The sequence below is a fragment of the Squalius cephalus genome (genome assembly GCF_949319135.1).
Source record: "Squalius cephalus genome assembly, chromosome: 22".
In the NCBI taxonomy this organism is placed as follows: Eukaryota; Metazoa; Chordata; class Actinopteri; order Cypriniformes; family Leuciscidae; genus Squalius; species Squalius cephalus.
This window is the reverse complement of record NC_137143.1, coordinates 29,244,205-29,388,383: the sequence shown is the minus strand read 5'-3', so window position 1 is coordinate 29,388,383 and position 144,179 is coordinate 29,244,205. Positions and strand designations below refer to the sequence as shown.

The 144,179-nt window shown below is 37.0% G+C and overlaps 6 protein-coding genes and 1 long non-coding RNA gene across 13 annotated transcripts; 4 read left to right on the top strand and 3 right to left on the bottom strand.

The window, feature by feature from the left end:
• The first annotated feature begins 23,456 nt into the window (after positions 1-23,456).
• On the top strand, positions 23,457-37,259 carry wnt4 (wingless-type MMTV integration site family, member 4). The gene is made up of 5 exons (XM_079858184.1): positions 23,457-23,944; positions 34,637-34,872; positions 34,959-35,090; positions 36,422-36,564; positions 36,648-37,259. The coding sequence occupies exons 1-5, from the start codon at positions 23,868-23,870 to the stop codon at positions 37,116-37,118; spliced, it is 1,059 nt and encodes a 352-aa protein (XP_079714310.1). The 5' UTR covers positions 23,457-23,867; the 3' UTR covers positions 37,119-37,259.
• A 13,098-nt stretch (positions 37,260-50,357) lies between these two features.
• On the bottom strand, positions 50,358-62,967 carry cdc42 (cell division cycle 42). 2 transcript variants are annotated; one of them, XM_079858098.1, is made up of 6 exons: positions 62,893-62,967; positions 56,065-56,207; positions 55,841-55,913; positions 55,330-55,439; positions 54,864-55,061; positions 50,358-53,765 (listed from the first exon to the last, which is right to left on the bottom strand). In XM_079858098.1, exons 2-6 carry the CDS (start codon positions 56,167-56,169, stop codon positions 53,676-53,678), a joined length of 576 nt encoding a protein of 191 aa, XP_079714224.1. In that variant the 5' UTR covers positions 56,170-56,207; positions 62,893-62,967; the 3' UTR covers positions 50,358-53,675. The 2 variants fall into 2 exon arrangements, with proteins under 2 accessions (XP_079714224.1, XP_079714223.1); XM_079858097.1 differs by having other exon boundaries at positions 50,358-51,725.
• Positions 62,968-63,962: 995 nt separating this feature from the next.
• ap5b1 (adaptor related protein complex 5 subunit beta 1) lies at positions 63,963-67,359 on the top strand (the record flags this gene model as incomplete). 2 transcript variants are annotated; one of them, XM_079857714.1, is made up of 3 exons in its annotated part: positions 63,963-64,063; positions 64,174-64,335; positions 64,699-67,359. In XM_079857714.1, exons 2-3 carry the CDS (start codon positions 64,192-64,194, stop codon positions 67,357-67,359), a joined length of 2,805 nt encoding a protein of 934 aa, XP_079713840.1. In that variant the 5' UTR covers positions 63,963-64,063; positions 64,174-64,191. The 2 variants fall into 2 exon arrangements, with proteins under 2 accessions (XP_079713840.1, XP_079713841.1); XM_079857715.1 differs by having other exon boundaries at positions 63,968-64,022.
• Positions 67,360-67,391: 32 nt separating this feature from the next.
• On the bottom strand, positions 67,392-71,899 carry cUnh1orf50 (chromosome Un C1orf50 homolog). 2 transcript variants are annotated; one of them, XR_013819722.1, is made up of 6 exons: positions 71,763-71,899; positions 70,793-70,908; positions 70,615-70,701; positions 68,498-68,629; positions 67,942-68,217; positions 67,392-67,759 (listed from the first exon to the last, which is right to left on the bottom strand). XR_013819722.1 is itself a non-coding variant. In XM_079857716.1 (5 exons), exons 1-5 carry the CDS (start codon positions 71,809-71,811, stop codon positions 68,032-68,034), a joined length of 570 nt encoding a protein of 189 aa, XP_079713842.1. In that variant the 5' UTR covers positions 71,812-71,899; the 3' UTR covers positions 67,933-68,031. The 2 variants fall into 2 exon arrangements, 1 of the variants encoding a protein (XP_079713842.1); XM_079857716.1 differs by lacking the exon at positions 67,392-67,759 and having other exon boundaries at positions 67,933-68,217.
• Positions 71,900-73,832: 1,933 nt separating this feature from the next.
• p3h1 (prolyl 3-hydroxylase 1) lies at positions 73,833-84,332 on the top strand. The gene is made up of 15 exons (XM_079858278.1): positions 73,833-74,340; positions 75,240-75,392; positions 76,178-76,367; positions 76,585-76,716; positions 77,879-78,018; positions 78,158-78,247; positions 78,341-78,393; positions 78,703-78,824; positions 78,906-79,063; positions 79,161-79,253; positions 80,012-80,150; positions 80,253-80,343; positions 80,427-80,502; positions 81,417-81,557; positions 83,333-84,332. Exons 1-15 carry the CDS (start codon positions 73,885-73,887, stop codon positions 83,837-83,839), a joined length of 2,541 nt encoding a protein of 846 aa, XP_079714404.1. The 5' UTR covers positions 73,833-73,884; the 3' UTR covers positions 83,840-84,332.
• Positions 84,333-90,497: 6,165 nt separating this feature from the next.
• Positions 90,498-130,055, bottom strand: LOC307150124. 3 transcript variants are annotated; one of them, XR_013819656.1, is made up of 5 exons: positions 129,705-130,055; positions 125,342-125,456; positions 97,881-97,965; positions 91,335-91,457; positions 90,498-90,827 (listed from the first exon to the last, which is right to left on the bottom strand). It is a non-coding gene; the product is annotated as an uncharacterized lncRNA (long non-coding RNA). The 3 variants fall into 3 exon arrangements; XR_013819657.1 differs by having other exon boundaries at positions 91,335-91,398; XR_013819658.1 differs by lacking the exons at positions 90,498-90,827; positions 91,335-91,457 and adding an exon at positions 95,046-95,869.
• cldn19 (claudin 19) lies at positions 99,301-111,751 on the top strand. Of its 2 annotated transcripts, none has more exons than XM_079856968.1 (5): positions 99,301-100,530; positions 104,831-104,995; positions 105,458-105,542; positions 106,359-106,502; positions 111,077-111,751. In XM_079856968.1, exons 1-5 carry the CDS (start codon positions 100,308-100,310, stop codon positions 111,123-111,125), a joined length of 666 nt encoding a protein of 221 aa, XP_079713094.1. In that variant the 5' UTR covers positions 99,301-100,307; the 3' UTR covers positions 111,126-111,751. The 2 variants fall into 2 exon arrangements, with proteins under 2 accessions (XP_079713094.1, XP_079713095.1); XM_079856969.1 differs by having other exon boundaries at positions 99,304-100,530; positions 110,644-111,751.
• Positions 130,056-144,179: the final 14,124 nt, after the last annotated feature.

The window sequence follows — 144,179 nt, the reverse complement described above, 5'->3', positions numbered from 1 at the left end:
CTATTGGTCGATCTCATGTGAGTGACAGGTTGCCCCGCCCTCAAGTCAGTAAACATGTCAGAGAAGAGATGCTGCATGTTCTTTTGATTAAAGATTACGAGGGCACATGAATTAAAAAAAAAAAAAACATGGTCCAATTCTCACTATTAACCAACTATTAACTACGACTTTTGCCTCAAAATGCAAATTGCTGCTTTTTAGAATATGCCATTAATATGTGCTTTATAAGTACAAATAAACAGCCAATATCCTAGTAATATGCATGCTATTAAGCAACTAGTTAATAGTGAGAATTGGACCCTAAACTAAAGTGTTACCAAAGATATGTATGGATAAATCATTTCTAGTAAATACTGCAATATTCCATAACAAAAAAGATTTGTCCATTTTGATTTCATGATGACTAATGTGAAACTGCTCTGAAACAATCTGTATTGAATATCATATATTATATAGAATATAATATAGAATATTATATAATTATAAATTATATAGAATATTATATAATCACTATATAAATAAATTTGACCTGACTAAACCAGCAACAAACTTAACATCACATCTCACAGGAATCTCTTTTTATCAGGAAACAAATTTAAGTTTTTAAAACACATTAAAGGTACAGTTTACCCAAATACTAAAATCATTTACTCACCTTCATGTCAGTCCAAAGCCCTTGACTTTCTGTTCGCAATCGAATACATCGGGAGACGCTCTTTTCCATGCAATAAAAATGAATGGTGACCACTTGCTGTCAAGCACTAAAAATTACAAAAAACATGCTTTATTAGTATCATACAAGCAGTCCATTCAGGTCTACTGAAGTCATACGATAGCTTTATGTATGAATCAGACTGATATTTAATTCGATATTCACTGAAATGATTGACGTGGTAAATTTTACTGTACAATAGTATACTGAATATAAACTGAAAATATAAATCAAATGAAATTTGAGAGTGTAGCGGCAGAGAAGATTATCAGTATAACGAGCTATTCATTTTATAATAATGGCTATGAATAACAATACACATCCATACTTTCCCAGCAGATGCCACTCTAGGCAAACAGTCCCAACTCATATTAAAAAAGGAAAGTCTCATCTGGGAGAGAGCAAATAATCATTACCCCAATAATCAAACAAATGAACCAGACTTTTACGTCCTGAATCAATGACACTCATGCCTTTAATGGACTTACAAACTTTCATCATAGACTTTTCCCAAGTCTAAAGACCAATTTCTATGATATTTTGGTCTTTAGGTATGACTCAGATGCCTCCTTCAAAAGACTGGTGTCAGATTACATTTATTTTGTACACAAATCAATACTTCTATTTAGCAAGGATGCATTACATTGATCAAAACTGACAGTAAAGAAATTTATAATGTCACAAACAGTTCGATTTTAAATTGAACTTTCTATTCTATTCATCAAAAAAAAAAAAAAAAAAAAAAAACAATGCATCACGATTTCCACCAACTGTTTCAACACTGATAAGCAGCAAATCATCATATTAGAATGATTTCTGAAGGATCATGTGACACTGAAGACTGGAGTAATGATGCTGAAAATTCAGCTTTGATCACAGGAATAAATTACTTATTATTATTATTTTTTTTTTAATATATTAAAATAGAAATTATTTATGTGTAGTCATTTTTCACAATTGTTTACTGTATTTTTTTTTTTATCAAATAAATGCAGTGGTGAGCATAAGAGATTCTGTTCAAAAACTGACACCAAACTTCTGAATGAGAGTAAACTGTAATATTTTTAGCCTGCTTTATCGGTGAAATCAAAGTCAAAGTACGATCGCTTTGTAAGTCACCGGTCATTCATTCTGAGTGACGCTTTCCTTAGAAACACTGAAATGTAATGTTTACCCATTCACCTAATTTTGGAAATTTCCTGGCAATCAATACTGATATTAACAGAACAAAGTGTCTAATGTTAATAGTGATGTTCCATCATCTCTGTAAAGCAGTCGCTCGTTGCCAGGAATATGAAACATGGCAGTATCATTTACACCTTTAATCTGCTTCCTGTGGAATACAGTCGATCTGAACTTCTGCCACTTCTTTGAGTCACCGGTTACTCACTCTCACTGCAGTTGCTCAACTCAGCAGGGCCTTCAAACGCCCACAATATTGGGTGTTTAAGAGCTTTGCTAGTGAAATTCATTGCCATTGTAATTTATATAGTCTTGTTATCTTAAGTGATTGTTGATTTAAGCCTCTCACTTGAGCAGATGTGAAAATTAGACTTCCCGCTCGTGCTGAGAGGCATGTTGTTGGACCTGCTTCGTGTTGGCTGCTCCTCCGCTCGGCGCTGAAAGGAAAATGGGAAGACAGATAAAAATAAGCAAAACAATTAGCACAGCCAAAAGCTCCTGTGTGAACATCGGGATGGATTTGAGATTAGCAGTCAAAGTGCAAGAGTTCATGGAGGGCGTGCAGCTGAAACCATGGTTCACCAGATCCCGAAATAAACATCTTGGATAACCGAAATTATTTTTTGAAATATAATACATGTTAGCTGGAAAGATTATGACGAATGTTTATAATGAAATAAACAGAGAAAATCAGCCATGTGTTTTGTGTTTGTGATTCATCGGATTAGTGTAACTGTTCCGTGCAATCACGTTCAACAAACCCTCTTGTTCTTCTCGGACGGTAACGCTGCATTTCGTCTTCCTGACATCTATCTCAACTCTGATGTGTTTCCGAGATGGGAAGGCACATTGTGAAAGCCTTCTGGGTCGAACTTCAGCCAAATATCTCTTCCAGATGCACACAGCGCTCGGACCCCCAGGAGAGACACGGGACGCTCGCTGTATCGAAGGCCCTGGAGACTGACTTTTTCTCAGTACTTGTCATTTTGCCTCGGTCACACACAAACATGTTTTCTGGAGGCGGATTGCTGGGTGGTATAGATCGGAAAAGAAATAATTAGATTTCCAGTATTGTACGATTCATCATGTGCTTTAAAACTATAAAGAACTGTTGGTTCTAAGTAATAGTTTACATCATGTGGTATACATTACCTTTACTGTTAGAGAGCTGGTCATTGTTGTCACACAATCCCCACGTGTGTGATCTGGTATCAGTTTTTTTTTCCGTTTCTTCGAAAACTCATGTCAGAGGTAATTAAGTTCCACTTGACTTGTACCACCCCCTCTTACTTATTTTATCATTTACTGGTACATTAGTCAGCAGACATCCAACAGGGCAATGATAGATCAAGGCCTTTGGATTATCCAGCCCCAACAGTCCAGACGAAGATGAGAAAATACCCCAGATCAGGTTACATCCCCCGTGATTTATTGAGAGCATATTTCATGTCTGATGAGGAGGACCATTGTTCGCCTGAGCGTGGACCCTGCTAATTGGGACTAATGATGATATATGCTACTGTTAATTCGATTCAGAATAATAATAATAATAATAATAATAATAATATATTATATATATATATATATATATATATATATATATATATATATATATATATATATATATATATATATATATATATATATATATATATATATATATATATAATTATTTTATTAAGTGATATTTAATAATTTGTAAATCATTTAAGTATTATTATAATTAATTTATTTATAAATATTATAAAAATATATACAGTGGTGGTCAAAATTGATGGCACCCCTGATAAATATGATAAAAAATGGCTGTAAAAAATAAATCTGCATTGTTTATCCTTTTGATCTTTCCTTCAAAGAATTCGCAAAAATCCAACCTTTCATTGAAGTAAAAGAATTGAAATTGGGGGGTAAATCACATTATGAAATAAATGTTTTTCTCCAAAATTAATAATTGCCATAATTGTTGGCACCCCTAGAATTTTATATGAGAAAAATATCTCTGAAGTATATTCCCATTAATATTTACATTTTTAAGCACACCAGGGTGACTAGGAACATGAAATTGTCCAGCTATGACTTCTTGTTTCACAGGAGTTTACATATGAGGAAACACAAAGGCCAAATCCCCTGAATCATCAATCACAATGAGTAAAACCACAGAATATAGTTCTGATGTGCAGCAAAAGATTGTTGAGCATCATAAAATAGAAAGTGGCTGTAAGAAAATATCTAAAGAATTGAAAATCCCCATTTTGACCATCAGGGCAATAATTAAGAAGTTCCAATCAACTAAAGATGTTACGAATCTGCCAGGAAGAGGACGTGTGTCTATATTGTATTAATGGATGGTGAGGAGGAAAGTTTGAGTGGCCAAAGACTCTTCAAGGATCACAGATGGAGAATTGCAGAGATTAGTTGAGTCTTGGGGGTCAGAAAGCCTAAAAAAAAATTATCAAACAACCCTACATCACCACATGTTGTTTGGGAGGGTTTCAAGAAAAATCATCCTCACTCCTCCAAAAGTAAACTCCAGCATATTCAGTGGTCAGACACGACTGGAACTTTAAAAGGGACCAGATTCTATGGTCAGATGAAATAAAAAAAAGGGCTTTTTGGCAGCAAACACACCAGATGTGTTTGGTGCAAACAGGGATGAAGAGTCCCCCATGCCTACGGTTAAATATACTGCTGGATCTTATATGTTGTGGGCCTATTTATTTGCTGGAGGTCCTGGACATCTTGTTCAGATACATGGTATTATGGATTCTAGCAAATACAAACAGATAAAAAATCAAAACCTGACGCCTTCTGCTAGAAATCTTATAACGGGCCGTGGTTGGATCTTCCATCAGGACAACGGTCCAAAACAAACATCAAAATCAACACAAAAATGGGTAACTGAGCACAAGAAGCTTCTGCCATGACCGTCCCAGTCCCCTAAACTGAACCATATAGAAAATGAGTGGGCTGAACTGAAGAGAAGCACCAACATGAACTTGTGAATCTGAAGGATCTGGAGAGATTCTGTATGGAGGAATGGTCTCTGATCTCTTGTCAGGTGTTCTCCAAACTCATCAGGCATTATAGGAGACAACTCAGAGCAGTTATCTTGGCAAAAGGATGTTGCAGAAAGTATTTAATAACAGGGTGCCAACAATTATGGCCAGCGTGTTTTGGAGAAAAACATTTATTTTATAATGTGATTTACCCCCCACTTTCAGTTCTTTTACTTCAATGAAAGGTTAGATTTTTGTGAATTTTTTGAATGAAAGATCAAAAGGATAAACAATGCATATTTATTTTTTACAGCCATTTTTTATCATATTTATCAGGGGTGCCATCAATTTTGACCACCACTGTATATATATATATATATATATATATATATATATATATATATATATATATATATTTAAATATCAGTTATAAATGTATAAATGTATAAATGTATAAATGTATTAATTTAATTTAATTTAATTTAATTTAATTTAATTTAATTTAATTTAATTTAATTTAATTTAATTTAATTTAATTTAATTTAATTTAATTTAATTTAATTTAATTTAATTCATTTAAATACATTTACATCTGTTCCAGGAATATTTTAACCAAAAATGTCTTGTGACTGTATATTAAAACTCCTTTTAAAGCATGCTGTTAAATCGTTCTCAAAATTGGGAACTGGTGAAATATAATTTATAATTAGTACTGTCAGTTTATTAAAATATAAACAATTTATTGCAAAGGTTGAAGCTGAATTAATGTCAGAATTTCATTTCAGAATTAGTATTAATCTTGTTTTTAACAAATGAATGTGTAAAACATTTTAAATGAATCACAGTCAGATGAACATTGCATGTTGGATCTACCAACAAACCATGTGATTTGAGCTATCATTCTTGTCCGAAGCACAAACAAGTTATACTGAAGTTTAATACTTAGGGTTAAATTTGTTTAAATCCCTAAACCCAAGAATGAGCAACAGAACTACACAATGACTCCAAACGGCACGAATAAAAACATTTCTAAACCTCTAGCTTGTAAAATAGTAATTTTGGAAGCACGATAATTCGTTTGAATCTCTGTTGGTACAGCAAAGTCACGGAGCGACATATTCTCCTGCCAGACCCTCTTAAGCTGGCCTATCACTTGCCTGAGCAGAACAGTGAAAAGAGAGAATTTGATATTGATCCAACTTCCCAGACACCCACAGTCAGGGATCTTGTTAACAGGATTAGGACACCCTGAATAGACTTACACCAGACACAGAAAAGGCCTTCTTGTTGAAGAGGACCCTCCAGCAAATCTCAAACAACAATCTGTACTTCTGCCTACACTTAAGGAGAGTCCTCGTGTTAACCAAGAAAAGTAGAAACGGGATTTGGGGGGCAAAATCTGCACTCATGTTTCCACTAAAGTTTGTACGTGTTGATGTCACAACACAATGCACGTCTCAAACACAACACCGCACAGAAGGAAAGACCTAGATCTTACGTTCCCACAAGACAACATAAAACAACTGCACAGCAAGTTGGACTACAAGTAGGAACAGGAAGTATTTAGCAAATTTCCCTTGTGTGGTATCACTACTTTGCAAAAAATAAAAAATGTTGCACCCTGGTTCGAATCCCACTCATGCACATCATTGTTGTTTTAAAATTCATGAACCCTCTTAATTTTTAATCAAAATAACTTCTCCCCCTTGCAGCGATATCTCTTTTCTTCTCTGATGACGTTTACGGGACAACTTGTCACATAAGATCGACCAATAGCAAACAACAACCATTCAAATAAATCCCCCATAGACAAAACCAAGTCCCATCCTACATTTGTTCTTGTTTGAAAAGCCGTTTCACTCGGATATACATCATATATGGCGACTTTCATTTCATGCCAACTTTTTAGGTATTTCAGCTTTCTGAAAAATAATTTGAGTAAGTCCTTAAAACAAGAAAAAATATCTGTCAGTAGGGGTAAGAAGAATAAACTTTAATCAAAGGGGAAACAAGGTTATTTTTCTTACCCCTTTGACAGAAATTTGCTATTTTTTTAAGCATAAACTCACTTAATTTAAGTCATTTTGCTTCTCAAGTAAATGTTTCTTGATTTAAGAATGTTTGGATATCTGGAGTGGAAAAAAGACAAATACTGAAAATCATTTCTTTGCAGTGTACTTACATATGTAAATGTAAACACTATACTAAAAGCAGATAAGGTTACACTTTATTTTTGATATTCCACTTTATACATTCTACAAACTACGTGTCAACTAACTTTCATTAGAGTATTAGTAGACTGTTAGGGTTAGTAGAATAAGTTGACATGTACTTGCAAAGTTACTTCTAGTCAGTAGAATGTCTGTTGGGCAGCATCAAAATAAAGTGTTAGCAGATATTAAGCAGAAAGTCTACTAATACCCTAAGGACTGCTAGTTGACATATAGTTGCAGAATTACTCAGTAGAATGTCTGAAGTGGACTATTGAAATAAAGTGTTGCCGCAGCCCACATTCATTCAAACACTTATTTGAAAGGTACATTTGAATGAGTGTCTGATGTTTCTTCGTGCTCAGTGTGGCCTTAATGTGTCTATAAGCGTTCAGATGACTCATTCTTCTCCGCTATACCCGTCAGACATCCCGGACCCAGAACCCTTTGACTGGCACCTCTCCTGCGGGCTGCCTCTGCGGTGATAAATCCCAATTATGACCCCTTCCATTAAAGCTAGTGAAAGGTCATGTGACCCAGACGGCATTCTCAGGCGTGATTAGGATTAGCAGGCCATCTTTCCTGGACGGAACTGTCGCCAGTAGCTCTGCTAGTTACTTAGCGCCTAGCCATCCCCGCCAGAGAACAACAAGCCAGTGTCTGCTGCCTCTAAAACCCTCTGGATTAGAGGCAAGACCCCACCAGAGCATGACAAGGCTTTTGTCACTGGACTCCATTGGCTTTAAGACAGCTTGTTGTCTTCATTTTGCTCCCGCTGTATTTTTAATTCAATCACTGGAGAGCTTGGAGAACTGGATTAAGTACTATCGCCGAAAATAGATTTTATGCTGTGGCCAAAGGAAGTGGAGATCGAGAAAAAAAATCTATTTAGGGCACAAGGAAGTTCTTTAAGGTGCGGTCTGTAAAAACCCTGGTTGTTGATTGCAAAGGATATTTGTGATGCTACTTCATCTATTCATCTAAAGGTAATTGATTATTATAAAAAAAATTTTTGGTCTTATTGCGGCTACGTCTACATATGTAATCTTTTTCTCTACATTTTGGCCTAATGTGGATAAATTTCAACACATATTTTAGTTTGGACTGTGGAAACGGAGGTATACGAAACGATGACGCATGTATAGTCATGTGATGCATATTGTACATAGAGATATCAGTGGTTGTTCTGGCATTGCTGTGCTATTCAATTTCAGTGTATCTTGTTATATTCCTGCAAAGAGGACAGAACATAGACTTGCAATTGCTGTCCTGCATCAAAACATGAGGGCAATTGACCAGACATGAAATCGCGTGGTGGGATATTTTGCTAATAAAATGATTGTGCCAGATAAATAGCTTGACACCTTTATTATTGTCTCTCGGTATCATCTCAGGGAGCTTTTAATATGTTTTGCAAATATTTAAACATTTTGGAAAACACTGCAGATGCGTTTTGAAACAAAAATGTAATTTTCAAATGAATCTGGATTAATGTAGATGTAGCCTGTGACTTTTATTGATAGAGAATACACAGGGCATAATTGAATCAGGAAGTGTCTCATATCATATTTAAACATATGTTACCTGCAACAGCACAAATTGTCAAATGAACAAACAGGAAAACATGATGATGATGTGCAAAAAATGATGCAGGCGCAGCTCATTGCTCATTTAGTAAATGCACAACTTCTAGTTCAACCTTTGTCATTTGGGGTTGGGACTATACCTACAGTATCTGTGCAAACCAAAGAGTTTTAATGAACATGGAGAGAGTTATCAGTAAGCATTCCCATTCATCTTGATTGGCTGATGCATGCAGTCCTGGAAGTATGAATCCTTGGTTTCTTCCATCTATTGGCACTCAGTTCCGGGAATGTTTTTTTTAGCCGAAAATGTCTTATGACTATCAGTCTATATTAAAACAGAAGACAGGGAAAACATGCTGTTAAAAGCCTTCTCAAAATCAGGCACTGGTGAAATATAATTTATTTTTAGCGCTGTCAGTTAATTAAAATATCTAACAACAACTAATTGAAAAAGGTTCAAAATTCATTAATCATATTTTTTAAAAATTGTGTTGAAATTAATCACATGCATTCCTGAGTCAATTTCTATTGCTCTAATATTAATTTAAAAATAATAGTGATTTATATGTTGCTTGCAAAAATTATGGGGTTTTTTTTTTTCAGAATACTGTACATGGATACTTTTAAATGGCTGTCAAATGAGAAGAACATGTTTTTTTACTTCTTAATGTAGTAGTCAAGTAAGGGTTAACTTGTCCTCAACAAAGGCTCGAAACTGTCATTATTTGGCGTTTGTTGTAACAAGTGATGCAAAAATTACAAATTAAATATACTAATATTAACTGTATCGTTCTGTCAACTATTCAAGAAAATGTAGATACAGTCTGAATCAGTCAGTCAAAGAGAACAGTATCAGCAGATTTCTTATAAGCGGGCAATAGGAGCTCACAGAGAGGCAATAATAACTAGTTCTGTTATAACCATTCATGACTTGCATCCATGTCAATCAAGTCTCTCCGTGGCACTTCAGAGGGTCCGATCCGGCCGGGAACAGAGACACACAGCCTCACCGTCGGTGAGCTCATCCCTAGGCCCATTCCACTCTGATCCCTCTTGGCACCTCTTTCTGATGGTATCTTAATCTTTCCTGTGAACGAAGGTCTCCCACCTCCCCTGATGGGGTCTGTTAAAAGGCCTCTGCTAACCTATTTTGGGGACATATGGTTTCAGAAGCCTGATGGTATTTCCAACCTCATTGTTGACTCGCAAGAATTGCATTGAACCCGCATCCCATTGCCGCATTTTAATAGGGAATGGAAGTGCTGGGTTGTGTCACATTTCCACAGGACTCCGATTCCACTGGGAATTCCAGAGGCATGAACTAATGTATCAGAGACTGTGATCAAGCTATTGTGGGCTGCTGGAAACTAGCGTGGTCTGGTGTAGTGGTTCTAGTTTAAGGCTGGCAGCCAGAAGGTTGTCGATTTGAGCCCCAGAATGGGCCACAGTTGTGCGCCTTGAGGAGTCAAAACGTTCAAAAAATATGTTTCTTCTGAACTTTATACTGAAATGTAATATCTTACCATCAGGATGCGTCAAAATGCTCTTGAGGGTGAATATGACCTTCAGCCTCCACGTCTTGGTCAAAGGCTTCCTCAAAAGTGAGTGCAGGTGGCGTCATCCAATCATTTCGTGATGGGTTAAATCAAGTCAACCCTGCACTTTCTATCATTGAATATCCGGTTTCATTTGGAAATGTTACATTATGGAACTATAAGCCCTAGATTTTAAGCCCTGGGTTGCTACTGTAAGGTGCTGTAGATAAAAGCACCTGTTAAATAATTATATACTGCATCAACAAATGGGATGGACATTAAATATTCCTGATATAACTAGCAAATAAGATGCAAGATTGTGTTTGTGTGTCCTGGGCAGTTAACACCAAACCAAAACTGTACTTAAAAAATAAAATCTTCATAAAAAGTGATCAGCTAAATGATTTATTTATAAAAACAGATACTCAGAAAATGTTTGACTTCCAGCATAAACTCTGGTTCATACTGCAGGTGCAAAAAATGAGCTTTTTTACCACAGCCATATCTGTGCTGAAGAAATTAGTGAATGTGTGCAGGCTTTCAAAAAAAAGTATGTTCAACTGTAACAGGTGCTGATTATTTCACTGTGCTCATAAATATCTTCACATGCTATTTGGTGCCCAAATATGTGCTGATGTCTATAACAGGCTTCTTAGCTTAATGGGATAGTTCACCCAAAAATGAAAATTCTGTCATTTACTCACCCTCAAGCTGTTCCAAACCTGTATGGATTTCTTTCTTCTGTTGAAAACAAAATAATATATTTTAAGTCACTAACCAAACATACTACCATCTTCAAAATATCTTCTTTTGTGTTTAGCAGAAGAAAGAGATTCCTACAGGTCAGGAACAATATGAGGCTGAGTAAATGACAGAATTTTTAGGTGAATTAATTATTTAGCCATAAGAGTTCCTCAAGCTTTTTGATCACGTTCCCCAGCTAGCTATTTTTTGGCTAATCTGATCCACCAATAACCAAACTAGATCCAAGATTCATGGATTCAAGAATTCATATTCTTTTTTTTTAAAGCAGGATTTAAGAAAACTAATCCCAGTTTTTGCATTCTCATACCAGCAGCATCTCTTCTTCCAGAGACATTCACATTCTTGCTACAGACGGGGCATGTTTCAACTAAAACTCTTATTTCATAAATTCTCTAATTTTATGAGCCTAAATTATGGTTCTTTTCATGTGAGGACCAGAGATAATTCCAATAGATTGATTGATCTCGTTAACTTGGATTCTTGTCACATTACTCATGAGCTAACACTGAATCATGCACTTCAAATAGTCCGTTAAGGCAACCGTGATAAAACATGACTCCTTGCATTCCTAGAAACGCTCTCCGCTGATGCCGACCCACCTAAAACTTCCTAACACTGCAGCGTCGAGGCGTTATGAGGTGTGACGCGCAGCTGGGGCCTATTCTCTCAGAAATACGGTGGTGTGTTCCTCGGATCATTGGGTAAGGGGATATAAGAGGTGGTGTTGCAGGCACAGAGCACTCGCTCAGAGACAATCAGCACCTGTTCCCTCCCTGATCGCTCTAAGCTCGGTGTGTAATTAATGGATGTTCTTGCTTTTCAAAGGGCTTATATTATGTTTACAGAAATAACAATAACTCTCTTTATCATGTCATAATTCAAAAAGGACTTGCATACACATGGCGACCAAAGCTACATCTGAATTACTGTACAAGCTGTGCATCTGAAACCTGTACAGTTTTAATCTACAGGAAAAACTGCCAGCTGAGCCAGACATTCACTGCGAACAATAAAGGGATAAAGTGTAATATTGCAACTTGGTGCCTGCGTATTTTATAGTTAATGTATAATAACCTGATTTAATGTTCTTACTATTGCAAATGGTAAATTGCATGACTTGCACGACTACTAAAATGCAATGAAAATGCACTAAACTACATAAAATCCACACCACATATCTGATAAATGTAGGTTGTTTTGGAAGTAACATGCATGGTATTAATACTGTGAAATTACAGGCATTTACTGTAAAAATAATAATAATAATACATGCAGTACATTTCTGTGATTTTCAATTTACCATATATATATTGTAAATTGAAAATCTCAGAAATGTACTGCATGTATTGTTTTACAGTACATGGCTGTAATTTCACAGTATTAATACAGTAGAATTTCAGTATATTGCTGGCGTTTCTGCTACCAGTATTTTACTGTAAAATAAAATTAAAATACTAGAAAATACTTTATTTTGTTTTCACAGTAATATGCTGTAAAGCAATTTCACAGTATTCATACCGCAGAATGACAGTAGATTGCAGTGTCTCTGCTGCCAGTATTTTACCGTTATTTTACAGAGAATTATTTAAGACTCCCAAAAAGAGATCTTCATACTGAGACATAAAAACTCGCTTTGGGAACCTTCAGTAACTGAAATACTGCAATAAAATGTATTAAAACGATGCATCAGCTAGGGACTTATTAGGAACTTCTATCTGTATTTATCACCATAAATTATAAAGTTACTCATTTTACTTCCAAAAACAACTTAAAATTACACTAATATACAGTAAAATTACACGTATTATATTGTTAAATCTTATACAGTTTTTCACCATATTCGTCCTTTAAATCAAGCAATCTTTAATGATAATTGTCAATTACAACATTTTTACACTAGGTTAAAGGTGAAGCAAGTGTGTACAGGAGAGCCAGGAACCGGGAAATGTAGGTCACAAATGTGTTAATTAGTGAACTCGAAGTGAATCATACACCATGAGGCCGACAGCATTGAATACGAGGGGAACAGAGACCTGGGGGAGGGCCGAGAGCAAAGGGAGTCTACCGCTGGCCACCTCTGGCCCTCACTATATCACAAACACTGAATAAAACACAGTCTCAGCGCAAAGCTTGTCTTAATCATTAATTTGACAATGTGTGTGAACATCTGCTTGACAGCACTTTGCCGACATCCAGTCTGAAAAGTGTCATTGTTCTCTGTTACACATTTCTCTAATGCTCCCGCCCAGAACCTCTCGTCAATCGACGGCAACACAGGAAAGAGTTTAGATGTGTTTTGCTTCTCTTTTTCATCGCAAAAGTTATTCAGGTAAGATTACTGCACTAATGATTTAAATAGTTCAATTATTACTAGCTGTTGCTAAGGCTAATTATTAAACTTCCCCCACACTGTTTGTGCGACATAGCCTACATTCACATCAAAGTCTTGCTGAAAAGAGGTGTTATATTCATTTTCATAGATCAGACTGACAAACGATAAAACGCACCAAAAAAATCCCACAGACTTAGTTGACAGGACACAGTTTTCAACCAAAAAAAAACGGAAAGCTTTTTATGAGTTTTGGTCATTACACGACAGCAGTGTTTGGGGACCTGAAAATGCAAACTTCTGAAAACGGGTTTCAAAGTGCAAGTTTTGAAAACGATACCGTTATCGTCTTAGTGTAAACCACAAAAAAAAAAAAAAAAAAACACAGATTTGTGAAAACGGTGATATCATGTGCATGCGTATTACATCTTCAGTCTGTAGGTGTGTAGTGTTTCTTTACAAAGTGGCATCGCCATCTACTGGCCTGGCAGCCGAATACAGCGTTTTTACAGCGGTTCGTTGACAAAATGTTTTGTCATTATTCTTTGTGTCATAAAAAACACTTCTGTTTGTGTCACATTTTAAAGGCATAGTTCACCCAAAATTTAACATTTTGTCATCATTTGCCCATCCTCATGTCGGGGAAATATATTTCAGTGCTTTTGCGTTCTCAAAAGTTTTGCGTTCCCCTGAGAAGCTTTGCGTTCGCTCGCAAAGAACTCAAAAGTTTCTTGGGGGAATGCAAACATTTTGCGAGAGAACGCAAACGCATTGACATAATGTTTCCTCCCATCTGTAAGTCCATCACCATGTCCCTTTACGAGCTCCATACATTTCTGACCCTTAACATGAGTAGAAAAGGTCCATTAATTGAAACAAATGTAAAATAGTGAGATTTAAGCTATTGGATTGGTTGTCTGTGTTTTTACCTAATTGCAGTGAGCAAGTAGTTTGTAATGAGACATTTTTACAGGTTTATTTAATTCAAATTTGAAAATGTCACATACAGCAATAAGGCAATAACGAGCTGCAAAGGTAATGTCCAAAAAAACGTTTTTTTATTTTTTATTTTATGTTCACAATATTGTCTATTGCATTTCTACATCAATTTTACTAGACGTGTACATTTAATTTCTACAAAGCGGCCGGCATGCAGAAGGCCATGAGAGCTCTGATTGATACCCCCAATTGAGTCGGGATCCAGCTTTGTTTTGAGCTTCCCTCAATCCCATTCAAACGGCCTCTCTTTTCAGGAGAGCTGTGTATTAGGGATGCTCTTTGGAGCCATTGACTCCCCATTGTCTGTCGAGGGGCCCTGCTGTCCTGTTCCTTTGTTATGACAGTTGGGCGGCCTTTATACAGACTAAATAAGATAACTCAGCTGTTCATTTGAGGGCCTAACCCTTCAACCTTGCAACACCCCCCATCAACCACCCAAACCAGCATCTAGAGAAGCCCTTAAAACCCCCCAAAAGTGCAGGTCACAGTCTGAGTCTGAACACATCGCACCAGCTCAAGAAACAAGACCAGTAGGTTATCAAACTGGTTTTGCTTGAGGAACAAGATTTCACATCACGTACTGACTGGGTACTAAATATAACCCATATAGTCTGGGTCAAATATTATTTTACCTCAAGTAGGATCTACCTGTCTATGCTGGAAAAGTCATTTAAAAGCTTTTACTTGGTGTGAATTTGTCCACCATTTAATGTCAGCAACAAAGTTGACCAGTTTATCCTAATGCAATATACTGTATGATTTGTTGCATTTCATTATTTTTACATTATTTGGTTGTCTGGAAACTCAATAACCCCAAATGGCTATAATATGTTTATAATATGCATTGTTTTTTTTTTATTTTGTTTGCTGCCTATTGCAATAATGATCATAATATATATATATATTCTCCTGATGAAAGAATAACCTCTGAGAAATATAGGTAAAATGCATCTGTTCAAGCAATACACACAATCCCGAATGTCTCCATATGCTCTGGGCTCATTGTTGTGGCTGTCATGATGCTCATACACAACTGTCAGATTATAGTTATCATTTTACGCCATTAGCATTCCAGCGTTTGAGAGTCTGGTCTCTGGTAACAACAGGCCCACCGAGGCTGTGAATGTGTGAGGACGGCTCTGCTCAAACACTGCTATCCCTGACCCTGACACTGAGGCTGACTGTGGACTAACATTTACTCAACATCATCCGTCCTGCTGGTTTCCGCCTTAACCAGAGAGTCAATACAGAAAACATCCTGACGGGAGAGAGAGTGCACATAAACAGATAACGGGAAAACATGACACGATACACATTTAAGTGAAATGCGTGTGTGCCAATCTGCATGTGAAAGAGAGGATGAGATGAAGTTAGATAAAAAGAACAAAACCGAATTATATGAATAGACTGGTGAGAGAGGCTTTACGAAATAAGATCTTCTTAGAAACAGGAGTGACTTTTTATGTGTCGATCTAATCCTGCGCTGGTCCAAAACCCCGCTGTGTGAGAGAATGAGTTACTGAGTAACTCAGCTCACTGCTCATCTCCTACAATCTCTACCACTGACCCCTGCGTGCCCTAACCCGAGTTTACAGGTCACATCCCCCTCTTTCACTCTCACCAGCAGTGTTGGGCGTAACCAATCACAAGTAACATCCATTACATGATCAGATTACTTTTTTGATGTAACGAGTAAAGAGATTTGGGTTACTTTTCAAAATAATGATACATGTTACTTTTTTAAACTACTGAATTAAAGGGTTAATTCATTAATCCCTCACCCTCATGTCGTTCCAAACCCGTAAGACTTTCGTTCATCTTCAGAACACAAATGAAGATCTTTTTGATGAACTTTTTGTACTCTCCATTGACAGCCTACGCAACTACCACTTTCTTACCACTTTTTCACTTTGCTCTCGCGTCAACAACACGCATGCGTCGTGGTGCTCTCGTGAACGCGCGGGAACAGACAAAAAGTACAAAAGTTACAAAACACCCATAACATTAAGAGATCTTTTGCATGGCAAACATAGCTCTAGAGGTCAGGAAAAATTTGGAGTGCTCAGAATATAATAATATTTGAAAAGATGTAGATGTATGCTATTATAGGTGTATGTTCTTTAAAGCATTACCGCATTCAAAAAGCACTTTAAAAACACACATGCAAGGCCTGGAAGAGAGTGAGAGCCATGGTGATAAAAATAAAGCAACACATTACTTACGTAACGCAATTAGTTATATTGCAATATTGTAACGCATTACTTTTAGAAGTAACTTTCCACAACACTGCTCACGAGCATTCGCACGTACTGCTATAGCTCATGTGCAACAGAAAGTCATTGTATATGTTATGAAATGCACATTTAGTAATTGTGCCAAAAGACTCAAAATTTGACCAACGCTAAAGAAAATAAAACCCTATTGATCCACCACTAATCTATCAAGGAGAACGTGTCCATATCAGTGTCTATGGTGAAAAGAATAGATCAATAAAAGAAACCAAAGAGAGTTTTACAGCCCGATGTCACTGGAAAACCACAAAGAATTACTTATTCTCAATTTCTGGTGCATTGATGAACCTAGAAAGTAAATCATTGATCTGAAGAACCAATAATGAAACATCAAAATATTATTCTCCAAAGAACCATTTAAGTATTACAGTAGTTTTAAGTATTATTGTTCATTCTTTCATTCTTCAGCACACATTAGTTATATCAGTAATGTTTGGATGAAGTATCTTAAGAGAAAAATTGTATACACACAATAAGCATTATGATACCTTTCAAAAATCTGTGTTCAGTTTTTAAAGAAATTAATATTTGTATTCAGCAAGGATGCATTAATTAATTAATCAAAAATGTATATATAAAAGACATTTATAATGTTACAAAGGATTTCTACTTACAAAAAATGCTGTTCCTTTGAACTTTATATTCATCAAAGAATCCTGAAAAAAAGCAGCAACTGTTTTCAACATTGATAAATAATAATAAATGTTTCTTAAGCAGAAAATCATCATATTAGAATGATTTCTGAAGGATCATGTGACACTGAAGACTGGAGTAATGATGAATAATATTCACAATATTACTATTTTCACTGTATTTTTGTCAAATACCTGCAGCCCTGGTGTGGATAAGAAACTACTTTCAAAAACTTTAATGAGAAATGTTCAGATTACTGACTTTTGATTACATACTTATCACTATCTATGAGAAATAATATTGATTTTTAAGTTATCTTATTTGAGTTTATTTATTGTTGTATTATTATTACATTGTATTTTCCATATTCTTCTAGTTAGCTTGTTGTGATCATTTGTAGCACGTGAATTGTGTAGACCGGTTTTCCAGTATTAAAAACAGTCTGGTCAATATTTGTGCAGTATTGACTGAAGATCTGCTTTATGTTTGAAGGCAGATGTGAAAGGAGAACAAACTTAACCTGTTGTGATCTGAGATAGAGGAACCCGTAAACACTTTCACTCAGATGACACCCGTGTTGTGTTCATCAGGATTTCCAGAGGGAAGGGTTGCCATGATCGATGCTAGGAGCAAACACACACACACACACACACACACCAATAAAACAAATTAAAACGTCACTAAAGTAAAAAATAACGTACATTGAACTGGGTCTTTACTGCAAAATAAACCCAAACAGGGTTAACAAGTTCAGTTATTAACCAGCCATTAGATAAATAAACGGTCGGGCATAGTATATTAATTGGAGTTTAATTACCGTAATTACAAGTTTCTGATTTGTAAAAAGCATTCACGTCCTCGTATAGACCTTATGAAGCCTTATTACAACGCTCATGATAACTTTTGTCAACGCTACAAACAGTAAATCCACTTCACCAGCTTATTATTCTAACAGCGATGTCATAGAAATATACAGAGCTACCGCAAAACAGAAATTCAAACACAAAATTTTAAAGATGGCTGTGCTTGTTTCTCTGGCGCATAAGGTCTAAAACTTGCAAATTCGGGATTTTTCTCCGAATTCCGACTTCCACCTGAACGCTGTACCATTATTTTGACATTGATAATGTTCGAATTCCGAGTCAGCTCAGAGTAGAACGTCACGAATTGTCATCTCGTAATTATGGCATGGTGTGAATGCAGCATAAAATGCCAGGATGAACCAATCAAAATCAAGTATTCCAGAGAGCTGCATAATAGGGTGAAATTGATTTTCTTGCAACTTTGAAAGTATCTTGCATCACTTCTAATGTTAATCGTTTGTGCCCTACTGAGTCCCTCTGGAAAAGCATCCACCAAATGAATAAATCTTATCTAAAAAAATTCTGAGTGTCATTTTTATTGGCTAAATCTTTGCGATAGCAGGCGTTATTGTAAGAGGCCGGAAAAGACCCTTGACCGTAATACGCCATAACTCACAGTCAACCGAACGCAAAGGGGAAATGTTTATGGTACCCAACGCTCAGTGTAAATGTTAAAGGGGTCCGGTGCACCACCATTAACATGCCATTGGGAAGCCGTTTCCTTGGCGACGGCTCTGCAAGCACAAGCTGTATAAAATCTGTTTGGGTTCGGAATGCCATTGTGATCAGATATATGTGCCAATCCATGTTGCCATGGAGGGCGGGACGGCTCAGGAACGCCTTTTCATGACTAAGCCCTTTTCTTCCCTTTTCCCAGGAGTCATTCATTCTGGATTTAATTTATCACAGACAGGGATGATCAGATCAACCTTCTGTTGCCTAACCTCTGCACCTCTCCGCTCACTTCTGACTGACTTCAACACTGATGGCCTAATTCTAGACAGCTTGCTTTGGTCTGAAAAGACAACAATATATGTATTCATGACAAAGAATGCAGATCTGATCAGCAACCTTAGATCTGATTTTAATTTGGGCTCGACGTCCTCTCTTGAACTCAATCGCAGCAGATGGGCCACAGATACTGATGTCATTTCCTGGATCTTTCCAAAGTATGCGCACAGTAAAACGCAAATGCCCGCATAACTCTTTCCATGTTCGTTTCATTTTGAAACTTCATCAGTCAGCAGAAGCTTCTATTTTAAAATAAATGACAACAACTGGATAAAAGTTGTATTAATTTAGCGACATGGTTCCTTAAGTAGGCTACATTGGTTCACTGATGGCATCAGGTTGTAATAAAATAGGAGTAGTCAAAATAAATATATAATAAATATATTTATTATTTATATTATAAATATTTATATGAATAAATATTTGATGTAAAATAAATAACTAAATAAATACAATGCAAAACTCTATTATGAATATATAAATACATTGCAAATTATTAATATTATATAATAATATTGTTAATATAATAAATAATATTTATAATGTAATTAAATAAGTAAAGGATAATTGACAATGGCTGTTGAATGATTAGAAAATAATGCACATCTGAGGTGGTAATGCCATGACGCTATATTCATAATAACTGTGTTCAAGAAATTGTTCAGATGTTCTTCAAGGTATATTTGCAGTTTTTGTACTTAATAAGCTCTTGTGTGTAGGACTAATTTCTTATGTATCTCATCCCAAGCCTCCATTGCTATTTCCAGCACATAATTTTAGAGCTAGTCACTGAGGCTTGAGCCATTGATGGCAAACTAATACAGTTATTAATGCAAATATGAGAGAGAGAGAGAGAGAGCGAAAGAGAGAGAGAGATCAGCAGCGTCTCTACTAATAACGATACTGTTAGTTTATTTGCTTCAAGAACAGCGACGTTATAACCTCTCGTGACAAATGTTGTGTAGCTTTTAAGTTGCTAAACTATTTTACTGATAAAATCAGAGAAGCGCTGACGACTCATTTCTGTGCGAGTGTGTGTCCTTACTGTATGTGTGTGTGTGTGTGTGTGTGTGTGTGTGTGTGTGTGTTTAAGTGGGAGAGCAGGAGAAGGAGAGTAAACCTATGTGCTGTCCGTACATAATAAAACGTAATTTTGTGGCAAAAACATCTAAAGAATTTGTCGTTTTCATCCTATTGTTTACTATACTTATTTGCTTGGTCAGTGTCAATGTGGGTTTGGTTCTTTTGTTGTTGTAAGCTATAAGGACCTTTGAAATAACTGAAATTATTTGGTGAAGTGATACGGACCTGTAATGCGGTCAAGGCCTGCCAGGAACTACTTTAGCCGTGCGTTTCCCTGAAAATAATTGCACACCTTAGAACGTTCATCAACCAATCAGATTCAAGCATTCAGTAGTGCTGTAAAGTACTTCAGTAAAGTACTGTTTATCACAGGCTGAAATGTGAAAACACAGGCTGACGTATAAAGGACAATATTATTTCACAGTGTCTTATGAACTGAAAACTAAGTATGATAAGGGCAGACAGACTAATTAGAAGGATTCCAGACGGAGGAAGAGCTTTAAGCAGGAGTCATGTGAAGGCACTGCAGTCTGCTGTACAATGACTGTATGCACTCGCATGTTCAGCGCATGCTGTGAAGAGCCTGTCCAGACGTCTGCAGCGCTCGCACCGCAAGAATGGATTCATTCACTGCTGGCACATGTCTATAATTTCTCAGTTGTAAATCAGCATCTTTGAGTGCATGTTTATCCACACACACACACAAGTCTAGTACGGTCTTGTTGCTGAACTGGTCTGGAAAAAATACACAAAATCAGCAGGGTAAAATAATTTTTTTATAAGAAACTGTGGAAAAATGACATCTTTTAACTAAGTTTCTAAATCTGTAAAACACTGGTTATAGGATAATCAAACATGTCATAACCTGGAGTAGTGGCTTGTTTTTTCTATCAGCTTATATTTTAAGTCATTTTGTAAGTGTTTTTGTGCCAAAATGTTTCTGTTTACTTGCATGTGCTTTTGCATGATTCTTTAATGTACTATAAAGTCATTGTTTTATTAATTATAGGCATGTGTAATTTATGTTTTCTTCTTGCCATCAATAGACCGCAGATGAAAATGTGCCTGTATGGCTAAATCTGGCACATTTATATGATGGACATAAGTGCCCATGTCAATTAATCTGCATTTAAATAAAATAAACATAAATTAAATCATACTTAAGTGGCTGGAGAAAAAAAATGCATTGTATAACTTTGACACTGCAGATATCAACAAACCTGTTTAGCAGTTACAGATGAACAGATTGGAAATCTGTGGAAGATATGATTGACAAACACATATAAGTCTCTTCAGATCAATGCAAGACAGAAAAAGAGGGTGGCAGCGTTCCCAAATCAACACCAACACAGAATTCAGCACTTACTCCGAGCAATCTGCCTCCACTGATTGTGGTTTTACGGCTGCTGATTTGCTCAATGTGAAAGAAAGAGTTCAAGCACAACAACTGTGAAAAACTAGTGTCATGTAGGTTGTCCACTGTCCAAACCTCGTCTCCTTGGCTCCATCCAGTCTTGCTCTCATCGGTGGCGTCGGTCTGTGAGGATAACAGATCACACCTCTTTTGTGAGTGTGGGATTGCACACGGGCCAAGGCTCAGTAAATCAGCACCAGTGAGGCGCAGAACTGAACAGAACCGGCAACAAGTGTGTTCTGGTCCCTCATGAGTCCAGACACTGAGTCTGAGCCATCAACAGCACTGAAAAGGCCTGATGGGAGGGAAATTATACAATTAGAATGTATTTAGTCTAAACACTAATACAACTTTTTGGCAAGTATTTTTCTAATGTCATTAATTGACACTATGGCATTATTTACAGTATACACATTTAAATCCATGTACATACATACATACATACATACACACACATATACACACACACACACACACACACACACACACACACACACACACACACACACACACATATACATATATATATATATATACATATACACACACACACACATATATACACACACACATATATATATATATTTCCACAAAAATATTAAGCAGCACAACTGTTTTCAACACTTACATATAATAATCATAAATGTTTCTTGAGCAGTAAATCAGCATATTAGAAGGATCATGTGACACTAAAGACTGGAGTAATGATGCTGAAAATTCAGCTTTGATCACAGGAATAATTTACACTTACATATCAGTATTTTGACAAATTACATGTCTCCATTCATTTTAATAAGTGATATAGTGATATAGAATACAAAATAATAATAATAATAATACTTCTACCTAAATTTAGCTTTTAATGAAAATAAAATAGTTTCAATCCAAAAATAAAGCATAAAAAATGCATATGGCATCAAGTCTGAAACATTTTGAATAGTCCTTCACAAAAGCATGTTTTAAAAGAGAAATGATCTGATTCTTTAAGCTGTGACGCTCACCTGGGCTCAGAAAGTTTGCAACATTAAGTTACAAAAAAAGGGTAAAAAACTGACAGCATTTGGTAGCATCATTTAAAAATTGAAAGATTAATCAGAACAATCTCCCAGATTGAAACCTAGAAGTCCTTCAATTAAAAAAAACCCAACTTGACAAGCATCAGTCATTGTTACTCACTTTCTCCCTCTGTTGGTCAACAGGGATTCTGAGTGAGCCAGTCAAACACTTGTCTGTCAGTCCTGTACTAGGCAGATAAAAACAATTACACGTAAGATTTCCCAGCATAGAAAGATGTTTGTGATGTGAATCACACAAGCACACATATATGATGAACTGTTGCTGTTACTGCACTGAAAGGAAACAACCCGAAGTGACTGATTTCAGCCCTATGTTCACTACAAAACCTGGCTTCATTTGTTTGTATGTAAACCAAATAAATGGGATATTTGGGGATGATGTGTCTCGAAGCGACAACTATAGGTTATATAACAGCATTAATGATATGTCATAATGTCTATTTTTATACAAAGCTGTCAAAATACAAGGCAGTCTATAAACAGCATCTTAACCACAAAGTACTTGCGTTTGGGGGCACCGGGGCCAGGGAAAATGCACCTTGCCAAAAGTATAAGAGGTTATACCTCGAGAACGGCGAATAGCTGCCGCATTGAGTCCCTCTGGAGAACTCTAAAAATACTTGGCAGCCAAGCGCGAGAGAAAACATATATGCATGCACTAAACCCGCCTTTATCTGCTTTCTCACACATCAAAACCTCCCCCAAATGACGCGCCGCCCCTACCAAACCCTTCAGGAGTCAGTAAATTCAGCATTCACTCTCAGACTGAATTCAGAGTGGCATCTACAGGGGTCACCAAACCGAGCTGAACTTCACGTTTACATGAGTCAACTGCATGCGCAGGTCCAGGACTGTCATTTAGACTCACTTTACTGGCGGGACCGCGCGTGGTTCATCTTTACCTGATGCTGCGTAAAAGTGGACCGTGGAAACCGCTGCACGCGCTCTGAAGAAATCGCATCAGAGGATACCGCTCAAGTGTGATTTTACTGCCACTATACAAACTATTTGAGCACTTTTACGCGGAGGCAAGAACTGTTGATCCGGACAGACCCGCTTCTCATCCAAATGGATGCGCAATGATGGATTAATCGCTTTTCGATGCAACTTTTCAGCGCAAACTCCTCCTGAGGATTTTATCCCGGCAACCTTTACCTGATTGTATCCTCTCTTCCTCTCAAGATGTCATCGGAGTATTTGATAAGGTCACTGCTTATGCTCTTTCTAGCACTCTTCTCCGCCAATGCGAGCAACTGGCTGTAAGTGAATATCACTTTCTTCATTCATGTGATGTTTTGACGTCTATGTTGTCTGTTATGACTAAAGTCAGTCAGATTCCCAAAAGCAAATGTGCAGCGTGTCAGTGCACCACAATTTATGAGCCATGGCAATCACAAATCTGACGGATGATGATATGATCACATAAATCAGAATATTCAGCACCTACCTTTGTAGATTGCATACCTTAATGCCTTTGCTGCACATTTTTGAACGCGCAGAAGACATGAAGCATAGTCACAAACACTAAGTGTAATGTGGCCTAGAATAGAAAATAAAGTCAGTTTAAACAAAAGCATGCATTGAAGGGAGAGCACCAAATATAAGGAAATGAAACTGGTTATTTGGAGACTGACATCACAAACTTTCAGTTCATGTGCATTTGGCACAGCTGCGCTTGGCGCTGGTTGCGCGCAGCCTGGAGAGCAACGCATGAATATGACAGCAGTAACAGCACTCTTCATCATACTTACAGTGCTGAACAGAGCTGCAGAAATCAATAATTTCATAGTAGTTTACGATTATACCAAGGAAGCAATGGCCGGATTTAGACATTCATATTGGTTAAGTAGCAGAACAGCAGGCTTGGTTTAGGTCATATCAAGATTTCTGTTCTGCGCTTGCATTTCTGTTTAAGATTATTTATCTGTATCCTCAGGGCAGAATAGCACATCATTTAATCTATCCAGATGCAGCTGAGTTTTCGACGGAAGAGTGTTTTTAACTAAAGGCGAGGTGACAGGTTTGGGGCATGTACAGACACGCTTCACACTAAAGGAAAACCTCCTACCTGTCTACAAAATATGATCATTCTGACAGGAGCCTGTTCACTATTCCAACCCCATCCCAGGACAGGTATTAGCAAGTAGCCAAATAGACATTAGACAAGTTATATGAGCAACACGTGGGCATGAAACTGTAGTGTTGTCTGTACTATTAAGAAACACTTGATAGGAAAACTAGTAACTAATGTCATAAATATCTGACTTGTCCTGAAGTAAAACGTTTGATAAGAACTGAAAGGTTTAGTTCATGTGTATTTGATCAACAAGGAAAAAATGCAAAACCTGCAATATCCACATGCACAAAAAAACAAAACAAAGTATTTTAATGTTTATTAATTGTAGAAAAAATATATTAGTAGAAAACCAGCATGACAACTGACAATAAATAGGGTGGATTGAAAACATTTCAGTAAATCCGTTGCATGATTTTTGACCTTCTTCAGACGTATAAATCTTCTAAGCAACACTGTAATTCTAGTTTAAATGAAATCAATAGTGACCTCTTCTTATAAAAACATGCTGCACTTTATGTCTGATCTCAAAATGAGATGTAGATGTAAGGTACGATTAAGAAAACACACTGTTTGTTTTGTCTCACTCATTTAAAATAAAATCAGATAAGATTGAGTAACCAAACTCACTCTGTTTAGTTTCGTATTTGTTGCATGTAAGAAGCCTGTGAACTACTATGCGTTCAGTTCAATAGCACCCGCACAACTCTTAAAAATAAAGGATCTGCAATGGTTTTTCTGTTCAAGTTCAGCACAAACCTCTTCAGAGATCAAAAAAGATTGTGATGTTTCATCGGTTCTTCAGATCAGTGGTGCTTAAAAAGTATCAAGCTGCAATAAAAGTCCACTTTTACTCAACAGTCACAATTAAATGTTTTGAAATACAGCTGAAAGCTTTTGATTTGTGGGATGTGTGAATGTATTATTGCTGAGCACCTGTGTGGAGGTGCAGGTGCGGGTCACGAGAGCAGTTATACTGCACCTGCACATCTTCAGTCCTTCAAATCTACATTCATGCACATATAAGCTTACATTGCTGGATCAATTTTTATCAATGACTATTTGCGGTTGTTTTGTGTTAGAAAGCCAGGAATGAATCACTAATTAGAGAGCATAAATAACAGATGGTAGATGTTATCAAACAAACTCTTTTCTAAATAAATACTGCAAATGATCACTCAATACTTATTCTAATGCATTTTGACAAGCAGCGACTCTTGCTTTCATCTCGGCTTGGCAAAGAGAGTATACTGTTATTGATCAAACTTCAAAATCCTTAAAGGGATAGTTCACCCAAAAAGAATTTACTCACCCTCAGATAAACACAAAGAAAGATTTTTTGGAAAATAATCCATCTCCGTTAGTCCATATAATGCCATTGAACGGAATCTGCAATGCGATCATAATAATCAATACGACCCCAGTGGGCGAATCAATGTCTATGAGAGTAGTAAATGAGAGAATTTTCATTTTTAGGTGAACTGTCCCTTTAAGTGGAGACCAACATTTCTGACTGAAACTCCTAGAGCTTTCAAATTAAATCCACCAAACTTTGCACAGTCTGTTCCAACTTATGCAGGGTTCAGACAATATTTGTGTCTGTTACGATAGTCACTATTTTCAGCTATTTTGGCTCCTAAATTCATCGTGTCGTGACTACACGTTGCTTCTTGACCAATCATCGCTTGTCGTCTTTAATGGCATGCATGATGTCATCGAGAAGGCGGAACCAGCGACTGATTTCCGTGAACAAGAGCGTAAACAAACAATGGCTACCGAAGCGGCATGTTTGCTCCTATTGGTCAACGTCACAGATGTGACGGAACCTGTCGTGGAGGACCGGAAACAAATTAAACGTGCTAGGACGTCGTGAAGCGTCTCAGGCACGGTGTTGGTTGTCATCTATGACACTATACAAGATAAAACGATCAATGCCCGTTGTCATTTACGTCAAACTGATCATGCCAAAATCAGTCTGATATAGTGTAGTCCGAACCCGGCGTTAGTGCGCTGTCTTTTTAACCGATTGAACAATTTCGCATTTCCAAATATCCTCCAAAATATCCATAGACTATAAAAATCCTGATTCTCAATTCATCCTATCTTTAAGTATAAGGCCTAGGCAACCTTCACAATTCAATGGTTTTTAAAGTTTAAAGTTTGTCTTGATGAACTTTCCTATTCCAGTTCCATTATGCAATCATTTCAGAACTAAAGAAAGAGTTGCACTCTGTCAAATACAGAAGCTGAGATGGGTTTTATGATGCTGAGGTCACAGAAGGTTCACTAATGCAACTACTCGATTGCAGTTTTTATTATAAAACAATAAAAACCATGCAGACGTATTTGTTTAGGATGTGATGCAGCGTGACTCTCCGCATGGGATGGAAAGAACGGTGGTGGAGACGTTTGCACATGGATGGTCAATAAATAGTTCACAGCTGATGAGCAACATGAGAAGAGAGAAACCTCTAATGTGAAAAACATTCTGGCGCCGAGGGCTGATAACACAAATAACACCAGTGACAACAGGGTAATGAAGCTGTAAAACCTGTTATCACATACCTCCACTCATACAACAGCCTATTAAAAGGTTAACTTAATAAAACAGGTCGGCTTTTATCTTTTTCCTCTTGAATATCCTCATTAAAGTGCCCCTGTTATGCTATTTTAAAGGTTCCTCATTGTGTTTTGGAGTCTCCTACATAAGCTTTACATGCATCCGAAGTAAAATATAAAATAAAAACTTGTAATACACAATTTTTATACAAATATATCTTGTAATATACATTGTAGCATCAGCTCTTTTCTCACAGTGTCTGAAATGGCTTGATAATTGGTCCGGTCTCTCTAAACCCCTCCTTTCTGAGAGCCAGCTCTGCTCTGATTGGTCAGATGGCCCAGTCTGTTGTGATTGGTCTACCACTTACATCACATCGCCCGGATCTTTCTCAGCATTAAAACAGTAACGATAACTTCGGTTTTAGCGTAGTAATTTGAGTCCCTATCCATTGGAAGTGCATGCAAAGTGGATTTGCTTTTGCAGAGCAGATATCGGCAACAAATACTGTGTTTGAGGGTCACAAGACGTTCATGAAGGAAGAGACTGAAAGTACTGACGACTCGTTTCATGCACTTCAGAATCTCTTCTTTCTTTTGGGAAACAATAACTATTTCTCTGCACTTCGATCTCTGAAACTTTGCAGACCTTTTATGTTTTCAAACAGCAATATTACACACTACATGTAGAAAAATAGGTGATAAACATACACAGTAAAAGAGAGATTGAAAAGCTGAATTTGAGCAATCTCTTATTGACTGCCTATTAATCAGGATTAACTTTCTTGCAAATGCTAATTGAGATTGAGAGCCACATAAACCCTTCTGAGAGGCCATAAGCTCAATTTAACACTTTTTTTTTTTTTTGCCTTTGCTTTTGTATTTTTATGAAAAAATAAAACAGAAAAACAGAAAAAAGTAATTTATCTTAATTTTTCCCTACTGTACCTGAATGCATTTCCTCCAGCCTCCTGTCTATCCATCTTCACTTTTACAGATCTGCATTCCGGTCAGATGTTTAGGATGTTCATTAGAGATCAGAAGCTGGGATGTCTTTGAAACATATCTATAAATACACCCATTTACTTCTTGAATTGATGCAAATTATATTTTTACATATGTATGTGTGCTAATGTTTTTCATTTGGTTTTAAGGCTTATACCCAGCTAACAGGGAACGTTCTCAGAACTTTGGCTGAAGTTCTGACAAGGTTCTCTCAAAGTTATGAGCAAAAACATTAACAGAATGCTTATTCGGAGTTATCTGGTCTCTAAAAATGTAGCACAAAAATGGTATTTATACATTGGTCATGGAACATCTTTTTTAAATCTAAAATACATTAATCTAACATTTTTTAAATATTACTACATGATTTAGAACGTTCAGCAGACATTCAAAAGTAACATTCACATTATGTTTGCAAAATGATGTTAACATTACAAAAAAAGTTTTTTAAACGTTTGAAAAAATATATAATCTGTATAAGCAGATTCATATACAACAATTAGCTGAATTAATGCGTTTAAATGTACGTTTTCTTACCGCTCTGAAAGACTTTTGGTGCCCTGAAGTATCTTCATGATGTACATCTGGTACATATTTAATCTGTTAGAAGAGATAGAAACAAGCTTAAATAAATATTAACAATTGGAATTGACGTGATATTTTCTTGGACGCCAAATGAGATCCATATGATTGATTGAAATGACCATGTTCAGTTCTAATCTTTTAGGATACCCTCAATAAATGAGATAACACTGCCCTCTAGAGTTAAAGACAGATCCACTAGACCTGCAGATACGCAGAAATGCAACTCTAAAGACTTGTCTCGTAGCTCCATTTGCCTGGCAAATGTTCATAACTAAAAGCAAATGACTTTTTGGTACATGTGCTTTTAAGAGTCTGCAAGAGTTAGAAATACCAATGAGTCACTGAGGTATTGAGGAAACTAGAGCTGTTTATCAGAGAAACGCAGTTGTGCAAGAATGACACATCTGTTTCTGAAAACATGTCGCATCCCGTGATAGATGTTTGATTCACATTTTGGGTCCTTTCTATTGGACGTCTTCTTGACTGCATTTTCAATGTTGTGAGGAGAAATGAAGTGTGACTATCGTCATCTTTACACTACGGTTCATAAGTTTCAAAATTAATACTCATATTCAGCACCATTAAGTTGATCGAAAGTGACAGTAAAGACATTTATAATGCTAAAAAATATTTTTATTTCAAATAAATGCTGTTGGAAACTTAAATTTGAAAAGTAAGACCAACTGTTAGATAGTCAGACTAGTTATTAAGACTCAAAACTAAGTCTTAGTGGCCAGGGTGGTTGCATATGTAATGCAATTCATCATCTTCCAGCTAAAATCAAATCTGATTGCTCTTGTAAAAGGAAATTTATGAACAAGTCACAGTACTTAATATATCATTCCTGTCTGTGCCACAAACGGTGCAGGATGAGTTACCCACAAAGTTCTTTGGAAAAGTATGAGCAATGCCAACAGCCATGCATTATAGTGACAGCAATAGTGTTTCAGTTCAAAACAAACTCCTTGGTATTGCTGAGGGACATGAAATGTTGCTAAGTGTAGGTGGTTTCATAATAAAAATAATAAAATGGAAATACGTGGGTGATGTATCAGTTTCGTTAAACGCCCCTAACGCTGCATTTATGTCAGACAAACAGCTTTTAATACACAGACGTGTCGCCCTGTGACGCACAGCTGACAAATGTAAATATCAAATATTTTTATAAGCATCATGAAATTGTGGCCCTTGGACGCCGCAGCATGCATGTTTACTCACTGTCGTAGCTTGAACAGGTCTGATATTTACCTTCACCGATTTACCACACAGAGACAGGAAATGTCAACAGCCATCGTTTGATTATTCAATAAACTCACACACACACACAAAAGATGCTGAGAGGAAGTGAGGCGTATATGTGACCCTGGACCACAAAACCAGTCACATGGGTATTTTTTTTTAAATTGAGATTTATACATCACCGGAAAGCTGAATAAATAAGCTTTCCATTGATGTATGGTTTGTTAGTATAGAACAATATTTGGTCGAGAATCTGGAATCTGAGGGTGCAAAAAAAACTAAACATTGAGAAAATCTCCTTTAAAGTCGTCCAGTTATGTTGGCGATTGTGCTGCATTCACTCACAAAAAGAAATGTTTTATACATTTAGGAGGAGATATCTTCATGGAACATGATATTTACTTAATATCCTAATGATTTTTGGCATAAAAGAAAAATGGATAATTTTGACCCATACAATGTATTGTTGGCTATTGCCACAAATACACCTGTGCGACCAGGGTCACATATGGTAAGGATTTTACAGTATTTTTTATGTAAAAATTATAAACACTTTCCACTAGAGTGTCTACAGTGATTTATATATACACACACCTTTCAAAAGTTTGGGGTCAGTAAGTTTTCTTCTTTTTTTTAAAGACATTATAATTTTACTAAAAACTTCTGTTTTAAAATTCTTTCTATTCATCAAAAGAATCTTGAAATCTCGGTTTCCACAAAAACATTACGCAGCACAACCGTTTTCAACATTGATAATAATCAGAGATGTTTCTTGAGTATCGAATCAGCATATCAGAAGGATTTCTGAAGGATCATGTGACACTGAAGACTGGAGTAATGATGCTAAAAATGCAGCTTTGATCACAGGAATAAACTCAATATTACCGATTTTACTGTATTTTTGATCAAATAAATGCAGGCTTGTTGAGCATAAGAACCTTACTGACCCCAAACTCTTGAATGGTAGTGTATATTATATAACTTTAAGTTGTGGTAGGAGGCGAGCGGATATATACAGCCTGGTGTGTGTATGAGTTGGCGATTTCTCTTTCTCTCTCATTCTCTTCCAAACTCTCTCGAACAGCCTGGTTGCGTGCTAAGTCGCGCTTGGCTAAGCCATCTGGAGCCAACAGCGCTCGGAGGCCGGGGTTGTGTAATTCAACACAAACATGACACAAAAGGAAGAAGGCACCGTGCTCCAGGTGGAATGCTCCGCAAAAACCTCCCAGAAACACACAGGAAGGCATCTCCCATTCTTTTACAAAATCCCACAGTCGCGTCGGCTCCCCCTTGTTTTCCCAAACTTAGCGTTGCGATTAGCGAGTGCATTTTTCTTTTTTTGGGAAAATAAAGTAGAAGAGAACGCTAGAAATGGGGAGCAATGAAAACAAGATTCTCTCAAGGTCTCAGACAATCTTTTTCCCAGACAAATATGCAGCGGGCCGTTCTTCAGGTGCTTGTTTGTCAAAATCCCGAGCTCGATACGAGCGCGAGTCTTATGAGAGCATCTGGCACTGATATATTATATTCCAGCGCTTATCCCGGCAGAACGGACGGGCCTCCGCTGCCATTTGGCTGCCAGATTCATTATCAGGTCACGATCACAGAGCTAATTTACTGGTGTAACAAACAAAAGCTGTAAACACGCATGCAAGAACATGCAATCGTCAACAGATGCCACACATGATAAAAAAAGAAACTCGATCACCCGCCACGCAGAATGCGTCTGCATCTGCATCTGGCCGGTGATGTCATGCTTCATCTTCTGTCCGGACAGAAGTGTGTTATCAAAGCTTGTGAGAGCAGAGATGGTCTCGTGAACAAGGAGGTGTTTGTTTCTTATCTGCCCCAGCCTTGGCCTTCAAAACCAGCTCTTGTCAACAACAGAGAGGCTGAGATGCAGCGCTGCCAGTCGCCCTTTTTAACTCTCTGAAACGAAGCAGACCGAAAGACTACTATTGGGAACGTTCACAAAGAACATGTTTATGGTGTTAAAAGTTGGAGATGCAGGTCAATAATATAAGCAATGTCTAGAGAGATGAGTTTTTAATTTGAGCTCCACGTTTTTAGAACATTCCCTGCGTCTGAATATGCTTACTTCCACGTGATAGGCCAAAACACAGTATGTGAGCCGAGTGGTTTGCCCAAATACAGAACATTGATAAAACGACCGTTGAGATTCTGTAGTGTGCATATGATGAACACTTTCCTATCCCATGAGGCACGGGAGTGGATTTTTTTGAATGGCAGTGAACTGATACTGGTTGGTCACGTGACAGTGACAACATTGTGGATGTAGGCCTAGTACAGTACGAATGTCATTCACACACACATTTGTACTGTACTGAATGTGCTTTTTTGACAGTCTTGAAGGACGTTTCAAACCAAATGTAGCACCTACTATACAGTATGTGACTTTGGATGCAGTGGCCGTGTCATGAAAAAAAAAATGCAAGAGGCAAGTGCAACGGTATGACATAAAATAACAATAGAAAACAGTACACTGGAATGTAAAAACTCATTCTCTGTGAACCGCCCCTTAAAAATAAAGGTTCTTTATTGGCATCTATGGTTCCACATTCATAGAAACTTTCCATTCCATAAATGGGGAAACGATTTACTATAAGATCCCATTAGTTGTCATTAGCTAATAAAAATACAACTGTTCACTGTTAGTTCATGTTAGCTGAGGTCCATGAAATAATGTTAACAGATACAACTAGATTTTAATAATGTGTTTGTAAATCTTGAAATTAACATGAACTAAGATTAATAAACACTTTAGAAGTATTTTTAAGTATTTTAAGTATGTTAACTAGTTAACAAATGAATCCTTATTGTAAACCGTCACCACAAAAGGTTCTTTATAGTGGAAAATAGATTGTTTTATTTAATGCCATGTCAGCATCTAAGGCTATTTTTATAGTGGTTGTATAGAGAATTTTAAGATGTTCTTTATAGAAAGAAAATGGTTCTTTTAAGAACTGATCATTGAAAGGTTCTTTGGGGAACCAAAAATGGCTCCTCAATGGCATCGCTGTGATCTTGTAACTTAAATGAGTATTTACAGCACAGCACCTTCAAAGCCAATCTGAGACTTTCATCCGCGATTCATTTGGACGTACTTTCGAATTACTCTCTACCACACCAAAAGACCTTTAGACACAAATAACAAAACAAAGGCGTCCGTGACCACTCTTGCAAACATCACCTGCACGCAACCCACTAAATGCATCTGTGCAGAACTTAAACAAGTCAAGACTTTGATCTCCACCCGTTCTTGATGATAATGAGACCAAGCTTGGTGTGTACGGAGGAAATCTGTGCGCTGCGTTGTAGTATAGGACTATTTTTATAAGGTGCCTTAAAGAGATGGAGCTCAGCAGACCCATTAAAGCGATGGTGTTGCCCCGACCCCCTGGCCCTGGAGGTGATGGGTGAAGATAGTCTCTATCCGCCTCTCTCAACATCACCCTTACCTCTTCTGTCGAGCACAGCCTTCCAAGAACGTCACAGGAGAGCCACAGCGTTTAGATCTGCGCTGTTTGTGCTATAGAGAGTCAATGGAAAAAGCTGTTAGTGCCACAATGCACTGTTATTGTTAACGGAAACTAGAACAACTACTAAATTAAAGCATTTAACTTAAAAATAAATATATAAAGCATCATTTGGTGGGAAAATGACTCTAAAATAAAACCTGAAGCTAGCTAAAACGTAAATTCAAAAAAATGACCGTAAATTAAATTTAGTTTTATATACTCAGTATATTAAAAAAAAGATACCTTTATAACCTGTCTTCGTTAAATATGAAAATGTCACTAAACTGAAAAGTTTAACACCATTGAACTTATTTCAATAATATCAGTTAAACTTCGGAAGCCTTTTGGAAACAACCATTTCCAATAAGTTGAAAATTGTTAACATTTATTAATGCAATAGTTATCATAAACTAATAATGAACAACATTTTTTTTTTACTCAATAAATATAACAACAAATATACAATATTTAATAATAACACACCAATATACTAAATATACTAATATAAATATACTATTGTTCATTTTTAACTTGTTTGTTTAGAATAGATTAGCTAATTTAACTGGAAATATTACATATGTATTTGCATATGTGGAAAATGAAATTAAAATTTATCAATGCAATAAAATGATTGTTTATTTTTAGTTCATGATAGCCAGTGATATAACTAATGTTAAAAGTATTATGACCTAAACATACTGAAAACTCTGGAAAAACAACTAAACCGAATGTCATAGGACGAAAATGCAAAATGTAGTATTTTTTATTCTACAACATTCCTTGCATGGATCACTTTATTCACCCTGCAGAGTCCATGTGATATTTACGCTTTTTCTTCCAGCTCCAAAAGCATCCAGCTTCTAGATACAATGTCAAAAAAATGTTCAGTACAAATGTCTGTTAATGAGAGTCAATGAACACGTATTGATAACCTCTTGGTTGGTCCTCAGATACCTGGCAAAGCTGTCCTCAGTGGGGAGCATCTCTGATGAAGAAACCTGCGAGAAGCTCCGAGGACTCATCCAGAGGCAGGTTCAGATCTGCAAGCGTAACGTGGAGGTGATGGACGCGGTCCGCAGGGGAGCCCAGCTCGCCATCGACGAGTGCCAGTTTCAGTTCCGCAACCGACGCTGGAACTGCTCGACGCTAGAGAGTGTTCCTGTGTTCGGGAAAGTGGTCACACAAGGTAAGCAGAGTCCAATTTAAAGGAACATGAAGCCAGCTCTGCTTAAAAGCATGGGGATGCTTAATGCTTGCTTATTTCTGCCACAGGTACCAGAGAAGCTGCGTTTGTGTACGCTCTATCCGCTGCTAGCGTAGCCTTTGCAGTGACCAGAGCCTGCAGCAGTGGAGAGCTGGACAAGTGTGGCTGTGACCGCAATGTGCACGGTGTCAGTCCAGAAGGTATGTGTGATTTATCTGAGTAATAATTATGATGATTGATCAGTAGCATTGCTATGAACCCACAAAAATGATTCTTGCATACCCAGACTGAACGGTGAAAGTTCTGGTTATTAAAGCAACTTATCCTGATCAAGAAATGCCCACTTTGATAGGAAGAGTTGACATGTGAAGCGATCAGTCGCGATTCACAGGTGCCGTTTATGAGCAGGATCTGAAACATATTGTAATACAATAATATAATACATATACATATACAGGTGCTGGTCATATAATTAGAATATCATCAAAAAGTTGATTTATTTCAGTAATTCCGTTAAAAAAGTGAAACTTGTATATTATATAGACTCATTACATGCAAAGTGAGATATCTCAAGCCTTTATTTGTTATATTTTCTTACAGCTTGTGAAAACCACAAAATCAAAATCTCAGAAAATTAGAATATTACATGAAATCACACAGTAATTACAACAGTAATCCCATGGTCATTGAACCAGGTTTTGGTTATTTTGGCAGTGTGGGCAGTTGCAAAAGCTGTAAACCATAATCATCAAAATTATAACAAATAAAGGCTTGAAATATCTCACCTTGCATGTAATGAGTCTATATATTAGTTTCACCTGTTAAGTTGAATTCTTGAAATAAATCAACTTTTTGATGATATTCTAATTTTATGACCAGCACCTGTATAAATACATATATATTCCGCAATCTTAAAATGTTTATTAAATGTAAAATGCAACTTGAGAATCATTTTAAAACACTTATTGAATATTTCTATGATATTATTGTTTCATTCTGCTTTCTAAGAAGTGGGCAGAAATAATTAGATAGTGATTTATTATATTGTCAGCTATAATTACTTATAATTAATTTAAATTAAGCTATAATTTACTAAAAGTTTAACTTGTATAAAAAAAAATAAAAAAATAAAATTATTTATACACCTATCATTACACTTTCAATGGATAGAAAATAAATATGCTATCAACATAATACAAATTAAATAGTTTCCATATAATATTTGAATGATTTGCTTTAGTGTCGTCAAAAGTCATAAGGTTTGAAACCCTCAGCAGTAAAATACAGTAAAAATGGCAGACATTTTCATATTCATTACTAAAATTAAAAAATAGCTAAATATACAGTTCTTCTTATGGATATCTAGTTAACTAATCTATAAATGACATTCAAATATTACTAACCTGGAAAACCGTTAGAATGATGATTTACCAATCCAGTACCTTGTAAACAACTTTGTTTCCAGACGGACTGATAAAACTCCAGATTTCTCATTACACTTCTCCACTCTTGACCGTCTTTATCTCAACAGGTTTCCAGTGGTCAGGATGTTCAGATAATATTGCATACGGGGTTGCTTTTTCCACGTCCTTTGTGGACATCAGAGAACGAAGTAAAGGCCAGTCCTCCAACAGAGCCCTAATGAACCTTCACAATAATGAGGCAGGGAGGAAGGTAAGAGGCTTTACAAACATCACCACTGAAAGTTTTCACACTCATGATTTGTTAATAAATGACATTTCTTTTACCATTCCAAGGCGATTCTGAACCACATGCGAGTGGAATGCAAGTGCCACGGTGTTTCAGGCTCCTGCGAGGTGAAGACCTGCTGGAAAGCAATGCCACCGTTCCGCAAAGTGGGCAACGTCATCAAGGAGAAATTCGACGGCGCTACAGAAGTGGAGCTGCGTAAAGTGGGCACCACCAAGGTCCTGGTTCCACGAAACTCGCAGTTCAAGCCGCACACGGATGAAGATCTGGTGTACCTGGACCCGAGCCCAGACTTCTGCGAGCACGACCCCAGAACGCCGGGCATAATGGGAACCGCGGGGCGCTTTTGCAACAAGACCTCGAAGGCCATCGACGGCTGCGAGCTCATGTGCTGCGGTCGCGGGTTCCACACCGAGGAGGTGGAGGTGGTCGACCGCTGCAGCTGCAAGTTCCACTGGTGCTGCTACGTCAAGTGCAAACAGTGTCGCAAGATGGTAGAGATGCACACGTGCCGGTGATCCGGGCGGCACAGCTTCCCCTCAACACTTCCCTACACGCACAGGGAAACTAGGCAAATACACACAAGGGAAGACAAGAGACATTCCCAAGCATTTCATGCAACGAAAGAGGAACATGTCATACATGAGAGTATATATCTGACGTCCCAGTTGAGAGTATTTTTCTCTCTCCTCGTTCTGTTTTTAATTGCAGTTGCTCTCTTATTTTTAAATATATATATATATATGTATATGTATATGTATATTTTTTAACTTATTGCAATTGAATAGAGAGTGAATTTTTAATGTGACGCGCACCAGAGGAGTGCCATTGGGAACGGGGTTACTGACAGACGTTGACCCGGCGGGATCAGGGGCACATGAATATGGAGAAAGGTCAAATGTTTAAAAGCTGCTGCTTTCGGGCTTCATCTTGAAAGATGGACGTGGGACTAACCGAACTCTCGAGATGCAGTCCAGGCGTACATGTACTTTCCATACTCGTTGCCATTCGTTCCTGTGATGCTGCTTGAATTCAAGAATCACTCACCGATAGTGCATACAGCTGAGTGTTAAAGTGAGCCCTGCTTTAGAAGAGATGCAAACCAACTCCAAACAAGACGGAGTGGAAATATTACAAGTGTTAACAAGCCGTTCAAAAGGAGAGCTTTGAAAATAAAGTCGTAGCTAGTGACGCAGACAGATCATTGGTGCTGAGCTGTAACCATGCATCTGGCACAAAACTGACAAACATAAATTGTTTACCCGCTTGGGATGCTTGGACCGACCATGGATTCTGTGCACGATGACTCTAGCACTTTTCCTCTCCAGACGCACATACCACAAATAAACAAATCCCCCAGCATTCCCTGCTCCATTAGTCAGACAGAGTGACTGAATTATTTATGGCGACTATGTACGACACCATAACTCCAAGCTTCTCTATAGTACAACTTGCTATCCAGTATGCTTTTAAAAGAAACATAGGTTTGTAAAGACTTATACACTGAAGAGGACTATATTTCATATGAATGTATGTTAAATTGAAATATATGCTGTGTCAAAGACTGACATCCTTGTGCTTGTGCTTATTGCTCTTTGCAAATGACGGTACGTGGAAGTAGGCATCCTTAGTGAACTAGCTTCACCAAAGAGACCACGCTGACCAATCTGGTCATTTTTTTTTAGCAGGGTACAATAGTTTGGTCTTGTTTGATGGGGTTCACACTAGGAGAAGAGTCTACATTTTGTAAAGTTTGGTTTTGCAATCTTGCTGCAGTCGATGTTAAAGTAATATCCCGGGTTCAATACAAAGTTAAGCTCAGCTGACAGCATTTGTGGAGTAATGCTGATTACCACAAACATTAAGTTGGACTCGTCACTCCTTTTCATTAAATAAAAATTCTAGGATACTTACAATCACTGTTAATCTGAATTATCTAGGTCAATACAGGGTGTTAAAATATAAATGCATTAAGTCTAGTCCCAGACTAAAATGCAGTATTGAGCTGTTTTAACTGAATGCAACTTGCACTGACGTATCTTAAAATATATATTTGTCTCAAGATGCACTAGTAATGTTTTTTTTTTTTTTAAGGCACGTTTTATAACTTAAATACTTTACATAACTTTATAACTTTAAGGACTACTTAAATGTCCTAATTGCACTAAGGCCTAATCCTGGATTAATCTACGCCCTGCATGTCTCTGAAACCAGGCCAAAGTGTGAAAAAACTGTGGTCATTAACAATATGTTATGCCTTGTACTAAACCTCAAATATTGAATGAAGTTACAGTACCATTCAAAAGTCTGGAGAAAGTAAGATTTTTATTATTTATTACAGTACTTACTTCTGAACAGTAATGTACAAGGTTAAAGGGATATTTCACCGCTGGAAGGATGAATGTGTATTTAAATATGGTCATTTATGTAGCAGAAATGTGAAATTATTTTAGACGTTGGTGCCTTCTAGACTGAGAAAAGACTGTAAATGTATTTTTGGCTCATGTGGATGAAAGACAACAACTCCCAGAATGCACTTGCTTTGCTGCCCTACGAGGACACTCCCAAGCCACGCCTATCGGTTACAGAGGGCAGTGTCGGGAGAAATGATACAGCTAGGCTACTAGTGACTCGAAACTGAAAAGATGGCGTTTTATCGTGAGATCCCCCTATGGGCGGGTTGAACACATGCGGGACGAGCTCCTCCTACTGGCTGGAGTCTCTCGCCTCTGGACAAAAAAGCCTCTGATGACACTAAATGACGATTTTTGCGTCATCTGAGTTTTTTTTCCAGACACACAATCCAGAAATCTCTCGTCTCAGGGGGACATGAGGGAGGGAAGCACGGTCATTCGAAAATACTACCGGGTTTCTACTGATAAAAAAGCTTAATGCTAATCAGTGAAGTATCCCTTTAATATGAGATCACCAGGTTAACCACACCTACTACAACAGAGATTCTCTGAATAATTTCAGTAACATTCTGAATGACATCTTCCTTCTGTATTCTGCTTTAGAGACTCATGTAATGGTTTAGGGATCAGGGCAGTGCCAGTCAGGCAGCTGCTAGTGACCCGATCTAGCTGAACTCAGAGTCATGCCATCACGCCAAGAACAATAAATATTTATAGAAACTATTCATGGATTAATGACAGGAATGAAGGTTATCGGACATGCATAACAACAATGCGGCCCTAGAGATGACTTTCGTAAGCACCGCTTTGCTGAGCTGTTGCCCAACAGCTTGAATTAAATGCCACTTTTCACAAATAATAATAATAAAAAAAAAAATGAATATTCCTTTATCATGGAACACACTACCACTCAAAATGTAGGGGTCTGTAAGATTTAAGTTTTTGAAACAAAGCTGCATTAATTTAATCAAAAAATACAGTAATGTGAAATATTTGAAATAAATTAACATTCTATTTATAAATATATTTTAAAAATGTAATTTATTCCTGTGATGGCAAAGCGGAATTTTCAGCATTATTAATTCAGTGTCACATGATCCTTCAGAATCATTCTGATTTGCTGCTCAAGAAACATTTCCTATTATTATCAATGTTTATAATATAAGGTTATAATTCTTTTCAGGATTCTTTGATGAATAGTTCAAAAGAAAAGCATTTGTTTGAAATAGAAATCTTCTGTCACATTATAAATGTTTTTACTGGCACTTTTTTGATCAATTTAGTGCATCCTTGCTGAATAAAATTATTAATTTCTTAAAAAAAAAAAAAAAACACACACACACCTGACTGACCAAACTTTTGAACAGTATAAATACACAGTAATTTGAGAAACTGTAAAATTATACATTTAAATAAATTCTTGGATATAATGAACATTAAACCATCAAATGATACAGAATACTGACTTTTTGAGCTGCATAAATATGAATAAAAATTACATGATTAAGACAAACACTTACTCTATTGGCTGAGCAAATATTGTGTCCATCCCAGTCGGGCTGCTCAAACAAACAGATTGGTGCAGAAATAATAGACTTCACCTTTAAATACATGGGTCATTGATGAATAAGGTTTTTAAAAGTGTAAAAAAATAGAATGGAGATATAACTATATTTGAAACCATTTTTTTTGTTTACCTAGGTGTTAACAATAAGATTTTGTGGTTTGTACAATCAGTTAACACTGTTTTTTGTCATTTTTTACAAGATGGAAAAAATGTCACCAAAAAAGTCATTCGGTTTAACCACTGATTTGAAAGTTAAAAACTGATTTGACATTGATGTTGAGATAGTATATAGTGTGTACCACAGAAGAAATATTTTAAAAAATTATCACTGATCTCATAAATGTAATCATTTATTGGACTACTCTAAACACTCCAACATATTCAAGTAAAACATTGCACAGGGAAAATGTAAAAAAAAGAGCCTTATCTGCTTTATATTTGTATTATTGTAGTTCCTTTAGTTCTTAAAAACAATATTATTCCATTTAAATATTTACTATATCGGTTTTACCGAATGACCTTTTGACACTTCAAAATCTTTAAAATACCTTTATATGTAGTAAAATATAATTAAAACCTTTTGGATTCAGTAAAAGAGAACAAGTTGTACTACCTTACATACTTTGGATGTTATATATTTGTTTTTTTATTATTATTATTATTAAGGCCTTTGGACAAAAAAAATGACCCGTCAAGTCATTGACCCACATATAGAAAACATGGTAAATATACACCTGAATAATAAAGCATCACTGCATAAATGTCTGCTACATCTTATGTTTCTTTCAGGAGCGATCAGACTACTCCACCCTTGCTGTAGGATACTACTGTCCTCCCTATCAAGGGCCTGACAGGCTGACGGGTATAGGTTACACCCTCAAACGAGCTGACGCATTTCACCTTTAATTGATGTTGCAAATGTCATCAAACCACCTCTGGCTTTTTTCAGTTGTTGGAAAACCGTGAGAGCGTGCACACTAGTTTAAAACAATCCAACCACGTCATTTTATATGTACATTTTAAAGTCGGCTTCCATATTCCTTGGTAATACCGATGTCTGTTACTAATAAACTGCTTTGAGGAACAGGAAGATGTGGTTTAAAGAGAGGAGAGTTTGTCTTTTATTGTGCACTGGGATATTAAAGCAGGGGGCATATCTGTGGACGCAGGCTGGAGAAATCATGGAGAAATCCTCATAATATCCAGCACATCCTGTGTTTGTGGAAGTAGAGATATTGGGGCCCAAAACACTGCTTTACTTTGCTGCATAGTTTTGAAATTCGTACTGTAACATGCAGACATGCTTTACTAACATGGATGTTTCAGGGTGACTTTTTAACACCTATAACACAGCAATCTGTCTGTGACAGTAAGACATTTCTCCTATGGCTATTTTGGGACATATATATGGGCCTGAATGTGGAAAAATCAGTGTGTATGAGAATAGATGTAAAATGCGCTTGAGGGAGATTTCACTATGAGAAATCTAATCCTGTCAACAGAATGGCCCTGTCACCGCCTCTTTGATGGAAAATACCACACAGTAATTTAATATTTGGAAAGGCTTTTCCAGGGACATAACATAATTATCAACCTACAATTCAATAAAGGAACTCAAAGATCAGGGGCTTTAGCCTTTCAGCTACTTTTAATATGACTTTGGTCTCTGAAGTAATCACAGGAACATTTGTTTGATAAGCCAAGATATTAAAGTCAATGGCAAATATGCTATTTGTGGTCAATGGTAAATATGCCATACATATATATATTTATACATGAATAATAAATAAATAAATAAATTTTATATTTATATATTATTCTTATTTAATTGTATCATTTTGTATAAGGGACATATACATATATATATACACACTCAAAATAAATGTGAACAAATATAACAATAAAATAAGATAAATTATATTTATACATAAAAGTAATTTTTTATCATATTATTTATAATATAATTATTGTATTATATAATATAATTATTTTATTTTTTATCATTTTTGTAAATTATAATTAAATTTTATAATTTTTCATACAAATAAAATGTATGTATATATGTATGTGTGTATATATATATATATATATATATATATATATATATATATTTTTTTTTTTATTCTTATTTAATTTTATTATTTTTTATAAGACAGATTTTTATATACATAAAAGTAAATTATTATTTTTTTATAAAATGTATTATAATTTACTTTTATAATTTTTCATACAAATAAAATGTGTATATTTATATTATTATTATTATTTTACTGTCTTCATTTTTCATAAATGTAAACTGTAATGAGTACTGATTTATCCACTTCTACTTCACACCGTATACATAAACTCACCTGCGAGGACATGAGGGGGGGATGAGTCTGCAGAGAAAGGTCTGGAAGAATGAGTCCAGGAGTGAAACGAGCGCTCCTCTCTCCTCCCAGGCCTTCCTCAAAACTCACAGATCTCTACCAACATACTTCTCATATTAAAAGAAAACAAGTTACACAAATGAGACAGATGTTTCTTGTTTGTGATGACAGTTGCCATACTCCTCCCCCCCTCTTCCCTTACTTTTCTTTCTTTTTTTTTTTGTTTTTTGTAAAGGATCAGGTTGTGCAATGACCCGGGCCCATAAAGACATCATCTTGATACCAAATTCTGGTGCAGAATCTATTACAATTCTTAAAAATTCACATTTTAGCAGGAATCATCTTTGCTTAATATCTCAATTCATCTCGGCTCACCTTAGCAGCACAAACTGGCTTGAGTCATTTACACACTAAAGTTGTTTTTTCTTTGGATACATTTATCTTTCTTGTATCTAATTTATCACTGTTCTGCTGTAAACTCACCCATTACTGCCAAGTAACAAATTCAATATCAATTGCCTTTAATATAAAAGAGATGAAGTATTTTACAAAGGAAGTAAAGTAATAGTTCATACAAAAATGAAAACACTGTCATCATTTACTCACCTTCATGTCACTTGAAACTCGACTTCTATGGAATAATAATAAAAAAGTTGTTTTGAAGAATGTTGGCCAGTCAAGCTATAAAATAGAAAAAAAAAAAAAAACAGTAACATGCTACCCTGGAAATCCAGAGTTCTCGCGAGAGCACAAGTTGAATTTGCTCAGCGAGTTACTCTGGCGTCGAGTAATGATGCTCATTAAATATGCCCTTGTATCCGAGCTGCACCAATCACATCGGGTTATCTGATATAGACGGGCCAGAAGCGAGCTAAACGTCGAAGTCATTAGTAAACATTGCAAGATGGCTATGGATGAACACCAGTTGTTTGAAACGGCTTTGGCCGCTACAATGAACGAGTTAGACTTGGCTTTTTATCTAAAAGATGAACAGAAGACGGCGCTCGAATCGTTCCTTTGCAAGAAGGGTGTTTTTGCTGTTTTGCCGACCGGATACGGCAAGAGTCTAATCTACCAGTTAGCTCCGCTGGTAGCTAAGCGTATGGGGCTTGTTGTGATTGGTCGTAGTGTTATCCAATTGCGTGCAGTAAGATTTTCAAATGCATGCTTGGTGCCGCCCCTCGAGCTGGCCGATTTTCATTAGTCGATGCCAGACCATTAATCTTTCAGATTTAGGTCTGGATTTCCAGGCTAGTAACATGCAGCATCTGCACTATATTCATTCATTATAATGTCACTTTGGTGTGCTCTTTCCCCTAAAAATGCTAGTTCACGTTATCACCTTGGACTAAAACTTACTGACTTTGCTCACACAGGGTATAACAACTTCCCCCAAAAAAAGTATGTTTGTCTACCTTGTTACACATGCAGACTGGTCATTTTTGACAGTCAACAAAAAATGCTTATATTAAATCACCAAATATTATATTATAATAACTTGTTTTCTTTCAATTAGCACAGGTTTTAAGTGAAAAGTACACTCAAGCTATATTCACCAAAAAAATAAATGAGTTGCATTAACTGAGATCAACAAGGCCTATATGATCAATCAGTTCCAAAAAGAAATACAAAACCTTTGCTAATTAAAAGAGAACAAGTTGACAAAGATTGAATCCAATATTTGTTGATAATATAGCATGAGAGATGCTTAAAAGGCTGTGTTGCTGTTCAACACAGCACAGCACAAGAGTTAATAAAATTCACATCAATAACAATTAGTACCATAAAAATGGAAATCCTCCCCAAAATGCTTTTACAAATATTTAGGCAGTATTCATGAACAGAAATTCACTGGTAGAAAATGTTGGGAACCCTTAGGAAACTAAAAATGATGGCTGCATTCATGCAAGGTATCAGTTGCATTTAAGACTAAAAGAGCAATTACTTAGTGCACCTTTACACTCAACAACCCCCATTTGGAGTTAAGCGCTAATGGCCGTCTTTGTGAACAGCATGAATGACTTGAAGGTTCACGTTGGGGCAGCGGCTCAATGGCAAGTATTGTTTTAGTATGAACCACACAGAATTCCTCTACAGAGGCTCATCCATCATGGAGAGATATATAAGGCCTTCTAACCTGATGCAAGCCCCTCTCTGCCCGGCAGTCAGGAATCTAAATCTGTATCCACATATCTCAGTGGTGATGCAATTACTAAAACCATGGAGGTGCTTTCCATGTGGCCAGATATCAGACCCTGTGATCGGACACAGGTGTAGGGACTGTCATGAGATCATGAATACCAAAATAAAAAAGAGGATATGGCCGTAAACAGGCCTTACACTTAATCTATCAACCGCAGACATGCCGTCGTACCAACTGAGATCTCACAGCCACCTGCGCTGCAACTGCATGCTGGTATCTCTAGTTTGGACATGGTTGTTCTGCATCATGATATGGAAGCATGGTCAGCAGGCGGGACAGGCTGTCAACAGATAAGCTAAGGGTTTATGGATAGATGGGACAATCTAACACACCTGAGGGGTACTTATTCACTCGGTGGTGACCGAAGGAGACGGCCCATGGACGCGACATGTATCTGAACACCACGAGAGAACCGGCGTGTCACAATAAACTAAACTGAGGGATTAGAGGAGTCAATGCTGGCCTCTCTGCACTCAAAACATTCACTGTGGAGATATGGCAACACTTTACAAATAACCTTCCATTTGTTAACATTGACTATATGAACTAACAATGAAAGATACTTCCGAAGCATGTATCAATCTTAGTTAATTACTATATTAGCAATGTTTTTGATTAATATTAACAAAGATTAATACATACTGTAACAAACGCATTGCTCAATGTTAGTTAATGCATTAAATAGTTCACGAACGGAAGCTTATTAAAAAGTGTTACCGAAAATACTGTTAAGGGGCATGCACAAAAATTCTTTACTTTCAGCTAGACCCAAAAGTAATGAAGAAAATGCATGAGTTTAACAAAATATTAAAAACGATGAATCCTCATGTGTTAATATGGCACACATGCATAGAGGATGGAAGAGCATGCAATGATTAGTATACTGTCAAAGCCGTGTCCAAGTGGTTAGTGCGCATGCTTTGCGTGAATGATGTGTGAACATTCAGCATTACCAGTCCATGCGTTCTAGAGAACTAAATCTTAATTTTGAAGAAACTGGCGCTGAAATAGAAATGGAAGTTGTAGAAAAAACGCTCTAATGAACTTCATGTTTGCTTATGTTCGGTGTCAAATGCCTGAAAGGATATAGCATGGGACAGTCGTTAAATTAATAAGTCACATGTCTATTTTGGTGCAAATCTAGGAATTTATTCTGTAAATACATTTAAACGTATTGAATAATAAAAAAAAAATGTATCCACCCAAATACATTTTTTTAAGGTGGAATGGAAATTTGTGAAATGGCATAACTTTTCTGATTAAAGTATGTTAATGTTTTTTATTCAAGTTTTGATAAAGGTACGTCAAAAAAAAAAAAAAGAAAAAAAGAACGTGTACAGATAAATTATTTATAATAAACACTAACATTCCGTTAAAAATTATTTTATGGTAACTTTAATGCTCAATTTGTAAATTCTTGCTTCACCTGGATTTCCATCTAGCATTTTTTATTATACCCCTAATCTGCATTAAAACATTCCGATTGAAACCCTGTTATTGAGCTATGGTGCTTATTTGGGGAAAAAGTTTTCAAATCTCATAGCAAAGCATATCAAGTTCATGAACATTTTTTCCCCAGGCAAAACATACAGATAAGATATACTTCAAATGCAATACATTAAATAAAAGTTGCCAAACGTTGGGATGTCATTAACAAATGAAACATTTCACAAGTCGGATGAGAAACACACTCAAAAATAAAAGTATTTGGATTGATTGATAAATATATAAGCCTGGTTGTGTATTTAAAATGCATTCAGTTTTTAAGTACACTTACAGATTTATTAGCTGTGCAATCCATTTTAGATGCAATTCAAATATACAAATCTTAAATTTAGGCCTAAATATTTTTTGGAGTGCAGTTGAGTAACATAAACACGATCATTTGATTCATAGATAAATATCACCATCTAAACATAAAAAGTAGCAGCATAGACCAATATTAGCTGTATTTCACATCCCAAAAAAAGACAAGGGGGGAAAAAGTGCGAGACTAACATGTTCCCAAAGACGATCCAACATAAAGAAAGACTTGGTATGTGCGCAAGACTTGAGTTTAAGCTCTGCTTGTTGCCACGTTACAGATGGCCAAAGGGTGGCGGGGAGCAGGGGATGTGGCTTTTTGATTTAAGACTCGGTAATATTTCAACGCTCATAGCTGTTGCAGTCCACGGCCTAACCTTTCAACACATCCCAAACGTGTTTGGCTTTGACTGGCACATCTGAGGCTTCAACCCAGCCCTCTCCTGGCTTATCTGCGGCTTCATCGCTCCACATGCGGACTTACGCTTGACACCTCAGTGACAACACCATCACTGAAAGACATGGACTTGCATTTGTCACCTCTACCGCTAATATTTATGAGTCTTTGGAGGCTTACGTGATTCTTGTGGCCTTCCAGGTTTAGCCTTTGGCTCTAATTGGCCCTTCAGGCATGATGAAGAGAAATGCCATCCTGAGGGAGACATCACAACACTCTCCAAGAAGAGCATGGCAGAGCTCACGTCAAACCTAATGTTTGCTTTGGATGAGAATCAGCATTTGGGACAGGAGAGATGCAAGAGCACTGGACAGTTTGGACAATCTGTTTAAGTCCTGCCCAGATGACAAATCACCCCTATTCTCAGATAAAAGTTTAACATTTCAGAATCATCCACCTGGAAACTGCGAGTACAGAGCATGAAGTGATGGGGTAAACCTGCATAGGATCACGACGACCTCAGATCACACCTCTGAGGATACACCTGTACAAGTCACCGAGTACAAATGCTTGCCCACAAGAAAAAACAAATCTGTCTTCTTAAAAGACACAAGAAAACTAGAACTTAAAGACCAAGTAAAGAAAGCATGAAAGGATACACCTATAAAAATTGGATTGGCATCATAACATGTAACTGAAGGTGCTTCGGGAAAATTTGCATCGTAAGAATTTCATATATATATACAGAAGTGGTGAAAACAAAAGTAGTGTCCAGCCTAGGAAAATTGACACCATCTTCCCCTTTAATCAAACATTATTAAAAATGCATTAAGATTTTGTAAGCGTATTGCGCAGCTGGGCTTTGAGTCGATTGCTTTGTGATAACGCAATGAAACATGGCAAATTGTGACAAGTTTTGGCCATGCTGTCATATGAAGAAATTATGAGCACATGCAAAAACAAGATAGAACCAATTAAAATCAATTATTAATTTATGTTGTAGTCAATGTATGCTTTTTCCTGTTAATTTTTGGCATAGTAAAATAACTTTAGCTGTGGTTTGCCTTTTTTTTTTTTTCAAGATTGTCAATCAATGACTTAACCAAGTTTAGTGTTTTGTTCTTTATTCTTCCTCGTATTTTGATGGTTTAATTGAACTTGTACAGTTATTAAAAACAAATGTATTATTAAATAAATAACTGATTTTTAAAAATATAAAACCAGTATAAAGGCAGTACAACAGATACTTTCATTATGTACATTACTATTTTTAGTTCAAATTATAGACATTGTATTATTATTATTTGCGTAATGAGAGAACAGAAAACATGCTTAATTGTGATGAAAATAATAAGCCTACCACACAATGCAAAAAAAAAACAAAAAAAACCTTAACTGATTCAAAGACTTAATCTTTGAATAAATAAATAATAGTAGAAATAATAATAAGAAAAGCTTAATTCTTTGATTTTTTTGGAGTGAAATACGAGTGGGGCAGCTACCCGAGATTCACCCGATGACGGCAGCACAGCTGGTGATGTTTTCATAACAATAATCATCTGTATCAGAGTTCTGGCACAGTTGTCAGTAGGTCCAACCTGCACACTGATAATGAAGCTGATAATGAGTGAAGTCCTGCAGGTGGACACCCCCACCAACATCACAGAGGAATGCCTGCCATTCCTCACTTCATAATTCATGCTTTTCTGCGCTGTTTAACACAAGTGTACGGTGACAGCCATCACGTTAAACACTCAAAGAATGTGTTAACTCATCCACCCCAGCTTCATTTGTAAACCTTGAGTGGACAGTCTCATTTAAAAAAAAAAGAAAAAGAAAAAAAGTTTCTGCTAAAAAGTGAGTTTTTACTTATTTTGTATGGAGGTATGAATAATATACTGTATTTTAACATGAAAAGAAAGCCAAGATTTTGTATTATTAGATTTCCCTAACTGCAATCAGTGCAATTTTTATGCCATTTGTCATCTTATACAAGAATTTCCCCTCACAAAAATCAATCCACCAGCACTTCTTAAATTACAAATGGTCATCAGTAGGTTACTGAAAAACTAAGGGGGGGGGATCATATTTACATCTAAATGGTAATTAAGTTGACATGCAATGGAACCCAAACACCAAAGTGTACCTGCAATCTAAAGACTAAATTAGAAATTGTAAAAAACAAACAAACAAAAAAAACAAAGCATCTTAAGACATAATCAGAAGCTCAAACAAACCTGCTTGATGCGCAAAAACAAACCTCATTGGTTCTTGCTGAAGCTCAAACGTGCTGCGTAACACGAGAATGAACCTCATTGGTTCTTAGCGAAGTTCAAACGTGCTGCGTAACACGAGAATGAACCTCATTGGTTCTCACACCTCAAGCGAACATGCTTGAGCTTCCGTTTACCACAACTGATGTGTGTGTTGATGAATGTTTCATTACTTTTATGATGGATGGATGCGCTTTTTTGGGATTCAAAATCTCAGGCACTATTCACTCCCATTATAACGCTTGGAAGAGACAGGATATTTTATAATGTAACTGATTGTGTTTGGCTGAAAGAAGAGCCTAAGGATGGCTTGAGGGCAAGTCAATTATGGGATCATTTTTGGGTGAACTAACCCTTTAAATACTGCTATTATAGGGCAAAATTGAATGGATATATGAATTTTCACATAAAAAGGCTGAAAATGCTCACTAAACGTTCACTGCTACAGATCACTGACGAAGAGACTGCCTTTTACTTATCTGGTCATTCAGCACACCCTGCTGGCAGAAAAGACTCACAAGAGCAGCTGTGTTAAATCACACTGACCAACAGAAGTCTTGTTGAGTCCAAAAACTGCTGAGGAAAAACTAAAATTCATGAAGAAATTGCCATTTAACAAGTGAAAAATACACTGGCATTCTAGAAAGGATGTTCCATTGGGTAGAGATTGATTGTAGTTTTCAGCTTACAATGCATCCAGCATCTTAAGAAAGGGATTGGAACATGATAAAGGCAATTAAGGTATAAGTTTAATATTTTTTTCTCAAAAGAATGCATATACAGTACAAAGGAGAGACTTCATACAGAGCATTTGGTTTCCACCAAAACAAAAACAAAACAAACAAATAACTAGGGAAGGGGAAAGACTGGAAATCAAACCAATTTTGATCCACCTGTGTTGCACTAGTAAACTTGGTTCTGTTGAGAGTTTAATGTCTGTGAGAGAGGTTATCTTACATAAACAGTTGCTTGCTTAATAATAAAAAATAAAAAAAACCCACACAGGTGGATCAGAGAATTGCTGGGATCCAGCCACTGAACAAAAGGAGTGAAATGAACCATTTGAGGAAAACAAATATGAGATAAAACAAAAAAATAAAAAAATAATCACAAAGGAAAGACAAAACATTTGGTAAAATAAAAACAACTGGAGCCTACAACATCTTTTGTCAGCTTACATTATTATTATTTAATGTTAACCTATCCAAAGGAACCTGGAGGCTTACCAACATGCATCACAAGTTCTGGAAAAATGCTTTCATGGTCCCTAGCAACGCATTAGAACACCCCACTTGTTCTGCTAACACTGTTAGAAAGATCCCTGCTTGAGATAGACCAATTTCCTTTATATATGGAGTCCAAGTTATCCACGGAAAATAACTGAACCATTTACAGGGCTTTTGTCTCGAATGCCTATTAAATGGGAATATTGGCAAAGAATAAGGAGCTATTTCTAAGCACTTCAGGTGATGTTGTTCAAGGGTGGAATAGGGATTACGGCAGACTTGCGAACGCGTCTCAAAGTACAATAATTCTACAGTTTTATTTCTTGGGCTAGTGACGTTTCAGACCAGGTCAGAGTGATTCAGTAGCCATTTTGAACACTGTACAAAATGTTTGCACAGCACAATGGAAATGGATACAACCTGAATCTCAAGACTTTAGTGTCTGCGAAGCATTACTACTGTATGCGTTACATTAACCCACTGAGACGTCAAAATTCAGCTGGCAAACCAAGGCAGCATCTCTAAATCTCACCATGAAGTACAGAAGTAAGACTCCTGGAATCAAAACTAGAAAAGGCCCTCTAGGTTTTTATATTAATGGGCATGTGGGTTGTGTGTTTTTCATGTGTATATGTATATGTGCATGTGTATGGTGGGTACTCTTTATATCTTTATTGCAGAGCAAATATTGAAACTCACTTCTTTTACACATTGCTTTTTAAAGTGTAAAGCTGTGGACCAGCCTTAGCAGAGCAAAGAAGGGAGGGGGAGATGGGAAACTGCTCATAGCAGCACGCATTTACGCTTCTTCTTGGGCTCTGGGGGCTCCAGGGCTGCCAAAATCGCCTCATCAAATACGTTCTTTAGGCCTTTCTGTGAACACAAAGCAAGGGAGAGATGGACACTCAACATGGGTCAACACAGACAAAAGAAGAAAAGTAAATCGATGGGTGGGTTGGAAACTAAATCATTTCTTTCACAGACGCATGATTGGATGACTTTGGACATCTTAAAATGCAACATATAATAGCATCATAGAAATAATGGGTAATAAATTTAAATGTGTAGGGAATGCATGTGCCATAAAGTAACATTTAAAGAGGAACCAAGCAAATGGGAATAAGCCAAAAAAGAGCAAAGGAATCAATTAGGAAGTTTATTCATAACTAGGTCCACACAGAATGTGTGCATTTTCTGTATTTCTTTTGGAAGAAAATCTGCTAAATGAATTTAAAAAGAAATGGCAAAATGCACTTTCAAATTGAGCATGAGAGTTACAGTCTTATTGGTACCTGGAAGAGTAATAAAATTAGCCAAACTACTGAATAATTGGCCTGCAAAGATACATTTGGTTGGCCAAAATTCCATTAACTTTACACATCTCTCAGCTGCAACTACTTAGATCAGAACCAGTGAACTGAAAATCAACTGAATCAGCCATGCGGAGCAGTCATTCAGAAACAAGGTGTCAAACAAGAAAGTGGAAGTGCAAGCAAACACAGGCTCAGAGACTGAAGGGTTGGTGAGGTGAAGGGCTGCTCAAACAGAAACTCAAGCCTCTGGGTGAAATAACAAACAGACAAATGATCTGCGAAAGAATGCAAGTGTTAGAAGACTGGCCATATCTGGGTGTAATGAGCAAGAACAACACTTTCATGACATTTCAGATCACTTTTGTTTGTTGACAGGTCAGGTGACAGCTAAAGCAGGGGAGAGTACGTACAATGCGCTTTTCTGTGCACATGCCCAGATTAGGGGCAAGGAGGAAGTGCTGGGTGCTTGGAAACAATAAGTAAGACATTGTTCGAGGAAATCGTCCTCAGAAGAGTAGTCTGAGAAGTTATTGTCCAGTCCAGCGCTGTTAGCATGTCTCAAACGAAGGCTGTGACAAGACCCCACTGTGTGAGCTATAGTGAGAAGGATTTATCAGAAAACAACTGGTGGAAGGTAGATGTGGATTGCGCTTTGTGCAAAAAAGGCAGTGTGGGTAATGTTTAATAGTGTTCAAAGTATGCTATATGCATCCTTGAGTTAAATACATTGGCATCAATTGACCCTGACCATTTAAAAACACCAACTCTGGCTTAAAAAACACATTTACCGTTAAAACAGCATTAATGCATAATTAACGAGAGAGACGCATTGAGTAATGGCAATTGCAGCTTGTCCTTTATTAATGGCACATATTTCACAGGATTATATTAAGCCATTTAAACTCTCAAGACGTTGTATGGTTAAGAATGGCACCAAACTGCAAACTGTAGCCATAAGTTAAGATTAGAATTAACTTTATATGATACAATTGTTGCAGTACAAAATAAATACACTGACATAAGGAATGATTCTTAGAAATGCAAATAAACTGAGCAGCAAAGAACTGAATTATTTTACCTTTCGCTGCTCTTAAATAACAGTAACAATCAAATAAAGACCATGAACTTTAAATGATCCAATGTCTGAAGCAACATATCAGTATTTAAAGCAAAAAACTACATATTCAACCCTTCCTTGTAAACTTCCACATTTTTATTTGAAAATCAAGTGCAAATAATAATAATAATAATCTGTAGAAAGGAGACAAAATGTCACTCCCAAGAACTGGGTCTAACTTTAGCAATCTCCAAAGACAACATAAAGTAGAAAAAGGAAAATAGCAAAAGCAAATCCTTTAGTATTGTTGAAAGAAGATACATATTTATGACGTCACTTAAGAGATTGGGATACTTGTCTTTTCTGTGGAGCAAGAGGTAACTAAAGGAAGCAGCAAACATCTGGGGAAGAGTGGGGTGTTAGAAAGAGAGAGAGAGAGAGAGAGAGAGAGGTTTAAAATATACAGCACTTCCGTTTTCGCTGCGTTTCAGGAGGTTCGAGGGCAGCTAGGATAGCTTCATCAAATACATTCTTCAGACCTCGCTATGAACACAGAAGGGAAGGGAAACAGAATAGAGCACCAATGTTAGCAGTGACAGAAAACAGGAGAAAGAGAGAGAAGAAGAGGTGAGATATAAGAGGAACTAGCACATTTCAAGAGGACAGCAGCTAAGCAAGGAAGAGAGGCTGCTTGTTGAAGAGTATGTTGCACTAAAACAAATCTACAGGAGCAGATGCCGTGCAGGCCTACAGACGACACTAACTATTAAGGAAATGGATACATTGGTGTGGTAGATTAAATACAAAAATCAGATTTAGGTTGCCAATTGCAAGATGCATTGCTCTCGCCACTGTTCCTTTTTAAAACAGACTGCAAGACGACATTTATTAAGTCAACTATAGCAATCCAAAAAATAATAAATGAAAAAAATAGTACATTTGTTTCCTAAAAATCAAAACAATCCAGCCAAACATAAAAGACAACATGAAATCATAATAATTACTTTAATATCTATTCTTGGCCTTATTGTGCAATGCTCAATGCATGTTACTCTAAATGAGAAAAAACTTTCACCACTTAACACTACTTTTGCTGACATAGACAAGGCCACATGGATGCAAAATAACACTAATCAATAACATCATGGCCCACTTTCTATGTGCTGTTTTATGTTGCCTATAATATGAATATTCCCACCAGATCAGAATCACCTATCGCATATTGAATTATATTCTTAATATGCACGCATCACCAGGCAGAGAACAGCTGGTCAATGACAGATCGACCTCTGATCACCAACCGAACCAAAGGTCAATCCGTAATCCTTTTTTCAAAAACAAATAAAAATTCACCAATGTCTCTGAGCCTCTGCCATGAAGCTTCCACTTTCTTGTTAAGGTACATAATACGGAAAAAAACAAAACAATTCAACAACCAAATGTAAAATATTAACCCTATATTATCAGGACACTTCTAACCAATGAGAATGAAGAGATACCATTCTTTAGATCTATGGATTTCAGCGTCTAGGATATTTTAGTATGTTAAATGACCAACTAAAAAGGCAGTTTCTGTTTGTAATGTAGATGATATACGTTCATGAACATATATGAGGTGTGCCGTATATAAGACCCCCTTACCTGCGTCAGAGCGGAGCACTCCACATATTTGACAGCCTTCAGATCGCGGGCCAGCTTCTCTGCCGTCTCCGGAGTGATGGGTTTCTGTTTGTTCTTGGCAAGCTTCTCAATGGTAGAAGGATCATCTCTCAGATCAATCTGCGTCCCCACCAGCAGGAAGGGGGTCTTTGGACAGTGGTGGGTGATCTCAGGTACCCACTGAAGGACAAAGCATAAAGGATCAGGCCACTTTTTCCAATTAACTCATGTAATTGATTAATATACTTGACCAGGGCTGCGTTTTTCAAAAGGCTAAGTAGATCATAGAACCATTGGTACCAATGATCTCTAAGATCAACTTAACTCACAATGCTTTTGAGAAACAGCCCAGACTGATTACTAATCGACAAAATTGCATGACACAAAAAATAGACAATGCAACTAACAAAATGTCTACTTCTGGCTGGTTTGAATGATTCAAGCTCACCTTTTCTTTGACGTTTTCAAACGAAGAAGGTGAAACAACTGAGAAACAGACTAAGAAGACATCTGTCTGAGGGTAGCTCAGGGGTCGTAATCTATCGTAATCTTCCTGACCTGCAGAGACATGGAAATAACAGGATACATTAAAACTAAGAATGCAGTTTGCGATCCTGAGCAGCCGACGGACGTCATTCAGTCATGTGGTCAATGTTGCACTTGAACACAAATGCACAGCGAAAGCCTCTGGTCCCACAATCCACCAAAATAGCAGTTCCAAGCTCAACCACCCTCCACAGGAATGTGTGGTATTCTCCAAAGCTCCTGAGGTCTAATTTTTATAACAATGACGATCATGAATGTTTTTTTTCCCCATCAGCATGAGCTCCACCCTCGCATACAGACATTGTAAAATCCAGATAATTTACTTCCGATTCAATAAACCTTAATGATAATGAATGTTAATCACTAGGCTATATATGAAAGTTTAAGATGTCGAGAAAAATGTTGTACCGTACCTGCAGTATCAAACAGCCCAAGGGTGTACGGCTCACCTCCAATCATAACCGTAACTGCATAGTTATCAAAGACCTGTAAGCAAGCAAAGAAAAAGTCCATTGTACATTCAGGAAAAGTGTTTTTTTTTTTAGCTTTCAAATACAATAAAACAATTACAACCACTGAAATGCAGCAGGAAATATGACTTTATATAAGTGAATGTGAAATGGAAAATGTTACTCACCGTTGGTACGTATTCAGATGGGAATTTATTAGTTGTATAGGAGATTAATAGACAGGTTTTACCCACTGCACCATCACCAACAACGACGCACTTAATCGTCTGCATAGCTGTGCTTTTACAAGTCCACTGTTCTCATTCAAGATCTGCAATGAAAGACAAAAGCGTTCACATGAGACACATGTTGAACTTTATTCAGTCAGAGTTGCTCTCCAATGGCGTGTCATTCTCAAGTTCAAAAGGTGTAAACGGAGACACTATAGCACATGTGCATTACACAACACCCCCAAGTGCTCTAATATCATGTGTGCAGAGTAATGTGCAGGCAACAGAAAACATCACGAAATTTACCTTTAATTTTAATCAAATTAATTGCTTCATGTAGATAAACGAACCAAAAAAAATCTAATCTTTCTTGGATTTTACCACATTTATTTAAAGGGAGAGCAGAAAGAGAATGAGGGATGTGTTGCAAGCCTGATTCAAACTTCAGAAGCTTTAACCACTACGCCACAAATCATTCTTCTATTCAGCCTCCTATTCTGTATGATCTGACCATATGATTTAAATCAGTGTTTCCTGCACCACAAGACAAACATACAGTGCACGCAGTGATGACTGAATCACGACCAAATGAGCCAGTACTTTAAATTAATTACAATGAATCCAGAATGAATGTTTACTACTACATCAACATCAGACTCACTTACCGTTCTCCATATGACAAGGTGTAGCTAAAGATTCATAAATGCAACAGTTGCTTTTGTAATAAATTGCAGTGGCGGCAGGTGCAGAAACCCCTTTTTTATGATCTAATCATCTAAATGTGTCTGTATAATACCAAAACAGACTGGAAGAATCTCTCATGCTGTTAGATACCAAAGGTGTTGTTGGTCTGCAAGTATAAAACGCCCACATTAGAAACTGTGAGAGTCTTGGTTGTGATCAACTCAAGATGTGAGAAATTAATCTGTCCTGCTTTCTGCTGCAGAAGACAGAATAAATCATTCAAATCAAATCACACACTCTTCAATGCCTCACAGACAGTTACATTCACACAGTAATACATTTCCTTTAGTTAGTCTGACATGTTACTGGTGATGTTACATGCATTCACTCAAATGGTTTGTGCAATAACTAAGACAGTTTTGCTTAAATGCATTATGGCTTTTATATGACCAACCTGGAAACATCCGAACCCTGAAACTTATCGTATTCAATCTAAGTGCATACTACCAGACTGAAAATTGAACACCCGTAAAATGTTAACAGTAGCTACGTTTACACGGACACCTTTTGTTTCAACAGGAATGAACTTATTCCGATAAATACGAACATACTGGTTAAATTAACGCTAAATAAAGTGATCGGGTTGACGTGCATGTTTATATGGCACAAGCTTCAAATTGGATTTGATCGTTTGACACGTGCACAATGCAGGAATATAGTTTCCCACTGTTGCCATACTAACCATCCTCCAATCATTTCTTCTTTTCTTTGACTTTATATTTAGAAAAATAGAGATCGGATTTGGAAAACGTAAGGTTTAAATATCGGATTTGGTCAATTCATTCTGATTGACGTGGCTACCTGTGACTTTTTATTCAGAATGTGCTACAAGTCCGACTGCAATCAGATTATTAGGGTCCATGTAAACACAACTAGTGTTTTGTCTACTATTGTGTAGGGGTGTGACGGTTAGCATATAACCGTGAGACCGACGGTTATAGTTGAACACCGTCATTACAACTCTATAACCGCCAAAACCGTGTTATTAAAACATTTTTTACAAACATTTATCATAGAGAATGTTTAAATACTAATTAAAAACAATTGTTAACAGTCTGTGTTGTTAATAGTCTACGTCGTTTCCAACTGTATTTGATTCTTTGCCAAGCGACCGCCAATCATTTGAGATAGAAATAAAAGCTATGATATAGTGATGTGCCATCATTATGAGATTTATTAAACAAATGAAAAACATTTGCAATAATAAACATTAGCAATGAACATTTCCAATCGGGAGACATGGTTTTTACCAATTAATGAAGTTTTGTTTTGTAAATCGTCAGACATGATTTTTACCACTTCATTAAGTTTTGCTTTGTAGAAAGCATTTCTTTAAAGCGAATTTCGTTTTGTACAAATTGTATCTTAATTTTAATAAATGTTTCATCAACCAATTGCATGTATTTAATAAATAAAAAGCAAATATAGGAGACATTATAACCGTGACATTGAGGCTCCGATGCGCCGCGTTCACTTGCATTGCATTGTGAAGTTGAACTAGAGCGCATCTCATCGTAAATGAATGAAACTCAGCGTAGGCCTATGCCTCATACATTAGCATTAAATATCTTTGCTGCATCCTTTCTAGAACAGACAAAGGCTTTCTTGCGGCTCGCATCAGCAGAGCATTGCATCGTCTATAGACCGCAAAACAATCAGCGGATGGCGGGCGGGTGCGGCTTTGAAATCTGGTCAAAACGTTGGTGCGGATGATGATGAGTTTTGTGATGCGGTTGCGGTTGCGGATCCCCCCCCCCCCCCCCCCCGACGACGACGGTTATGTTACGAACCGTCACATTTGACTCACGTCATAACCATCATCACCAATTCTGAAACCGGCACACCCCTACTATTGTGTTCTGATCGCAGACTAGGAGCATCAACTACAAGATCATTCTCCTCCAAGACAAAGTTTACAATACAATTATTCTTACATTAACACACATTTCAGCAGGGAGTTTATTCTTATCAACATGGAGGAAATACTTGCGGTCATTTTTACACAGACTTGCACAAAATGGTAAAAATAAAGAGTTTATTTAGGGAATTGGTTTTTGGGGAGCTTTTCAGTGCTTTTTAAATTTAAAATCTGTTGGATTGTTTCAGAAGTATGCACACTAGACGATAGAGATGATTAATCGATTAATTGATCGTTAATTTAAACGACGATTGATCATAGGAATGTAAATTGAAATCCCTACTAGAAGAGCATCAGCGACAGACACACACTGCAGTTTGACAGAGCATCATCTATAAACTTTGATTAATTCAAACTTTAAATAATGCGTTTAAGTACCCATATTTTTCTTGCATGCAAGTGTACTAAAGACAAACTAAATCCAACCTCAATTTGCTCAACTGTATTTAGACACAAACACACTGGAAAGAGTTTAAGCATTCAGCTCCAGAGCAAAGTTCTTTCCTCTTTAAATTTAGTCTCGGATATCTTTCGCGTTTAAAACATTCAAATGTCCCCCTCTCTGACGGGCCAGTCGGCCCCTCCCTCTGATTGTGAGTCACTGCGGCTTTAAACTCAAGCATAACGTCATTGGTTTAAGCACATCGCTTACAGCGGGTCAGCATGCTGCTAAACCACTATTCACACAACGCAGACCCCAAGCCTGTGGAGAGGAGACATGGGGGCAAAATAAAATAATACGGCAATATCCCTTTCCTTTGGTGTGTGGAGGGGTAGTGTGTGACTGAAGCGTGAGACCGAGAGAAGCACTTCCTACTGCGTGTGCCGTGCCTGAGCAGAAGCTAAGCCTCTGCAGAGCTGTGTGCAGTAAGCGGGTGAGCCTTCAAGCTCACAGATGGTCAGGACGAGGAGATGGAAGCCCATCCCGGCTGTTTCCTTCCCCTCGCACACCGAAATCAGAGGAAGCAAGGCCTGACCTCATTCTACTGTCAGTGGAAAAAACACAATCAAAGTGCAGGGATCTGTTAGGTCCTGTCACCTATCCAACACAAATTCTAATCAAAAATGTAATTCGTTAAACTAGATTGCAGCTATAGTGGGTTTACAAACATTCTCGGAAAGTCTCCCCTGGATTATATACTGTATCTCCACTGTATGATATAATGATTTTAAAACGCCAATGACATCCTGAGCAATCACACCGAGAGAACATTTCCATGCGGACAAATGCGAATGGAAAGTTTTGTACTGGAAATAACTGTATTAAGGCCAAACTTCAGCTCACTTCAAGCGATAGACTTCATAAAGCAATATAATCCAGCCCCATGTGCATACCCAGACAGTAAATCCCCACTCTTTAAAACCAGGGTACATTTGGACAAGCCTGTGCTTTGAATCAATCTCACCTCGAATTCTTATTTTCTCCCTGAATCCACCCTTATTTTTTTAAAAAATGGAAAAGATTTGACTGCATACCACTATTTATAAGACTTGACACACATACACACATAAATTACAAGTGCTGTGGGTAAAGAGAAGTGAATGACCAATATTGCTTTTTTTATGAATGATATTACAACACACTATTTTTGACAAGTCTAATGAACAGCCTTATAAATGAAATACAGAAGCAATTTTGAATCGTTTTATTTCAACTTCTGACAATATAGCCTAATAAAAGAGCTTTGTAATAGAAATGAACTATAGGCTACATATTTATTAGTAGAGACGCACTGACACTCCTCTGATTGGTACATTACTATAATATTAGAGGTACAGTTAACAGAACAAACTATTATATTTAACTGCGATTTTTTTTCCCCCAGATATAATAATTACACAAAAACTGAAATGTTGTATACAACTCAGTTGTACACAAGGTAGTTTTCATTAACGCTTGTCTTCATGACAAATTAATTCAAAGATACATATATGATAAACAGTAAACAAGCTACTCTCTAGTGTTTATATATATATATATATATATATATATATATATATATATATATATATATATATATATATATATATATTTATTTATATTTATATATATGGCTAACTAACGAACTGTGAATATTGAATAACTTTCCTGAGGTAAATGAAATTGTTAAGTGACATTGTTCAGCTGTTTCCCTGACATCTTTCACACTTTTGAAACACTGATTGAGTGATTACGAGACATGATACATTTTGGTTGGTTGTACTGTATCTTTCAGCATAACATTTGATATTCATGCATGTTTTTTGTGCTATAACTTGTATTAATGTGGAAGAAAAGATTCACACTCCGCTTGAACTGAGGAACTACAGCATCACATTTAAGAGCGCCAAAAAGCATTTAGGCCTATTGTTTTAATTTTTTGTAATAAAATTGACAGAATTTGATAGATTTCATATCAGAAGTAAAGCACAAAGCTTTGCGATTATTGGATGGGAGATGTTTGGTGTAGGGATAAACCTGTCAACCCAGGCTTGAATTACAGGGGAGTCATATGGTCTGCTTTAACGTCGCTATTTTTTAAACTGTTAATGCGTTTTTGACGCATTCAACAGCCCTAAATTCAACACAAGAGACAATTTCGACACACATTTCTTGAATTGCAGTTTAACACATTTTTCCACCCCCTTTTGATCGACAGGACATAATTAGACCTGATCATAGGCTATTTTTCGATCAATACCGATTAATTGTCCGATACACTGGTGAACTCCTAGTTATAAGCAATAATAAATGATCAATAATATAAATTATATTTGAGCCATGCTGTTTAGCTATCCTGCCTAATTGTTTAGCAACGAATTTCTCACTTGAGAAATGGCACTTATGTAAGAACATGAGTAATGGTCAACACTACATATTAAATGTTATTTTTAATTAGCCTATGTTGTTGGTTGCACAAAATGGTGTCATTTGTCAACAGAACATAATTAAACCAATACAGCGATGAATTATCATCTATTTCTACTTTAAAGCACAAGGCTAGATCAGTTCTAGATGCTAGATTTGCCCATTCTTCTCGTTCAAGTCCTGCCTTCTTCCTGTGATAGTTTAACAATTCATTTGTGGCAGGAAAAGCATTTCCTCAGTAACAAGAAGCGAAAGAGAACTTGTTGCAAAATACACATTGATACAAGTAAAATGTATGCTGTGTCCTCCCCTAACTTAGATTAATTTGAGAGGGAGGAGAAATAAACCAAAAACAGCACTAAGGATGCAAATATTCACCATTAATGCTGAGTTCTTCTCTTTTAATTTTCAAGACCTAGAACCTGCAGATAAGTCAATAGCAGTGCTAAAAACACATGAAACTATAGAATTAATAAGTGTTAGAGAGACATCCCTGACACAAAAGATGTTTGGCAGCAGGAAACAATGGTTAGCTACCAATAGACCCCTAATAGAACCACAAATCACTCAAACTATTAATTTCTATCTATCTATCTATCGAGGATGATATAGCTTGAAATGCTGTGAAGTTTGCAAAATGTTGCGGAGATCAATAACACAATTCTGACAATATCATCCATGTTTAACAAACAAACTCAGATTCAACGCAGGATAATTAAAAATAGATAAATGCAGCATACTTCCATTTCCAATGATGGTGTACAACTGAAGGCCATCAAAACACAACCTTTCAACTGAGCAAACATGGACTGCACAATTCCTATATATCAACGAGAATAAATCCATTTGTATTTAAGACAAATTAGCAATAACGTGCTAATATGAAAATATAAAATAATTATGACATCTATCCGTCGTCAACAGGCGACTGCAACGGATGACAGATTGAAAGCCAGAAAGATCGTTATATTAAATACTGACATAATACAAATCAATTATTACATTAAAACAGACACTAAATATGTTATTCAATAACACGACGAAGATTGTAAAACTGCCTATGGTCAAATCTGACCGGTTCTCCTCAACCTCGTTTAGCCGCCTGTGCTAACTGTCGTCCGGTGCCATTTAACACGTTTAATTCGTTAAATACTCCTTCCAAATATATCTATTCATACCGTACATATACATAACTCGATATTCCACTAGATCAAACGCTAATATTGGTCAAAGGAAGAGAAATATGGTTAATATTTTGAGCGTCATTGGCACTCACCGTATCCTTTCTGTTTGTTTCTCTGCGCCGGGCGTTGGCAGATCCGCGCGCTTGGGGTTTCCAGAACTGAAGAGCAGGGGCGAGTCGCGCGCTGCGTCACTCTATCACACTTCATTACAACTAAGAAATTATTATTATTATTTATTATATATATATTTTTTTTTTTTCAAGATACAAATGAATGCAAAGCTAACAGAATACGTGTAACGTTTTGTCACTTCTTTTTTTATATGTACAGTATACCACTTATGCACATAGTTTTATTTGGATTAGGATTCAATTAATATTTCATTAAAAATTGAGGTAGAAAAGATACATGAGGATTTTGTCCATGCAGGGGAAAGAAACACATTCATGTGTCATTTACAAGTTAATTAATTTGTTCTACAAAAAAATACATTGATAATCATGTCAAATATTATTATTAATAAAGATATAATGAGAATATGAATACAGCAGTGATAGTCACATGTAAAATGATGTCTTTGAATATATTTTCCTTTGAATATGTGTATAATATACAATATAATAATTTACATATTTAAGTATTAATCACTAGAATGGCCTACATTTCTTTTCATATACATTTATATTCTGCTACCATATATTGACTTTGACTCTTACTATGTAATGAGAGCAATAAACTCTTCATTTTCAATATAAGATGAATATCACCTTATTTTACTAACCATGACATTATTATTAATTGTAAAGGGTATGATTTTATCATTTCTAATAACTTAATTTTTAATTCGGGTTGCCTTTTGACCTATTTCTCTAAATACTTCAAACACCACACGATGGCAGTCAAACAAAAAACAAGATCACATCACCGTGTCAAAATAAAAGTCCACTGTTTAATCTCAGTAATGTTAGCGTAAATAATATGTGTAAAATTAATAGAAAATTCTAATTAAAAACGTTTTTATATTTTCTATATAATTACTATACAATTAGATAAGATAACGAAAACAACCTGACATAGTTATATGGCAATATTGACAATATTGAATTATTGGCGACTTTGACTTTTATTTTAAAGTATACAGATTTCTGTCACTACCTGGTTTATCATATGACAGCCAGGGAGCACATGATTTTCAGAGACGTCAATAGATGGCCCAAACACAGTAATTTGCTTTTTTTATGTTTTTAAAGTGTTATCTGATAGGTGAGTAGTTCATCTGAAAGAATGCACTTTTTATTTTAATGTTTGTGTACATTATTAAATCAATATAGCGTCAATGCCATGAACATAAATTGTTCTGTTCTGATCTTAAGTCACAGTTTATCTCCAGAATGACTATTGCGGATCTCTGGGATCAGAGAATACCTGCCTTTCTACTGAGTCCATCTCAGTTTTTGGCCACCACCACATCTGAGAGTTTCTTGGCTGAACTTATACACGAACTGCGGAATGATAAGGCCAATGATCAACTCAAGGTAATAAAAGCAGACAAACACACACATATATGTGTGTGAGTGCGTGTATATTTCAAAATAAACATTTTAATATATAAAAATATAGTATATTGTATTATTGTTCTTTTATAATGTTTAGTTACATGTTTCATAATATAAAATGTTGAACATTCTATTATGTTGAATGTCTGTTTATTAGCCAGAGGCACAACTCACTATTCAGTATGGTATATTTCAAATGAACAAACATGCTATCATCACATTTCTCTCCACAATGTTTGCAGCTTTTTCAATAACCTGTATGGCTTTGTTGAAATGGTGTGCATTTTCCCTGTAATTAACTCTCTTTTGTTTAATATTGTTATTTCTCTTCCTTATTATAAGATCCTCCTCGTGTCTGTGCTACTGGAGCATCCAACCATTCTCTGCCCTTATACTTCTGTGGGAGAAGAAACGGCCCTTGAACTGCTGTCAGTCTACTCTCACACGCCACAGAAATCCATCAGCCTCAAGTGCAATATCATGCTGGCCATCACCAACGTGATAATATGCACATCCTGCTTGGCCACACACACAAAGATGGCTGAAGACTGGCTGGACCTTCTATTTCAGACAATTCAGGACACCAATGACTACAGATGTGGGCTTTCCCAGCAGCCTTTAAGGGCCACCGCCTGCGACTGCCTCCGAGAAATGGAAACCTGTAGCCCCGGTCTTCTTTCTCAGAAGTTAGAGGCCCTGTATCTTCTAAAACAGCAAGAAACTACAGTTCTGCATCAGTCCTACTGTATGCTGTATACACTAGGGCTGAAGAACGCCATACGGATCTTGACGAACCAAAAAGATGTTACTGACCTAGAGTTTAAGAGCATCTTAGGAGGAAATGAAGGGTTTGCATGGAAAAGTAATCAGTTAGGCTTGACCTTCTTGCCAATAAACATGATGGTGCAAGTCCCACGATTGCCACCTGGACTGGATTGCAAGGAACTCAAATCTGTAATGTCTTCACTCTTGGAGGAGTCTTACCTGCTAACGCCCACTTCCCAGTCTGCCCTGCTCAGGGAGCTCGTAGAAGTTGTTGCCATGGTGCCGGGACTTTCTCCGACGTTATTCAAATCGCAACTTCTGAGACTCTTCGGTACTGCAGAAGTCGAGCTCATGCATGCCACACTCTTCATGAAAGAAACGTTCACAGACAGCCTGTTCACCGCCGAGGATGAGAACTTCCTGCTCAAGCGTCTTGTGAGCACGGCCCAGCATCCGCTCCTAAGAATTCCTGAGAAGCTCTTCTACATGGACTGCATCCTGCACTTCCCTGAGAACCGGCCCATATCCAGCAGCGGAGAAGAGAGTTTGCCTGTGCTGGTTACGCCACGTCTGGCAGCATCTCTTCTTCCAACGGTTTTTAATGATAGTGCTACGATGCTCTGCAGACTAAACCTTCTTTGTCTGGTGTACCTAGAAGCAGATGAGGGTGAAGAGGGCAAAGGGATCGACTACCTGTTTGATCACATAATGGCCCTTTTGAAAATCGTAGACGGCGATGGTAGCAGAGAAGTGGTGGTGACCTCTTTCAGGGCTGTGTATATTTTTCTCATGCACTTCAGCGGCATGGAAGAACTCTCTGAGAAGCTGATCGACAAATTATGCGACATGTATTCCCGACAATGCCGACTAGCTCCAAATTTGATTGGCCTCGTGGATCGCATCCAGGAGTGTCTCGGCGACCACGTCTGGTCTGTTAAGTTGTTGAGAGGGCTTCAGAAATGCATTATGGAAATGCCTCCATTGCAATTGACAATTCATAATTTGAGCTGGCACTTGAAAGTCTTGAAAAGAGTGGCTAAAGAGGGTCAGATTACCCAGAGGAACACCATTTACCTTCTTCTCAATGTTCTCATCAACTCCAACTTGTGTGAAAGAGGCAAATGGCAGGTTGGAAACGCAGTTCTTGCGGTTTGTCGCAATCTTTTGGAGCACCCTTCCATCGATCAAGTGTTTATCGAGTTGGCCGATCTTTTGCAATACATATCGGTTCATTACAGCGACACGGACATTAAGGATCACGCTCGCTTCTACTACTCATTGCTAACCAATCTTTCATGGGAAAAGCTGACGGGGGTTCTCGCCAAAGGTCCCGATGGAGGCCGTGCCAAAGAGCGGTCGCATTCTGCCACAATGGCTGAGAGCGAGGGGATCGCCAGTAACCTGACTGTACGCAAAACTGAGCGGCATGTTTTGCGACTCGTCAAGGTGCAGGAAAAATCCTTGCAAAGCTCTTCGGAAAGTTCAGAGTCGTTGGAGGCAACAGAAGAGACTAAGAATTTATTGGAGGTTTATCAAGAACAGTTCCAGGTGCCAGGTTTTGGGTCGGAGGTCACTTTGAGGTACAATCTGACTCATGCAAATGAAGCTGACACTTTATTCAATAGAGTCTTTACAATCTGTCTGCATTTCGAGCTGAAAGATTTAAACTATGCAAAGGTAAGCGATATACATGTGCCATGCGTGTTCAGAGACCGAAAGCCACCTGAGGTCAACGTAAAGCTCAGACCATTTCAACCCTACCCCACTACTTTATGCGTCAGTGCAATATTTACCACCCAAGATGGACGCTCTTGGCACAGCCAACTGCCTGACGTGAGCGTTTCATTCCCTGAGATATTCCTTCCTCTGCCTTTACCATTAAATACATCACGCGCATGTAAAGAGGAAGTGTTCGACCGCATCTGGGAGGCCACAGCCTCTGGGAGTCCTGACAAATCTGCCATTAGTCTGTTCTGTTTCAAAACTGGAGATGAAAGTCTAGCGGATCTGATCAAGACACATTTTCAGGGTTACCTGATTACAGACGAGAAAAGCAAAGGATCATGGAAAGTCTTGTTCTTTCTTCCACCAATGTGCCATGTCCTTTTGATGATAACACAGGCCGAGGACGCAGTTCAGGTCAGCATTGCAACGGACAACTGGGAGCTATTACCCTTTGTGAACTCGTACCTCCAAAACATTACTGATCATTGCAGCACAACAGGAACAGATGGCTAAATGGTGATTTTCATTTACATAGTTGATTTTAACCAATTCAATTTATTTTATTGCTTCCTTGTGTTGATATAACACCATTTGTTTTTGTATATAAAATCTTTGAGGAATGTGTTTAATAAAGTATATAGGAGCACATATGTTGTGTTGTTTCATGTATACGAGTAAGCAAGTGCTTTTCTGCTGCTTTACACAAAATCAATACAAGGCACTGTAACTGAACCATTTAATGAAAACCAAATTACAAAAAGATGTAGTTCTTAAATTAAGATACATTTGAGAAAGCAGCATTTAAAATGGAAAAATCTGACCATAAAGACATTACATGCATGATTGAATGACAGGTTCAGCAGTAGTAACAAGGTAATCAAGTCTGCAAAACTGAATTTTAATTCAATTTATCCTGTATATCAGGGTTCACCAATCTCGGTCCTGCAGAGTTTAGCTCCAACCCCAATTAAACACACCTGAACCAGCTAATCAAGGTCTCATTAGGCATACTAGACACTTTCAAACAGGTGTGTTGGAGCTGGTTGGAGCTAAACTCTGCAGGACAGCGGCCCTCCAGGACCGAGATTGGTGAACCCTGCTGTATATTAACAACCAGTTAGCATCTTTTAAGACCAGTTGGCCTCCATGACCAGATAAGACAGTCCATGAGTGAGCTTTGCCCTTTCACTCTGAAATACCCTCAAAATTGGGCTCTGTGCAGGCTGGTAGAGCGATTTGCCTGTTCAACAGTTTGTCCATGATGCCCATTTCAGCGTCCCGCTTTTCAACCTCCTCTTGTGGTGTCCAAGACATGTCGTGTTGGAGTTTGTATCCGCCAAGGAACTTGTGAGGGCAATTGGGACCCCATTCCTGTAAGAGTTTGAAATAATATTATATTAAATTAGCTGTTAAATATTGTACTGTGCTTAAGAAAACAATAAATAATTTTGCAAGTGACTTATTACATCTTTCATTACGAAACACTGCACAATTCCTTATTTCCAAGGTTATAGTGCAATTATAGTAATGCGTGCTAAACATTTTGTTTCACTATCATTACTACTTAGCACCAACCAATTCAGATTGACCTCACTTCACACTCATAACAACTGATAAGACCAAGAGACTTATAATGTGGCAATCGACTCACCCGAGGAGACAGAATCGAGAAGTATCTCTGTCCGGATTCACGCATGTAAAGATAATACATGTTTCCTGGCTTCTTCACAACATTGCAGGCGGCGTGGTGAAGATCAGCGTCTTTCTTGGCATCTTCCAAAACCTGAAGTATAAATAGGAAGTGATTTAACCATTATTAATTTGTCACATTTCAGATTATTATATTTCATAAACACTTTGTTATGCTGGTTGAAACTCTTCACATCCTGATAGCAATAAATAATAGAAGTGGTCTAAATAGTAAAACGTACATATATCTTCTGTGGAAGGTGTAGGACCAAAAAACATTCATCCAATGATACTATGTCCAACCAGCCTGTCAACAAATGTATTTCCATACCTCCGCGCACCTCCTTGCACAGACATCACATATCATGAGGCGATGTAGAGTTGTAGACAGACAGTCACTGAGCGCCGCAAAAAAACAGCAGGCAACTTGTACAGTTCCCCCTAAACCAAAACAACGAGCCTATGCTACGTTCACGCCGTGTTGTACCCGTAATTACAAGATGCCAACCCGCGACGTTCTATCAGGAGCTGTTTACGTCCTCAGACTCAGAAATATGCGTTTCTCTGGCAACACTATCAATGCAGAAATTACTCTGCAGCAGGGATGGAAATTAACTTTTTTGTCCACCGGCCACTGTGGCTGGTGGATTTCAAAATCTACCAGCCACTCAATGTTTTTACCAGCCACTTTCTTATTTTTAACCGACAATGTGTAACTGCATGTGAAAATTAATACCACTTAAAAATGAAAATTCTGTCATCATATACTCACCCTCATGTTGTTTCAAACCTGTATGAATTTCTTTCTTCTGCTGAACAGAAAGGAAGATATTTAGAAGAATGTCAGTAACCAGACAGTTTCTGGTTTCATTGACTTCCATAGTAGGAAAAAAATATACCATGGAAGTCAATGAGACCAGAAACTGTCTGGTTACTGACATTCTTCTAAATATCTTCCTTTCTGTTCAGCAGAAGAAAGAAATTCATACAGGTTTGAAACAACATGAGGGTGAGTATATGATGACAGAATTTTCATTTTAAAGTGGAGTATCCCTTTAAGCAGTTTATTTAATCTCAAGTCTCAATGAAATACTGACATTTTCTATTTCTCTCTTATACACTCTTTCTCTCTTATATATATATATATATATATATATATATATATATATATATATATATATATATATATATATTTCTCTTTTTTACCTGGATGTGGCATTTGGATGATTCGTGGTATTTTATGGCTTCCAGTTTTACGTTTTTAGTCCCAACAATGAAACTATTAGGCCCTGTTTACACGAGAACGCTCGCGGGTGAAAACGTAAAAATATTTTATCAGATGTGCCTTTCGTTTAGACGGCGACGGCGTTTTTGGGGCTTACAAACGCAAAAAAGTGAAACCACCGTCCAGAGTGGAAATCTTAAAAACGCTCCACCGTCGCGTTCCCGTCGGTGCGTATAGCGCGTCCGGCGCGAGTGATTTCAATGTTAAGTTAAGGCAAAGATGTTTTCTCTGCAGACATCTTAACCAGCTCTTAACGCCTGCGATGTAACGCCACATTTTTTTTTTTTTTTCTAAAAGTGTCCGCCGTCTGTGTGAAACAGTATGCTATTTTTATTTACCCGCCACGGTGGCCGGTAGGTGAAGCGAGTTTACCCGCCACAACACAAAATCACCCGCATTTGGCTGGTGGCGGGTGCTAATTTCCATCCCTGCTCTGCAGTCACGTGGTACAAGTAAGCGCTCTGGAAGTGGTTTACGTTCATTATTATTGTAATGTTATGTGCTTTGATACATGAGATAATTTAACGCCATCTCTCGTGATGCTTTGCAGAATCTGCTCTGGCTGTGTTTGCATTCATGTGTTTTGGAGGAGGCGTGGCTTTGGAGAGAGAGTGCTCTGAAGGGGGGGTGGGATCTTATGCTTTCAAAACTAGCTTGCTATCGCAAGCCTCTCCGAAATTGCATACCCTACCTTAAGACACATACTGCAGTGCTGCTCCCAATACAACTCCAGTGACATTTATCAGACTGCTGTATAATAGAAATGGTCATTTGTTTTGACAGTTCAATCTCACCTTTCTTGCTTGCTCCTGAAGGTATCTTATCTGGTCAGCAATGACTGTAAGTTTGTTGCAAGCATTGGCTCTGATAAATTCATCACCCTAAAATTTCCACACACACAAAAAAAATCCACCATTAAAAGATGATAAAAATTGCATATCACTCACAAGTGTGATCTAAAGCATCACTTACCTTCTGTACTTGCTGTGCCAGAGCAACTAGATTCATGGGATCCCCAACCCGGTTAGTCTGGTAGGGACTCACCAGCGTCATTCCACTTGGGTTACTGCTGGCCTCCACCAAAGTTACTGTAATATTAACATATTAATGTCCACATGTAAAATCCTGTTCCATAGTAAAGTCATGTTTTTGTATTTAGAGTAAAAATTATGCATAAAATCCAAAGAATAATCTTATAAAACTGTACTATGGTGCATAGTTACTACAATAACTATATTAAATTTCTATGGAAGTGGCGGTTACATAGAAATGACAGAAAGACTTCAAAAGCTTCCTGCACTGAGATCTGAGATACCACAGTAATTCATTAGGAAACTACTATGGTGAATTGTGTAAGGTAATTATGCAACCGGTTAGATAAGCTCTCAAGAGTAAAAACACCTCATGAGGGGCAGAGCAGAGAGTTTAACATTTTAAAAAAATACTTCTTGACAATACATTTTGGGACTCCGTATATTTAAAAAAAAAGCAAATATTCTTTATGATCTCATTTAATTATTAATATTTTACTGTTGCTTGCCAAGTTCCACATTGACTCCAAATGTTACCAAAAGCCTAATGTAGTGTTTGTGTGATCTATTTTAGTGTTTGTGTGAATGAAATCGAACAATTTTAACTTCTGAAAACGCTGTTTTCACTCTAATTATCACTCTGATGTATGTTGTATTTACAGTGAGCATAATAACATTACAAAAGCTATGTCAACTTATAATAACAACTTTGCTTGTCAATGAAAATACTTATAAGCAAAGACATTTAACATGTTTTCAACTTATAGCTAAAAATATGGTTCGATGAACTCAATCATTACATTTCAATCAATCATTCACTGGCTGACAAAACAGACAACAACCTTAACTAAAAAATACGCTATAATATGACTTGTTATTTCTGAATTTAACATCGAAAGCCTTTGTCTTACCCGTGGTGGTTTTGTTGGGTTGGTGTGGCAGACTGACAGTTTTATCCATTCTGTAATAAACTATCCCTCGACTCTGAGCAAATTAACACGAGACTTCTCGCCGGTCTCACAATTTTTTTTTTGGCACAACCTGTCACGGAGGAGGCGTTTCTGGGGTCCTAGTGTGTTTGTTGCCTCGAGTAGTAGCCGTGATAATTGCCTGTATAAAGATTCCTCTATTTTTGTCATTAATAATTTCCACACATATTTAATGAGGGGTTAAACTATAGCACATGATTCTATGATAATAATTTTGAATATTATAAGAAATATCATTATTTATAATTCGAGTATTCAAACACTAAGCGATTGTGCATGTTTAGAGGCAGCCTTCGCGTATCGCGTTACGCTGACTGTAGAAAATGTAGAAACGTGAGTTTTCTGCAGTTATGAAAGATCTGAGTTTGAAGATTATAAAACCAAAAATTGCAAGTCTGTACAAGTTTATCATTTGTTTTGCACGCCACTTTTGGACTTTTCCTGTTATCTGAATTATGCAAGCTGTTTTTATTTTATTTTTTACAATTTCAGGCTGGTTGGTGTTTGGATTTCTCACAACAATGAGAAGAAACAACACATTGCGAAAAAAGTGTAATTTGTGGTATTTCCCAGATGGCCTGCCTTGCTAGTTGCTACATTAGAAGGTTTTTTTTTTTTTTTTTCCTTTTTTTTTTCTTTTTTTTTACTAGAGAAAGGCTGTGAAATTTTAATTTTAGTAAAACTTTAAAATAAGTTGTTTTTGAATAAAAACGTGCCATTTTATAAACTGTATTAATCCCCAAGGGGATTGATGACGGTTTAAAGATCCCAAATATTTGTAACTTGATAAAATAAAAAACTAATACATTAAAGTACATGCTTTTACTGCATTTTATGTAGTCTATTCATATGAGAATGTACACAAATTGCTGATCTGTTAAGTAGCCTAGTAAAATGTGTTTGATAACGACTGCAGGTTACTGTTAAGTATTAACCAGCTTTTTTTCTACTGATAAAGAAAAGCAAATGAAATGTAAAAACAGAAATAGAAAACACTTTAAGTGTTCATATACTTACTAACACTGTGTTTATATACACACAGACACACACACACACACACACATATATATATATATATATATATATATATATATATATATATATATATATATATATAAACAAATAATTTTATGTTTATGCGATTAATCGATCTGACAGCACTAATACATACTTTATAATCTTAGTTCAAAATGCCTCAACTGTCATTTAAATCTGTGTCTAGAATCATATTCACATAGTTGCCCTAAATGTCCCAGTTCTTAAAGGGGTAGTTTATTATGATTTCACTTTTCTAACTTTAATTAGTGTGTAATGTTGCTGTTTGAGCATAAACAAAATCTGCAAAGTTACAACACTCAAAGTTCAAAGCAAAGGGAGATATTTGCTTTTAAAGAAATTGCTTTTAAAGAACAAATGGCTGGTAAGGACTACGGGACATTCCTCCAGGGTTAGTGACATCACTAACCCTAAAATGTACATAAACCCCGCCCCCTGCACACGATTTATAGATTATCAAGACAGAATATGCTAATCAATGAGTAGAAGATAACTACACATAAGCTACATAAATTCATCAACTAACCATTCACAAATGTCCTGTTGCTTCTACATGTTGTCACTTCTTCTTGAGTCTCTCCATCATTGTCTGAATCCGGTTTGAACATAAAAGGCTAATTTTTTTTTTTAATTTTCAGTGCATGTGTGTGTGAGTGCAAGCTGTTGAAGCTCCGCCCTCTGTGCCGGGAGCAGCAGCTCCTTTGCATTTAAAGGAACAGACACAAAAAGGTGCGTTTTTTCTCACCCTCAAAAAGTGACAACTTTTAACATGCTATATAAAAATATATGTGGGGCATTTTGAGCTAAAACTTCACATACACACTCTGGGGACACCAAAGACACATTTTACATCTTGTGAAAGGGCATTATACCACCCATTTAAACAGGCTTTAACACAGTCCTGGAGCTCCTCCCTCTCTAAAGACTTTCGGAGACTGGAGAGTTTCCAAAAACCGAGTTCTACCTCACATGGCCTACAGTCTCCAAGATGTGGACCTCACTGTCCCTGATCTCAATCCTCTCCACTGTACATTTCACCTTGTGTGAACCCCAAATCAATGGAATATTTGAGCCATACGATCTGCTTTTTGACAACGCGGTGGAGGCGTATTATAAGCAGGACTGGCTGGCTGTGATCCTGAACATGGAAAGAGCTTTGCGGAATAAAGGAGCGCTTCGTAAAATCCAGACGCACTGCCGCTTATCCTGCGCGAATCACACCGCTTTTGGGGATTCTTATCCAGGTTTAGGTTTCCCGATGCCAGGAACCGGAGCCGTGGGGGATTTAGCGTTTTTCCAGACGATTCTCAAACGGGCCGACTGTGTGAATGCATGCGAAAGCGAGAAACTGGGACCACCGACACTTCATAAAGTTAGTGAAACTATAGAGCAGGAGTTCAAGAAGAGGACGCCTTACAATTATCTGCAAGTGGCTTACTTTAAGGTAAAAAGAGAGGCAAGCATGAATTAAATGCATGACAAACTTTTTATAAAAACGCAAAGGCATTTAAAAAGTAAACCGGAATGGGAACAAAATCAGTGCGTCTCATTGGACGAGCTTTTTTTGTAAACAGAGGACATCGAGTTGTATCAGATGCATAAATGTGCATCATATGTGCATAACTGTGTTCAAAGCGCAGATAGCATTGAATGGTTAAATGTTTGAGAAGCTCATCCACGTTTCCCAACCCCCCCAAACTCACTTCACTGTGCCACGTCTTTAGGTGGAGCCTTGCAGTCTCAGATGCTTCCAGAACTCCTATGAGAGGCTCTAAAATACAACTGCTTATTAAAATTATGGTTTAAAATGAGATATAAAATCATATATACAATCAGGCCCGTGCGCCTCAGACCACTAGGCTTTATGTAAATGCATTCTTGCATTAAAATCATGCTCTCAAAGTTATACTTTAGAGACCAAATTGTTGCTAGAATAACGTTATAGCTAAGCATGACAAACAAAAAATATAAGAAATGTGTATATATATATATATATATATATATATATATATATATATATATATATTTATAAACATTTTAAAATAAGTTTGTGTGTGTGTGTGTGTGTATGTATGTAAGTTTTGCATTAAAAAGATCATATTATTACCATAACAATTAGAGTGAGCTGTTGAACTGAAAAGAAAATTAGACTTCAACATCCATGGTGATAATGCTAATATTTCATATATATACATATATCAATTTTTTAAATATTTTTTGTTTGTCATGCTTAGCTAGCTAAGCTATTATTCTAGGAACAATTTGGTCTCTAAAGTATAACTTGGAAAGCATTAGTGTTTTCTAACCAATATCTGAATATTTTTGTTCTCTTTGTACCTACAGATAAACAAGCTAGACAAGGCAGTGGCAGCAGCAAATACATTTTTCATAGCAAACCCTGAACATGTCGAGATGAAACAGAATTTAGAGTACTACAGGATGATGGCTGGGGTGCATGAGACGGATTTCAAGGACCTGGAGGAGAGACCGCACATGGTACGAGGAATGTTTATTAATCTGAATATATCAGAGACGGTGGATGAAAAGGAAGGTGGATGGATGGATGAATAGATAGATGGATGAATAGGTAGCTGAATGGATGAATAGGTAAGTGGATGGATGGATGGATGAATAGGTAAGTGGATGGATGGATGGATGAATAGGTAAGTGGATGGATGGATGGATGAATAGGTAAGTGGATGGATGGATAGGTGAATGGATGGATGGATGGATGAATGGATGGATGAATAGGTAGATGGATGGATGGATGGATGGATGGATAGGTAGATGGATGGATGGATGAATAGGTAAGTGGATGGATGGATGGATAGGTAGATGGATGGATGGATGGATGAATAGGTAGATGGATGGATGGATGAATAGGTAGATGGATGGATGGATAGGTAGATGGATGGATGGATGAATAGATGGATGGATGGATGGATAGGTAAGTGGATGGATGGATAGGTAGATGGATGGATGAATAGGTAGATGGATGGATGAATAGGTAGATGGATGGATGAATAGGTAGATGGATGGATGAATAGATGGATGGATGGATGAATAGGTAGATGGATGGATGAATAGGTAGATGGATGAATAGGTAGATGGATGGATGAATAGGTAGATGGATGGATGGATGAATAGGTAGATGGATGGATGGATGAATAGATAGATAGATAGATAGATAGATAGATAGATAGATAGATAGATAGATAGATAGATAGATAGATAGTTTCTAATGCTCTAGTATAATTGACTGTCACTGTAATTGTTTTCAGGCTGAATTTTTAGAAGGCAAGAAACATTACAGTGTGGAAGTTTTTGCCCCAGCCATCGAGCACTTCGAGGCCGCTGTTGAAGAATACTTCAGTGCTTATGAAGACTGCAGAGTCCTCTGCGAAGGAGCGTTCGATTATGACGGATACAACTACATGGAGTACCACGCCGACCTCTTTCAGTCTATGACAGGCATGTGGGATTCTGATGCTTCTGATTTTGAGCTAACAACACCAGATTGTGCTTGTTTCTCATGGAGAAGATTCTCTTTGATTTAATAATTTATGTAATTTTGAAATCTCATGGTGTTTGATGTCTTATTTGAGTTTTTTTTTTTCCTTGTATGGATTTCTGTTTCACTAAATATTTCATAAATATGGATTCATGCCTATATTTGCTTTGATCACAGATCATTACCTTCACGTTCTGAGCTGCAAACAGAACTGTGTCGTGGAGCTGGCATCCACCCCTGGAAGAGAGACGCCTTTTGAAGATTTCCTCCCCTCACACTTTAACTACCTTCAGTTCTCATACTATAACAGTACGATACGCTCTTATTCAGCATAATCAGATACAGTACCAGATTTCAGTGTTGGTATTGTTTACTAAAAACAAAACTAGTAAAAATGGGATAACACTTTACTTAAAGCCTTGATGTATAATGCATTATAAAGGTATTCATATGTACGTTATACTGGATTATATCTGTTCATAAATAATTGTAACCATATTTTCAGATTCCTTGTTACATCAGAAATCTCTTGTTTGTCATGTGTTTAATGCATTATACTTTCTAAAGATGAGTTAAATTATTAGATAAGTATTATAACTGTGGTTACAATTATTCATGAGACAATACAATGCTTTATAAGGTGCATAATAAGGCATAATTAATTAAAGGGATAGTTCACACAAAAATAAAAATTCTGTCATCATTTACTCACCCTGAAGTTATTTCAAAACTATAGTAATTTCTGTCCTATGCTGAACACAAAAGAAGATCTTTTGAAAAATGTCAGTAATCAAACGCCTTTGACTTCCATAGTATTTTCTTACCCTATACATTTGGAACAACTTGAGGGTGAGTAAATGATGACAGAATTTTCATTTTTGGGTGAACTATCCCTTAAAGGCATTAAAAACACTTTTATAATTACATATAAAGGCTTTATTTTTTTGGTGTTACCAAAAAAACAGCACTTAAATAAATATAAATATAAAAATCAGATAAAAAAAAAAAAATCAATAAATAATGGAAAATTTGAAATCTTGCATTTGCAACTAACTATTTACTAATAATTTAACTATTATTTATGAATGATTATATAGTATTTATTAGAATTTTAATTATCTTGTATTTTTTTCTTTTAATTTTGGCTTGTGTTAGTACTTTTGTCATTTTATTTTTGTCATTTTGTTTTTTCAGTTTTTTATATATTTCTATATAGAAAACTGAAAAAACAAAATGACAAAAGTACTAACACAAGCCAAAATTAAAAGAAAAAAATACAAGCTAATTAAAATTCTAATAAATACTATATAATCATTTATAAATAATACAAAAATAACACTGTCAGCTTTAGCATAAATATGATTTTAGAAGATATATTTAAGTTATTGTTATTTATAAGTTATTTAACATATTGGCAGTTAGTTGCACTGGGGTAATACATCATGTGTTATTTCTGTGCTCTCTCTCCCAGGTGAGAAATACGAGCAGGCCATTGAGTGTGCGAAAACATTCCTGCTGTTCCACCCTGAGGATGCGGTCATGGCTCAGAACATGGCGTACTACTCCGCCGTGCTGGGAGACGAAAAAGCCGCCAACATTACAGCCAGAGAGGTACCGTCTGCTCTTAGCAGCGATGCACAAGCATGCTTTTGATCGATTGTCGATTGAAAATAAATGTAAAATGATGTTACGTTGTGCAGACTTCACTCACTATGAACAAAACATGATCGTGTTCTTGTTCCTGATGCAGGTTGTCAAGCAGCACATCAAGAGGTCTCTGCTGGAAAAAGAGCTCCTTTACTTCGGCTATGAGATGTTTGGTAAAACTTTTGTTGATCCGGTAAGTGTTAACATGTGTGCAGTGCTGTACTTCTCATATTTATTTGTGTTCAGTGACAAGTTATGATAAAATCTTGCTCTCGTTCCATCTCAGGACACATGGACCCCTGAGAATGTCATGCCAAAGAAACTAAGAGACAAACAAAAGTAAGTATATCTTTGAAGTGTTATTACAATTTAAAATAGCTGTTTAAATATATTTAATCATTACTCCTGTCTTCAGTGTCACATGATCATGATCATTCTAATATGCTGATTTGCTGCTCAATAAATATTTCTTATTATCATCAATGTTGGAAAAAGTCGTGCTGCTTAATATTTTTGTGGAAACCGAGATACATTTTATTCAGGATTTTTTTGTGAATATAAAGTTCAACATTATATTTCATTGAAACAGAAGTAGTTATACCATGAAAGTTCTAGTGACCTGACGTTGGTTTCCTCTCGTGCTCGCAGGGCGGACCGAGAAACAGCCGCGAGGATCACAGAGGAGATTGGGAACCTGATGAAAGAGATCGAGACACTCGTGGAAGAGAAGACTAAAGAATCATCAGACATTTCCATTTTAGTAAAAGACGGTAAGATGTAGGGATAAACAAGTCACATGACCAATTCCTCCACTTTTACATGCACATCTTAATTCAGCGATGCTATTTCAGATATCAAACCAGCACCTACTCCAGAAACTGACAAGAAACTCCCGTTTGGTGACATCAGGGTTAGCATGACATCCACGGCCCTGAACGGCTCACAGCGAGTCGTCCTGGATGGCGTAACCACGTCTGATGAGTGTCAGGAGCTTCATCGCCTCTCCGCTGTACGTTTTTTACCCAAAAGAGTGAACAAAGATGTTTGTTTGCTGCAATCAACCAAATATTTCTCTCTTTTTATGTTGCTTAAATGAAATCTCACAGGCAGCAGCTCTTCAAGATGCTTTTAAAGCAACACCGTCCCCTCATTCAGCGAGTGAGATGTTTCAGGACATCACAGTTCTCAAAGCTCTGCAGGTGAGACATACTTTACTACAGAAGTTTAAAAAATCATCTTGAGTTCAGTGAATTTACTAATACTAAGAAACTAATAATTGCAGTGTGTTCTAATCAGTGTGATAAAGCAACACTTGCACTTGGTCAGGTTTTTAGTTTCTATTTTTGTTGGGCTTGATTCAAAAGTTAGGGGTCGGTTAGACTTTTTACATTTTAAAGTTTCTTATGCTGGCCAAAGCTGTATTTATTTGATCAAAAATACAGTAACAACAGTAATATTGTTTAATATTATTACAATTCAATATAGCTGTTTTCTATTTGAATACATTTTAAAATGAAATGTATTCCTGTGATCAAAGCTGAATTTTCAGCATCATTACTGCAGTCTTCAGTGTCACATGATCCTTCAGAAATCATTCTAATATGCTGATTTGCTGCTCAAGAAACATTTCTCATTATTAATGTTGAAAACAGTCGTGCTGCTTCATTTGTGGAAACTGTCAAACATTTTCACTTGTCACTTTTGATCAATTTAATGCATCCTTGCTGAATAAAAAAGTATTCATTTCTTTAACATAAAAAAAACACATTCTGACCTCAAACTTTTGTTTTAAAACAAAATCAAACATTTAAAAAATTAGCTTGAAGTATGGAGCTGATTTTAGATTATGCAGACTCTGTATTGTAAATAAAAGTGTGATACTCTTTCAGGTATGTTGTATTTTAATTCATCATTAAATGTTTAATTGTTTCTGTTTTTTGTCTCAAACCTTGGCCAGGAGGGTCTAGTCCCCTTGAAGGGCGCTCATTTGTTTTTCGATCTCAATAAGAAGGTCCATAAGGGTTTGGAAACCTACTTTGGTCTGGAATCACCCCTTTACTACTCCAGCTCAAACCTGGTTTGCCGATCCACCATTGGTAAACTGACTTTTTAAGAAAAAATATACATTATTTTTGCATCTTGAACACAGACCTATTTAGTTCTTAAGCAAGCATATGTTGGTCTCTCTTTCTATCCAGAGAAACAGGAAGACCGGGCGGACTGTCTGCTCATCTCTGAGCTCAACGAGTGTATCAGAGAGCCGTCAGCATACACCGATCAAGGCTACAGGTTTGCCAATTGAGGAGCCAGTAAAGCATTATGGTTATTTAGTTTATAGTGTTTTCACTAATGCATTCTGTTTTGTTTTGTAGTGCCGTTTTGTACCTCAATGATGACTTCGAAGGGGGAGATTTTATCTTCACCGAGCCAGACGCCAAAACAGTCTCTGTAAGATCTCTAAATGTTTTGCATAATTTTCATTCAAACTAGTGAGCTGTGTAGGGGAGTAACTAACTAACTAACTAACTACAGATGAAACTCGAAAAAATTGAATATCGTGCGAAAGTTCATTTATTTCAGTAATTCAACTTAAAATGTGAAATTAATATATTATATAGACTCATTACATGCAAAATGAGATATTTCTAGCCTTTATTAATTATAATTTTGATGATTATGGCTTACAGCTTATGAAAACCCCAAATTCAAAATCTCAGAAATTTTGATAATGTTCATAAGCTGTAAGCCATAATCATCAAAATTATAACAAATAAAGGCCTGAAATATCTCACTTTGCATGTAATTTTTTATGTAATATATTGTAATAGTTTCACCTTTTAAGTTGAATTACTGAAATAAATGAACTTTTGCACGATATTCTAATTTTTCGAGTTTCACCTGTAACTAAAGTGACTACAAACATATCTATATTCTTCAGTAGCGTGATACTAGCTCAGCTGCTAAAACTAGCGTAGCTTTAACCAAGCACTTAATCCTGGAATATGCTTTTCCTCTCAAACAGCATTGGGAAGTCGGATTCATTTTAGCAAATCAGTTTGTTCAAACAGTTCATTTCAATGAACCAATTAAAAAAAAAATGGTTGATTTAGTGTTTACTTTTTTGCACTGCATTAAATAAATACTTCTATTTTTCTTTGTGTTTGTGATTAATTTATAAAAAGTTGTCTCTACTTTAAATCATTATGCGTATATTGTAGCTTCCCCAGCAACGCTTAGTGAGTCGTTTTAGAGTTAGTAGAGTCAATCTATGTGGTAGCATGCTCTACTAAATGTCCATAAAATTTGCTGTTGTGGCATGAATTTTCTAGAACGGATGTTATTTTACTCTACCATCTCTTCAGGCATTGGTGAAGCCTCAGTGCGGCAGAGTCGTGGGATTCAGAGCTGGACAGGAGAACCTTCATGGAGTCACGGCCGTAACCAAAGGCCAGAGGTGTGCTCTAGTGCTTCAGTTCACTCTGGATCCTCAGCACAATGAGAAGGCAAGTACAACTCTCAGTGCACTTTTGTGAACGGTAAAATAAAGCAGTACAATAGGAAATACGGTCCCACTTTATATTAAGTGGCTTTAAGTACATGTTCATGTTGTATTGTAAAACACTTTTGCTGCTATTGAGGTGTGATACGGGTAAGGTTAGGGACAGGTGTGGTGATATGGGTTGGTTTAAGGGTGGGTTAATGTGTAAGGGAAGGGTCAACAGTGTAATTATAAATGTAATTACATAAATTAATTACAGCTGTAATTACATGCTGGTATTTTTAAAATATAAGTACAATGTAAAAACATGTATGTACACAATAAGTCCATTGTATCGAATTATTAATTTCCATGTTAGTATGTACAGACCCTTTCCAAAAATTTAGAATATCATGGAAAAGTTTATTTATTTCCATAATTCCATTCAAAACGTTAAACTTCCATAGATTATAGATTCAGGGCCCACAACTTAAACGATTTCAAGTATTTAGTTGTTTATTTGTACATAATTTGGGCTTCCAGCTCATAAAACCCACGAAAACAGGATTTAAAAAAATTTGAATATTACATGAAATCACACAGTAATTACACAGTGATACCATGGTCATTGAACCAGGTTTTGGTTCTTTTGGCAGTGTGGGCAGGTGCAAATCCTGCTGGAAAATGAAGGAAGCATGAAGTGCTCTGAAAATGTCCTGGTAGACGGCTGCGTTGACTCTGGATTTAATAAAGCACAGTGGACCAAAGTCCTCTTTTCTGATGAGAGCAAATTTTGCATCTCATTTGGAAACCAAGGTCCCAGAGTCTGGAGGAAGAATGGAGAGGCACACAATCCAAGATGCTTGAAGTCCAGTGTGAAGTTTCCACAGTCTGTGTTGGTTTGGGGAGCCATGTCATCGGCTGGTGTTGGTCCACTGTGCTGTCCACTCAACGCAGCCGTCTACCAGGACATTTCCAGAGCACTTCATGCTTCCTTCAGCAGACAAGCTTTATGGAGATGCTGACTTCATTTTCCAGCAGGATTTGCACCTGCCCACACTGCCAAAAGAACCAAAACCTGGTTCAATGACCATGGTATCACTGTGTAATTACTGTGTGATTTCATGTAATATTCAAATTTTTTTAAATCCTGTTTTCGTGGGTTTTATGAGCTGGAAGCCCAAATTATGTACAAATAAACAACTAAATACTTGAAATCGTTTAAGTTGTGGGCCCTGAATCTATAATGTATGGAAGTTTAACGTTTTGAATGGAATTATGAAAATAAATAAACTTTTCCATGATATTCAAATTTTTTGGAAAGGGTCTGTAGTAGTTAAAACCACTTAATATAAAGTGGGACCGGAAATACTGTGTGTTTCACAGGGTCTGTTGTTATTGTAAGCTAAAGCTATTAAAATATTTGGTTACACTTTATTTTAAGATGTCATTGTTACAGTGTAATTATATATTTAAGTACTGAGTAATATTAAGCAACTACATGTACTTAGGGTTAGGGTAGGATTAGGATTTGGTTGAGGGTTAGTTGCATGTAATTATGCATAATTTACTGTTATTACTATGGTAAGTACATGTAACATATGTAACAAGGACACAGTAAAATAAAGTGTTACCAAATATTTTTTGTTAATTGAATGAAATAAAATAAAAGACACCAATACTTTTATCCAGCAAGGATGCATTAAATTGATCAAAAGTTACAGTAAAGACATTTATAATGTTACCAAAAAGAAGTTTCTTCATTTTCTAACCTTGCATTTTGTTGGGTCCACTCCACAGGAGCGTTTACAGGCTGAGGAACTTATGAAGAAACTTTCCACCCCAGTTGAAGCTGACGTCCAGAAAACAGGAACGGACAGTAAAGAGAAACCCTCTGAAAATGATGGAACAATTCCAGCTAAAACAACAGAGCAAGACACAGTAAAGACAAGCACGCCTGCAGAACACCCCAGCAAAGCTACTGAAGACAACAAAACTGATAGCAAAGTGGTCAAGAAAAGCGAAAAACCAAAGGGCAAAGCATCAAAAAAGCCAACCCAAACAAAAGCTACAGCAGACAAAACAAAGAGCAAAAAGTCAGACAAAACAAAAACCACAACAGCAGAAAAAAAGAAATCAAAAACAGCCAACAAGACAAAACCTGTAACGTCAGATGAAAAAGAGAAAACACCGGGCAAGAAAACAGGCAAAGCAACTGTTAAAAATACTGCAAATGATGAGAAAACAAAGCCGAAGATCACAGAACCTAAAGACTCTACAGCTGAAAAACTCACAGATGAGTTATGAGCCTCAGAAGATGTTCTCTGTTTTATACTTTAGGTTTTTTTAATCAGTGATGGAGCATTGATGATGGATCAGTTGTTGAACATTTTTCTAAAACTTTTGAAATCAAAGCCATTTGAGAGTGCAGTGTGGGTGACAATCAAGTTGAGTGTTGTATTTTCTGTTTTGCCTGAATTGTATTTAAATCTATCCTTGTCTCAGGAACCGAAGTACAGTAGTAACATTTCATACTCCTGGAAAGAGTATGGCAGCTTTCAGAGATAATAATAATTCCTGAATAAAAGCAACATGTTTTTTTTTTTTAATTAAAACACTGCAAAACTTCTTCTTTTTCTTTTTTCTTTTTTTTGAGCGGTGCTTGACTATGCAAAACTTGCAGGCACAATGCTAAGGTGTTGTGGGATGTTGCTAATGCAGTTGTTGTTCTGGGCAAGTAAAAATATTCCCTGGAAATGGCTTAGGTTTCTTCTTTAATGTAATAAACATGTGATATTTTTTTCCCACTTGTCTTGTTTCTGCCAAGCAAAACACTCTTCTTTCAAAAAGCCACACAATTTCAGGTATTACTCAGACATAACTTCAGTTTTCTTCAAAGGATATTAAAGTGATTTTTAACAAACACTAGTTCATGGATATGCACTGATGTAACACACCACTAGGTGGCAGCAAAGAGCTAAGGGACCGTTCCATGTGTTTTCTGTAATGATTCTCCAAGTACGTTCCCTCAGTAACACAAGGCTGTTTGTACTGGTTTGAGGCATTTTTATATAAAACAGTAATCCTGAAATGCACAATGGCTATTTCACAATACTTACTTTCCTTCACTATTTGAAGTACTTTGTTTGTTCTTCTTCATGCTCGGTCCACCCAAAGCAATTTTCTGGATAAGTGCATTGGCAATTATATTCAAAGATTTCTTTAGGACACCTACAATTACTCCTTAACAAAGAGTGTCCTCTTCTATCTGCTTGACAAAGTCATTTACTGCTGCAAATAGATTAGAATGAAGTCCTTTTATTAACGTATCGCGCCATATGGATTTTGCATGTGATTAGATCCAGACCCACACAACCATGATGCAAAAGAAAGACGACTATCTCATTTAAATATCATTAACTGCACAATTATCAGACATCATTAGACAATCTATGCGTCAAAAATACTTTTTTATATCTAACAAAGATATTGGCACCTGCTGCAGAAGAACTGAGGAAAATAACCACCAAGATCACAAAAAGCTATTAGCAATATTGGCAATCAGGTATTTCTATATGAATCAAGTGAGTCGATCATGTTGTTGGAGTGATCAGTCATTTATTTATGTGAAATTTTTCGTGTCTGTTAGCTGTCATCATCTCTTCAAAGTTAACAAAATTTCCTTTTAGCATTAAGCTTTCAGCATTTAAAATTTACAGCATTTCGTTTTGAGGAAAACAATAAAAAATATTGATGATCTTGACTCGTATCTAATTTTTGTGTGTAATAAAAACCTCTCTGAAATGAGGATGTCCTTTCACCTAAATAGCAATAGCAATGATCAAATCATGGTTCGTAGCTAAACAAATCTTACTAGGACATTGCGTAAGCATTTTTAGCAAAGGCTATTTAGCATACTTAGCATTTCCATGCTAACCATTAACCAATATTAAAGTTTTGTGGTAAGGAATTGGCTAGTAAACCAAACCCCATTGTTTTGGTGGTTTACTCATAATCTTTTTTGAGGAAATACGTCATGTTCTTGCAGATCACCGCAGTCATTTGCATCTTAAAAGCTTAGAAAAAAACATGCAAAAAACAGTTTTAGCCGGCCTTCTAGCCTGGTCATATAGCTGGTTTAGCAAGCTGGTTTTAAAGGGGTTTTGACCACTTCTTTAGCTAGTTAAGCTGGGAGACCAGCTTGACCAACCAGCTAAAAACAGCTAAACACCAGCTTGAGCAGGCTGGGAGATCAGCTTGAGCAGCCTAAACCAGCTAAATCCAGCTTAAACCAACTAAGACCAACCAATTAGCATAGGCTGGTTTTAGCTGTTTTGGAGTAAGGCCTGAGTTCTTATATAATGTGCAATGCACAAAGTTTTACAGCATGAGTGCAACTGTTACAATTCATTCTAATGTGGTTTGGTCTTACATATTAGGCCACAGCTTGCAAAGAGGCATTGAATAGTCCACCTGGAGTGTGCTGGCAGCTGAATAGTGGAGGTGAACGTGAAAGGTGACCTGTGGCAGCAATGAGACCCCTCATGTCCATTTACCTCCCCTTGTTAGTGGTACAAACAGTTCCTCTTGTGTACCTCCCACTGCTGAGGAGTGGGCAGAACTAGCCATGAGCAGAATGCCAGGGACCGATGGGTACAATGGTCTATTTTCACTTTAGATGTCTGTAACACCAATGATATTAGTGTCAGTATAAGTTTTATGGTAGAAGACTTCATTCTGTTGTGTATTTCAGTTAGCAGATCTCCATTGGAACAGTTATCTGGTTTCTAGCTGGTCTGAAGTGGTTAAGGGGGATGACCATCCATTTAGGATGCCACCGAGGACCTATAGGACCTAGGTCAAGGTTTCTGCTGGAAAAACAGGACATACAGCAGCTTAAGGTGGTCAAGATGGGTTTTATAACATGATACAATGCAGTGCCAGGCTGAAGTGTTTTTTGCCAGTTTCAGCCCGACGTAATTATCATTTTCACGTCCTGCACCATGTTGTTTAAATAAAAATGCATTTGCGCCCATTTGTGCGCCCTTGGGCGTGCTGGTCTGAAAACGAGGTGTGTTCAGGCGCATTGTTGGAGCGTTGCTATTTTGAGGCAACTGATTGAGGCAATATTTTTTTGTTATTTAAAGAGTGTGTTAGTAATGTGCGCCTATAGGCGGGTCCACAACGCGCGTACACTTTGTCCCATTGATGGTCTGCTTGCACGCTTTAACCTTGCGCACAAGCCGATCCGTTTCCTCGAGAAGCAATCCGCCAAGGCGCGAGTGCAACTGGCTTTTAAAGGGAATGGGAGATGAGACTGTTTGTTTTATTCCACGTAACGCCCAAAACACACCCATTACTCATTAAGAGGATAGTTAACCTTTATATACCATGCGTTGGGCGTGCCGACCATTTTCCCATCGTTTAAACTAGCACCGTGAGCTTTAGACCATGCGCTTAGATCGTTAAAATAGGGCCCGATAGTTGGTTTGTTGATGCCACTGACCAACTAAATCAGTTTGGACCAGCTATAGACAAGCTACCATGTTTTAAAGCACAACTATCACCTTAAACTGCATGGTGTTAGTTGGATTTTCAAACATGTAAAAGGTAGTATCTGCTAATATAATATAATGCAGAACTTATTTTATTTCAGCTATAATGTAACACTTCTCATTTTCATTTCATTTACCAAGATGTACTAAAATAACTAAAACTGTAATTTCATTTGTATTTATTTATAAAATATACAGACATTGCATTACCCCTTGCACGATAAGATGATGTTGGTAGTCTTGTGTAACAGTGTTTGTTGGCAGCAACTATGGGAAGCCCTGAAATTGGCAAAAAAGGCTAGCCATTAGTAATGATCACACACTCTCATGCATTCATGGTTTGAAATATGTTTGATTTTACATACCTTAGGAGTTTACAGTATTGTGATTGCTGGGTGTTCGGATGCTTGGTGCAGACCTTTACTGTTACCACACATCCATTGTCTTTTGTTTGAGCTGATGAGATGTAAAACAAATGCAAAGTAATTCAGAGTTCCATGGTAATGGCTTTGGAAGCACTTTCTGTAGTCTTGCCTCTTTTCTTTTGTCATTTACACACCCCACACGTGTCCATCTGACCTTTACATGAGGACATTGACTTTGTGTGCATAAGGGCCGGGGTCAATTAGCATTGTTGTCGGTCAGTTCAAACTGTGACGCATGTCACTTTACTCTAAAATGCATGACTTATGTAGAGACTTCCATGAAGGAACAGTCACATGAAGTTCGTTTGCATTCTGACATGTTTGACGGCGGAACGAGAGCATTTACCATCCTTTTCTCGGGCGTGTGTCTTCACTGTATGCCGTCTTTGTGTTGGGCTGCCCGCCGTGTCATACAAACTCTAGCAGACACAGACCACATTGTCTGCTTCAGGGATTGTGGCGAATGTGGCTAGCTATTGTTCGGACAGAATAGAAAAGCAAAGCTTTAACACTGTGACTGGCATACAATACAGTACTACATGGATTTACGCCTTTTCACTCAGAAGTAATCTGTGGTGCGTATACTAAGCGGTATGAAACTTGTTCTGTTGTGTTCATATACAAGCTCTTTTGTCTTACATGGAGTATGTAAGTATGAGACGTTTATAATGACAATTGTCCCTAAGCCTTATGGGACACAGAGGGGTGAATTCACTAAACAACCTGTGTCTTATTCACTAAAAGGGATGTGCAGAACAACATTTTTTTAGCATCGATTAGTTGTTGGGTTGTCTGACCGATCAGTTGAGTAATTGGTCTTTAGGAAACCATGTATAATTAGGCTGGTACGATTGGACAACTTTCAGGAAGACTTCACATAAGACATGTTGTTGCGTTCAAAAATGGATCAAGTGTGGCAAAAAAAGTGATTATTTTTACCATGATAATCTTAAAGGAAGTAGCAACAGGTCTTTTCTTGAATATTGTAACATACAGTACATCTGAGTGAAATTTAAAATGAACAGAAAATATAAAATAATTAAAAACTGTAATAGTATCTCACTAAAATAACACTCTCCAATAGATCAATAACTCCATTTAGAGAATAGATGGAGTGACTCATATCATTTCATTCTGATGCAAAACTCCCTCCAAAGCTGTATGAAACACAACAACAAAATATGTCTATTTGAATGTGCAAGGACTTTATAGGGGATGAATTAAAAAATTCTTTCCCAGCTAAAACACTATCAGTATGCTAATTAAAGCACCACAGCTAAAATATCAAAACTAAAAATACCGTCATGAACCATCCCTATTCAATAACCACCTTCAATTTATCTTAACCAAGCACTAAATGAGCTGAAATAGCACTGAATCATTAGCGTTTAAATGAAATATTTAAATTTCTATGCAGGCTTATTAATGATTACGCCTTACACACAAATGTCAGCGCTATTCACCTAGCACATAACACCTGCAACAATTACGTTAAGTACATATTCTGCAGTTACCTGATTAGCATATTTGTATAGTGAATCAAATGCAAACAGCACATGCAAATAAACAACAATATTAGCGGGCACAATTCATTTAGAGTTATTTGTCCCCAGAGTCAGTGAAATCACAGGAACCCGCTGCCAATATACATTTTTACAGTAAGGTGAGGTGTAGGGCACTGCAGTAAATGTCTAAACCAGGTCTCATAATATGGTAATCTGTTGACAATTGCTCCTTCCTGTAAAGAGAGGAGTAAAAGTGAAAGAAACACAATTCAATAACCAATTCTGAGAAGTCAATGATGTGGCCTTTAAAAAAAGTGTCAGTTGAGACTAAATAGGCAACGTTTCTCTTGTCTTCTCTTCACAGAAGAAACGTTAGCTGAAAGTGAGGAGGTTGAAAGTATCCATTAGTGGTTGTTTCCCCGGAGACAGACTCAGCATGTCTCTCCCAGGACAGGATTTAGCCGGACACAGCAGGACACGTCCTGACGAAATTAATTCCAACTCTACGGCTTGAAAAGGTAGCCGGGAAAAGAAAAACAGGAGACTTAACTAGATCTGACATGGAATCGGCCAGTGTTTCCATGAAGCTAGAGCAACAGGACAAAAGTTAGACATGAATTTGATCCTTTTCATTATAATCACATCACTTTCTTAATATGTCTATTAATAGCGCTAATTAGTTGCAATGCAGTGACTCTAAACACACATGGAAGTTTTAAAGGGATAGTTCACCCAAAAATGAATATTCTGTCATCATTTACTCACCCTCAAGGTTTTCCAAACCTGTATGAATTTCTTTCCTCTGGTAACCACAAAAGAAGACATTTTAAAGAATGTCGGTAACCAAACAGTTGATGGGGCCCAATGACTAATAGTAATTTTAGCCCATCAACTGTTTGGTTACCCATATTCTTCAAAATATCTTCTTTTGTTTTAAGCAGAAGAAATTCATACAGGTTTGGAACAACTTCACAGTAAAAAAAAAGTTGCTGTCTTAAATTTTTAAGTACAATCAACTTAAATTACATTAAACTGACTTAAAAAATGAGTTGAATCTTGTACAACTTGTTGAAAATTGCTTAACTTATTTTGATGAGTTTAAGCAAATTAAAAACAAATGCTCTAATAACTTATTGATCATATCATTTTTTACAGTGTTGAGGGCGAGTAAATGATGGCAGAATTTTCATTTGAAAAAGTGAATTATCACTTTAAGTAGTTATTTGAGCCAATGAAAATTATTATAAAAGTTAACTAGATAAATCCTGCTTGACAGTTAAATTTACCACGAGACCAACGAAAAACTATTGAAAAGGAAAACAATCTTATGTCGACAAGTCAAGTCGGATTTAGTTGTAATCAAAAGAAAATTAAGAAAAGATAATGACAAAACATTACAACGCATGGACTATAGGGCTTCTGTAGTTAACACTAGCTGAAATTCTCAACTGCAAAGGCCCTAAACCCTTGACAGCTCACATTTTCTAAAATCACAAATCATAAATCCACATAAATGTATTCTCATATTTTTTAACCAAGTTGCTTAAAATCTTAACCAAATCTTGTCTAAATGGAGACAGAGGATGGCATTGTTGGTATATTTTGATGGATGCCTGAATGATGACTTCAGTGGTTGCTGCAATGAACTGTCGTCTTATTTCCCCTAAGACTTGGATCACTCCAGTGCCGGGCTGGGACAGTCTCCAAGTGAGTGCGATTGTGCTTGGGGAACCATAAAGCTCATCCTTACTGGCTGGAGGAGGGAATGTCTTCCAACAGTAGGAGGTGCAGGTATATGAGAAGAAGCGACCTGTGATAAGAGGTAGAAGGGAAAAGTCATGGTGTCATTGAGATTGCCTTTGAAAACAGTGGCTCCCCATTTCAATATAACTTATGTAATGTCCTTTCTAAGCAATGGATGTCAGTAATCATGTGTGGCAACAATATATTTTTTAAACTGCATGTGACTTTTTTCCTCACCGTGGTTGTTTTTCCCAGAGATTTAATGAGAATGTAATAATAAAGTTTTGTGACAGTCTATCATTTAACAATGCAGTCCATCTACTAAGTCCATCTGCCTGTGAAAGCAGTGGGTGCTGCGCTGGCAATGGTAGATTTAGCATTTATAGGTCAGGTGTTCACACAGAATGAATGCAGTTCACACAGAATGAATGCAGTTCACACAGAATGCTTTTTTTTTTTGCTTTAAAATTGGATGAAATGAGAGTCATTCGGGTGCCCTTGTTTGGAAACTGTCTGGAAATCAATTTACAGGTAATTTAAGTAAAGCAAAAACTTACTACTTCAGTCAAAATACCTCAAAATGTACATGAAAGATGCCATGAGGAATTTCTTGTGAGTCGTCTATGCTGGATGATGATCTGTCAAACAAAGATGTTGGATTGTCATGGATACAACAGGAAGGTCTAGCATCACTTGTCTTGTGTTAAAGACAGAAAAAATGGAGAAATTAAATACTATCACTGCATTAAGTCACATTTACAGTTGCTCGGTGAAATGTTGTGAGTGAAAACCCTTTATGGGCCCTGTCCCAAATGAGTGAAAACCCTTTAAGGCCCTGTCCCAAATGAAGCCCTAAGCCCTTTGCGATCTTCCTCCGGCTACGAACTCGTGTGCCGTAATGCCGCTTGACTGTCGGGTAGAAGTCTTCTGCAGAGCTTGCTTCAGTGTGCATCGAGGGCTCATATCGGCCTCAAAGGAGACGCTCGTGAACGCTCTTCTGAAACCTAAAATGACAAATGGGACACCCTAATGGACACACGCATGTGGAAGTCCACAAGACCTTAAGTGCATATGAAGTGTGCTATTTGGGACAGGGCCTAAGAAATTGCACGATTGGGAGTTTCATACGAGGGTGATAAAGTTCCTCATGCAAGTTTCACTCATGTTCAAGTTGGTCACACGAATTTGCTGCTTGGTTTGAAAGTGACTTGTGCTTCATACATCTCTACACTACCAACCTTTTTTCACAGGTTGTTAAATGTGATGCACCTTCAGGCATTGCTCGGACAGTTTTCTGGTTTTCTCTGGGCGGCAGAATGCCCTTCTACTCTTTGAGGTCACTAAAGACCTGAGGCCCGTGGCATAATGGTGGATTAGCCCAACACATTCCCCTTCTAATCCCCCATTTTCAAACCTCTTCGTCCAACTCAGCTGCTCTGCCCCAGGGCTTGGCCCCCTTGAAGGGCATGTTGACGTTGGCTACTCTCGCTCTCGCAGGGACCGTCTCCCTCCCTTCAGCCCAGGTGGAAACTCTTGAGTACAACTTTCTATAGGCACCACTCCAGCCTGATGTTTTTCTGTCGGTCAGGTGGAAGTGGCAATTCACTGGCCATGGGCAACAAAGAGCCCATCCGGACTAAGATAAGTGCATAGCCAAATAAAAGGGACCCCCGTTGTTCTCATTCCTTTCCAGACGTCGCTGCCGTTGAGTGCACTCTGATGTCTTCAGAAGCGCGCTCAACACGAACCCTCCAAATGTACATTATAGAAGGGGGGTGAAAGAAAAGATCTCTCTATCTCAGTGGGATGAATGCAAGAGGCTTCCCTTAGCTGTATGCGTACAATAAAGGCAAAAGGAGGAAGAGTGGGCGACTACAATGGAAAAAGCAATTATGTGAACGGTAATGGGGCTCGAGCCACAAAAGTCGGTCCTTTCCCATGTCGGAGAGCACGCCGCAGGTTCCCGTCCTCTGGGAGGTCTCCTCCATGCATCGGGAACACTCTGGTCTCGTTAGCTGGAATATGACTTGGTATCTTTGATCATGTCAGCTGACTTTTAAGCTCAGCTTAGTGTTGTAAGGGCCTGGAAAAAGAGGAGTGGAAAAACGGACAGGATCTGACCACCTTCCCTAATGCAAGGATGGATTTTGCGCTCGGTGTATGACAACGGCAAATCTGGAACGGGGTCATACGGCCACATATGGGAGAGTTTCAGAACGATGACGAGGAGAGGCACTGTCACATGAGATGGCTTCTTTGATCATGCTCAAAACTCTCTTTCCTCTTTTCAATAACACTGTTAATGTTTCATTGACAATTGTTTCCAGTACAGCCGTTCCCATTTACTCATTTTACCCCCCAATCTACATCCAACATCACAGAGAGATTTTGATTTTGGCCAGTTTTACTGCCTTTAATCAAAGTGACAACTTCAGATAACTACGAACTGTCTTGACAGCTTGCCTTTTGGAAAAGGAAATACTCTTGGTACTAGAAATATCCTGACAGCTCAATGCCTCAATATATTGTGTCAACCAAACACATCTAGAACTTCTGCCATACTATGTCCCTCTTTGTACAGAATTACATTAAATTTTCAAGTTCGATATATAGCATCGCAAGATTCCCACCCTTCTAACCTCACGAACATAACAGTGCCTGAGTAGACTGTACAATCTGATAATGCCCTAATTTGTTTAGTTCATCAACTTCATTACGCAGTTTCCTGAGAAGACACTTGATCATGTGATTTACAGACTGTTGCACAAAATGAAAACAACCCTTCTGTTGTATTCAATATTTGTTAAGGCAGGAACACTCTACACTACTTTGTTCTCTGATTAACAGTCTGAAGTCGTCATAGTTGCTGAAAGCCATAGCTAGTCTGCACATTTTGACAAATTTCACTGAAAAATCACAGTGTATGATAGGCACAGATTATTTATCAATATCAAATGTTTTATATATTGAGCTTATTTTAGAAAACACATTGTTTTCATTTGTCATGAGTCTCTTAGCAACAAGGCAAATGTTTCGGTGTGAGTTTGTTGTGTTCGAAATGATGACGTCTGGTAGTGTGTGATCCTCAATAGTTTAGTGTGAGATGCCCAGTTTTTCTCTGTAACCATTTACAAAATCATATGTATTGCATTACATTCTGAATACACTTTTACAGTCCTAGCGAGTATTCAGATAAAACTGACTCTGATTTGACCCAAGTCAGAAAGCATGCTGGATAATGTGCGTATCTATGGTAGCCTACATTTATTTCTTCATTTCCTACAAAAGAACTAATACTTACCAATCACCATATTCAAGTCCAGATTTAGCTTTTTGGACACATTTTATTTTTTTCTCAGTAGTTTTTGTAACCAGTAGCAGTGTGAATGTCCTAATATTGGCAATACATTAGCTTGGCAGTTGACTATAATATTGCAATTATTTTTATTTTTTTTGGGGCATTTCAACCTTGAACACACTGAACAACACATAATTCTACATGTGTATTGTTGGAGTCAAATAACATGAATCCTGTAGTCCATGTTGTTAGCATTCCCTTAAAAACAGCATTCTCAGATTGTCATTTGTGCACCTCTTCTCTTCCCCAAAAATGTTTTCCATCTATTATGTCTGAACTGCAAGTAACTTTCTTTTTTTACAAGTCTGCTGTCTACAGAGGTGAAAAGAAAACCTTTGAATGTCTCATTGCTAATTAGCCGTCAGTGAACTTGACCAGATGGTCTTTTCAATGGTCAGAGTTTCCCAGAGAGCTTCTAAGCCGCTGAAGTTTGGACCTGTGAAGGAGGGGGGACTTTCACTACAATACACTTCAGTTTCTCCTCTACCTCCATCTGTATCTATACTGCTTTTTGCCTAGCACGTAGATGATGAATGAGATTATAGCTCAAATTTACTCAATTTACAATCCGTCTCAAATTATGCTTTTTACTATTTGTATTATTTGTTCCATGCAGTGTTAATTGTGCCTTTATCTGAAACCGTAAAAGTCTCTGGAGAGAAGCAACAGAATAGCACTTGCCTGTCATAGACTGAAAGAGACTGGTATTGTTCTCCATGTTATTTTACCCATCATAAGCAGTGAAGTATTCTTCAAAAACTGCCTTGACGTACTCAATGGCTGAAGCTCCTGATGGCTAAAGTAAATTATACAGTAAATGAAATTCCAGCTTTACAAAAACATTTTACAAGGCTTAAATTTGAAAACAAAACAACAACAATAACAGCAAAAAACAAAAACAAAAACAAAAAAAAATTCACTTTGCCAGTATATAATAGTATAATAGAGCTTTTTGTAAAGGTCAGACTGAGAACAATGAGAAACAATACATCAAATCATTATGCGTCAGCAACGCATCATTTCTGTTGGGGGAAACAATGCCATCAGACTAAATTAACTTACTTATCAATAACTTTTAAGCATATTTTTCTTTCTAAAAATGCCCAAATCTTTTGGAAACGCTTAACTATTCCAACAGGAATAAACGATATGTATTTGTTCTTCCGCACATTAAATCACACCCCCAGTATAAGATACATTGTCAATGGAATCTATAGTTCAGTCATATGACTTAAATAACCATTCAATCAATAGAGAGAAAAAGGAGTTCTGAAATGAAATGAAATAAATGTTGATAGACATTTGACACACATCGTGCCTACAGACTAGATTGTTTCCATGGCCTATGCAAATTAGGACTACAACATTATTCACATTGACACAATATCAATGAAGCATGCAGTTCAAGTTAATTTACTCGATCTATCTGTCTATTTATCTCCTACGCTGACCCCCGTGAACAGTGGATCTGTCTTGTTACCCGTGATGGGTTTGGTGCAGCCGCATACAAGCATGGTTATATGGTATTTTAATCCATGCAGAAACATGGGCTGATGAGCTGTTTGTAAAAGGGCTTGTCTGAGCTACATAGTTCAGTGAGACCCACTCAAATGTAAACAGCAACTCTGGGGTGATCGGTGCATGGGATGGGGGCAGGGATAGTGAATTCATCCTTGTGTATGTGTGTGACGCATATGGGACGGGTTGTGGATGAATGGAAAGAAGGAATGGATCAGGCAGTCTTGTGGTCTCTGAAAAAAAAGGTTCATTGCTATCTAGATAATTAACCCCTCTCCTTGTAATAACACCAATCCCAGGGGCCCCCGAGTGCGTATTCGACCCCTGACTCCATGTGGGGATGGACCGTGGGGGCTAATCCTGTTTCGAGAGGATGCTTCAAAGAAAAACCTAATGAGACGTTTTGGAAAACACAGAACTGCCCCACCTCTCTGAGGTCAATGAAATAATGACTTGTTTTTCATAAGTCCTTATTCAACAGCGTTGTGCAATGGCTATCTACAAGTTTTTAGACGCCAGATTAATTATCTAATTTAAATCAGTCCAAAAGTTGATTGCAGTTTGTGGTCTGGAGTATTTTGTGAGGTTTTTGTTGATGTAGCTCTAGCTCTATGATTGCCAAATATGTAGGACAGTGAATTGTGTTCTTTCTCTTTGCTGTATATGCTTTACTATTAGTGGTGTTTGATAATAAGGCAAGCGTCACTATTGCTATTACCGTATTTTCCGGACTATAAGTCGCACTTTTTTTCATAGTTTGGCTGGTCCTGCGACTTATAGTCAGGTGCGACTTATATATCAAAATTAATTCAGACTGAGATGAACCAAGAGAAAACATTACCGTCTACAGCCGCGAGGGGGCGCTCTAGTTGGCGGAGTTGTTCAGAAGCGACACGGATGATGAAGAAAATGATGAGGAATGAGATCGCGGGAGCTTGGTGAACTTGTACTGGTAACTTGCTTGTTGGACTCGCTGGCTTATGTTAATTTAGCTTATTCAGCCTCTCAGATATTTGTTCTTTATGCTATTGTGTAGCTGAATAACGTGTGCAGTGCGTGTGCGGTGCATGCTGTGCAGGAGCAGCACGCGCTAAAGTGCTTTCACATAAGCTGCGTTTGCAGTGCGTAACTGACCCGCGGCTGTAACCCCAAACACATTGTATTTCAAATCCAGAAGTTATCAGCAAATTTTATTTAAAAAAAAAGAAAAAGTTTTTTGTCAGCATTGCGATTCTCTTTATACGTGTACTCTTTAATAGACGTATTCACGTTTAAACACAATTTAAACAAACTATTATTCAATGCATTACTTCTATATAATTATATATTAAGTTGCTCAAGCAAGTGGTAGGCCTAAAATATTTAACCATGCACTTATATTAAAATCGCATACATTTTAAATTAAAACTTAAAATTGACAAAAACAGCAGACTCATACCCTTTCTTTTGCATAATTTAAATCTTTATACAATAAATCTTGCATGTCACAAATAACTTGTTTTTCCACCTCCACGAATGAGACGAGTGTTATTCATTATGTCGCCTTGTTGAAGTAAATTGTAGTTTTCCTTGATTTACCAACGCTTGAAGTAAAAAGATGACTGTGAAAAATAGTAGGCTAGTATTTAATTAAATGCATTTATGATGAAATTACTACATTTTCATGTCAATCTGGTCAATCGGTGTTCATTTTGACCACAAACCGTGTGCTGTCACTTTAATTCAGCGCGTGCAGCACAGCAAAAATAGACTCGGTGCGGAAACGATCGCTGCACTGCTGTATACGCACCGCACCTGGAACGGATCGACGGACTGCAACCGCGTGCATTGTGAAAGCTCTGACCTGTTAACAAGGGTACGGAAAAATATATTCACTACAAACGGAGTATGTGTGAAACGGGCGTTAATGTGTTACGTTAACATACTGGACACTTATTCAGCCTGTTGTTCTGTGTGCTACTGTGTAGTTGAATAACTTGCCTTTCCTGATTAAATGTCTGTTCTTGGTCTTGGATTTTGTGAAATAAATTTCTAAATAAATGCGACTTATAGTCCAGTGCGACTTATATATGTTTTTTTTCACTTCATGAGGCATTTTTTGACTGATGCGACTTATACTCCGGAGCGACTTATAGTCCGAAAAATACGGTACTCATTCTTAGTGGAATTTGGACAAAACCACTAACCCCAAACTTAGGTGCGTAACTCTTTCTACAACATTTATGCTACATACATGAAGGATACCTCAAATTCATGTGACTTGTTGAAGAGAGGTGTGCTTTTATATTGATCCTTGGCAGTGGACTCTTGACTTGGGCCAGTCAGCAATCTGTAAAAAAAAAAAATGTTGAGAAATGTATAAATCAATGCGACATGAATTAAAAGGATAGTCCACCCAAAAATGTAAATTTCTGTCATCATTTACTCACCCTCAAGTTGTTTCAAACCTGTACACTGTAAAAAAGTGATCAGTTGACTTAACTTAAAAAAAGTGCGGAAACCTGTTGACTTTTAATTATTAAAGTAAATAAACTTATTTAAAAACTTTAAAACTTATTTTATATATAAAAAAAAAAATATGTTGAATTGTCAAGTTCAAGTTTGGTTCTTTAAAATATCTTGTATAATGTTTAACAAAAGAAAGAAATTCATACAGGTTTTGAACAACTTGAACCACTATCCCTTTAAATTTTTTTTTTTTTTTCATTTTCTCAACAAGTGTCTTAATGATTGTCCTAGGTAACACTGTTTTACCAATAATTAGGAAATTAACACGAAATTTTGCTTTGAATACCCATAGTTTCAAGTGACACTCAGTATTTGAACTCTGGTATTTTTTCCTTTGAAAGAGAAATACCGAAATCTTGTAAACCAAGAATTTCTGGTAAGTAGTTTTACATGGCTGCACATTCAGCCCGCAAACCTCAATAATGGTGACAATCAACAAATGTAAAAAATAAAAAAATGACATAAATCAACAACAACAACCATATAAATGAAGTCAGCAAATAGCAAAACAGCAGCCGCATAATTTATTCATGCTGCAGTGCATGCTAACCCTATAACATTGTTTAATAATAAATTGAACGGGTGCGAGTATACTGGAAAAATTATGATCAATAAAACATTAAAAAGATTAGTGGAGTACTTTTTTATAAGATAACACTATTTTAGTCTTTCTACTTCAAAATGTTATGTTTAATGTTGATTTTTTCTTTCTTATTTGAATGATTATTTAATATTTTTTAAATTTACTATCTACTATTTATTGAGTAAAAACTGTTTAACGTAAATTCTACAAAAAAAATTCAGTGTAGTTGGAACAACATTTGGTGCAATACTATGCTATGCTAATACAAGTCTAATGTGTTTTTTTATAGAGTATCTGTGAAAATAAAATATAATAGCTTTTTTTTTTACAGTGCAGAACACCTTAGCAATGCCATGGCAACACCATGGCAACAGGCCATAACACCCTAGCATCATAGTAACGAATTCTGCAAAGGAAAGCCACTTACATTTTCGTAAAAAACAAATAAAAAAAAATTAATTACAATTTTTAAAATAAAAGTTTATACTTTTGTCACTGTAAGTTCTTCACAATCTGTTGATCTGCTCTGTGACCAGACCCGAAAGGCGCCTTCATTCCATGCAGCAAGACCCGCTGTGTGTTTCCCTCGCACGGTGATTAAACCGAGCGGGTTCCCATGGAGATCCTCCGAGCTGTCACAGGCCAACCCCTAAATCTCCACCAGAAGCTAGAGTTTTTTGTGTGCGGGTGACACTTCCTTTCAAACGAGCACAGTTTAAACGCTGATTTATGCGCCTCTGTGGTGCTTCAAAAGGGTCAGTGCAGGAACACGTTCGAATGGGGGAAAACAACTTCAGCCAACAGATGCCACATTACTGACACATAACTTGAACCTGAGATTTACGTTTCATTGACTCTGCAAGACGTGAAGATTTGAAGACACTTGCTCACTTTGAGAATTTTATGCAATTAGGGCTTTGTGGCGTATCGCACATCCCACTTTTTTGAGGGTTGACTCCACAAGTGACATCTGGGCTTAATCAGTCCCTCCTGCACTAGTTTCAGGAGGCGTTTCTCTTCACTAAAGCACCAATCAGAGAGTAAACATCGGCTTGGCACTCCACCCCCCATTGCATTCACTCCGTCAAGGCTTTTTTTTTGGTCTGTGAAGTATTCCCCTTTCTTTTTCCCCCCCCATTCCCACTGCTCTGCTCCGCTCCCTGAGCACCATCCAGACGCACTGGTGTATGACAAGAACAGCTATGCAGACAGTAAAGCAGCGTTCAACCACATCCTGACGGCATCCTTGGCACCCTGAACGCTCTTTCTACAGCCTCCAGAAGTTGTGTACCTTCACAAAGGAGACTTGAGGGACCAGTTTTAGCCAGAATCAAGGGATGTCACAGGCTGCCACCAAATGAGAGATACTGAAGCAAACGAGAGCAACAAAAGGATATGCGAGTGACCAAAGAGTTGGCGAGAATCAGACAGACTTTAACTGCTTGACTTGTTCGATTCATTCTGAGCCAGGTGGATTTCTTTGCACGTTCATAAGGGAATTGCAGGTGGCTTCCTAACTGGAGAACTTCATTGAACTCAGTCTAATTCTACACTAAAGCAATAGTTTAAAAAGGACAATTATGGCCAACTCTGGGTTTCAGCTCCTGGGCTATTTTCTGGCTCTGGGTGGATGGATTGGGATCATCTCCACTACGGTCCTGCCCCAATGGAAGCAGTCCTCGTACGCAGGGGACGCCATCATCATGGCCGTGGGCTTGTACGAGGGCCTGTGGATGTCCTGTGCATCTCAGAGCACGGGCCAGGTGCAGTGCAAGATCTTTGACTCCTTGCTCTCGCTGGATGGTAAGTACTAAACAGTTCAATAGGTTAACACAGACACATGGTTAAAGGGATAGTTCGTCCAAAAATCTGAGTTCTAACATCATTTTCTCTTCCTCATGTCATTGAAAACCTGTATTACTGAAGAAAGTGGAAAATAGATATCAATGTATGAACAAAAACATTCTCAGATATCTTTTTTTGTGTTCCACAGAAGAATGAAAGCCAAATAGATTTGGAACAACATTAGTTTAATTTAGATATAGTGATATACACTCTTAAAAATAAAGGTTCCAAAAAGGGTTCCATTTTGGGTTCCCCAAAGATCTTTCTGTGAACAGATCTTAAAGGATTCTTTTTTTTTCTTAGTGTGAAGAACACTTTACAAATCTAAGGAAACTTTATCCACTAAAGAACCCTTTGTGGAATAGAAAGGTTCAATGGAAGATAAAGGTTCTTCATAGAGCTATACATACCAATTTTTAAGAGTGCAGTCAAGTATGTTCAAGTGTGATATATGACTCAAATTAAAAAAGATTCATATGAAATAATAATTAAATCAAGATTTTTTGGATAGAGGAGGCTGGTGGCAAAAAAAAAAAAAAGCGCAATCAACTCTGTGAGCTGCTGTGTGCACATGGATTTAATCAACTCGTTTAATCGATCAAATTAAAATATGTGCGTTTTGACATATTATAATGAAAGTCTTATGTGACACTAACCTCACTGAGGCGCTGACTATAGCAGACTGTCGAAATGCCGTGGAATGCAATTACATCGCGATTAATCTACATTTAGCGCCACTGTCATTGTCAATTTTATGGTGACTTGTTACGTCTAATCAGAATCAGTCACTTCTCGTCGATTTCTGGGACAGTCCCGGGAAGATGTCCCTAACAATCAATTATGAATGGTGGCTGATGATGCGTTTAGGATAATTCAATCATTTTTTCAAGACAAACCGCATCACATCCACATCTGTTTGTGATTTGTGGACAAATATTACAACACTGCAGTCAGTGACAAAACATTGCGGTTCTGAAGAGCTATAAGACGCTTTCATAATAACAATAGCAGAAAATGTAATATAAATGTGGCATGGTTCAGAGAAAACAGTTTGCCATCTTCTATTCTGCTTCATTGCTTTAATAACAGCGTATTGTCTTGAAGTGATGAATGGCAGTTGTGTTGAGAAGAAAAGGCCAGTGTTTAGGCAAACACCAAAGATATGTTCAGAATGCACATCCCCACACAACACACAGGTCGTCTTTATTGCCGTTTAGAAGAGATTGTATGCAAACAAACATTTGCTGACATCTATGACTACATTTTTAAGATATAAGGTCTTATAGAAACATTTCTAAATCCAATTGTCTACAGATCTAAGTATCTGATTGACTGATCAAGTTTAAATGCAAAGGTTCCAAATGGAACCAAAAAAGTTCTCACAGCATGATGTCATTGGAGAACTTTAAGTTCCACAAAGAACTTCTGAAAGCATCTATGGATGCTTTAAAGAAAAACCAATTGTACCATAAACCACAAACCAATTTTTTAACCTCCAAATACAGTAACTTCAAGAACCATATAAAGCCCAAAATGATTCTTTATAAGGACATTGTTCTCTGTTTAACCAAAAATTCGACAGAAAACCATTACATTTTTCGTATTACTTCCAAGAGTGCCATTAATCATAGTCATAACTGCTGTATCTTTGTTAAGTCGCCAATAGCAAACTTAAGACTCAATGTTGTCTAAAATACTGACATTAATACATGTGTGTTATGGCCACTTCGCTTCATCAAGCATCAACTTTGCATGTAAGATCTGACGTATTTATGCAGAGAACATTTGTCTAAAATACTTTCACAACCCACTTTCTACTTAACTACTTTTAGGTTTTGTAGAATATCATTTGGCTTTCATAACATCTCTATCGCACACATCCGCCACTCGTTCACAAAGGCAGCTCTCAGTACTGTACTGCTCATGGTGGAATCTGTAACCCTCGGCCCACAAAGGGTGACGGGACCATCTGATTCCACTGTCCCCCCCTCATCCCAGCCTTAGGTCATCTGGTCAGATAGTGACTGCAATGTTCTGGCTTCTGTATGTACAGACAGCCTCCCACAAACTTGCATTGTTTGCCCTTTTCTGCAGCAGTTCTAGTGTCTTTTCTTGAATAACTGTTATTATGTGCTGTCAACTAAACATAGTATTTAGGATAAAGAAACATCTATATGAAGCACACTTGAGCCACGTTAATGCAAAGTTCGTACAAAAACCTGGATGGTAAACATTTTAAAACGAATACTGCATGCAATGCAGACAAAAATGATAGTGTTTTGTTGTGTCAATCTAAAAATGAAAGTATATACCATTACCAAAAAAGCTGGGGTTTAAATCTGAACTCCTAGAAGTAAACTTTACTATTTACATCAAATGCATAAATAATTAAAACATTTACATCATTAAATAACGTATCTATATATCCATCCATCCATTTTAACATTTTATAACACAAATAAAATAAATAAATTATTATTTTAATAATAAATAAATAAATAATTAAACATTTAAGAGAAATATGTTCTATTACTGTCAATGATTTTAAAGAAAAACTTGAACAGACTCACTGTTGGTTAATTTAAACCTGTTAGTTGAAGTTGATTTTGAAAAGAAAGCACAGTCACCCAGAAATAATTAACTATACTGTAAGTAGACAACCACGAAAATAAAATTTATGTGAAATATGGTTATATATCGAACTAGACTTTCTTTCTTTTTAGTCCTTTGTTCTAAATATTAATGGTAAAAATAACATTCAAAAAAAAAAAAAAATCCTCAGAGGATTATCGAGGGCGTCAAAAATGATTATGACGTCATAAATAAGTGATTGGTATGAGGAGCGCATTGAGAGATGTTTTCAATGACGTGTCAAGCAGCCCACAAGCGCAAACAATAGACAATGGCTGAGCCTCACATGCAGCTTCTCTTGAAGCATGTTCTCCACCACTGTGCTAGTGCTCGCCTTCCTTTCGTCCGTGCCAGGCGCTGCCAACCTTGGCACTGGACAAGGGATTGTGGGAGGACCCCTCCACCCGGAGTCTAACTACCCTCTTTCAAACATGACCTTGAGATCACAGTGTTACTCGGCGAAACGCTCTCCTTACAAATCAAGAAATGAAGCAAAACAAGGATGAAAGACGAGAAAATAAGACCTCTCTTATAAAGCAATAAAATCCTGCTTCAAAAGCGGCCTCTTTGCACATAAATCATACATCAAAAGTTGTGTGATAATATCTCCTCAGTTCTCAACTTCTTTGAGATGCTGTTATACTTATTATATGGCTTCGATTCATGTTTGATGCAACACTTTGAAAGCAAATCGTTCTACAATGGTGATTCCCATTACATGTGGCCAAGCTGAACTCTTCTTTTGAGGTGGGCATAACAATGCATGGATAGTTGGGTTGGTGGTCTGCATCTACTGTGGGATTCTGAGTTGAAGTTGAAGTCATTATCCAAGCTGAACTGACATGTTAGCATGCAGCTGTCACACAAAAGTATTGAAAACAATCCGCCTTTGTGGAAAAGTCACAGTAATCCCCTCTGTGTGAAGCATGTAAAAATGTCACTCCTACAGTTTTATGCATGAACCGAACACCATGTGGGTTATCTGTGGAATTTTGATGTAGTAGAGCAGCTAGAAATCACCACCAAAAAGTGCTCAAAATAGATGGGAAAAGGTGCTAAAATGGTAACTTTAGCATGATGGGAAAAAAAAAATAGTCAAAATGTAAAGCATAAATAAATTCATCTGTAAAATTATTGTTTTAAAGATGTATATAAATGCAAATGGTGTGAGAAAAATTACAACTTAATTTAAAAGGGAAACAGGTTTCTTTTTCTGATCCCATTGGCATTTTTTTTTTTCAACTTTATTTTGATGATTTTCTTTGGAAAACCAGACTTAAAAATCTTAGGTCATTTAGCATCTCAAGTTAATGTATCTTGATTTAAGATTTTTGGATATTTGTACCTGAAAATAAGAAACAAGAAAATTATTTTTGCAATATATATATATAAGGCACACACATGGTAAGGTGTAAAAAGCCTTTAAAAAAACTGGGCAAAGTCATTAAAACATTAAATGTGTTGTCCTTCTTCAGGATGCACAGTGTTGATCAACATTTTATAACAGTTTATTACAGTTTTTTTTCACACATAACCATGTAAGTGCCTTGGGATTTTTGTTGTTTCGTTTAAAATTCCTTTATTTTGAGTACCCACTTAAACTCTACTATTATGTTTGTTTTTGCAGTCCACATTCAGACGTGTCGAGCTCTGATGGTGATCTCGGTGCTGATGGGATTCATGGCTATCATTGTGAGTGTGGTCGGGATGAAATGCACGAAGGTGGGCGACAACAACCCATCCACCAAGAGCAAGATCGCCATCTCTGGTGGGAGTCTGTTCCTGCTCTCAGGTGAGACTCCAACCCAGACTGAACACCTTACATTGTTCATGTAGGTTGAGTGAGAAATTGTAAAACTGTGAGTTTTCTAATAAAACACGAACATTTTCTTTAATATTGGTCATTTAAGCTTACTAAGAAACTTTAGGCCTTCCCTTGAGAGAAAACGTAAACAAAGTCATTACAACTCTCTACACGAGTGTAACTGTGCTAAGAATGAACACATTGTGTTATCTAGGTCAACATACCTCAGTGCTGTAAATCATTCAGTGTAAATTAGTTTTGGTAAATAAATTGACATTCCTACATTCTTGAGGTCTGTTCTGGTCCTCGGCCGCTGGATCACTTCTGACCCATCTGACATGCAGGAGTAAACAGGAAGTGGCCATTCTAGTCACACACACATTCAAGCATGCAAACAAACAGAGATGCAGTCAATGACGGTGCTAATATTGTGATTTCTATTATGTCTAGGTCTGTGCACACTGGTGGCAGTGTCCTGGTACGCAACACAGGTGTCCTACCATTTCTTCGATCCGAATACGCCAATTAACGCCAGGTAGGACCATTCATAGATTTTAACTCATTGCCCGCCATTGACGAAATTTTCCGGCTTTCCATGTTTTCAATTTTATACGGTAGGGGGCGCTATTACGCATCTTCTGAAAGAGTGCTGAATCTCTTGGTCAGAAAAAAAAAAGGAACAGAAACAAGCGATAAAAGCATTGATTATAAATTTTGGAAAGTCTGAAAAAGTTTGTTCCAAATGTTGCTTTTTTTTTTTTTTTTTATTAAACTTACCCACATTTAAGTGTTGATAAAAAATAATCCATGAAGTTGGAACAAACCATCTTTAAAGCAAAGGTTCTGTTCTTTCTTTTGATATATTGCATGTTCAGATATTCACACAACAAAATATTTGGGGGGGACATGAACTTTTGAAAAAAAAAAAAAGAAATGCTAGTAACTTTTTTTAAAACACTTGCGGGAAAAGAGTTAAAATTATGATGAAATCTAATATTTCTTTTTATTAATTACACACACACACACACACACATATATATATATATATATATATATATATATATATATATATATATGCTCTACTTAGGCTAAAATTAATCTATCTATACATTTAAAATATATAAAACTTCCTATATATATATATACAGTGTATATTTATACTGTACATTTTCTGTGAATTTTGGGTGAAATGTTATCTTAACATGAGAATCACCTGGTTTTATATATATATATATATATATATATATATATATTGGTTTTATACCTGTTTTTATAGTATTATTATATATACCTGTTTTTCAGGTATATATAATACTCTGTAATTAAATAATTAAATACCTCTGTCTTTCAGGTATGAGTTTGGCCCCGCCCTCTTTATAGGGTGGGCGGCTGCCATCTTGATGATGTTGGGCGGCTCGTTCCTCTGCTGCTCCTGCGCAAATGAGGAGAGAAGAGGACAGCTCTACCGGCAATCTCAACCCTCTACAGCCAGGGAGTACGTGTAAATACAAAAAATAAAAGCACAGCAGAAAAGGAGAAACTGTAAATGTAAAGAGCAGCGGGTACAAGAGACAGAGCTCTTCCCACCATGAGTACACCTTCTCACTCGCACTGAGCGTTACTCCAGGTCCAAAACACACAAACTAAACAATTACATGGACAAACACTTACATTGTCTAGGCCTACGGTCAAGGAGGTTTGTGTACTTTTTTCAGAGATACTGTACAAGCATGTATTTTACTATTCATTTTAATGAAGAATGGAAATTCTGTACTTTATTGATATGAACGGCATTCCCAACATGCCTTAATAAGCTTTTTGATCAAGAACATTTTTGCCAAAAAGAGACTTTTTTTATAAACCAATTTGAAGCTGAAATCCCTAAGAAGTTACACAGTAAAAGAGCATTTACACTGGACATGTTTTTTTTATTATTATTAATTTTACATAGGTTTCAGGGAAAAATTCCATGTACACTCAAAGTGGTTTGTGAATGGAAATACTGTATAACCACAAAGTCTAACTGATAGTAAACTAAAAGGCAAATAAAGTCAAAGAAGAAATAAATATAAAGATTCAATGTGGGATACAGCGGCTATGTTCGGACTAGCATACTACTCTTCTGATTTCTGCAGTATACTGTGAACCGCATGCATGAAATACATTGATGACTACTACATTTTTCTAAACATATAGTCTAAAAGAGAGCACACTGCAGAGAATACAGTATCCCACAATGCAATGAGCTTGGGAGGATTTTAAACATCTCTTTCATCACTTATTCAATCAGACACCAAATGTTAAGACTTTTATTTTGTACAAAATTAAATTATAAATGTAAAATAAACATTATACAGTATATAGCAAGTAGTAGACTAGTATTTCATTCCGAACATAGCCTATAGATTAGAAACGTGTCATGCTGTTCTGATTGGCTGGTGGGAGCTCTGTTTGCCAGCTATGTGTGTTCCTGTCAGCCATGGTCACACTACACCACATTGAGGAGACCAGGAGTTACGACACTTCCACTGTCCGCTGAAGTACAGGGAATTCCACTAGAACCATTATGTAAAACCATTGAGTTCCAGCGCTCCAGTGTGGGAACTGGGATTTGGCTGACTTGAGTCAAAAACTTCCAGCACAAGCTGTAAACATGCTATTTAGACACAGCAGCACTTTCGAGGGAAAGTCCAACGCTGCTTTTAGACCAAAGTATGTGGTGTTTTGGGCATTTTTAAACATCTCACCAGCAAATTTTAAAATACTATGGGGGAATTCACTAAGGATGAGTTATGACACTGAGCCTGCCGTTTACTTGCAGACTATATTTAAAAAAAAAAAAAGAAATTCTGGGCAACAATTACTACCACTATCATTAGAAAATGTACGCATCAATTAAAGAGGCCATATGTTCCTTTTTTTAAAGGCCATTGTTTACTGGGTGTACTAGAATAGGTCAACACAAGTGTGACGCACAATGTCCTGAAAAGTGAAGCCAAAACATTTCGATCGCCCCCTGGTGGCTGGCTTCAGTATATGTCATAATCCTCACCCTCTCAATGTAATTAAGTAGGACCTAAGCCAAAGTAAATGGACTGATACCATCTAAAAAAAAAAAAAAGTGTAATTGGATTTTTAAGTAGTTCTTATCTCACTGACATTTGTTCCAAGTGTTTCTTTTTCCAATAAATTAGGTTTTAGTTAGTTATTTGATGCTATAAAAATGAGATACAGGGCCCTATGATACACCCGGCGCAATGCAGCGCCAAGCACGACGCAAGTTTTTTTTGCTAGTTTCAGCCCGACGCAGTTATCATTTTCATGTCCTGCGCCACGTTGTTTAAATAGCAAATGCATTTGCGCCCATTTATGCGCCCATGGGCGTGCTGGACTGAAAACGAGGTGTGTTCAGGCGCATTGTTATTTTGAGGCAACTGAAATAGACTGCGCCATTGACCAACTGAAACCTGGTCTAAAGTCAATGGTGCAGTATTTTTTTGCTATTTAAAGAGCGTGTTAGTAATGTGCGCCTATAGGCGAATCCACAACGCGCGTACACTCTGCTTATTAAACACACAGGGATGGGCAGCAGCACACAAACTAGACAAATATTAAAAATTAAAGGATTACAATGTAAAAGATTAATATTGTGTACATAAAGATATGGTGGAATCCGGATTGTCCCGTAGATAGATGGTCTGTTTGCGCGCTTTAACCTTGCACACGAGCAGATCCGTTTGCGCTCAGCGAGCGCTCAGTCTTTCCGCTTGCAATTAACGTCATGTAAATAGCGAATCCGCCAAGGCGCGAGCGCAACTGGCTTTTAAAGGGAATGGGAGATGAGACTCTGGTTGGTTTATTTCACATTACGCCCAAAACACACCCATTACTCATTAAGAGAATAGGGCCAACCCTTTTAGAACATGCGCATGGCGCGCCGACCATTTTTCCCGTCGTTAAACTAGCAAAAGTGGATTTGGACACGCCCTAAGTGCAATTGCGCCCTACGCTTTAGAACTTGCACTTAGATCGTTAAAATAGGGCCCATAATGTTATGATTGACATCTGTGCTTGCGACTGAGTCTGCGGGAGTGGGAATATGGGCAGGACCGTGATACTGCAGCTCCACCTCAGGATCACTATTGCACAGACTCTGGCTCCGAATGACGTAATCACCATGACTATTTCTAGGATATTTTCGCTTAATTTTTTTTTACAGTGGAAGCAAGTGGAGACACGTCGTCCATCTTTTTTTATAGTCAATGGGTTAACATGCTTTAATGTTCAAAAACACATTATTTTTTAATTACTGTATATGATTGCAGCACCTCTATTCCCAGTCTGCCTGAAACGCTCTGATTGAGTTCCGGTATCTACAAATCCCCTCCTTCTGAAAAGCCCAGAGTGCTCTGACTGACCAGCTGACCCAGTGCATTGTGATTGGCCAAACACCTCATGCATGTGTTGGAAATGTTATAATCATTTCAGCTTCCACAGTTCCTAAAGTAATTGTAAACACACACAGTCATTAATGTCGTCAGTTTTGTCATATCATATCAGATTCTAAAAATGCAGATGATCAAGCAGATCGAAAGGGATTTAGCTTTCGCATCGCAACACACAGCGTCTCCACAGCATGGATACAATGCTGCAATTCACTGAAGCCTTGCCTTCTTTCTTTGATTATACCTTTGGGCTAACATTATGCATATACGTTTGCAGAAGTAATATTTTGACTTTGATTAATGTGTTTTAGGTAGGTCTGGATCAGTGTTCTCTGTTATAGACAGAATAAATCCCTTCTGTGGGAGACTATGAGCTTTGTAATTTGCATATCTTTTACATGCAGAAAGCTAGCAAAGAGAAATCCCTATATAATCACTGAAGCTGTCAAAAATGTCAGTTCAGCGCTATAATTGGCTATAATGCTCAATGCAATGTAAATAGAAACCTTTGATGGTCTTCAGAGCATGAACACAAATATGGGATGGTTTGGAAGCAGCTGCCTATCAGCATGTACAGAATTGAGTCCAAATAGTCTTGGTTATTGGATCCGCAGTCTATTGGATGCCTATTGATTCCTGGCCTGCTCCAGCACCACAAATGACAACGTAAATATTATTCCATCCATCACATCAAATATTAGCGGTTCACCCGTCCACGCGCAGGACTCTGGCTGGAATAACATGTGCAACCATTTAGTGAATTTGTTCCCACACCTTTTTAGATTCAAATTCTCTGTAATGGGGCCAAGTGAAGCAAAAATGAAGTCATGTTTAAGTTTGGTCTCCTGTCTCCAAAATCAATGAGGTGCTAGTTTTTGGACCTGGTAAAAAGTTAACACCCCTTAATTAACAAATGTTTACTGCTCATTGTCATCTCTCATGCATGCAAATGACATGTAATTCAAGACTCTTTCCTTTCTCTCAAATTGTTGGCATTTCAAAAAAGCTGTCTGTGCACTTTTCATCGTCCATTTTTCCTAACATTTCCATGTTAACAAACAGCAAACGTTTATGTGGTGCCACATAACGTACTAACATCCAATTTTCCGAGAGGCTCTTGTGAATTGTCTCTATCCCAGGTTCCTCTAATGCTGTTCTTCTCTGACTGTCTTCTTCTCTTCTCTAATTCAGGGATGAGTTGTTGAGTGAGACTAGTTTCCCTGACTGACCAACCCTCCCTGCCTTTATTCGAGGACTGTCCGAGCTCCACTCTCTGTATCTGTGTCCCTCACTCCCACCTAGAATCCAAATTTGGACACTTGTCTGTATGACTGGACAAAAGCCCCTTCTACACCCTACATACTTAAAATCCATGTGCCTTTTTTTCCAACATATGATCAATAAACGTGTTCGAAAAATTGTCTCCCCATATCTGTTGTGTGCGTTCCCCCCAAAACCCCTCTTTGTTTGTGACCCCATAAACTGCCTTTGTAAATATGTATTATTGCAATATGTAAGTGACTACACCCTAAAAGCATGGACTGTTTCATTGCAATGCGGTGGATGACCCGATTTCCGTTTCCTTTGTAACTCAAACATGTTTTGTTTTTCTTTTAAATTGCAGAGCAAATGTTAAAAGTTCTCCACCAGAGAAAGGCGAGCAGTACTTGTAGTTTGTGAGAGGGCGACTTCGTGGGTCACAAGCTGTTAGATTTTGGCAACAGACAAGACACTCTCTTTCGGTAAAAAAGCGAAGAACTACATTAAAAACTGTATAGAAGTTATTCTAGTCAAAAACAGAAATCCAGCTGATATGTTTCCCTGTAATACAGACAATGCAGAGGTTCATTAAGCCAAGCTATGCATTTCCAAACAACATGACTTTGTACTGTAGCATACAAATAAATGTCAGAAATTTGATAAGGAGTGAGCCACAACTGCATTACCGCATAGTGTTTGACGAAGGAGTCAGTTTTTGTTACAGTTGGACTTTGTTGTACTTGCCGAAAAACTATTTCACTCATCTGGAGAGCATTGATTCAGGGTACATTATAATGCATTTAAATAATTATGCAAATCTTCGACATGTGCAGTGTAATATACTTTGAGCTATAACTGTGTTTTGACTCACAAATCTCGTTTAGTTTGCTAATAGTTTATATTCTATCTTGGCGTATTTGAGATGGATCTTTTACCTGTGGTAAAATCAATTGTTTTTCTTTTTTTTCCCTTTTCTTTTTCATAAAATGTATAGTCCATAAACTATGAGGGGGTTGTCGATTTTGATCTAGTTTTAAGAGACCCAGATGCAACACAGATCCAATTAAATCTCTTCGAAACTCTCTAGTGCACTTATGATTTGTCTTGGTGAATTGTATTCAACCTGCATTGAAAAGGCACTATTTATCACAAATAATGTCTTTAAAGTGGTCGCGGAGTGTGTAGGTTGTCTTTAGAAATATTTTAGTTCACGTTCCACCAGTTATGTTACTTAATATTGAAGTATGTATCATCTCATATGATGTATCAAGCTTTCTGTTTATCTGTTTTAAAATAAAATAAACAATACAAAGATATATTTTTGTGTGTGTCACTTGGGGAAAGTGCTGTTTGTCTGTACGCAATGCATGTGTTAGCTGTCACATGACTACTGTAAGTCACATGACTAAGCCACATTCTGTTTTGACCATGCAGGACTGGAAAAAACTGACAACTATGATCACAAACGTTAATAATAATAACAAAAGAAATATAAAAGCCAAAAGATTTTAAATAACTCATGAACCAAATGATTTAATAAACAAGCTAAACAAAGTTCTAACATGAGAAATGTTTTCCATAATTATATTTCCAAACCCTTTTAAAGACCTACAAATTTTCTATTTGAAAACATTAGATATGTCCTGAGAGGTTAGTGCTTGCATCAATCCTGTCTTCTTTAAAAGTTCCTGTACTGTCTCCATTATCATAAAAAAGGCCAAAAAGAAAAAAAGTCAAACTCACTGACTTCACTTCATCAATTAAATGGGGCATATAAAACCAGATTAACAATTAGACTAGCTCAAACTGAGTGTAGCCAGACGATAAATCAGCCCTGAGAATGTCTGTGTACGTCTCACCCCCATCTCAGTATCTCACCACGATTCAGACCTGTTTTTTACACCTGGATGATCGTTTCCTCATGAATCCCGTGCTTGACCGAGCGTCTGGACCCCTGACGGTGCTCAATTTGAGCAAAAGATAGACTGTCTGTTTTGTTTGGACTGGCTTGGCCTGGTTTTGAAGTCGTTAATGTAATCTTGCAGAATGGTGTTTGGATGATGGTTAATGCTTTTGCTAGTCTCATTTATGATAGTGTCATGCTAGAGTCTTGCGTTTGTTTAGTAGCAACTGACAAAAGCATCCCGACAACAGCATTACATATAGTCTGATTCCACCTTTAAGTTACGTTAAATAACATTTATGAGATGAAGCATGCACGAATGATACCGCAATGTTATAATTAGGATTGGGAAACTCCCAAAACTCCAAATTGGAGGCGTCAATTAAAGGAGAACTCCGGGCAATTTTAACATTGAGCTCATTTTTTTTGTAAATTTGGAGTGCTGTCAATACAGAGAACAACGACAAAAATCGGTGTTGCCTACACCGTGTTATCCTCTTTTTAAAATTTGCACCCTGTTCTGTTGACTTCAATGGGGCAAGTTTTAAACCTGCTTTTAGCCGCTTAACATCCTTGATGTGTCATTACAAGTGCCCAGCCATTGTGAGTGATTCCTTCGGAGTGAACACGGTGAATCTGACTGCAGTAGATGTGAAAGATATGAATAAAAATGATGTTATTTCAGCCAGCGCACATACCTGTATTTACATCCTGTTTTCGGTCGAAGTCCAGAGTAATCGATTGTCGAGTTCACGCGCATTGGTTTAGTACCTATGATCACGCGCGTGAACTCGATAATCGATTACTCTGGACTTCGACCGAAAACAGGATGTAAATACAGGTATGTGCGCTGGCTGAAATAACATCATTTTTATTCATATCTTTCACATCTACTGCAGTCAGATTCACCGTGTTCACTCCGAAGGAATCACTCACATGACCTGTGCACTTGTAATGACACATCAAGGATGTTAAGAGGCTAAAAGCAGGTTTAAAACTTGCCCCATTGAAGTCAACAGGGTGCGAATTTTAAAAAGAGGATAACACGGTGTAGGCAACACCGATTTTTGTCGTTGTTCTCTGTACTGACAGCACTCCAAATTTACAAAAAATGAGCTCAATGTTAAAATTGACCGGAGTTCTCCTTTAAAGATTCATAGTGGAAATTATTTGTGGTTATTCAATAAGTTGTAATGGGGAATGTTTATTTTGTATGCATTTTCATGCTGATGAAGAATAGCGAAAAAGCTTGTCAAAATACTACATACACATTGTGTTGGTTTATGAGGTAATAATCTCTGCGGTGGCAAAATACAGATAAAATATCCTTTAAACACCTACCATCAGTTTTCGGTGTAATTAATTACTAAATAATTTAATTACATTTTCTTCGAAAAAGTAAAGGCATTACTCTTAGTCTATTAGAAAAGGCAGTTTCATGTCTGTCCTTGTATTGTTCAACTGGTCGAGGTTGATATGGGATTTAGAAAGTAATTAGTTATTGGTAATCCAACACTTTTTAAAGAGTAATGTAATTAGTAACTAGTAATTACTTTTTTCAGAGTAACTTCCCCAACACTGGTAGCCATGGTACTCTTTCTTTTGTTGCAATATGCTAAACATTTAAACATAAAATTGTCCAATGTATCCATTTCATTTTGACTGAAATAATAAGAGCGCACACTTGTGTGTACACATACTTTACTGAAGTGTTGTGATAACACTTTGGTTTGTCAACATGCACAGGAAACGAACGGTGAAGGAAACTTTAACTTTCAGCACACAATGATGGATGTCGAAAGAGAAAATGAGTGAAACCTCAGCTATTCAGGAATGTTTTGTAACAGTTTTACGGCACATGTTTTCCATTTTAGAACCTGAAATATCATCCAAATACCACCCCGGTCGCAGGCTACACAATGAAAAGATTCAAATAATATCTATATATATATATAAAAAAAAAAATTCTGAATACAAAAGTTATTTTTGAATAGCTGTCAATGGACAAACAGGCCTTTTTAATGGAAGCTTGTTTCTGCCATGGAGTAAAACAATTTAAAAGATAATAGCGACTTTTTATATATACAGTACAGGCCAAAAGTTTGGACACATTACTATTTTTAATGTTTTTGAAAGAAGTTTCTTCTGCTCATCAAGCCTGCATTTATTTGATCAAAAATACAGGAAAAAATATAATATTGTGATATATTATTTCAATTTAAAATAATTGGTTTTCAATTTATTATACTTTAAATTATCATTTATTTCGGTGATGCAAAGCTGAATTTTCAGGATCATTACTCCAGTCTTCAGTGTCACATGTGACATCCAGTCAATCACATGATCCTTTAGAAATCATTCTAATGTTCTGATTTATTATGAGTGTTGGAAACAGTTCTGCTGCCTAATATATTTGATGAATAAAAGGTTAAAAAGAACTGCATTTATTCAAAATAATAAAAAAATTTTTTATATATAAATCTTCTTTATTATCACTTTTTATCAATTTAACACATCCTTGCTGAATAAAATTATTGATTTATTAAAAAAAAAAATAAAGAAAAAAATTACTGACCCCAAATTACTGACCAGTAGTGTATATTGTTGTTATAAAAGATTTCTATCTTGAAAACATTTGCTTCTTTTTTTTTCTTCTCTTTTTTCTTTTTCTTTTTTTTATTCATCAAAGTATCCTAAATAAGTATTACAGGTTATGAAAAAATATTAAGCAGCAGAACTGTTTCCAACTTTGATAATGAATCATCATATTAGAATGATTTCTAAAGGATCATTTGATAGACTGGAGTAATGATCCTGAAAATTCAGCTTTGCATCACAGAAATAAATGATAATTTAAAGTATAATAAATTGAAAACCAATTATCGATTTCCAAACAAGCTCAGGCTTAACTGCCCAGATAATAAGAAATCTAACCCTAACCCTTTCATCTGCAGAATGATAATCCATTAACTATTAATCATTTCTTGATGTTATGAAAAATGTGTGTGATGAACGTGAGCTACTCGTGGTCTTTGTGTTTGTTCCTGTAATGCATGTACTGCATGCTGCCAAAGCATCTGTTCAGGACTATTTACTCATAAGAACAGGGGCCGTTTCTTAAAAACCTAATAACTGTGAGTGATTATGCCCTTATGATTATAACTAAAGGGTTTTTAAAGATGTTTGTTGCAGCTGCTGGTCACTTCATCCAAACAGTTCAATAATATACGTTATATTAACGTTCTCTGCCAAGGCAGCATATAGAAAATACTTATGTTGATGAGGGTAGCGCTGCACCCTAGTGGACATTAACAGATTATATCGTTATCTGTGACTTATTTTTGCAGGTTTGTCAGGTTTTACTGTTTAGCATTGTTGTTTTGAAAGAAAGTTTGAATTATGCACCAAATGGTGCATACAAATTTTGATTTAGAATTAGAATTAGATTTTTCTATATATTTTATTTATATATCTATATATTTATCTATATATTTACTGAATTTGACCGTTTTTTTTATACTGAACCCATTTTCATGGGTTTTAATTTTTTTTTTTTTTTTTTTTTTTTTTTTTTTTATCAGGATATATCATGCAAACTATTCATGTTGACATCTATCTAATTTGACTACCTTAAACCGATATGGATTTGCACCAAATGACAGAATCTGATTGGACACAATTTTTTTAACATCAATAAAAAATATTGTGTGCTGTCCTCCTAACCACATGCATAATTATAAGGCTATAGATGCATTTAATTATTTGCATTTAACATTGTTTTTGTGAACCTATTAGCAAATTTTAAGACGCAACCACCAGTTTAGAGTTGAAAATGCTTGGCCAGTATAGTATGTTGACCATAAAACTATTTTATTTTAATATAATAAGAGGGCACTGCGAGCAGACACCCATAAGCAATGAATTAGTTGAAACCAGTCCATTTACTCAGAGGTCTGTCAGAGAGTTTAGTGAATCAAGGTGTTGTGCATTCACTTCACTTACTCCTTTCAGTAAACAAAAAGCCTTATCAAAATCAAATGATAACCAGTGGTCCATAATCCATTTTGTATGTTTGACATTCAAGTGTTTTCTTGTTTCTTGAAAATGGATCTCAAAATTACGGCACCAGTGGGGAGTCTGGCTTGAAAGTATAGCATTTGCTGCAAAGACATTAACCATGCTTGAACTCTACTCGTTTTTTCCCCGCTTTTCCTTTAGTTTGTGTTGTTGCCAATCCATCAGAGAGAATACCCCCTCCTGTTAAGAGTAATGACTGAATGAGTGTTTGGCTTTTGTGTCGCCTAGAGCCAGTCAGCAGCGTAACAGCTTCATTACGCCAGTGTGAGGCCGAACTTTCTGCGTCAACTTCCAGGAGAAAGATTTCCACGAACTGAATGAATGAATGGCTACTAGCATTCCATTATGTGACTAATAGATGACATTAGCCAAGTTTAGAGACATCAGTAACATTAATTACAGTCATTTAATATGTAATTATCCTTATTCCCATACGAAGAGGGTGTTCTTTTTATTCTGTTTGTTCATATTGCAGATCTCACTGATAAATATATTTAAACACTCTTATAAAAATGTACCTTGGTAAACCCGATTTTACCTTTGATTTTATCTTTGATTTCTCATATTGCATTGTTGCTGGAAATCCTATTAGCACTCATTAGCAACATGACGTTTGTTTGCTTTTCTCTAGGGTCACTTTACAGGGAGAGAAGTACTCTTCAGATTATTGTGAATGAATTTGTGCTTTTTTCATTTTTTGCTGCATCTTTGAGTTAAAAAAATATGGATTATTTTATTGGATATTACTTTTATTGTGTGCAGACAGATAGATAAACAGATAGACAGACAGATAGACAGACAGACAGACTGACAGATATACAGACAGAAAGACAGACAGATAGATAGACAGACAGACAGATAGACATAGACAGATAGACAGACAGACAGACAGACAGATAGACAGACAGAGAGACAGACAGACATACATAGACAGATAGACAGACAGACAGACAGAGAGACAGATAGACAGACAGAGAGACAGATAGACAGACAGAGAGACAGATAGATAGACAGACATAGACAAATAGACAGACAGACAGATAGACAGACAGAGAGACAGATAGACAGACAGACAGACATAGACAGATAGACAGACAGAGAGACAGACAGACAGATAGACAGACAGACATAGACAGATAGACAGACAGAGAGACATAGACAGACAGAGAGACAGATAGACAGACAGACATAGACAGATAGACAGACAGACAGACAGACAGATAGACAGACAGAGAGACAGATAGACAGAAAGACAGACAGATAGACATAGACAGATAGACAGATAGACAGACAGATAGACAGACAGACAGATAGACAGACAGAGAGACAGATAGACAGAAAGACAGACAGATAGACAGACTGACAGATAGACAGACAGACAGGCAGATAGACAGATATACAGACAGGCAGACAGACAGAGAGACAGACAGGCAGATAGACAGACAGACAGAGAGACAGACAGGCAGATAGACAGACAGAGAGAGAGAGACAGACAGACAGACAGACAGACAGACAGACAGACAGATAGATAGATAGATAGATAGATAGATAGATAGATAGATAGATAGATAGATAGATAGATAGATAGATAGATAGATAGATAGATAGACAGACAGACAGACAGACAGACAGACAGACAGACAGACAGACAGACAGACAGACAGACAGATAGACAGATAGATAGATAGATAGATAGATAGATAGATAGATAGATAGATAGATAGATAGATAGATTGATTGATTTTTTGGCTTAATATTATTATATTGGATATAACTTATTGTCCAACTGGATATAATTGTCTAATTTATTATGTTGTGAGTTTTATTCCTGATTGCAGTTTCTCAGATTAAGTATCAGTCCCTAGAATTGGCCTCTAAGGGGCAGCATTTTCCTACATCTACACTAACCACAATAACCACAATCAGTCGATTATTCATCACTTACAGACAGAGAGAAAGAAACACTTCAAGTCTCTGGAAAATGACAGTAGTAATTTTCGTGTTGGCTTGGGAGAGTTTGCGGAGTCTGCGGAGGTGAACCGTTGACATGCCCCATTTCCCAAAGCTGAAAACACAAGCAAGACGCTGCAGGTCACAATCATTTTACTGAGCGAGTCCGTCTGACACACTGCAGATGCTCATTTTGACAAATGACTGGGATGACTGTTTAATTAAGCATTTCATTACCGTGCTCTCATAAAGCAGACAACGCTAATGAAATATGGGCTATAGATGATGCAGAGATGTTTCAATAATTGCTGTCTGTTATCAAAAAAGATGAAAGAAAAGAACGAGGAGTAGATGGAAGAAAGTTATTTATTGCTATCTGATGATGCTTTGAAACTGTGTTCAATTAAAAGGTTTTCAAGCTCATAGTGATCTAATATATACATCCCAGAACACATTTCTATTGTAATCTTTTAGAACTGTAATTAGTGCGATTTGAACAAACCCTGAACCCTAAATATTAAACTTTGGGATGTATCTCGTCATGCATTGTTAGTGCTATACAGGGATAGATGATATCTCACATCATACAGCTTGCTGAATAAATAAATAAATAAATAAATAACCCTTACATTGAACACCTTAGCAACTACATAGCAATGCCCCGACATCTACTGATGGATGGATAGATAGATGCATTATTATAGCAACATTCTTACATCAAACTCTATTGAAAGCAATTAGGAGTTATTGTATGCACAATTTTTGACACAACCTATGTAGGGCAGTCACTTATGAGGCTCCATTTGGCTTAGTATGCTGTCTTAAAAGGCAGCTGAAAGTAGTCTGAAAGACAGCTGACTAGGCTTTGAAATGGAGTGTATTTTTCATAAATTTGATTTAAATGTTGTTCAAAGTCAGCAAAACCAACAGAAAATCCTTTCACAATCAACTCTGTGTGTCTGGCCTCACACACTCACCCACTCAAAACAGAAAATCTTTACGCTAAACGAAAGGCGCAGGAAATCCTATTAGCACTCACGTCATTGGATCTCTCCGAGACGCGTCTGAGCTCAGCGCTGATGGCGTGTCTGTGACACACACATGACCCCGACTTTGCATCATTAACATTGTGCCTGGACAACTCTGAGTGTGAAACGTTAAGAAATGAAACCCCACGGCGTCCACAAACCGCAGAGTTTAAAGCCTGTGGGGTTCGTTTCGTCACACTTTCTCCTTCAAAAACCAAGCTCCCGGTGGTGGGCGTCTTTAACACTGATCTGGAGTCAGACTCCCCTGTGCGAATCGCAACCCGAGGCGCTACAGACGGAGTCATGAACTCGGTTTCGCATCAGTGTAAAGCGACTCTTTAAAGCAGGTGAAGTTGAAAATGAGGCTGTCAGACTTCTGCCTCTTCATCCTCTCATCCAGTGCGAGTCGTGAGCGGGTAGGAGGACTTTTGAGTCCGTGCCAGTCGAGAGAGGCAGCGTGCCACACGGTTCAGGCAGAAATGGGTCACAGAGTGTCTGTCGCAGAGATTAAACGGTAAAGGCCTTCAATGCTCACTTAAGATATCTTATGTTTGCATTTGGTGATTGTTCTGACATGTTACACCCAGAAGTCACTGCTTTAGTTAAACAAATGACATGTAAAGGTATTTTATTATCGGAGTGTCTGTTTTACACTAAGTGCAAATAGCCCACCTCGTTGGCAGAGGCTATTTACATGAACTCCGCCCACCATTATCTGATTGAGCCAGACACAATTACAACAGAAATCCATCTTCAAACAGAATTAGTGGCGTGGAGAGTAAGGAGGGTGGCGTTATCTTTTAGATACAACCCGTGTTCAAATCCACCTTTTTCAGAACTCATTCTTATCCCTTTTCTCATCACATATCAGCTCAGGGAGACGTTTACTTTTAATAAAATTGAAGAACATATTTGAAATGTGGAAATAGAGTACCAAACGGGTACTATTTAATAGTGTGAATTGCTATTGCTATTTGAACTTAATGTATATAGCATCTATCGCTATTTGCGCTTATGCAAATAGCAGCTGCCTTTTATTATTGCCAATGTTACCTGATGTGCTCTCTTGAGTATTTTGCAAGAGGGTAATAAGCTCTAAAGTCTGCATCACACTTGTCTACATAATCAGCAACATCCTGACTAAAATGAAACCTCATAAATGACTGATTTAAAACGCTTCACATTGGCATCACAAAAAGCGCATTAAGTGCACAGGAGCATTGACTCTTGATTTTAATTTTAAGCATGTTGCAGATTAGTAAATGATACTCTAATGAGCAAAAAAAAAAAAACCTTTGGAACAACCTTCACATCTGTATGTGTGCAGTTATGATGCCTTAAAATAGTGTCTAGGTAGGCAGCGCACTAGGTTTTGGAATAGAGCAATTGTGTGCAAAATATTTATCAAATTAATGAGGCAGGTTTGACCCAGATGTGGCATTGCATTAATCAAACCAAACACTTATGCTTCCACGGTTATTAATGATTACAAATCACATTTTAACAATTAGATGATGTCAGCTACACAACAGTCTATTTATTGCTGTTAATTCTGAATCTTTAAGCAAGTAGCTTCAACGTTAAATAAAGAAAACACCAGACTGCTCTTAACTAATTCTTCCTTTCAGACATTTTTAATCAGTCCCTCCTTTTCAAGAAGATTTAAAGCTTATGGTGCGTGTGCAAAGGAGCATGGGAAAAGAGCAGGGAGACACCTGAGTTCAGCCCGGAGGCACTGAGGGTCACATCTTGCATATTAATCTGTAATCGATCAGGTAAAGCTTTCTTACGGTAGCTGCCGACCATCGCAGATGCTGTTTCCCCGTACGTGTGTGCGCGGACTGACAAGAAACGGGTAATCGCATGGTAAACAGCTGTGAGCGGCTAACTCAAAACTCACTGGAGAGGAGCACGCTCGCTTCTTAAAGCACGAGGAAATATGATTGCAGTTGGCTGAATTTGGATTGAAAAATCGCACAACCCCCCACCCACCCCATGCCTGAATACACCAATGTTACGGATGTGTTTTGAATGTTAATTTGTAATTCTGCACCAATGAATCCCATGTGCAGTGAGATGTTTGAAAGCATTTCATTACATTTGAATTTCCTAATTTGATTGGGATTGATAGATTATTTCAGATCAGTTGCATTCAGTAGTCAGGTGATACCCATTTCAGAAGTCCCAATTTCAGCCGAAGGGTGTTTCTTCATCTACAGGCACTTTTGGGGATCGATGGTGTAGCCTTTGCAACTTTATTGGCTAGATGACTCATTGTCATGAATTGAATTTGAATTTGAATTTATTTATTAAAAGATAGCCTCTTGAGATGCAACATCTCATTTTCAAGAGGGTCCTATAAACACAAATACAAAATACAACAGACAAATCATAAACAAAAATAATAAATAACAACATTACAGACACACCTACAAATTCATACATACGAATTGGAAATCAGCGGGTTCCCCCTATTTCAGCATTGGGTTTGTGATCTTTTACATGCTCTTAAAATGGAAAAGATGCAATGAGACATAAGTCCAAACTCTTTTCTGGAATATTTTAGTGAGACAAATATGTCTTAGTGCTATTTTTACTGTCACTGTCTTGAATACTTTACAAAAAAATATCATAAAATATGAATTATTACATTTATAAAATGATGATAATATTATCAAGGAGTATAAATAAACATAAGACATGTCAATACTTGTGACAATGCTTTACACTACCGGTCAAAAGTTTGGAATAATTATGTTTTTAAAAGATTTTTTAATTAAAATTGATCAAAATACAGTAAAACAGTAATATTGTAAAATATTATTACAATTTAAAAGAACTGTTTTCTATTTTAATACATTAAAAAACAATTTATTCCTGTGATGCAAAGCTGAATTTCCAGTCTTCAGTGTCACATGATCCTTCAGAAATCATTCTAATATGCTGGTATGCTCAATTATTAATAATGATTATTATTATTATTAACGTTGAAAACACTTTTTGTTTCTTAATATTTTTTGCTAAATCAATTTTAAAAAAAGGACTCTTTGATGAATAGAAAGTTAAAAGAAAAGCATTTATTTGAAATAGAAATATTTTGTAACATTATAAATGTCTCTCATGTAATGCATCCTTGCTGAATAAAAGTATTATTTTTTATTTTATTTTACTTACACCAAACATTTGAATGGTAGTGTATCACGGCTTTCACAAAATATTAAGTATATAAAGTAAAATATTAAGCAGCACAAACTGATAAAAACATGAAATTGGTCTTAAAGAGAGCTTTACAGTGTAATTTCCACCCTTATTTCCATCGCAGAATGCTGTTAAATTCAACTTATTATGCTATTAAATACATCACTGATGTTGTTGAAATGAAAGAGTTTATTTTGTACATTTCCATAGTTGAAGAAACACCTGGATCTTTTGGAGTGTAAATCTCATAGCAGCTGAAATGATTTGAAATCTTGTATGGTTTTCCACCTTCCACCCTTTTTTTTTTCCCCCAACGGGCATCTGTTGGAAACCAGGAACCCATTTCACCCCCGTGATTGAACGAATCCTGCTTTTAAATGACGTTTCCTGTTATTTGGAGTTTTTTATGAGCTGTTGGTTTTGTGCTGCATCTCAGTGTGGGCTTCATTAATCAAGCAGTCCAGAGAGAAACCGCTCTCCTGCTTGCTGAGGCGTTTATCTTTAGATAATTTCCTGGCGGGATGCCTGTCATGCGGTGTTTAAAACCAGGAACAGGTGTAAACAAAACAGGGCCAGGGTCTCAGGACTGTCTCTGTATATTATATTCGTCTCAAAGTGTAAAGAAAGTGCATAATAATAAGTTTGTTGCATCTCTGAATTGTGTGGACTGCTTCACTGTGATTGAATTTTGAGTTAGATGTTTCAAAGAGCCAGAATTATTCAGCATGCACAAAAGCAATGCCTTGATTGGATTTCCTTATACTTTGATTTCTATACGCAGACATATATAGGTGAATCTAACAAACTCTATTCTATAAACATATCCACATCATATAGGCCAACATCATGTAAATAATTGTATGCAGATGTATTAACAGTATTCTAATAAGAATTTAATGATAATTGCCATGCAGTGATGGAAATTACAATTAAAAAAAACTAAATAATAAATGAGAATTTAGGATGGAAAAATGTGCATAATGTAATTAAATGTCACAATAACAAATAAAGGGGTGGGTCACACACACGATGAATTTCTTTATACAAAATATAATTTCTTTTATTTTTCCTTAGCATTTTGAAGTTTTCACAAGATTAACCTATATTTAGAAAAAAAACAAGTGCAAGTTTGAAACATCTGCCACATTCAGTGCAGTAAAGGCGTGACTTTTCATTAAAATGACTTTCTAATCATTTCTAATAACTGTCAAATAGTCAAATCTTGTCCACAATAGCAAGTGCAATACAAGCAGGGGAAGAAAAAAAGAAAAAAACGTAATTATACATTGCTCGGAGATGAAAATAAACATTCGCAATTAACATGCAGCGCAGACATCGCCCAAATGGGAGAAAGACAATGCGCCACGCGATCCTAGTTAGGCATCTGTGAGTGTGAAAAAGCCCAGCAGCTCGGGCCCAGAACGGCTCCCGGCAGCTGGAGCCAAACCCCACAGCTGACAGCTGGTTTGGGCTGAGGCACATCGACGTGACCCGGCTGACGTACAGACACAGAAACGCTCAGACAATATGGCATTCACACACCGATCACAGCAGAGAGCGCCGTGCAACCGCTGCGTTTGGGCTGAAAATGTGACTTTTTTGTTAGAGGCACACAAGGATATTACATTTACCTATCAATATGAACAATGGTTATTGTTTGATTGTAGAGTTTGCATTGGACCCGTCACAGTGAGTTGCAGACATATCCATATCCCGGCATTCCCTTCAGACCCTGAAACACAGTCTGTCTGAACGCTTCTGAAATGAGTTTGCTGTTGTCCGTGGTGACTGACGCATCAAAACAACTGCAAGTACACTACACTACACACTTATTAGTACCTAGTTCTTCTAGATAAATGTTTTGTTGGTAAGCCCCTGTTGGTATATCCTGGAGCTACACCATCTGGACTCGGCATCTTTGTCCATTGTTGACTATTCAACAGTTAGAGTGATATTTTATTGATCGCTGATCTTTGTTTGAAGGAGAATCTGTTCTAACACTGCTAAGTGCTAGTTGCAAATCAGTAAAAATAATTGTGATTGATTGGGAGGTGTATTTTCTAAATTTAATTAACAATAAAGGGTTAAGAAAGTAATTCATCCACAAGGAAAGAAACAATCAGACCTAAATCAGTCAACACCACTGAATATCATATGCTGTCTTAATAATAATTCATAGTGATATGCTGTGGGATGGCTGTAGTTTTGTTCTTTTGCCCTCAATTATCTGGTTATTTTTTAACACCACAGGTGGTTTGAATATATTATATCATAATTCATCTTATAAAACATTGCTTTAACAAACAACCTGCTGTGTCTCGAAATGACGAGGTCTTCATAGCAGATGGTTGCTCTGCGAGGTACTTACACCGAAAAAGGACAATTCTGTTCCATACTGAGTATGGAAATACAAATCTTGACCAAAGAAGTGTGAACTTCAGAAAACGTGTGAATGTTTATTCAGTTTACTTACTGAGGAAGTGGCTTAGTGGTTAAAGATCCGTTAAAGTTGTGATGTCTCTGACCTGGGAAACTTGAAGAGTTCGTCCTCAACAGTGAATATTCCAGGTCCAGTCGTCCCTCATTTTCTTTAAAAAAAGCAAAAATCATTAATTACACAAATTCTTATGTTAAAACATGTTATGTTTCTAATACAAAGCCTGAGAAAGTGACAAAAGCAAATATGACATTTTTATCTCCTCTGAATGCTGTAATATGTTTCCCTCTTTTGGAAAGTTGTGGAAACGCCATTACGTATTTCTTCTTTTGCTATTGGAGCAAACAGGAATACAATAATTAGGGGGCAAACACTGAAGGTGCGTCGGCACCTATTGCATCCGTTGGCGTTCTTATTATTATTCTTCCATTTCTTCTTCTTCCACTCTGGAAGTCTATGGCAGCCCTTAGAACCGCTTGTGGGAAAGTTATGAAATTTGTCACACTGATAGAGGACAGGCTGAACTTTAACCACAACAGATTTGGACTCTCTAATTTAATTACCACCAAATTCTTCTTTCATCTGATTCCTTGGCTCATGACACCCCATTACTATTATACATTTAAATAAATAAATATGATGATTAGCATTGCAATTTAATAGATTTAAACTACGTGAGACAGTGTTGTTAACACACTATTAAAAAAAAGTATGTTTTGTTAATTGAAATAAAGCTGAAAAAAATATAAATATTAGATGAATTTTTTTTTTTAAATGTTGTCTTGGCAACTAACTGAAAAAAGTTAATTAAGTCAAGTAAATTACTGAAATAACTAAACCTGAAATAGAAATTAAAGCACATAAAATTACAGTGAAAATTGAAAATATAAAAATAAATGCAAAAAATGACGAAATTACTAAAAAATAAAAATGAGACTGCACTCTTCTCCATTTCCCTTTCCTTCTTTCAATGCATAATCAGAGTGCCGTCCTCTGGCCTGAAGGAGGTCTGGTTTGGCCACGGCCAGTCGAGGCTGCGATGGAAACTGTGATTATCTCAGTGGGACGCCCTCTTAGAGCGAGTCAGACCAGACCTCAGTGCCCCGTCTCGCTCTGTTTAGAGGGCATCTGAAGTCAATCTCTATTAGAGGACTTGGAAATTACGGATGAAGGAAGATGCGCCTCAAATGTACCCGCGTTCGTCGGGGTTGATGTGTCCCCCGCTGCCGACTCTCCTTTCAACTTTCGCGTGTGTTTCTGAGCATCGCAACTTCTTGAGTCTGTTTGAGTGACGATGAGTGGCAGGTCGTGATGAACGGAGGAGAATAAACACTGGTTGAGATGCGGGGCGGTTCTTTCGGTGTGTTTGGAGGTGAGAGAAAGTGGTTTGGATAAGTTTAGCGTTGGCAGGCTGCCTTCTGGGCAGAGCTGTGATCAAAGACTAGACCTCGGGTCAGGAGGAAAAACAAAGCTTGGAGCGCTGGAGTCGAAAAAGCAGTTTGGAGAACAGACAGACTGAGATGTTAAAAGGACGGGTTCACATGGAGGCCACGGGCATCACGTGCGGTTTAGCATCTGTGAACTAAAATAACATACTTATAACTATCATAAATAACAGCAAACTCAAACTCTGACTGCCTGGCTTTATATAAAAATAATATACAGGTAAAGCTCTAAAATAATTTCAACCAAAATAAATACACGGACTTGAAATATTGTTTTATTTGTTTGCCGCTATGTTGCATGACAACAATAAATGGTCTACAGTTTGCAGACCAATGAACCATATTGCTTTATAAAAAAAAAATGTCTATTGTGGTTATTTTTAAGTATAAAATGAACATAGGTGTCTTTTATCGTATTGCTGTTGCTGGTGTTTTATAAAATAACTAAAATAACTTCAATGTATTGTGTCGTTTTACAACAGCTCCGAACATATAGCTCGACTAGATTTTAGATACAGCTTTATTAGAAGTCTATTTATATGAGTGTACGCTTGAGTGTGTTTTACTGTATGTATGTGTGTGTGTGTGTGAGTGTGTCAAAGTACTGAAGAAAGCTCTTGCATAGAGACACAAGCAGAGAGTCCTGACCCTCACTCCATTAGAGGCGGCTCTGCACTTTGTTAATGGAAGAATGAATGTTTGGACGATTAAACTTTATTGGCCACTTCAGATGTTACAGTGACAGAACTGTGTTAGTTGCTACAAGGTGGGAAAGGTCAGCAATTTTCTGAAGCAGTCAACCCACACTAATCTGTTTTTGAGAAGTCAATTCCAGAGACACGAGCTTCACTGCGCATAAGGAATATTATAAACATCAATGAGAATCTTTGAGTCGGTAACCTTAATTTCAGAGGTTAGACTGTTTTTGCAAGCCATAATATATCCTGACAGTGACTGTTTCTCTCCTCCAAAACTTTTAACAATGCCATATTACATCTATAATATTTCTTTTTTTTGAAATGCACTTTTAATGTTAATCAAGGCTGTACCATGACCATTTTTACACATTCTCTTATACCTTTAAGACTTTAAATAACCTCCTGTTGTTTTTTTGAGTAACTATTGTATACAAGCATCAAATGTAGCATTTTTAGTATATTTTCTTTACTCAACTAATATATATATATATATATATATATATATATATATATATATATATATATATATATATATATATATATATATATATATATATATATATATCAAATAAAATATACATATATGGTATATTTTCTTTGCTACATATGTATTATCTGGATGGATGGACGGGTGGATGGGTGGGTGGATGGATGGATGGATGGATGGGTGGATGGATGGATGGATGGTAAGATAGATAGATAGATCGATCCTGGGAATGGATGGATGGATGGATGGATGGATGATTCAGACGGACGGACAGAACCTTATATTTTTTAGGTTATAACTTTTAGGTTACAAAATAACAACAAACAAAACAAAACAAAAAATTCTCATCTATGGCAGAACTATCATTTTTATGTTTTAAAATACATTTTAACCTATCATGTCTTAAAGACCAAGAAAAAGTTGAGCAGGACCATTCTTCTCTTCGTTTCAGAAAAACAGGCCGTTCGATTCTCAGATGTCAAGGAGAGACCTTGAACCAGCTCTGTTAAAGAGTGTCAGTCCGCCTTACCCTTCTCAATACAATAGAGATTTTCACACGGCTTTTCACTTCAAACACTTGACCTCTGACTCGGACTCAAACCAAGCAGGGAGCTTGAGCTTCTTTTATTATGACATTGAGAGAACTACACAGCAAAAAACCTCTAGGGTCCAAACCATTAGCATGGCTTTGAAAATATGTTTTTATGAGCATGTTCTTTTATCGACCAACACCTGGGAAAAGCCATTTGTTGAATGCAAAGCTCTGAGACCACTATTTAAACTTAATTTATTTATTTATTTATTATTTTCAAAATCATTGAGTATGTGATTGGAAATATATGCAAGCTTAAATTAATAGTCTACATTCAAAATGCATTTGAAGCTACTTGACTTATTCAGCTTAAAAAAAAAAAATATATATATATATATATATAATATATATATCCTCTCGCATACTCGCATACTCTCTTGAGTAGGTACTTATTTTGGATAAGTAATTACTTCATGACCGCTAAAAAAGTACATTCTATATAGTATGAATGTGTGTAGTATGAATATAATCTGGATAATATAATCAACGTGAACTACCAGCGTCAGCTACGTTGCGTCACCGCCATTCACAAATCCTCTCCCGTGGCCTCATGGGACAGTAAAGTGTCTATTGTAAACTCAGAATCTCGCCGGAATAAGTAGGTCATCCGGGTACTTTTTGCCTACTCTTTTATGAGTACTGTGAATTGGACATACTACTTTTGTCTCACAGTTTTTCAACTACTATATAGTAGGGAAGCATGCTATTTCGGATGCCGCCGTGGTCAACACAAACCCTTACAATGTAATATAATGTCAATATATGGATGGATGGATGGATGGATGGATGGATGGATGGATGGATGGATGGATGGATGGATGGATGGATGGATGGATGGATGGATGGATGGATGGATGGATGGATGGATGGATGGATGGATGGATGGATGGATGGATGGACGGACGGCTCTGTATTATCGTGAAATACATAACTAAAATCAGAAAACATTATTAGATCATTTAAGAGAATCTAAAAGGAGGATGTAAAAGTTTCCAACAATTATTAATCAACTAACTTTAAGTAATTTAGGGTATAAGGAACTATAAACCGAGGCAATAAAAGGACAATTATGAGACAAAATTAACACACTTGTTAATTTGCCATATTCATACCCATAAATAAATGTGACCTATTCGTTAAATGATTTTAAAGAGAGCGACGCTTCAGTTTTGATTACCTTATTCATAATGTCCTGCTTGAATGATCTCAGTCTTCATTAGGCAGGGAGACAGCAGTGTACTCAACGATAATGACGGCGCACACAAGCACAGCTCAATCAGGAGTTCACTCCAGTCAGAGGAGGCGTGGAAACGTCTACAGCTGAAGGGGTTTAACAGATGATCTCAGGTGTAACAGCGTCTGCCCTCCCACTGGAACACACAGCACTCTGGGAGTCAGTCAGACGCCTCTCATGAGCCCAGAGCGTACGGGTAAAACCAGGCATGTGTCACATGCAGTCGGACTGAACTTGAGTGCTGGGAAGTTTAGCATGTTCTTGAGACAGCTGGTTTATAGGTACGGGAAATGCTGTTTGAGAGAGAGAGAGAGAGAGAGAGAGAGAGAGAGAGAGAGAGAGAGAGAGAGAGAGAGAGAGAGAGAGAGAGAGAGAGAGAGATGTTTAATTATATTCCAGATTATAAATAAAATTATGTTGCTAAAAATGTGTGTTGCCTTAGTTGCTGTTATGACTAGTATTAAAAAATAAGCACCATATTTTATTATATTTTAGAGATCTGTACACACACACACACACACACACACATATACACACACATGCATATATATATATATATATATATATATATATATATATATATATATATATATATATAGATAGATAGATAGATAGATAGATAGATAGATAGATAGATAGATAGATAGATAGATGGATAGATAGATAGATGTGTGTGTGTGTGTGTGTGTGTACAGTCACACCAGTGTTACTTTAGCATTATTTATGCACTATTTTAATATTTATTAATATTTTGATTTCGCATTTATTTTTATATTTTCAATTTAATTTTCGTTTTAGTCATTTTGATATGTTATTTAGCTTTATTTTATTTCAGTTTAGATTTAGTATTTAAGTTTTTCATCTAATACATATATATTATTTATTTCAATTACCAAAAAATTATGTTTGATAGTTTTTTAGTTTTAGTTAATAACAACACTAAATCCCACAAACTTAATTCAAACAGTAAATGAAAAATATTTCGATATATACATATGTTTTTGTCCATATGCATCCAAACATAACCACATAAAATAAGTTTTAAAAAAACTGTTAAGTATACACATGCATTTTCATACATTTGGATAGATAATGAAACGCACAAGATCAATGTTTTGACAGCATCTGAAACATAAACCTTTTTTGCAGTATGTACAACTTTAGATCTGTATAACTCGAATTACTGGAATCTTTCCATTCAAACCTCAGGTGCAATTTCATTCATTTACATTTAAAAAATGTGTGATATTATTACATTTCATTGCCGTAACTAGTACATTTTTCATACAAATACCTATAAATACCAATGAGATCACACTGGGATTTCAAACTGCAATCCTCCAGAGAAACAGATATCAAGAACTCTGTTAATTATTGAGAAGTGAGAGTAAATGTTATCACAGGTTAGCATGTGACACCATTACTACAAACAAAATCATTTTAAACATGGCTAAAAATACTTATTGATTAAAAAACAGGTTTAGTGTCCTTGCAGCATGTCTTAGTGTTTCATTCTTGTTTATTTCATTTCTTTTTTCTTCTTTAGAAATACCAGCCATCTGGCCAATAGCATTCCTGGCAGTAAGTAATTCTGGCAAATATTCTGTCATTTATTGCTATCATGACATGCCATAAAATATTCTCTCATTAATTAATAACATATTTATGGGTTGAAGAGGAACCAGTGGAAATGTGTATCTTTCACTCAAATGAAAGAGTGCAGCAGAAGGGAGAGAAAAAGAGACAATCTAATTACGGCAAATCCGCCTCAGATATACTCCAAATCATTGTTACTGTGCTAATAAGCTGTCGGATGTGTCAACACAGCTGTTATTAGCTGGACTTAGTGGGTTTCTTAGCGGAACTTTTCTAAAAGAAATATAATTTCTGTAAAGTAAGAAAAATCAAATAGGTTTTCCTCGTCTGCTATTGGTCAGGCAAACAGAGAGTCCCGCCCCCAAACTCCTGCCATTGGTTGAGCTGTACTGAAATGCTCTGAATTGCTGCGCCTGAAACCGCATACTGTATACCGGTAGTAGGTACTACATTTGGTTTGAAACTTACTTCACAACTGTTAAAAAGGGAGAAAATAATTTAATAGAGGTGAAACCCTCAAATATCTGTGATATTCTGGTCTAGAGTCCCTCTTTCAATGGAAATTTTATCGTACGATAGCTATATTTTAACATTCCCCTTCATTTCAATGAGATTCTAATTCAGGTAATATGTTAAATTCTAGTGCATTGTAATATTCTTCCATTTTAAATCATTCTGGGTGCTCTTTTTGAGTCGTTTTGTATAGTTTGAAGTTCTGGAACAGTAAAGTCCTTGGTGTGATGATTGCACACAGCCAAGGTTGCTGTGATCTCCTTAAATGTAAGCTGTCAAACACTTCCAGTCCACACTCACCGCTGCTGTGGTTGTTTCTGTGCAGTGAAGGTCGACTGAAGTCCCAGACAGACCCTTCTCGAATAAAACACTGGAGAAAATCCACACTAAACGTTTAAAGCACATTAGTCTGGACCAGCACTCGAAATAATGCTTATTCAATAAATTATATGTTTTTCTACTATGTAGTATACACTCACCTAAAGGATTATTAGGAACACCTGTTCAATTTCTCATTAATGCAATTATCTAATCAACCAATCACACGGCAGTTGCTTCAATGCATTTAGGGGTGTGGTCCTGGTCAAGACAATCTCCTGAACTCCAAACTGAATGTCAGAATGGGAAAGAAAGGTGATTTAAGCAATTTTGAGCGTGGCATGGTTGTTGGTGCCAGACGGGCCGGTCTGAGTATTTCAAAATCTGCTCAGTTACTGGGATTTTCACGCACAACCATTTCTAGGGTTTACAAAGAATGGTGTGAAAAGGGAAAAACATCCAGTATGCGGCAGTCCTGTGGGCGAAAATGCCTTGTTGATGCTAGAGGTCAGAGGAGAATGGGCCGACTGATTCAAGCTGATAGAAGAGCAACTTTGACTGAAATAACCACTCGTTACAACCGAGGTATGCAGCAAAGCATTTGTGAAGCCACAACACGCACAACCTTGAGGCGGATGGGCTACAACAGCAGAAGACCCCACCGGGTACCGGGTTGCCTGGTCTGATGAGTCTCGATTTCTGTTGAGACATTCAGATGGTAGAGTCAGAATTTGGCGTAAACAGAATGAGAACATGGATCCATCATGCCTTGTTACCACTGTGCAGGCTGGTGGTGGTGGTGTAATGGTGTGGGGGATGTTTTCTTGGCACACTTTAGGCCCCTTAGTGCCAATTGGGCATTGTTTAAATGCCACGGCCTACCTGAGCATTGTTTCTGACCATGTCCATCCCTTTATGACCACCATGTACCCATCCTCTGATGGCTACTTCCAGCAGGATAATGCACCATGTCACAAAGCTCAAATCATTTCAAATTGGTTTCTTGAACATGACAATGAGTTCACTGTACTAAAATGGCCCCCACATTCAGCAGATCTCAACCCAATAGAGCATCTTTGGGATGTGGTGGAACGGGAGCTTCGTGCCCTGGATGTGCATCCCACAAATCTCCATCAACTGCAAGATGCTATCCTATCAATATGGGTCAACATTTCTAAAGAATGCTTTCAGCACCTTGTTGAATCAATCCCACGTAGAATTAAGGCAGTTCTGAAGGCGAAAGGGGGTCAAACACAGTATTAGCATGGTGTTCCTAATAATCCTTTAGGTGAGTGTATTTAACTAACATGAAATCTTTTTTTTTTTTTTTTCTGTCTACTGCCTAACAGCCTGTAATTGTTTGCCAAATAAAACAGAGGTCTGTTTAGTATCACTTCTGGCCTGATTTTGAACTAGATTGCTGGATATGAAAAGGTTTGCGGCTTTGAATGTTTGAAACATATTCAAGAATTTAGCGCAAGATGTCTGTATGTTTTCTAAAAACACCACTTTTGATGCACACCAGTCCCTAAAAGTAACATAAAAACAAGCAATTAATTGTTTAATATGCCAATTAGGCAGCACTTTCATACATGAATGGATGGTGAAGCTTTTGCTTGCATTCCTATGTTAGTTACTGTGGAATCTTAAGCAAAAAGTGTAGTGCATGTGCACTTTTCCCAGCTGTATACGACCCTTTCAGAACAGAAAACAGCTTGTGACCCATCAGTTGAGTATGTTTTGAGCCTATCAGTCTGTGTCTAGTGAGAGCGACAGTTCGTCTTGTCAAGCGGTACTCGAGATACAGAAAAAAACACAGTGTAAACTCACAATTTGTTGTTTTCTCAGTGCAGGAACACCTTTCGTCCTTCCATTGACACGTTCTTCGTCGCATCTGTATAACTATTAATATGACAAAGACGTGAAAGTCGCCCCCGCAAATAAACATGCAGCACTGCGTGATTTATATCCAGTGCCAACACTCTTTATTAGACTGTCAATGTCAACCTGTTGTCTATTTGCAGTTGTCGAGGATGAATACACAGACAGGCCAAGAGGAGAATGAACGCGTCTGCGGCGGGTGAGAAAAGCCTCCGGTGAGGAGACCCGTGATGGACAGAGTGGTAATTGTGCGGTGGACCGGATGCGTGAGATGAGCGCTCTTTCCTCGGGACCTCGCAGTGTGTCTACGCCCTGAGCCCATGTTTACCCTGCTCTGAGCTTGCTTTGCCTGTCGATTGGAGAGGGGAAGATAGTGCGTGTCAAGTGCTCTCCTGGGCTAAACTATCATTTCAAAGTGTTTTCACACAATCCCGACTCCCAGGGGCCGCCCGCCTGCCAGCCGTACGGAGGAGCTCCAGACTTTTGCCAAGTTCAGCCAATGACGGGCAGCCAAGGCAATGGCGACCTAGCAAGGGCACTGAGGGTGGCAGGTCGTGCAGGTAACACTCCAGTAAACCAAATGATTAACCAGGCCATGTATATTTATGGCAATAGAAAGCACGTTAAATGTGTTGCTTAGATGGAATGTTGCTTTGCATTCACAAAAAATGTATTCTGATTGGAAATCATACATTTTGCAAATGTATGCAAAATATATTTTTAAGTATATTTTGACATTTGAAGGTTTAAATGAAATATATTTTATATTTGAAAAATATATTTTTTTCTAAAGCCATGCTGTTAAACTTATATTTACTAAATTTTGTTATTTATATATTTTAAATGTAAATATTTTTAATGTCCGAAATATTTTTTAAATTTTGCATTTTTGCATTTTAAAGACTCATCCCCCGGAACTAGACTCGTATACGACTGTTACCGGAAGCTAGTGATTATAGTTTATAAAGGTTTTTTTTTTTTTTTTCAGAAAAGGAATATGGGAAACACCCACTTTGTACTTAATATCCTGTTTCACTCTCAAATGACACATTATAGAAGTGAAATGGGTTGCGAATGCTGACTTTAAATGCACAGGTAGTTTGATTAGATCCCAAAAGTTGACAATTTGTGGCCTATACATTTTAACAATTAGGCTATATACTGTATTGTGACAAATTATGTTTTGAAACAGTGGCAGATAACTTAATATTTCATTTGAAAAATTCATATTATAAAACATTTTTCTATGTGTGGCTAATGACAGCATAAACTCATTGTACCTAATGGATATGCAGGGTTAAAGTGCAAGAGGGCAAAGTTCAGTAAATTGCATTTTAAATAATTTTGTGTTACTAATTGGATCACCCCTGAATAGGGCAAATCTGAGCAAATTAATTTTGTAGTCCCAGTGTCATTTCAAGGACGTCTCCAGCAGTGACATCTGTTCTCCTCAGCAGTCGACCCCAGTCAGTGTGTCTTTCTTTATGGCACGCTAATATTTGTCATGCAAGTGTCTCACCCTAAACACAGTTCTGCCTTCGACTTTGTAGGCTCTACAACTAACTGCTCAGTTTATGATCATATTACAATGGAAATGACTTCCGATTAAATAATATACTTGTTTATTCCCTTCCATTACTTTGTCATCAGACTTATCAATTAGCATACATACGGAGTAGAAAGATTTTGCATACCATTTTACATTGTTCATTTAACAGACACTAGTGTTGTAATTTCTTCAAGCACAAAGCCACAGTGTCATTTAGCTTAAAAAATAACATTAAACACAACACGAAAAAGTATGTGCAACACAATTTCCAAGTCAGAGTACAGAAAATGGTAAGGTTATGCTAAGGGGTGCGATATTTCCCAAACATACTCAAAGCTGTTGAACCAATCAGAACACTTTGCGCTTTTCGGAAGGAGGGGCTTCATAGAGACAGGAACTAAACAGAGTGTTACTGACAGACTGGGAAGAGAGGAGCTGCAACAATGGAGAATATGTGAAAAATAAGGTGTTTTTGAACAGTCAAGCAACTTAAAAAAATAATACTAAAAAAATAATAATCAGCCCCCTTTAAAACACCCAGGAAAGGTTGAGAATCTCAGAGCCCACCCAACATGGCGGCTGTTTCACTAGCTTCTCTTAAATAAAGGATTAGCACGTCTAATTGCACACCAATAGCCAAACTCTTTTAGCTGATAAGGTGCCGCATGAGTAATGCATTTCCGTCTTCCTCTGAGCGCCATAGACACAGACAGGATTTACTCCTGCCTCGAATCTGTCTCTCCTCTTGTGCGAACAGGCTCAGAGGGAACGTTCTGCCCTCTCTATCTACATAAGCAATCAAATCAAAAGGTGCATTCACGTTGCCTCTTCAATTTAGCCGTACTGCGCAGACGGGGCACTGCTCAAATTGTTTCTTCTTTTCTCTCTTGTTGACTATCTCATCATTTTAACTCTCAGCTTGGCTTGAAGGATGCAACTGACAAACAACATCTTTAGTTTGTTGGTAGAAAGTTGACATTTGAGTTAGTGATGAAGTCATCCAAATTCACAATCAAACCAGGGTTGCCAGGTTAATGCTCAAATATATCACTACTGCAATATTTTGTACAGGGTCACAACATTACAAAAGTGGCTAATTTAAAAAATGTAAAGTTCATAAACATAAAATGAAATGTGTCATGATTAAAAGATTATTTTTTATTTGAAAGACTGAAGATTGCATTAAAATATTTACAAACTAGCCTATACAATACATTTCAGTTGACGCAAGACTTTTAAGGAAGGGCTGCACGGTATATTGTTTTCGCATAAACATCGCGATGTACGGATGTCTAGTATAGGGATCGTAGTCTACCCGTACAGACCTGGCACCAGGGTTTAAAACGAGATTCAGAGATTAATTGCAAAGTTTAACCATCATAGAGTGAAAGTTTATCATTGGATTGTATTTTAGTTCCTGTCAGTTTAAATATTCAAGCGTTTTTAAGCCATTTGAGCTCGAGAAATGCGAAAGAGAACTCAATTCTGAATGCATGCTTTTTTTCTAAAAAAATGGAAAAAAAACTGAAACACACTTTTCTAAAAACACACTTTTTTTCATGTGTATGGGTTAGAAATATTATTAAAAAAATTACGTGATATGTTATGTTATTTATTTTAAAAAACAACCTCAAATTAATTGCTAATTAATGTACTAATTTACAGTAGATGATTACAATTTTTTTTTAATATATAAATTGTTTTTTTTCTGTTTCTAAAATAGAACAAGAATGCTGTTCACGTGGTCTGTATAACATCTGTCTATATGAGCTAATGAGTTAATGAGCATCTAATGCTTTTTGGTCTTTTAAAATATACAAAATAGTTTACAGCAATAATAATACAATGGATAAATGCTCTTCATCATCATATGGTCCATTAGCACTCAAGGAAAAAGATAGATTGTCCTCCATCTAAAGAAATAGAAAGTTGTCATGGATCGAATTATTGCGCATCTGATTTCATGCCCGTTTGCATGTGCAGCTCGTTTCGTGACTCTGAGTCTTGCGGTGTGGAGCCTGAGTGAAAAGCTCTCTCATGCATGAAACATCGCGGCTAATGAAACGAACCGCTCCACTTCCACTGGCTCACACGCTCACGCACACGGATACAAACACGCTTCACGTGCAACACAACATGCACGGGCAGACCATCTATATTTGATGCTGAAAATAGTGACAGTTTCTCCATTGTCAGGGGGTGGAGGGCATAGCTTAGAAAAAGAGAGGTCGGATGGCATCAAGATGGTGATGGAGTGACCGCACTTGGTGGTTTCCGTGCAGAAACGGCACGTCTGAATGTGCGTGCAGCTCTGGCTGGCGGCCCATGAGGCCTTGCTGCCGTGTCTCAGCCTGCGTGACTCAGGGTGAGTGAAGTTTGAAAGAAAAACACAGACCATACATGAAGAACAAACTCCAATCTCTGACCTCCAACTGGAATATTTTTGACACAAAGACTGAAAGTAATCAAACCTTCATCTGTGTCTCTCGAATTAGAGATCTGCTACCCAACCTGAGCCAAACAAGACCTACAAACTGGTGGGTTTGAGATGCAAAAATGTATTTTGCACAGACAAACACTCAAAACAAATCCATTTAATTATATTTATTGAAAAGTTAGAACATTATTTAAAACCTCAGGACAAAAGAGGCTCAGTTGCCAAAAAAGAAAAGAAAAATGGTTTGGTTCTAATATAGGCTATAGGACTATAGTGTTCTAATATATGCAGTATGGACTATAATTAAACAGACACTTCAGTACATGCTGCTTAATTAATTTTGCGTCGTCTATCTAGAGGACGTTTTCAGGTTTTGAAGGTGAAAAACTTTTAAGGTTCAGTTATTGCACATGCGTTGCTAGTTTTACTGAAGAACACGTTCACGTAAAGACAGAAGTGGTTCGCTTTCATCCATAGTGCTGAACTTTTATTTCCCTTCAAAAAGAAGATGCTATCCGACACAAAGCGCTGCTGCTCAAACACCCACGAGGAAACACACGGGACAGTAAGACCAGCGGTGAGAGGTTCAGTCAGCGAACACGGGTGCCCAGAGGACTGACCCGAGGAGGAATCAGGCTAGGGCACCGCTGAGGCTCCAGGGGTTTGGAGATCAATGCACATTAATTCTGTGCTCCATTTCTACACGTGTTTTCCCCCCTCTCTTCCTCATTGGACTTCTTAATGAGAGCCGGATTGAAACGTGCTGATTCCCTCAAATTTATTTTTGGCATGGACATTAGAGTCATTTGCATAGAGTAATCAGACCGGTAATCAGTCTTGCTTAGTTGTTGTCCACACGAACACGCTCAGCGATACAGGTGTGAAATTTTGCCAGCAACTCTCTCTTGCCTTCTTTTTAGCCATATGTGGATTTGCATCTATTCGTTTCTATTTGAGTCACTGGATTGCATTGTAATTCAACTATGGCCATAGGATCGTTTTATGTTAATTCTTATGTTAATGTTTTGTCAATCAAAACCAACAGTAAGAAAAGCATCACCACTATTAATGCTAATATTTAAGGATTTAAGGAGAAGTGTGGTAATTTTCTATGCAATCAAATGTACATTATGAAATAAAAATCCCAGAAAACGTTTATGGAAGGAGAGGCTCAGCATTAGAAAGTGCATTGCTGCAATATTTGCATCTACTTTGCTTCTGAAAGTGTTAAAATCTCATTTCTGTTGATAGTGAAACTTTTGGGTCACATCAGTTGATCTGAATTTCATAAATGTTGGAAGGATGAGACAGACAACACCGTACCCATCGCTGCGCCTGCATGCATGTTGCCGCCCCCTTGTACTGCACCGGTGGGGGAGCTGAGGCATGCTGGGAAAACAAACCACAGGGAAGATCAGTGTGTTAACTAGGACAGTTTCAAACGTTTCAAATATTCACTCTGCCTATGAAACATACAGCCTAGAAAGAGAATATCTGTAACTGAATGAATCTGTTCACTTGTTGACCTTTAGCCTACATTATGGTGGAAAATGAGTTTTTAGATTTTGTAGAGTTTAGATTTTGAGCTATCTTAAATGTAGGCTAATGATGAATCGCTGATATGTATGTCTGAGTCATATAAAGCAAAATAAGAAGTTTTATGAATTTAGCAAAAGAAAGTATTTCCACAAATTTATTTCCACAGTTATTCCTCATGACTTTGTCTTAGTAGCCTTAGCCTATGTCATAATTTTGAGAAATTGTGACATACTAAGTCATGACGAATATCTTTGTTACTTTATTATGCTAAATTCATAAAACGTGTCCAAGCCTTCGTTACAAATTAGAAAATCGGCCCGTTTCTGAGAAGTTAACATTCAGGAGGCAGCACGATTTAGTGGTGTTTTTATACCACAATAAGATAATAATGAATAACTTACCTTTTAGACCCCAAATCGCTACTTGTCTGTTTTGGTCCGCCAACGAAACTATTTCCCAACAAACGACAGTTACTGCACCGACACTCCAAAAACTTTTTTTCCCCCTTCCTGAATGAACGAGAGTTTTGAACAAATCGGTTGGATGAATGATTCAAATGACTCACTCACAAAGGCAGTCACCTGAATGAATAAGCATTTATTAAGGAATCGGTTGAATGAGTCAATAAATGTAAATGACTCATAAAGAAAGTTACTGCTACTCACCGCCACCTACTGGTGTAACTAATCTGCAGAAAGAGTTTAAAAATCCTCACCACTAGACGCCTAAAGGCGTACGGTAAAGAAAAAAACAAACAAAATATATATAGGCTACACACACCGATAAATCGCATCCAAAATAAAAGTTTGTGTTTACATAATATATGTGAACTGTGTATAATTATTTTGTGTATATAAATACACTCATATGCATGTATATATTTAAGAAATATTTTCATGTATATAGGCTACTGTAGCCTATAATATAAATATTTTACATATTTATACATTTTACATTTTTTCTTAAATATATACATGCATGTGTGTATATATATACAAAATAGTTATACACAATACACACATATATTATGTAAACAAACTTTTATTTTGGATGCGATTAAGTAAGGGTTAACCCATTTGTGCCCAAATTTTTCTGAATGGTTTCATGCATATAATCCTGTTGATAGTGTCCTATGTGAACATGTTCTGCATTTATTTTCCCCAGGTTATTTTTTTCTTTCTTGAAAATCATATTTGAATGTGCGGCAACTATAGTTGCCGGTGGGCAAATATGTTGTATGCACCCCTTCAATGTAAAATATGAATAGGAGGAGAACATTTGGCATTTATCTCAAAATAACTGCTTTCAACAGATCAATCTTTATTCATAAACAAATTTATTATGTATAAAAGTCGAAGAACATTTGATGCAGACCCAAAAAAACCTGCATCTAGCTTATAATCTCTTGAATATGAAAACACAACAAACAACAAATCCATTTGCCTTAACCATTGTGCGCTGTTCAGGGTCTTTTTGACCCACATTTCTGACTTTCATTCATGGGGATAACATGGATAATTTGACATGGTTAAGTGTTTTTAAAAGATTTTTGCCCATCTTTTGGAAAATGCTGTTCTAAAAGTAACAATTTATCACTTTAACCAGTAGATGGCTGCAGAGCACCACTATTTGCTATTTGCTTTTTGACTAACTGAAAGACATCTTTTCACAAGTTTTTCCAGTTGTACTCATATCTACATATAATGAAATCACAATTATAATAATAAAAGTTACTTTTTGTCAAAGTTTAGGCACTTTTTGTACTGAAAAAAAATAATGTTATATTATGATTAGAATCAAATGAATTTGATCAATGGACAAAATTCATCCTCAAAATCAGAAACAACACAGAACACACAGACAGAAATGAAGTGGCACACTTTAAATTTGTAGAATTATATGAAAAACAGATGTTTGAAATAAATGATAAACTCTAAAAACTCCAACTTTTCTCTTTGTAACATCCTGATCAGGTTTGATTCTAATCATAATGGAACATTATTGAAAAACTGATTTTTTTCAGTACAAAAACTGCCAAACTTTGACAAAAAGTAACTTTTATTGTTATAATTGTGATTTCATTATATGTAGATATGAATCTAACTGGAAAAACTTGTGAAAAGATGTCTTTTAGTTTGAAACTTTTAGTACTTTTAGAGCTCTGCAGCCATCTACTGGTTAAAGTGATTTTTTTTTTTTTTTTACTTTTAAAACTGCATTTTCCAAGATTTGGCCAAAAATCTTACACTAAACCATGTCAAATTATCCATGTTATCCCCATGAATGAAAGTTAGAAATGTGGGTATTTTATAAGGCAAATTTTCTTTTTGGAGAATTTTTCTTTTCTTTTTTTTGAACATTTTGTGGAGTAAAAATGTCCAAATGAAGAGTAAAAACATTAATAAACTGAGTAAAATTACATTTGTTTAAAATATATATATTGTTACAAAATAGCATTTTGTTGCCTGGGGTCTCTCAGACCCCAAACAGCCTGACTGTAAACCACAAATGAACAGCGCACAAGGGTTAAAGTTGTGGAACATAGTGCAGAACAAAGTGCAGCCATAACAGGGCATTGTGTATCAAAAAGGTAAATGAAAATAAATAAATACAAATAAATAGAATGAAGAAAAAAATATATCTATATAGAGATGTCATTTAAAGGGTTAAGTTATGTTTATGCACTAAACAAGACCAATAAACTTGATTTATTAACCTATTAACACAGTACACCCCATTTTCCCATGATATATGTACTTACAAGGCATTTGCCCCCCGGCAACTATAGTTGCCGCTTGGACTTTTGACTAAGTATACAAAAAACTATAGATCTCTTGTAAGATTTGTTTTGTTTGGCTGATTCTAGAGACCTTCATGATTATGTAGATATATATATGTCAACAAAAAATACTTATTAGTAACATGAAAATGACCTTTCTTTGGGAGGGTTTGCCTTCGCCCTGCTTCCTGGAAATAGGGGTAGGAAGTTGACAGCCTCATGTGACAGGGAGGAAGTGAATACCTTTTTTTTTCTCTTGAAATCCTTTATTTGGTTGTTTGCTTGCATTTCATTGAGAAATAAAACATGGACAACATCTAGAAAAATATTTACAAACGGAAAATGACAACTATGTACTGCGGCAACTATAGTTGCCGGTGGGCTTAAATGGGTTAATGCCCGACGAGGTGTCCATTGTCAGGTATTAATGGACGACGGTGCGCGTCGGACGCCTCCGCCGAAGTCCATTAATACCTGACAATGGACACCTCGAAGGGCATTAACCCGCTTATACCATGGTCACTTGCCAAATAACACATTTTTAAAACATTAGTTTATATTTTAATTAGTTTTACAATCGAAATCTAAAGTTTTTACAAACAATAACTTGGTTTCCCTGGTTAAGCCTGACGGTTTATTTACTAGGTGTCCTCTATCACTTTTTAATGGACACCCTGCAGCCAATCAGAATCGAGTATACACCCAGACCATGGTATAATCGCGATTATTATAGAGGCCTATATACAATATAACATAAAATGAATGTGTGTGTGTAGGCCTATTCTTAAGATAATGAAAAATGACCTGTTTTCGAAAGATACAGCCAGTCTCAGATATATTTTGCCCCTGCCGATGCTTAACAATACCATCTGATTCTAAGTGCCTTGGAATCAATAAGGATCATTTAGAAGGATGATGAGGTTTACGTGTTTTTATGGCGTCTGCTGGAATCAGTTATTGAGCCAGTTGTTGTTTGTGTTGACAATGCTCACCCACAAGAACGATAAATAATGGATAATGACATTTTTATTTTAGTGTTCAAAACAGTCTCCTAGGGTAAAGAAAACACCGGAATCCGTTCATTACTGATTGAATTAGCCCTCCATGCTAACGGAAGCACTTCGAGCTCTATTGTGCGAATCTCTTTGCGGTAATAAGCTCCATGAAGTTGAATTGGCGGTCAGGCCTCTCTGTGACTAACAAGGTTTAATCCGGGCCAACAACACACGGAACCGCCTGATTCAGCATTCACCCCGAACCATTTGCGTTTTCTCGGCCCTTGAAATATCTTATCTTCTGAGTTAGAGCTTAATTTCTCCTCTGTCTGGTTGATATCTCCAGGGGCGTGATAATTTGCACAGCATGGATTGTATCAGGTTCATGCAAATAAGGATCATCGGTGACAGACTTTGCTTATAACATCAAAGAGAAAGTTTGAGTGGTTAGGGTGCACGCCGAGGCCAGCAGAGTAAAGGTTTTGCATTGAAATGATGCCAATTTACATATATGCTAATGAGGGCACTATTACATTTTATTAACAGGCTAAGTTATGAATTTCTGCTCTCAAGGTAGGGAAACCCTTACTCCACTTGGTCAGGTAATTAGGTCAAACTGTAGATCTCTTAAATTCTTTATGGATGCAAGTATGAGAGTGTTATGACTCATGGTAGAGATTCATTAGGCTAATTAAGAGCCGCTTACAGTAGAAGTTCACGGAATCATGCAGCATATCTTTGTAGCACATAAATGTTTAATTATTTTCTTTCCAACTTATTTTGCCCAGGGTTTAATGTATTACAAATCCAG

Excerpts from the sequence above, each read along its gene's own strand:
- cldn19 (XM_079856968.1), top strand. The coding sequence starts at position 100,308 with ATGGCCAACTCTGGGTTTCAGCTCCTGGGCTATTTTCTGGCTCTGGGT. Across the intron at positions 100,531-104,830 it reads CTCCTTGCTCTCGCTGGATG|TCCACATTCAGACGTGTCGA; the intron begins GTAAGTACTAAA and ends TTGTTTTTGCAG. Across the intron at positions 104,996-105,457 it reads GAGTCTGTTCCTGCTCTCAG|GTCTGTGCACACTGGTGGCA; the intron begins GTGAGACTCCAA and ends TATTATGTCTAG.
- cUnh1orf50 (XM_079857716.1), bottom strand. The coding sequence starts at position 71,811 with ATGGATAAAACTGTCAGTCTGCCACACCAACCCAACAAAACCACCACG. Across the intron at positions 70,909-71,762 it reads ACCCAACAAAACCACCACGG|TAACTTTGGTGGAGGCCAGC; the intron begins GTAAGACAAAGG and ends TTAATATTACAG. Across the intron at positions 68,630-70,614 it reads TTCAGGAGCAAGCAAGAAAG|GTTTTGGAAGATGCCAAGAA; the intron begins GTGAGATTGAAC and ends TTTATACTTCAG.
- wnt4 (XM_079858184.1), top strand. The coding sequence starts at position 23,868 with ATGTCATCGGAGTATTTGATAAGGTCACTGCTTATGCTCTTTCTAGCA. Across the intron at positions 34,873-34,958 it reads CGGGAAAGTGGTCACACAAG|GTACCAGAGAAGCTGCGTTT; the intron begins GTAAGCAGAGTC and ends TTTCTGCCACAG. Across the intron at positions 35,091-36,421 it reads GCACGGTGTCAGTCCAGAAG|GTTTCCAGTGGTCAGGATGT; the intron begins GTATGTGTGATT and ends TTATCTCAACAG.
- cdc42 (XM_079858098.1), bottom strand. The coding sequence starts at position 56,169 with ATGCAGACGATTAAGTGCGTCGTTGTTGGTGATGGTGCAGTGGGTAAA. Across the intron at positions 55,914-56,064 it reads CATCTGAATACGTACCAACG|GTCTTTGATAACTATGCAGT; the intron begins GTGAGTAACATT and ends GCTTGCTTACAG. Across the intron at positions 55,440-55,840 it reads TGGGCTGTTTGATACTGCAG|GTCAGGAAGATTACGATAGA; the intron begins GTACGGTACAAC and ends ATGTCTCTGCAG.
- p3h1 (XM_079858278.1), top strand. The coding sequence starts at position 73,885 with ATGTGGACCTCACTGTCCCTGATCTCAATCCTCTCCACTGTACATTTC. Across the intron at positions 75,393-76,177 it reads TGGAGGAGAGACCGCACATG|GCTGAATTTTTAGAAGGCAA; the intron begins GTACGAGGAATG and ends AATTGTTTTCAG. Across the intron at positions 78,825-78,905 it reads TTCCATTTTAGTAAAAGACG|ATATCAAACCAGCACCTACT; the intron begins GTAAGATGTAGG and ends ATGCTATTTCAG.